This window comes from Pygocentrus nattereri, chromosome 2 (assembly GCF_015220715.1).
Source record: "Pygocentrus nattereri isolate fPygNat1 chromosome 2, fPygNat1.pri, whole genome shotgun sequence".
NCBI lineage: Eukaryota > Metazoa > Chordata > Actinopteri > Characiformes > Serrasalmidae > Pygocentrus > Pygocentrus nattereri.
Window position 1 is genome coordinate 30,987,525 of NC_051212.1, and position 144,179 is coordinate 31,131,703.

A 144,179-nucleotide genomic window follows, 5' to 3' on the forward strand; every position below is an offset into this window, starting at 1 on the left:
CTGAACAGATGGACGCTACCTCCTCTCTCTGAAGCGCCCCTGGGCTGGTCATGCAGCGCCTCCGGGAAAGTCCTCACAAATTCCGTCTGAGGTCAAGAACAGGATGAAAGACGGATCGCTTTCTGCTACTCTACTGGAGTGCTAGCAAAGTTGGTTTGAGTGGGAGAAGAAGACAAATGCACACTGTGTGTCTGTTCAGCACGGTGCCCTGCCACTACTGGCCTGTGGTTCCCCTGAGAGAATGATGGTGTGTTCTGCTTTGGTCAAAGTCTGGTACTGACTGTTTCATGATACATGATATATATCACAATCAACGGTAAACTATTTAGGTAAGAACAAGAGGAAATATCAAACAGTTCGTAAAAATTGATATTAAATTAATAAAAAGACAATGGCATTATGGGCTAACATCCAATCAGCTACTTGTTGCCAGCCTCGGGCAAATAATTGATATTACTGAATTTTATTATATTTTATAGCTGCACTACGTAAGATTTGGCAGTTATGCTTTGGAACCATTACCTGGGCAGATGAATATGATGGCTGCAAATGTGGTAAAACGAGTATTCAAAGAGAATCACTGATGAAGGATCTGATGATGTAAGTTAATTATCTACTGCTGTCATTGTATCTTCATCAGTATAATGCTGATTTACACCTGAGACCTAAACATCGAGCAAGACCTTTTTGGGCCTGTGACATTAATACATTAAGATGTCAAGCTTTACAATGTAACTCACAGCATCACATAAACTCCGTAATGCTACTTTTTCCAATTTAACAAAAATATTACATAGTGCAGCTTTAAATCGGTCCCAATATAATGCAAATAACAATTATTTTGTTCTCTTTCATAAGCTGTTATTTTATTATTCTTACTGATTTGCCTTCATTTAACCATTCCCTTTGTACTATCATTCTAAGCTATGCTTAGTTCTACACTGTATATAAAAAAAGAGACTGCACTTAACTACATGTCACACAAATTGAACATCAACTAATTAAATATACAGATACACACTTTGGGACCTCCAAAGATCTTTAGTCTGGTATGGAGTGCTGGGGAATACAGAAATTAACCAGAAAGTCTGGGTACATGAGATCTCCTCTCTGTTATAGAGCAAAATTGATGAGTCTGTCCCGAAAAAGAATGTTAATATGCCAGTATTTTGGATGGTAATTATATTACCATTATCAAAATGCAAGATATAGTGTTTGTTCATGCAACATTACACATGCAGTACTTTGTGACTTAGTTTGGATATTGATGAGATTGTTTACGATGATAACTGTCTAAATTTACATTATTGCCCAAGCTTATTTGTTTTTATGTAGTTACTATACACTAGTCATTGTTTACAGGCTCTTTATAATCAGTCTAAAATCTGTCCTCATGATACTGCGAGGTACAGCGCCCATAACATACTGAGAAAAGAGCACTGTGCAGTATTTTATAATAATATAAGAAAATTGCCTGGCCCTAGTACTCAGACAGTTCGAGTGAGGTCAGAAAGCACAGGCGTCAAAACTAAGCTACTGCCTTCGCCATTTCGTCTATGTCTGATTATGCTTTCAGCTCCTTTCTTTCACTGTATTCTCTACTCTGGCCTTTCAGAACTTTACTCTCCTCGAAGCCTCTGACAGAAAGACTCCCTCGCTCTTCTCGTTTTCTCCCTCAGCTCTTGACAGAAGCACCATTGTTACAAACTCTCACCAGCCCTGCTCTTACCACTCTCCACACCCAAACACGCTGTGACATGCCATGCTGAGAGACTGTCCTGTCACCAAACATAAAGCCAACCAAACGCCTGCCCACCTGAATGCGATCACTGAGCGCGCATGAGTCAGCTCCACTGTGCATAAACTACTAACACAACTGTGAAAAAAAATCTATTCCTGCAAGTTCTGTCATGAGGGTCATGAAAAATACTGACTTGCTTTTGAAGAAAAAAAAAAAGGCATTTTTGTTCATCTCTCTCAAAAGTGCTAAAAGCTATAATCAATATGTTTAGCTAATTACAAGCTGCAATAAAGACATTAAAAATTAACTGAATAGCAAAGTATGTTTGAACCACAGAAAACAGCCTCGTTAATACAGAGAAAATTTTGAAAAAAGGCCATGCCTGAATGAGCGGACTGAAAAGACAAATAAAAATCTATTCTTAACATGTAGACCCACTGACTAATGCTGTCGGGCTCATATTAAATCAGGTTTAGGATTTAAAAGCCACCTGAATAAAGCGTGTTCTTTTAAAAGGCCAGAAATACACTTAATTGGCCTTTGAGAAACTGGTCTGCTGTTTTCAAAGAATTATAAACCTCACTGATTTGTCTGGAGGGTTGGTATATCTGTGCGTGTGTGTGTGTGTGAGTGTGTGTGTGTGTGTGTGTGTGTGTGTGTGTGTGTGTGTGTGTATGTGTGTGTATATACACACACACACACACACACACACACACACACACACACACACACACACACACACACATGTGTATATGTATACACATATACACACACAAGCCACATAACAAAATGGTAAACAAGGAGTTTCTCTTTTCAGGTGCTTGAAGAAAGCTCAGGGTTGAAGTATGCAATGTTACTTAAAAGTTTCTAAAAATGACTCAGCAGGGATCAGACACCATCATGGCCGCCACCTCCTCGTTCAGCACTGTGCCAGGGCCTCTCTTCAAAAGTCAAATGTCACATGCTATCAGTCTACAGTTGCAGTGTGAAATACACAGACAATGGCTCCCTGGTGTCTTTCAGCAGACCTCATACTGAGGGAAGGAAAGAGCAGCCCATCTGATTCATTTGAGTTAAGCCACAGAGTAAGTAACAGCCTTAGTCAGATTTGATTATTTGGGGAGGGTTGATAAGATCATAAACGGGTCCAGCCATGCTTGGCTAGGCAGAGAAGTGATTAAGATGTCTTTTATTAAGTAATTAAATTAATTAATTTAGCCAAATTTATCTCCTAATTTAGTTGTAAACAACATCCAAGAGTGAGATTCTCTATTATTAAATGCCAGGGCTAAGGCTACACACATTCCTGCCAGTATGTTCTGATCACAGATGGCACACAGCACAACTGGGATTCGCATCGCCATACCTCAGACAGTGCAATTACTGCACCACTTGTGAGTCGATTTGTGCTTCACTGCACCCTGAAATAATACCTCTAAAAGATATAACGTCATGAAATGCAAGATATAAATGCAAAAATAGCTGTGCAATGAGATTTTTTTTTCAAATATGGTAAAACTGTTAGAAACTGGCCCGAGCACAAATTGTGCAAAAGTGCTACATATAATTTATCCTATAAACAGAAACAGTATTCCTCTAGGTTTAGAGGAATCAATCTGACACTTAAGATCATATTTTTCATTATATATGATACTATATGAAAATCACCAATTGCTCTGTGATTATCGGCTTTGTTTTGCTGCAAAACAATCCTACATTCAGAAAAAAAATGAAACAGCAGTAATAAAACACAGCGTTCGTCAGTTCTCAGGTGCTGTGAAGCAGACATCTCGGCCCATCTATGGCCTGGTCCATTTGAAACAAAATCCTGATCTGTTTGCACTGAAGCTCAATAATAAATCAAATCCACGGTCCTCAGTGGGATCTGGCTGCCCTGCAGTAATATCTACCCTTCCACAGAGAGCAAACACATTATATTTGAGTGAACGACAGGCTTAATGAATATATTTCAGCTGTTAGTTGGCCACACCTGAGTACTAAGCTGTAGCAGTCATTTTTACGCCTGTCATTCTACCTATCCGTCCATCCATCTGTCTGTCAGTCTGGTCCTCATTCTCATTCACTGACCACATTAGCATATGGAGGGGGTCTTTTCTTCGAAAGGGAGACTGGAAAAACTAACAGCATTATATAACAGCTGTGCCTCGCTAGGATCATTTAAAAACGAAGGACACTCGACTGAACACTCCAGCCCTCCACAGCGCAGCTAGATTGACAGATAATAGAGTACTGCAATTCAGTCTTGTGTGCAAAGAGAAGCTACTAAAGAAACCTCTCTCACATCAATGCTGAACTGCAGGCATAAATCGAGCTCCTCTGAGAGAGCTGAATGAAACCATCCCACCAGCCTTGCTAGGGATAAAACAACTCCATACATATGCTAAGGAAGATAAAAACAAACGACTTGGTACATTTTGCCTGCATATAGTAGATGCAGTGGTCTGTAAACAGCCGAGATATGGTAAAGCCAGAGAGCAGCCAGCATTAGAGAGCAAGAGAGGCAGCCAGTGTTGTAGACACAGGAGACGAGACGGGTAAACAAGTGAGAGGCTTCTCTGGCAGCTGAATAAACAGTGCATTATAATGTAGCAACAGTGATGCAGCATTTTATAAAATGAACCTACATTTTCCTGATTGAAAACCTACTTACTTTGGCTAGATATATGAATATGTGCATAAAGATGTCTTAAAATGAAAATGTAAGCTCTCGTTTTAAAAAATAAGTGCCACTGTACATGCACCGTGGTTTATCTTATGATCAGAAGTGAACAATGCGTGACGAGTACAATCACACAGCGCTCCCATACATTATGCGAGCCCTTTTTCAACACGCAGTCATTTTTCTAATAAGACAAGCAAAATGGCTTCCATTTTGCCATATACTTCAGAGGAGCAGATTACACCAACCCCAGCTAATGAGGTGAGAAAGAAAACACAGCATTTCTTTCCCTCTCTTCCTTCCCTCCCCTTTAAGCCTTCAACCAGAGCTAAGCACTCTGGGCTACTGGAGCCCTGCACCCATTACGCAGATTTCCCCCATCAAGTTGATACATTGTGCCATGATCTCGTAAAATATTTAAGCCCGGACTCCTTCCACAGGCACTCTGAGCCCTCTCCTTCGCATCCCCTGGCCAGCAAGAGGAAATTGCTCTTCACAGTGCTGTACTAGGAGATGTAGCTGATGGAATGAATGAGGGTGAGTGACTTATCAGAGCTCTGAGGGCTTCTTTATGAGAGCAATCAATTCATATCAGAGGGGCACACTTACACAACAATGCCTGTTGAAAGAACAGGCAGCAATACTATCTGAAGAGCATGTCTGTAAGAAAGAGAGGACACTTTTATTTAGTTTTGGCTCATAGAGGACTGGAAATAGGTACTGGGGAAACAGCCACTGGAAGTTACAGAGACTTTGTAAACCCCTGCTCTGAGCAGGCAAGTCCATCTGAACTGGCACAGAATCCATTAGGAGGGAGGAAAACAAAAGCTGGTATTTATAAGGAGAAACTGGTGTCCGTCAGACCACAGAAGTGCAGCTCCATGTTACTCCACTTCAGCCTGGCCACAGCCCTGTTGGTCAACACCAGTTTGCATACGTGAGAAAGGCTATTGGTACATTCTGAGAAGATTCCTGACACGACCGCTGTCTAAGGGCAAAGAGATGACTGCTCAACTTACACGAATAGTAAAGAAAACAGAGAAAGAAATGACCAGGCCACTATTTCCATCCTAACACCGCCTGAAAGTCGGGCAGCAGCGGAAGAAGGGAGTCTTCCCAGAAAAGGGACTGTTTCCAAACAACAACAACAACAACAACAACAACAACATGGAGCACAACCTGTCATAACCTGCAGGATGTCCAGGGTGGCTAAAATGCACGAGACGTAGTACCGCTAGAATGGACCTAATAATCAATGTTTTATCATTTCTAGCCTCTGAAGCCGCCAGGCTGTGCAGTAACTGCTCCGTTGAGCAAGAAAGGGACGTATTTACTTCAGTTTTCTTGCTTCGCTGCTGCTGCTGCTGCGCTCCGTCGAACCGCGTTCACGGCGACGTGTGGCGAAAACTAAACAGACACTCGCCAACTGAACATTAAACACCCACTTAAACGTCGCCGTTTGGGGCCAAATTCTCTGCCTACCATGTGAAGGTATACAGAGAAATGCGTGGTGTAAATTTGGACCATACAGTCACGCTGCTAACTCGGTAATAACTACCTTTACTTCCTACTTTTACCACCACAGCCGGCTAACACCCTTTTCCTCAGCAGACTCTGATGTTAGCAGACCATAAACGTAGCACACCGACGACTTTCTACTGCACAGCAGCAGCAGCAGCAACACGCTAACAGTAACATTTAAAAACAGGCTTTTCTCATTTCTTCACACACTTTAAAGAGCACGCTGCCCTGTCCTACTGAGCAGGGCGTGTGCTTACAGTATACTCACATTTAATAACTCTATCCGTCGTAGATAACTTCGCCTCATCATTCGGTTTGTTTTCAGACATTTCCAGTCAAATGTGTTGGCTTCTCTCTCTTTTTTTTAAACTGTGCCTGAAAACGAGCCGGAGTAGTCCTCGCTCAACGACTCGACTCTTCCCCAAAATGGGAGACTGAGACGGTATCGCTCGCCGAAAATACTTTGCAACCGGGTAACGAATTTGAGCGCCGTTACTGTAGCTCTGTCTGATTTACAGCTCCCACTGTAACAGATCTCTCACCCCTCTTCAACCCCCCACCCCGCGGCGGACTCAACCAAACGGCAGGCTGGAGAAGCCCCGCCCCCTCTGTCAGGAGGGCGTCTCTGATTGGTGGACCTCAGCCTCCCGCTCTGCACAGCGGACACGTTCTATGGCCGGGACTCCTGTCAGTCTCCTGCTTGTGTACGACCGGAGCTTCTTCAGTCTCAGTTCGCTCGTCAACGAGAAGTGATTATAGTTCAGAACGTCTCCCCACCGCTGAAGATACGGTGGGGACGTGTTGGACGTTGCGTAGTGCATCGCAGACTTTTCCACTTTTGAGGAAGACACAGACACTCTCTCTTTCTATGTCGGCAGTCTTTCACTCTAATGCTGAACATCCATAATTAAGACAGCGGGCAGAGAGACAAGGAGAAAGGACAGTCAGTCACTGCCCGTGATCTGTTAGGACCTTCGTTTTGTCTGCATTTTGATGGAGAACAAATGACCATTTATTTATTTATTTATTTATTTATTTATTTATTTATTTATTTATTAAGAGTGCAGCACTGTCTGTATAGTGTTCAAAACCAAAATAACGCTTATATTAAAATCAGTGTGTGGAAATGGAAACTGTGGCTCTCTGGTTTACAGTGGGTCATGCCAGCCACTGTCAGGGATCAGGACTAAGCATTTGGATGCGTGCTGTGAGTGTTTTATTTGAGGCAGTTAAGGAGGAATTCCACAGCTTTAAAAATGTCTGCATAGTCTAGTCGTTGGGATGTAAACAGAGGCATTCATAGTTTTTTTTTATGTGAAATGGTGCACTGCAAAGAAACTTACTCTCTTAGATTCTCTGAACAGTGATGGTGATAGGAACCAGGGGGCCGTAGCATGACCAGTGAACCCACATGTCTCTTCTGGGCTTTTACTTGCAATGTTGATCATTGTAAACTAGGGGTGAAGTTTTTTAAGGTGATTTTATTTCGTTTTTTTTTTTTTTTGGTTTACGTCACTCTGTGTGTCCACGTCCACCGTGAAGAAACTAAACAGAAAGGCTAAGTTTGGCCGAAACCTTATCTCTACACTACTGTAAAACAATGTCTGAGGCATGAGGAAATGCGTTTCATGTGATATCTTTAAACTGCTCAGATGTCTGGTTCTTATCACAACCACTGTAAACAGTTCTCACTCGGTAGGTCCCCTCTGAATGATTGAGTATTTTAAAGGTAATATTCAGTGGAATCAGTGCAGAAATATTTGGAATTCCCTTTAAGGCTTGTGCATTGTTTGCAGCTCTGTTGCAATTGTACAAGCTTATTCTTCTGCACACGGACAAGCTACTTGTTTTGAACTAAAATGGATATTTATAACCCAAACTGATCTGTGTAGTATATAATCAGAGCTCTGTAGAATAAAGGCATTTATATCATGTCTTATACTGAAACATTTCGGTGCCAACTTCAGAAACGGAATGGTGTTAAACCTGAAAATATGTGTGCTTTAATTTTTATTTATCCTGAAAAAATCAAATAACATTTATTATGTTCAATGGATGATGCCTAATGCACTCATCAGTAGATAAGTTGCTAAAGAAGCCTGCTTTGCCTCTCTAGAGAGCAAGAGTGCATCTTATTTCCACTGTTATATGTATAAGTGGGCTTCATTTTACCATTCAATGTCCATAAAGGTATTAGACAGCACATCTATTAGCTCTGCTCCTCAGTGTGGCTGTAAAGCTGTCACCATGATCTATCTGTGAGAAGGATATGCTTCTTACCAGAAGAAGAAATGCAGAGAAATCAGTCTCTCACTCAGTGTGTACTCAGAGTGGCAATAGAGGATCAGGCTTCACACTTGATGAATACCGATACTGATATAAAAGTTTTTATTGCAAGAGGGCTCAAACAATTAGTCCATCAGGCTAAGTGTAATGTGAGCGATGGGCCAGGGGGAATAAAATAATCAATGAGCAACGCATATATGATGCTATTTGATATGTAGGCTTCAGGTAGTTTTAAGAGGCAGCCCTTGTTTATGGTTAATAGCATTGGGACACCTATGTTACACATATTACTTATATTGTCCGGACTGTATGGTCTGCAATTTGGAGATGGAGGAATGTGTTAGAAAATGCAAAGTGGCAATTACTGCCGTCTTCCTTTCTGTGCTGTGCGTGCACTAGCCAGATTTTTACCACTGAATACAGCAGTAAAAAGCCAGATGTTACCATGGAAGCTATCACAGCTCACTTCACTGAGACTATATGCATATAGATACTGATTTTCTCCACAGAATTCAGCAGTGGAAATGTACTAAATCCAGATGTCACAATAGAAGCTATTACAGCTCACTTTATTAATACTATGTGCATATATGTACAGATTTTCACCATTGAAATATACAGAAGCCGATTGTCACAGTGGATGATATTAACGCTCACTTCATTGAGACTATATGCCTGTTGACACAGGCCCAGCACAAGCTCCATATTAGTTTTTACAAGCTTCAAAAGGCTGGATTTCATACATATTAAATCTATTTAACTAAATGCATTTTTTGTCACCTGTTTGAAACTAATAACAAAATGCATTTTTAAGCAAGAGCTATTTTCCCTTTATTTAAACTGATGATAACTTCGATCCATTAAAGAGAATTTCTTAATCTGACCACATCCCAACTTATCTAGAATAAGCTCTTGCTTAATAATGTTTTGGAAAGTTAAAGGACATTTTATAAGACCTAAATTGAAATCAGCAAACTGGCAAGAGGTAGAAGGTGGCAAGCCCTATCATTGGCAGAACACTTATAAGGATGATCTACAAAGGCAATTTTTGCACAGCAGGCAAAGCTTATCAAAGTACAAAAGGAGGAAGGGGGGTTAACACATGTGCCATAAGAGTCCTGTCCACTTTTAGATATGCAGATAGATAGCCAGAGGCCTGAATGTCAGCAGGTCTGATAAGGTCACTGTGCTCAGATTTGCAAAGGTGCGTAGTAGTTACTAATCTTCTCGATTTTATGTATGTACAATTGTGAGGGATTGTGTCATTTTCAAATGATATGTCTTTCACTTATACTTGAGTACATTTGTGATGAACCTGCCTGAACTGTTTTGTGATGGGTAACCACCTTGCATCAACGTAGTAACCATCTGGGATACCTTAGCAACCAGTTAGCAGCACCATAACAACCATCAGGGATACAACAGCAGCCACACAAGACTTTTGAGCTTTAGCTTTTATTAAAGAACAAAAGAGTCATAAACATGCAAGAATATCTCCTGACAAATTTTACTTCCTATGCTGATAGATGCTGGACATATTAAGGAGTTTTGAACCTGATACTCTTTGCTCCTATGTTTATGATGTAGCAACACATTTGCTTCAGGGTGCATGGATTGCATAGTCCAGTTTACATGTAGCCTGTTAAGCCATAAAGTCATTAACAAACCGTACTTAGATTAGCATTAGATTTGGAAGTAAGGCTACACTGTTCTAGTGTCTAGCAAAACATTAATGTAACCTTTATGTAATGTATTTATACTCTAGGGTATCATGACTATCCATCTGCTTCTCTGATTATATATAAGTAGGTTGAAGGCTTATGCATCTGCTTTATAGCTTAGTTAATTTCACTATTTTGGTAATCTGTATTTAATTACAGTTCTGCATCCATGTGGATAGGAAACCGACAACAGGCTATTTTTGCTCAAGACTGCATTAAGACTCATTCATCTTTTGGAGATGTTTCTAATATGGGCCCACCACCATTTTGCAGTAGTATTACAGTCACTGCTAGAGACTGAACTGCAAAATCCAATAGAGTGAAAACAATGGACTCTGGCTTTACTTTGAGCTCATTCACTGCAGTTCTGATCAATAGAGTAGTGATGACACAGTTTCGCACGATGAGTGCAAAGTGAAGAGGGAGCTGTTTGGCCACAAACTGGCATGAGCTTACCATAACAAATAACCACAGGGCAGCATAGCAAAGCCTGTTAGGCCTGTGACCAGCATATGCTACCAATTACACCAGAAAGGGAAGAGAGATAGAAAGAGAGAGAGAGAGAGAGCGAGAGAGAGAGAGAGAAGGGATGGGGGGGGGTGAAAGATGCTGAGTCACAAAACAAGTTTTAGTTACTAAATTAACCATATATAATTTAGTATATATGCGTGTGCGTGTATATATGTATACACACACACACACACACACACACACACACACACACACATATATATATATATATATATATATATATATATATATATATATATATATATATATATATTTATATTTATAAATGAAGCCTGTCAAAAGTTTGAAGACACCTTGCCTGTTGGTTGAAATGTTCAGTGCATTGGGGCATGTGTGTGTTGGAGTGTGGGTACTTACACATATATAATGATTACTCTGCTTCTATCAGTGTATGGATGGACAGAAACACCTGTGAACTGTTTCAGATCTGAAGCAAGAGTGAAGCTTGATTTTTTCCTCTCTCTCAAAGATGAAAGCTTTAAGTACTATTTATCTGATGGTGACCGTTTTGGCAGTCTGACAGGTCTGGCACGGTTGTTAGGAGTCTCATTTTCTCTGTATCTTTGAATCATTTCTTGAACCTCAGATTCTTCACTTCTTTTCCTGTTGCTTCCCCTTCCTTATGCAAGTGGATTATCATAAATTCTCCTCAGAAATATTTGTATTTAATGTCCATTTTGACTGGAAATTGCGTAAAGCCTGGTGTAACGTAGGATGAGCAGGAGGTGAAGCAAGATTCATGTGTGAGGTTGTTTCATTATAATTCCTGAAAAAACAGGAGGAAAATACAGGGAATCAAGAAGTCAACAAAGAGTAAAACAAAACTAAATCACTGAAACTGGAAAAGTGAAAAAACAAAGAAAGAACAAGATAAATTTATTACTAACCAAGAGAATAAATATCAAGGCAACACAGTTACATGTGTACAAAGAACAAACGCTGCCAAACAAGATGCAAGACAAAAATGAGGGGCATGCATACTGGGGAACACCAACAAGATACACCTTTGAGTAAATAGAAGGTGGGGTTAATCACAAGACACAGGTGAGGGGTGTGACAAAAGGGCGGAGCTATAGAGGAGCAGAAAACCAACCAAACAAAGGCACATGGCCAGTGCCAAGAAAAAATATAAACAGAAGGGGAAAACAGACCAAGACCAAGGGCAAAGCAAGACAGGAGGTAATAAGTGATCTCTGACTTTGCACAATACTCTGCAACAGTTTCCTTAATAACTTAAACATTGGTTGGATAACACTTTGAGTATGTTTTGCAACATTTTACTTATGTATATTTAGGTATACTTTAGTGGGTAATATGTAAAGACTTTTCCATTTCATATGTTTAGTCATTGCAAACAGGCAGAAAATATGCTGGGTGTCTACAAACCTTTATCAGACACTTGGTCAGTGTTTCATATTTCCAAACTGTGATTCCCTTTTTTAAAAAAGGGACAGAAAATAATCCAAACCCTTCAATTCACATCATACATACTGATTGCAGCCTGTAGCCTACTGCAAACACCCAAAATATTACCCTGTGTTTCAGGCTCCATCTTCTGCATTCCAAATCCTGAACTGATTTAAAATCCTTTTTGACCATGCTATCATTCTTTTCCTTCCCATCAAATCACAGAAGCATAAATGTCTGGGCTGCGTGTAAGTGGCCCTTTAGATTGATCTCCTGTTGAGTCAGCACTCCACAGCAACAGTAAATATTTCAGCCAGCCATATTGAGCTGTGCGGCAGGAGGCGAGCTCACATGCTCCACTCAGAACACTGTAACTGCTGATGGAGGACCAGATGAGATTCAGAAGAGGAGTAAAGGAGAAAAGGATAGAGGTTCAGACTCTACCATCCGTCATGGATAGACAAGCGCTGTGCAGAAATTCAATCGCAAGATGGTGGGCAATATGGCAACATTAAAATATTCGAACACAGTCAAACATTACCACAATTCATGATTTGCATCATAATGTTTAGCCGTTGGAATGGACAAACACAGCAGCGATATGGCAGTGTAGTATGTATTGCATGCATGTAATATGTAAATATTTGCTGAAATAAAGTGTCAGGGGGAATTCACCAATTTTACAAAATGTCTGCACAAATCAGCTGTTCAGATGTAAACTGATGTAAAAAAGGTCATTCAGAATGGTTTGATGTGAAGTGGTTAATTGTAAAGAAATTTAACTACTTTAGCTATTTCTTTACAGTGGTGGTGATAGGAACCGGGGGTCATGGCAAAAAAAATATATAGCCATTTTTTTACAATCAAAAACCACCAGTGAAACTGTACATGTCTTCAAAGTGTTTGTACGTAATGCTAATAATGGTAAAATAGTACACCTGGGAAATCTGTTTTCATTTTGGGAACTCTATTATTACTATTTTAAAAATAAAATGTAAAAAAAAAAATCCACTACTGACAGCAAAATTTCATTCTTGGCAAGTGTTTCAATAGGGCAAAAGTATAACATCGCAATAAATTTTCACACTCTTGACACAATGCTCCTTACTACTGCAGCCTGTGGACCTTTGCCTTTTTAAGTAATGGAATTTTTCATCACCAACCAAACCAAACCAAACCAAATATAACCATTTTGTGTTTTTCTTTCCTTTCTTTGCCGAATTGAATAGCTACCCATCCTGTGTGTCTGATACTGTTGCCTTTTCTGCCTTGATTGGGTGCCCACTGCTCGCCAGCCTTCTGGACTGGCTTGACCACTTCTTGCTGTGCAGCGCTGTGCTATCCTCACCCGCAGATACTGCTGCTGCCGCTGCATAATCATAAACTAATCAAGTTAACCACTGCCCACCTGTTTTTTCCCTCTTTGTACTATAATACTTTATACTAACAATGTTTGCTCTTCAGTGTCAATCAGAGGAGGATGGGTTCCCTTTCTGAGTCATGGCTCCTCTCAAGGTTTCTTCCTCCAGCTCTTAGGGAGTTTTTCCTTGCCACTGTCGCCACTGGCTTGCTCATGGGGGCTTGGACCTGGATTATCTTTTCTTTTTCTTTTTGTAATACTGATTGTTCTGTAAAGCTGCTTTGTGACAACACCTGTTGTAAAAAGGGCTATATAAATAAACCTTGCTTGTTTGCTTGCTGGGTGGCATGGTGCCGCGTTGTGTAGCGCTGTCGCCTCACAGCAAGGAGGGCCTGGGGTCGATTCCCTGGCCGGGTGACCGGGGTCCTCTCTGTGTGGAGTTTGCATGTCCTCCACGTGTCTGTGTGGGTTTCCCCCAGGTTCTCTAGTGTCTGTCTGTCCAGGGTGTATCCCCCCCCCCAAAAAAAACCTTAAGGAAGAATCGGCTTAGAAAATGGTTGGATGCTTGCTTGCTTGCATTTTGCATCCTCTGTGATGTTGCTTTTAGAGGCTTCAGATGTCTGGTTCCTATCACCACTGCTGTGAACAAGTCTGACTTTTCCTTCACATTTACATCTCACACAAACTTACAAATCACTGGAAGTCCCTAATAAGGAGGAATATTGGCAAAAAAGACAATTAATAAAATAATATCATAATGGACTAACATCCAATCAGCTACTTGTTACTATAAAGTTAATGCAGTTACCATCTAGTGGTTGCTTTTAACAGGCTCTCTATAACTAGCTGATATATGTCTTTATGATACACAGTTGTGTGGTGTTCTAACAGTACTGATCATACCTGCAATATACTCAGAAAAACATATTGTGACATTTATCACAATAATGACATGTCATATTACCCAGCTCTATTAGCTGCATATCAGATCAAATGCATTCAGATTCTCTTTATATTAGCTTGCATTGCTCCTTCATTTACTCTGTTACTCTGATTAAATCTATTGCACCAAGCCACAAAATTAATTCAGTCGTCTCTCCAACCTCCATTTCTGTTAACTCTTGGATATGACTAAAAGATTTCAGATTAACTTGGATATGAGGACTCCTACTGAGTGAGAGACTCATTTAAAAGAAATGTGTCCAATTACTCAGCAGATTTGGAGCATATAATGGAGACTCTGGCCAGTGTGCAGGGCAATAAACCATGCTGAGTTTCTACCACTCCACTATGCACACTCTTAAAAATAAAGGTGCCAAAAGGAATTTCTTTGGAGCAATGCCATAGAAGCACCGCTCTATATTCCCTAAAGAACATTTGAATGGAAAGTTCTATAAAGAACCATTATTGCCTGAAATATGTTAGTGAGGAGAAGCTTATTAAGGTTAAAGAACCTCCACATAATGTCAATTCATTTACAGGTTTCTCCTAGAACATTGCTGTGAACCATTAAGGAGCCTCTATATTAAAGAGCGTGTGGCTTTGCAGGCCTGAGGACAGCAAAATGAAAGAAGTCAGAGTCTTAAGCTTATATATGCCAGAGCCATTCTCTCGTCTCCTGATAAGGTTAGCAGCATGGGTGTTCGTAGAATGCAGACTTATATTCATAATCCCTTATGTAAACAGATGCTTTGCTTGGATTTTTCTTATTGCACCCTAAATACAATATTGCTCTAGCACCTTATGAAATTATAAACTGCCATCAAGTTGAAGAAGCAGCAACTAAAACTGAAATCAAGATAGCAATCTGTATGTCACCAATAGGGCTAAGCAATATGACTATATATTATGACAAATATTTAATAAATGATGACATATTAGTGTATATATATATATATATATATATATATATATATATAACATATTGATTTTTTCCTCTAAATTCCCATCTATGGACTGAGGAGTGAATTTTAAACTCTAATAATGTTTACAATGTTTACAATGTTTACACTACATCAATCGCTATTGCTAAAAAAAGAAAATGATATTAGACTTTAAAAGGCTTATAGAAGGCTTATAGAAACTTCTCAGGAAGTTCATATAAAGGTTGGGTACAAGTTAAAAGGGCTTCCTAGAATATTTACACCATGTGAAAGTTCTTCAAACTTTAAAAGTTTCTTCACTCTTACACATTTTATTCACAATAATAGTTCCCCACTATTCATCAAAGTGGATCTACTATGGTCTTGCTCAAAGAACACTTTTGGCACCTTTTATTCTTAAGAATGTATATGTATCATTATAAAATAGGTTCAGAAAAGGCTCCCAAGAGGCTGTGTAAAGTTTTGACCCATTATCATGAGATTGCAAGAAAGCGTAACCAGCCCTGCCTAATCGGATAAGTTTGTGAAACAAAAATGACTGTATTATAAGTTTTTGTGGCATTTTGAAATATGGTACAGCCTCACTAGGGCTTTATATCTGTTTAAACTTAGCAAACCTTTAAAAAACCCTAAATATTGTGATATATATTGTGGAAATGTCTTCCAGTATCGTGACCATGTTTTTGCTATATTGCCCACTCCTAACTACCAATAAAAGGTAATGCTAAACAAAACTTTTTTGGACAGCGAATAAGCTAATAACCCATAAGCTTTGCTATTCTGTACTGTTCCTTTATTGTTCCATCTGCACTGAAGAATCATTTTTACACATATTTCATATATATTTCCAGTTCAATGCCAAACAGAACATGTTCACAGAAAGCAGAAACTGAATTGAGTCATTACGTCCACAGACAATGCTCTTTCTTTCTCTGAGAAAGACATTCAGCTCCATTGCTTTAGAGCTGCTGTTATCACATAGCTCGAGGCAAGGCTTTGAGAACTTAGCAGCAGAGTCTTTCTGGCAGGGAGCACTTTGGGGTATTCAAACCTCATGTGAAGGAGATGTCTTTTAGGGTCTTCAGAAGTTGTTGTGAGTTTCACACTCCACAGTGTGTTGTGGAATTCCAAACCAGGGCACTGTGACACCTTTAGAGTCACTTAAGAAGAAACACATCCACACAAACCGCTCATGCAGCTGCACCAGGTTTTTTCTATATTAGGTGCTGTCAAGCGCCAGAGACCACAACTGTTTTGGTTGGTGTGTCAGTGGAGGAGATGGAACGACACTTTCAGTAGCCGCAAGAAAATGGCCTTAAGCCAGAACATAAGAATAAAGGGAGTGTGATTTATAGTTGTGCTGACTCCTCTTTTGCTGCCATGAAGTTGTCATGTTGTTGTCATGGTTCCTATGCTGCATTTTGCAAGATGACTCTGTTCAACAGTTCTTTATGAAAAGAAGATTAACTTTTGAGGTATGAATGAACATAAGAGATCACACACTTGATGTAATTTTTCCACACTTTTTTGCATACTTAATTTTGTGACAAAGGATGCTCTGTGCTTATTTTTTGGTGTATATTTTTTGGGATAGACATGCGCTCAATGATGACACATTCGGTGTTCACTGCTCTGAAAAAAATCAACATCCAATTTATTTCACTGCTGCAGTCAAAATCAAAATTTGGTGAAATTAGTTTGATTCCTTTTGTCTGGTTGATCTCAGATTGTGCGAGAGCTGAGACCTGACTGTGTTTCTCCTGAGACCTGAAGCTGTTGTGTCTGACGTTTGAAACCTGACACCGGTTACTATTTACAGTCTCTTTGTAATTAGCCCTTTTAGATACATGCAGTTGTTCAGTGTTCTAGTTCCAGTGTTCACTCGTAATATACTCAGAAAAGCATACTGTGATGATATTTCCTGTGCAAAATTGACCTGCATTCACCCTTATATGCAAGGAGGGCCTGGGTTCGATTCCCCAGCCGGGTGACCGGGTTCCTCCCACAGTCCAAAGACATACAGTTAGGCCAATTGGACATGCTACATTGTGAGTGTGTGTGTGATTGTGTCTGTCTGTCTGCCCTGCGATGGACTGGCGACCTGTCCAGGGTGTATCCTACCTTCTGCCCGATGGCTGCTGGGATAGGCTTCAGCAACCCCCCTGTGACCCAAAAGGAGAAGTAGGTTAGAAAGTGTGTGTATATTTCAGCCAGGAGTATAGTTTGAATGTGTAAGGGTTTATTAGGCTTAGTACACAATTCACAATATTTTCATAAATATTTATATTATATTTCATAAATACTGTTTCATAAAATCTGTTTAGTTCAGAGTGACAACATGGCCAAAAACTACCCTGTTTGCCTCAACTGTAATACTAAATATATATTTATTTTCATTCAATACCCACAAAACTGATCTGACACTATTCTGTTTATTTTTAAGTGATAACATTGACAGCATTGCAATGATCTAAGAATCCACATGAAAAAAATAATAGACTGAAAATTACAATGCATTCAAACTATATATTTCATTTTCTTTGGGGAGGTAGTATTTGTGTATTTTTTAATATTTTACCCTTCATAATGTAATTATAAAATGCATATAATAGAGAAAATGCATCAGTGAACATCAATCAACTGGTATAGAATCAACTCAGAAAGCTCTTTATCTGCCAGTTGCACACAATGACTGGGAAGAATTAAGGTCCACTTCTCCACACAACGGCTTTAACTGTGTGATGTTGGAGGGCTTTTTTGCATGTACAGCCTGTTTCAAGTCCCCCCCGCCCCCACATTCTGCACAGATTTTCTAGTGCATTGTTGAGTTCATGGTTGACTCAGCGATAGGAGGCTGCCCAAAGCAGCAAAACAGCCCAAAACCTTACAACTGCAATTGGCCACTGCTCCAGAAGCCTTGTTCTTCATCCAAAACTCAACTTCATGCAAACCTCAATAGTTGCTTGCTGTTCTTTTCTTTCAGCAGAAACTTACTGACCTTTCATGCACATTAGCATCGCACTGCCTTTCTGAGTTTCTCAGCCTTGACCCGACTGTTTATGAAAACTTCATTGAGGATGTTTTGGTCAATCCGTGGGCTGAGTTTGGGATGGCTCTTAGCTTGGCAGTAATGTAGAATGTAGAATCTCTATGAATCATATAATTTGCATATGAATATGGATAATACATGGTATTGTGAACAAATTAAGATGTGAAATGTCAAGCTATCCTTCATATTTAAGGTCACCTGAATGAAAGTGAATTCATTTGTGATGTTTATGTGAGAATGATGTGTTGAAACATTTAATTTCCACATTTACTTGACACCCTTAACACCAAAGCAAAGACATGTTGAGCATTTGAGGTTTGTTTCTTTACATTTTCACTGCAGTTATGAGGCTAATGTAGGTAAGAAGTTAAACCAGCAAGTATGTGAAGATTCAGACTTGCAGTGTGCACAATGCTGACTGGTCGAGGGTAACATCAGCCTTGGAGCTCCAGCAAGGAAAGTGAAAAGTGACTTGACTTCCATTTACTTTTGACAGTTTAATTCACTTGAACTCATTTGAACTTGCATATAAAGTAATGGTTTGGTGAAAAATGAAATGTCCATGATTGTCAACTTACCCCAGATGGATTCAATCAGTTAAGACATGTTTGGCGTCCACATTTTGCTGCTTTAGTTTAGGACATTGCTAACAAACACTACAGTCAATGGTTACCCAAATGTTTTCTGTAAATACATTCCCAAAACTTTCTTGAAACTTGTTGTTTTCTAAAGTGACTTCCCTCAGCAAGTTTTGTTCACCACATCAAAATGTCTGTGCAAGCTTAATGAAGTCCTAGATGTGGTTTAAGCAGGTTGAGAAACGTTTTGGGGATTTATTTACAGAAAAGATTTTGGTGTCTATTGACTTTGTGTTGTTAACTATAGCCTGGTAGCTCCAGTGCTAAACTAAAGAAGCAAAATTTGGGCACCAAACATGCCTTAGCAGATCAACTACATCTAATATAAGTGGAAAATTGTATTTGCTGATTTTTCACTGAACCACTTTAACAGCCTTTCATGTGACTCTATTAATTTGCACATAATTGCTCTTGTGGTGCAGCCAGGAACTGTAATCAGTATTAAAAAACAGAGTGTTAACCCACCGTAGAAAATGCCACAATGCATTTATGTAGAAACAGTTGTGTGTATACAATAATAGTACAGCATTAATGTTCAGCCTCTCGCAGTGGAAGAATGTTCATTAAACACTGCTGAAAACTCATTTCACTATTTGCTATTCATGTTACCTGCATTCCAGAAAATGTCACCATAAGGATTTACACAATAATTAATAAAAATCAACCCTCACAGCGCTTTCACACATATCATGGTCCGTGGTGCTGCAGTCGTGGATGTAAAAGCTGTTCAGGCTATAAGTAGCTTTTAGAAGTGAGGCTATTAGCCCATTACAGGCAACAGAAAGTGGAGCCATTTCCATGACAACTCCACGTTGAAGTCACTCTATAGGAACTTAATTACTTTACTTCAGAGCTGTACTGTACATTGATTTGGATGAATGGAAGCCACAGTGTACATCGATGAACATCTATTTGCTGCAATGCATCGAAATGCTCAACTCTTTTACTTGTTATCTTAGTTCTGGTCAATGGAAAACAATGCTGACATTTGTTAAACAGGACCAACAGTGCATGTATCATGTAGAAGAGAAACTGATCCATGTTTAGGACATGGTGCTTATGATGAATGATGAACGTGATGTGGTGCTTATGATGAAAATAGAATGTGCATGTGGGTACGTGTACCATGCATTACTAGACTTTTGTGTCTGATTTAATGCAAGCATTTTTACATCGACCACAAAGACATTACAGCACCCATATATTACATTTTCTTCACATTTAGGTTAGCTTTTTATCCACCAAAAACAGTCACGATTCATTTTTACATGAACATGTTCCAACCACTATTTATCCTTTCAAACCAGATCGACACATGTAAATGAGTTCTGATTGGCTATACTTTTATCATTCAAAAAAGCAGTCCAAGCTGAAACACTCCTTATAACTTGTGCGAATGGGTGGAGCTTCAAAGAATGACATAGGAAGAATGGACTGTTAGATGAATATACAGATGAACAGACAGATGAATGTAAATGTGCTTATTTTTTGTAAGAAAAAAAGACTAGCAGAAACAGTGAATTCAAAATGTGCTGTTTTTGCCACTTTGTTTCCATATATGAACTGTATGGACAGATGAGTGAACAATTTGTTTCTAAACTTTCAACCCTTAAATATCCAGGGCCCACTGGATGGCCCAAAGTTTTATTACACACTTCTACAACTTAAATGTAGCTCCAGTAAGAACTGAAGTAGCTGCTAGATAATACGTCTCAGTGTGTAATAGGCGTGTGATTTTAAGAGGTTGGCAGTGTTTATATGCTACATTGAAATCTTTTATTTCAAAAAAGTGACCAAAAAATCTAGTTTCTGCACTGTTCAATCACTGAGATGTAAACAAAGTCATTCAGAGTGGTTTGACATGAATTGGTTCATTGTAGAGGAATTTGCTGACTCATATTTCTTTATAGTGATGGTGACAGGAACCTGGGCTTGCAAAGTCTGCACTGCATATATGGCCATTTTATTTACTACACAAAACCACCAGTGAACCTACTTGTGCCTGGTGTGTTATCATGGAATGTTGATGATAAAGTAGCCTAGTGGAAAATTTGAAAAGAAAAATAAAACCTTTGGAGACTATTTTACCTCACAACAATATTTCAGACCTCAGGCAACATATTAGCAATTACTTTTTGTAATAACTTTCTGTGATATAGCTTTTAGAGGCATTGAACTGTTCAGATGTCTGGTTCCTATCACCAACAATGTTGACAATTTTGACTTTATGAGTTTCTCTATGCATAAGATTTTCATGACTTTTCATTTTAACCATGTATTTATGTATTTTATATCGAAAAAACAGTACTTTTGGCAATATAAAAAATATACACTTTTGAATCAAGTAAACTTAATAGACCACTGTTTTCAGTTGTGAGATAATTTAAGTAGATTGTGCTTTTTGTTTTTCAAGGACACAATTTTGCAAAGTATTTGCATGCTAGAACCTTTCTAGCCTTTTGTTCTTCATTGAGTGGCAGCTTTCCTGCTTGCAGTCTCAGCTTCCCACACATTCTCTGAGGGACAATAAGATTTAAAGGCAGAAAGGAAGGCTGAACAGTCGCCTGCAACAATATATTACAAATATGAGCATGTATAGATGGGCTCTATCTTCAGTGCTCTCCAAACTGCTTTGTAAGCCTTTCGAAGTCCACTTGGTCTGTGACACGCTGATTAATGACAGTAGGGACCATCTGATAGTCTCCCTTCTGTTGTATGTGCACAGTCAGGAGGTAGGCTATATTCTTTGTCATAGCCTCTGTCATTTAAGAGCAAAAGCCATAACATATGGTAAATAAAGCTCTCTCAACACACCAAGCTCTTAACTGGACTCACGCCCTAACAGGGCTTGCAACACACACTGCTCCATTCCACAGCAATGCTCTGTTGACACACTGGTCTACAAACAGACTCTCATGAGAGCTAATTCATCGGAATTGACCAATCCATGCTGCAATGTTCATTTAAAATGATATTAATTTTGTTTGCATGTCAAAGGTCACACTGTTGAGATGAGCGGATAGGCTTTTATTTATCACAGTGATACATTTGTCATTGTTATTTCCATCCTGTCTATTTTCAGGTAGCTACAACAACATGCAGCACTGTTAAAAGTCTATAATACATAAGTAAATTTGCAGATACATATATAAAGAGATTACATTAAGCAAGACTTGTGCATCTAAGCAATTCCTGGTGGGATATTATAATGTTTTTAAATGAATAAATACAACCCAATTCCAATGAAGTTGGGACATTGTGTAAAACATAAATAAAAACAGAATACGATGATTTGCAAGTCCTTTTCAATCTATATTCAATTGAATACACTACTGTTGTTCAAACGGATAAACTTCACAGTTTTTTGCAAATATTCACTCATTTTGAATTTGATGCCTGCAATACGTTCCAAAGAAGTTGGGACAGGGGCATGTTTAACACTGTGTTACATCACCTTTCCTTTTAACAACACTCAATAAGTGTTTGGGAACTGAGGACACTAATTGTTGAAGCTTTGTAGGTGGAATTCTTTCTCATTCTTGCTTGATGTACAACTTCAGTTGCTCAACAGTCCGGGGTCTCCGTTGTCGTATTTTGTGCTTCATAATGCGTCACACATTTTCAATGGGAGACAGGTCTGGACTGCAGGCAGGCCAGTCTAGTACCGGCACTCTTTTACTACGAAGCCACACTGTTGTAACATGTGCAGAATGTGGCTTGGCATTGTCTTGCTGAAATAAGCAGGGACGTCCCTGAAAAAGACGTTGTTTGGATGGCAGCATATGTTGCTCCAAAACCTGTATGTACCTTTCAGCATTAATGGTGCCTTCACAGATGTGCAAGTTACTCATGCCATGGGCACTAACACACCCCCACACCATCAGAGATGCTGGCTTTTGAACTTTGCGCTGATAACAATCCGGACAGTCCTTTTCCTCTTTTGCCCAGAGGACACAACGTCCATGATTTCCAAAAACAATTTGAAATGTGGACTCGTCAGACCACAGGACACTTTTCCACTTTGCGTCAGTCCATCTCAGATGAGCTCAGGCCCAGAGAAGCCGGCGGCGTTTCTGGGTGTTGTTGATATCTGGCTTTCGCTTTGCATGGTAGAGTTTTAACTTGCACTTGTAGATGGAGCGACGAACTGTGTTCACTGACAGTGGTTTTCTGAAGTGTTCCTGAGCCCATGTGGTAATATCCATTACAGAATGATGTCGGTTTTTAATGCAGTGCCGCCTGAGGAATCGAAAGTCACGGGCATTCATTGTTGGTTTTCTGCCTTACTTGCAGAGATTTCTCCAGATTCTCTGAATCTTTTGATGATATTATGGACTGTAGATGATGAAATCCCTAAATTCCTTGCAATTGCACATTGAGAAACATTGTTCTCAACAATGTTGTTCACACAGTGGTGAACCTCGCCCCATCCTTGCTTGTGAACGACTGAGCCTTTCAGGGATGCTCCCTTCATACTCAGTCATGACACTCGCATGTTTCCAATTAACCTGTTCACCTGTGGAATGTTCCAAACAGGTGTTTTTTAAGCATTCCTCAACTTTCCCAGTCTTTTGTTGCCCCTGTCCCAACTTCTTTGGAACGTGTTGCAGGCATCAAATTCAAAATGAGTGAATATTTGCAAAGTTTATCCGTTTGAACATTAAATATCTTGTCTTTGTAGTGTATTCAGTTGAATACAGGTTGAAAAGGATTTGCAAATCATCGTATTCTGTTTTTATTTATGTTTTACACAACGTCCCAACTTCATTGGAATTGGGGTTGTAAATAAATAAATAAATAATCAATCAAAGTAACATTTTAGATGCCTCCAATTTGACATACAGACCTCTAGATGATTACAAAATAACAGAAAACTGTAAAACATGAAGTAAGAAAGGACAATTACATGAATATCCAGCATGCCTTGTATTTCAAAAGTGCCAGAGATGGGATGAATGAGATTTTTGCCATTCATAACATTCTATAAAACTTGTCAAGCTTCACAACAGCTTTTGAGAAAGATTGTGTTTGTGGGCGGAGCATGGACAGATTCATACTAGCAAACTAGCAAAAAAAGATAATTACAGTATGTTCTGTTATTGCTTCTTGGTGCTCCCAGAATTCTTGAAATAATGAAAAAAATGTTTTTTCTTTAAAAAATCTACATTTACAGTGTGTGAAATATAACTGTATATAAATTTACAAAAATATGAACAATACAAATGATTAGAATGTTGAACGGCAGTGTAATGGTAGCATTTTAATGCAAATTACTGTTATGTAATGTCGACTCTAAATGAAGGTAAGCTTGTCCAGCCTCACTGCAATTTATGTGAAAGAACACGTTTGTGGGTGTGTTGGATGGATTGATCAATTCACTCATGAAAAGTGATGGATGCTTGATGTTATGGATAGAAGTGGTAGCTCTGCTTCTTCTTTTTTTACCCCATTCTTCATTCTGATCAGCGGGTGTTTCCTAAGCAGCCTAAGTATCAGTGTTATTTTCAGGCCTGATGAGATTTACTTTTCAGTGTTCTGTCACAGGTTTACATTGACATGCTCATTCCACCTAGAGCATTTTTACTTCTTTAGGTATTTGATTTTTGGAAATGCATCATCTTACTGAGTATACAGTGGGGTCCATAAGTATTTGTACATAGCCAAATTTATTGTTATTTTAGCTGTCTACCACAGCATACTGGAGTTGAAATTAAATAATGAAGTACTTACTTTCAGCTTTAATTAGAGGGTATTTACAACCAAATTGGGTGCATGCTGTAGGAATTACAACCATTTTCAAAGATCCCCCACCACCACCCATTTTCAGGGGCTCAAAAAGTAACTGGACATAATCATAAATTCAATTGTTCTTTTTAGATACTTGATTAAAAAACTCTTGCGGTCAGTGACAGTCTGAAGGCTGGTACTCATAGGCACCACCAGACACTGGGTTTCATCACCTGTGTTGCTCTGTCAAGCCTTTGGTGCAGGAGTCTTTAGTTCCTGCTTGTTCTTGAGGTGTTTGCCTTCAGTAAGTGAAATGCATGCTCAGTTGAACTGAGGTGATTCAGGCAATTGACTGTAATGTTCACTAGATTTCAATGCAAATACCCCCAAATTAAAGCTGAAAGTCTGTGCTTTGAAGCTTTGAAGCTTTGCTGCTGTTTTTTGTTATTAATGTGGATTTAAATACTGTTACAGTAACAGTACCCACCTGAGTAAACACCTTACACTATAACACTAAGAGTCCTTGGGCAAGACTTCTAACATTACCTTTGCATACCTGTGTACAGGGTTGGGATAGCTACTGAAACATTTGTAGCTAGCTACAATTTAGCTACTTTTCCAGAAAAGGTGCTGGCTACTTTTTAGCTAAAATAGTGCACTACATTTCAGCTGCTTTCAAATGATGACTGTCAAAATGTTTGTGAATCTCCACGTGACACAAGCCCAACTCACAGTGTGAACAAAACACTGCATTTAATCATGTCTCAGAAAGAAACATACAATTGAAAACCTGCAAATATACAAAAAGATCACCAAAAAGTGAGTTCAAGTGTAACCAACAATCAAACTTAGACAACCAAAGGTGTGATATCCAACAAACATTTAGACTAAGTAAAGGCAAAGTCAATCATTCTAAGTTTTCCCTAAAAAAATCAACAAAATTAACCGAATACAGACCAAACTATTTTGCGCAAAGCACTGTGAACTGTTAAAAAGAAAACTGGTCCAATTTAAACATTTCAGCAACAAATGTACAGACATGACATTCAGAGTCCTTTGTTAAACTTCAGCAACACTTCGGCCTCAAAATCTTGATCAGTGACCCTGACTCTGACTATTAGTCTATTACGAAAATGTTTGTTCCACTTTAGCTAAGGCACCATACGGATCTTTTACTGCCCTCTTTCAGCTCAACAGCAGAACTAGCTTTTAGGTAGAATAACATAATTCAGCTCTGCTGATCGTTCTAACACAGTCTTATGGTCTTAAACGCTGGAGTTAACATATAACTGCTAACAGGGCTGTAACTAGGATCAGAATGTTTGTGAGGTCCATTCTGCAGAAATGTTACTCACATCTCATCATTATTAAAATAACTTCCAAATATGAGTATTACAGCAACAATACGTTTCTCCTTTTATTTATTTTTTATTCAATCACTGCTCCTTTTTTACCCATTAATAGTTGTTATGCACCTTTTTCTTTCATTTGTTTCTTCTTCATCCCTCCATTCTTCCATAAACTGCTATTAATGTTCTGTCATGATTGGCTCCTCCCACTCCTCCATGTGCTTTTCTGTTTACTTTTTATCATCCATGTGCTTCTTTGTTTGGTTTCCTCCCATTTCTGCCCCTTGTTTCTAGTGCTGGTCTTTGTTCGAACATGTTTGATGTATTGTATTGTATTCTCGTGGTGTTTGGTTCTTGTTTGAGTTTTTGTGTTCATTTTGTCATGTCTGTTCCCCCGTGCTTTTTGTATCTGCTGTTTGAACCTGGATCGTTTTAATGATGACCCTGGATTATCTCAGTGTATGCATCCGCCTCCTCTCTCCATGTTACATGTTCCATAAATGTATTGACCTGTTTAAGTGTAATTAATCATTTAACTATTTATTTATATGTTTATTTTCAGCTAAAAAATACATTAAACCTACATTAAATCAGGGGATAGTTTCAAATTTGTTTTGTTTCATTTATCACTCTCTCTGTCTTTGCTTGTTTCTTTTGCATCTATGTACTCACCGATTATTGTAAAAGCACACATTAAACATATCGCTGTTGTCCAAAAGGGTAACTTTACAGGAGAAGGAAAAGACATACTTTACTTTTAATGTAAGTCAGTGGAACCAGGCTGTTTTTGAAGTAATTTTTAACCATTTCTTTTGGACCATTCATCATGAAATTACGAAATAAAGGACAATATGAATTTTCAAATTAGGTCAAAAACTGAAAATTGACAAAAGCAGAGATACAGGGTTTTGTTCCGACAGTAGCGATATGTTATAAAAAGGCTGTGTGTACCAAAGCCCAGTTAAAGGCAAAGTTGCTACTTATACAGTTAATGAGAGAAAATATAGTCTAATGTACCTGCTGGTCTCTTAATCTTTGCTATCTGATACCTTCAATATGCTGGTTAACAGTGAACTTTCATGTTGCTTGTAGTATGTTATGAGTACGGAACACAATACTTTAATTTCACATCTAATCACTAATATAGCCCACTATGGAGCCTGTAGCCTAAACTGAGCAGCTACTGGAGCTAGACTAATGCAGCTGATTTAGCTAGCAACATTACGAGCAGTCAAGATGGTAAAATGAATATGAAATGCTTTGGTTGCAACCCCTGAGCTAAGACAGTAAGAGTAAAAAATTTGTAGGCACTACAACTACTAGCTACATTTCATAAAACTGTAGTGGCTACAGCTATTAGCTACAAATATTTGTAACTAACAACAAAAAGTAGCGTGCTACTTAGCTACTCCCCCTTCCCCGTCTGTATAAAATGATCAAATTGTAAGTCACTCTGGATTAGAGCGTCTGCCAAATGTTATAAATGTTAATGTAACAGTCATGCTGATAGCAGCATCATGAAGGCCCTTAAACTAATTCATGTGCCAGCTATTTAATCTGTCCCAAAAATCTGCCTGAAGATCTTGATGAGGTACACCCAGGTGCGTGCTGACACCGCTAAGCTTCGTCTCACTCCTGATTAGTAGAGAACGTGAGCTGGTGACTGGAGCGACTCCTTGTTGAAGCCTGTGACACTCCTCAGTGGCAGAGCGTGATTGACAGCTTGACATAATGAGCCTGCCCTTGGGCTGGTGTCTGACTCATCCATATGACATCACTGACAGGCCAGCCTTGTTACCACGGCAATCTCATCTCATCTCCAATCCTGCCCTGACACCCTCATTCCTCAAACATCCGCCCTATGACCCATGAAGAATCGTAAAGTGCCTTTTGTCCAGTGCTGGGGAATAAGGCCATATGTTGTCTTAGGATTTGTATAGTATTAAAGACATATTGCATATTGCAGAAAAAGGGAAGACAATTGTTGTAAATCAATGTGCAATAAATAAATAAATAAATAATCAAGAAATAAATCAAATCAAGTGCTCTATTAATGTCCTAATTAAGACTGACATGGAACATTGGATAATATTTCATTACTTATAATGAGGCTCTGTGGATTTCAGTGACTAATTCTTCTCTGCCTCCACACATTCTTCAAATTTAGTAAAACAGTCAGCATATATCAGGACCTTAAACAGTTATTCAAAATAAAAGAGCAACAGAAGTAGTCGGCAATAATGGTACAGAGACAGTATTAGCACTGATAGTACCTAGCACAATTGCTCAGGGTCAAACTGAACTTTCACTTTAATTAGTAGTTTTTGCAAATGCTGGTTTTTGACAAGGTTAGCTTTCAGTATGTCACATGTGCAACTCTGTCAGCACAGCAAACAGCTGCATTTGCTGGGGACTGCAGTAAAGTAAGTTGCTAATTAGTTGCGCTAGGCTAATAGGCACACATTTTCAATAGTGATTCACAAGGCTGAGTTCTTTCCTAGATATTCCTTGGTGGCCCTCAGAAATGTGTAGAAACCAGTATGTTAATCAGCCAAACGAGTTGCACTGTATGTGACATGCTCACTAAGTGTGCCAATTAAAAATGAATTAATCAATGGGCAAATAATGATGAAATACAGCTTCAGGACTTCATGCAAAGAAGCTCTGACGTGTTATTTGAGGCTCGTATTTATATCAGTATTTATATATGTGAATGAGAGGGAGGCAGGTGGAAAGGTGAAGATGCAAGGAGTAGAGGTGGTAAAGGTGGATGACTTCAAATATCTTGGGTCAACTATCCAGAGCAATGGACAGTGCAAAAAAGATGTGAGGAAGAGGGTGCAGGCAGGATGGAGTGGGTGGAGACGGGTGTCAGGGCTGATGTGTGACAGAAGTATAGCAGCAAGAGTGAAAGGGAAGGTTTACAAGACAGTAGTGTGTCCTGCTATGATGTATGGTTTGGAGACTGTGGCTCTGTCTAAAAGACAGGAGGCTGAGCTGGAGGTGGCGGAGATGAAGATGCTGAGATTTTCGTTGGGAGTGACAAGAATGGACAAGATTAGAAACGAGCAGATCAGAGGGACAGTGAAGGTGGAGCAGTTTGGAGATAAAGCCAGAGGTTGAGATGGTTGAGATGGTTTGGACATGTGTTGAGGAGGAATAGTGGATATATTGGTCAAAGAATGTTGGAGATGGAGCTTCCAGGTAGAAGGAGAAGAGGTAGACCTCAGAGAAGGTTTATGGATGTAGTGAAGGTGGATATGGAGATGGTTGGTGTGAAAGTAGAGGAGGCAATGGATAGGGCAAGATGGAGGCAGATAATCCGCTGTGGCGACCCCTAAAGGGAGCAGCTGAAAGAAGATTTATATCAGTCTCAATGCTTCTTTTGCAGACTGGGGTGCTATGATTCTCTCAAGTGAAATATTAATGTTCTGGTGTGACATCGAAGCTTTCTAAATGACTTCAAAAGTCAAAGCAGATTTGTCTTTGTTGTTCTTCTACATCACACACTGCCATTGTTTCCTTTCAATTCTTAGGAGGCTTCAGTTTTGTAGAATGCAAATTCTCACAGTCATGGAAATCTTGACAAAGGCAAAACTGAAAGCAATCCCTTTCAGTTGTATGCTTGACACTTTTATTGTGAGCAGTGTGCACAGTGGAAAATGAAAAAGAAAACAGGTAGTATACTGTTGAAGGGCCTGTATCACGGAAAAATTTTCATAATTTAATTTAAATATGTATAAACAATGCTAAAGTTCCTCTTCAGCTCACACTGTACATATGAAAACTAAGCTGCAAACCAGCCTGTTTTGAATAATTTGTTTTTTTATGTCATATGTGAACCCAATGGGCTCTCCAAATTAATAACTAGGAGAAGGCCAAAACATGCACGTTAGCTTATACAGCCATTAATGTCTAAATAGCTGGCAACACAACTGAGCACACCTCACAGGCAACATGTCCAAATTGTGCTCATTTTGACATAGATCTCTTGGGCATAGAATTCACCAGAGCTGCACAGGTTGCTACTGGAATACTCTTCAACTCGTCCAGTTTCTGAAAGGAGGGGATCACACCCTGCTTCAGAAAGTTACAGTACATGTTGGAATTCATGTTTCCCTCAATGAACCGCAGCTCCCCAGTGCTGGCAGCACTCATGCAGCTTCAGACCATGATGCTACCACCATCATGCTTGACTGTAGGCAAGAGACAGTTGCCTTGGTACTCCTCACCAGGAAGGAGTATTTATTGATCCCATATATATGGGATCAATAAATACTAAGTTAGAAGTGGACCTCAGGGAAAACAATAATAAAATGCAAGAAAATCACAGGCCCTTTGAAGTCTAGCATCTGGTCATGCTATAGCTAAATGTGTAACTTGCCAACTGTTGCATAGCAATGAAATTGAGATGCAGGGTGAAGCTCTCACATACTGAGGGTACGTTGCTGTTCTGTAGCCATGGGTCTTCAGTGAGCCTGTGATTGACTTGTCTTGAATCATTTCACTGACTGTCAGCCTTCCAGTCACATCAAACAAAGGAAGCAGCACTCTTCAGACCCTTTAACCGACACTGATTGATGTGTGGTAAGGCCGGAAATACCAAGGGGCCTCGCTTTTTCTCTCGTGCTATACCAGAGCATGTACCTCCAGGCAAGGCTTTCACAAGTGAGCTGCCCAGGCCGAGAATACTGCGCAAATAGATTCATTCATTTGTAGGTTACTTTGCTGGCTGGCAAAACCTCGGGTTAATTTACAGAAGACTCAGACTTTATTTCCCTCCTATTTCACCTTGGTAAATGAGAAAAAGTGATGATATGAAAAAAATGAGCATCCTTTGCAATTACAGGGGCTGGTGGTCCTCTCTCAGAAGATTTAGTCTAATGAGGGGAATGGATGCAGTCTGAGCAGGTGTAGATCTGAGAGAACCAAGTGTAGAACAGATATGAGAATTCATTCTCAGAATGTTCACTAATTACAGTCCACATGAAGGTCTGTTCTTCCCCTTTCTCTCACTCTGTCGTTCTCTCTCTCTCTCTCTCTCTCTCTCTCTCTCTCTCTCTCTCTCTCTCTCTCTTTCTCTGTCTCTCTCTCTCTCCCTGTTTTTGATTTTCTAAAAATAGGCTGATCTCTTTATGTATGCAGATCACTTACCCCATTCATTTAGATTTAGTCTTTATTCTCTTTATCCTTACAGTTATAGTTATTGTTGCTGCTCATTGGCAATTCTAGGATTTTTTGTGTGGAGCCATAATGGGCTGTAGTTAATGTTCAGAAGCCAAATAAATGCCTTCAAGTTCAAAGAGTTCCAAAATTGCATTGATGTTTTGGCTTATTGTATATACAAACCCAGTTCTAAAACAGTTGAGGCAGTAGCTAAATTGTAATCAAGAACAGCATATGTGAAACTTCACAGAACTTTAAACTTTTTCACATGACAAGATTTCACAGTTCACATGACTGGCATGTTCAGCCTTCAAAACAGCAAATATTGCCTTTTTCAAACCCTTTTCGTTTTTTCCCTTTTTTATAACATTTGAAAACACAATCAATGCTCTTAATATTGTGGCTCCTCTCTGTATAAACCCCTACTACATCTTCCATTGATGTTGCCTTGATCTAGGCTTCCTTTTTTTCCAGTTCCAGTCCTTTAGTATACTTGCACCCGTTGCAAACTGTGTTATATTAGAATATTAGTGCTAGGTCTTCAAATGGACCAGAAATGTTGAAACTTAAAAACAACACCAATAAAGTACTGTGAGAAAGTCTTAGGCACCCAAGACACATTTTAAAAATATATTTATTTGTGTAGTAAGTGTGAAAAGGTTAAACAAAGTGTTTATTTGAATATTAATTAATAATGATTAATGCCGAGTATTATATGTCATTAAAAAGCAACTCCTGGTTTGACCAATCAGTGCTTTATTAATTGTGCTCATGATGTAATGGATGATATTAACAAGTCTCTGTGGTGGCTGTGAAGGTGTCAAGGAAAAATATGGACCCAAGACATTCTTGTTACTTTTTATTGTTTTTATGTTTATTTGAATTACGAATACGACTTTATTCTAATGTATATTGTGATAAACTCACTGCTGAGGTCAATTGTTTAAAAATTAGTTTAGATGCCTGAAACTTTTGCACAGTACTATAAATATATATATATACTTCCTGACCAGGCTAAATCAGGTACAAACATACAGAAAACCTTTAAAATCAAAGTGAATTGCTTTGAAAGCAGGAATTACATGCATTATATGTTACTTACCATGTGCTACATGCAATCAGTCACTCCATTTGTACAGTCACCAAAAGGGCTCAGACATGTACACTGAAGAGATTTAACAATCACCCTACTGCTGAGCTCTGAAAGTGCTGCGGGTGACGAACTATATGTTAATTGTACACTAACGCACAGCAGTGTTTTATAGACTAGGGCAAGCTGGGCTTGCTACTAGCAGACAAGGCAGGACTGAATTTGCGGCAGTTTTGAGACTGTAATGTGCGGAAAAGCTGAAGTGATATGCCAAATCAAAATACAAAGTCAAGGTGAAGGGTTTTGTGTTTTTTGATTGGTTTTGTGTTTCTTTGTTTAGTAACTACATGTTTGCAACAAGATCAAACTTTCTTATGATGCATTAAATCCTATATATCATCATTTTTACAGGAGAAGAGAAATCTCTCAGCCTCAGGATTTGAAAGCAAAGAATTTTCTCTTAGAGGGTTCTTTAATAAATGTATTGGTTATATATAGAGCCATGAACACTCAAGCAACCACTTGAGTGCATAAACTGTTTTTTTGCATTAGAAAATGGTTCTTCTCCATGATATGAACAAGTATTGTTATTTATTTATTAATTTTTGCTACTATATAGAATCCTTTTTCCTACAAATGAGCAATACAGCATGCATTTCACAAATGTAATACAACTGGTAAGAATCCCTCTGGTGTCAACCAATCCTAACTGCTAACTTAGCCATTGATTTATAGGCTAATAAATACAACCGATAAATCCAACATTAGTGTAACTCTTACTTCGGCAATTGGGAAAAAAACATTAAGAAAACTGCATTTCTATCTCTGCTCAGCACAAAATTGACTCCAGTGACTTTTACCCTTTCAGCCAGAGAAAATGGGTCTAAATAAAGTATCTAAACAGCCAGCTACTAACTGCACCTTGCTAACTATTAGCTTCTAGCTTGCTGTCCTTCTTATTTGATGAATCATTCCTGTGGCTTGAGTAGTCTATTTTTTCCAGTGTACTGACAGTTTGAAGACAGTTACCTCACTCTAGAGACCACTACAGCATCGCTGAAAGATATCCAAGTAAGCATGTTTATAACACATGTAGTGATGGATACATTTTGTGTCAAAGTGCCTCTTCAATATGCATTAATGTAACAAGATTATATTCCGAGTCATTTTGCAGCATTTCTATATTTCTCTGGTCTATTCATCATGAAATGTAAAGAGCAACTGACATTTTCAAATGGAAAGAAAACAGTTATGAGATGTATAACAGCTATATCAGAGTATGTTGTATTTTTAGCCTATAATAGTTGAGACTTCTGTTTTAATTTCAGTACCTGCACTGTCAGGAGAGAGGCATTCTGTACAGGCTCTTTTTTTGTCCCAGCTCCCAAAATCAATGTAAATGTACTCTTAAAGCTACAAAATGGCCCTTGATGCCCAATTATGCCCCTTATGTTATAGGTGAACTGCAATCACTTTCAGGGAAAGGTGCATAATTTTTACCTTTTTTATAAATATGTCAGTACAACTTAAAGAGGAATTCCAGTAAAAACAAAAAATAATTCTGCATAATTAAATGTAGATTAAGATGGGCACAACATCATTTAGAGTTGTGTGCTGTGAAATGTGCTGTTATGGAGAAACTTGTTAGAATTGTTCACAGTGATGGGAACCAGATGTCTGAATAGTTTAATACCTAAATATTGCATCATGCTGCATGAAATATTAACAGATACAGTGCCTGATATCTGAGGCATTCACGATTGTTATGCTCTTTGGCCTAAAATGTTTTTTTTTGGCCTAGTTTTGCTTTTTTGGTCTAAAGTTTAAAAATATGTACATGGCTGAGTGGTGCATGCAGGGTGTTGCAAGGTCGGATAGTACTGAAAGACAGCATTCTTCAGATTCACCATATTACATAATAAAGAATCTCAGAAGATGTATAGGTCCTCTGGTGGTTTTGGATGGTAAACAAACTTGCATTGAAGACTTGCATTGTGACCCTGTGACATACCCTTGAGTGTACGACCCCAGTGACAGCATTTGTCCTCTGGATGGTATTGTTTAGTACCTTTTTTCCAAGAGTGTGTGATTTTAATATTTATATAAGTAGTAAAATGTCCAATGAAATCAGTAGTGGAAATAATAGAGTAGTTTAATGATTAATAGCAGCTTATTTTATTATGGGCAGACTGGGGTAACAGTGCATGTGAATTGACATGTATGTGATTCTAGTTGTAAAAGGGAAGCTGTGGCTATTACCTGCCTTCACCCACATCACACAGTCATTCCTCTGTCCTATCTGTGCAGCACTCTGTGGCAACTCCCAGCCTGCGAACAGATATCAGCACAAAGGATCCTGTGTGTGTGTTCAAACACACTTTGCCCTTCGCAGCACACACACCGACGCTCGCATCTGCCTGCACCAAACGATGAGCAAAACATGTGAGTTACACCTCTGTTTATGGCTTTCAGATACACAGTGACTGTAATGCTCAGGACTATGAATAATGCGGTTATTGAGCTTTACTGAATGATCACAGGCTGTTGTTGAACTTTACGTTGTAACTTAGAATGCCAGATCACCTGGACACAGAAGGTACTGGTTATTAGCAACAATCAAGGAACAGTGTGGGACTTTACAAAGTGTCGGATATGTTCACTCAAAAAAAGTGTCATGGAGGAGTCATGAAGAACTGTACCTGTAATGTGGAAGAAGGATATGAATATGATCCGTATGAAAGAGCTGGCTGTAAACCACTTTGCTCAATGATGGCATCTCACACTGCTCAACTTCAGAGAGACACCGAAGCACTGTCTCATTAAGCACTATCTCACTGTTGACTTAAACCTCAAGGGCATATTTGGCAATCAGTACTTTTACAGTTCATGGCATTTAGAGGTATTCAGTTCTGTATACCAGATTATTGGTATTGAATTATATAAAACGAAATTTTTCTTTTGCTATGCAGTTTTACACGTCAAATTCTGTGTTGAATATATATCAAATTGTGAATATTTTGGTGCTCAGCTCTATATGCCAAATTCTTCTTTTGATTTTCAGTTCTATGTATTACATTCTTAATCTGTTGATGTTCAATTCTACATACCAAAGTACTATTCTGTTGTTATCCAAATCTATAGACCAAATTATTGTTCTTTAAGTATACAAAATTGATTTGATTACATTGTTATTACAGTATTACATGTAATAATCAGTAAATAATACATTATTATTAAGAGGAATGACTGTGTACACACTGTTGTATATGTTTAATTTTTTCTATCCATAACGTATCGTATCCTGGCATCACATCAAAACTTTATAACTTTTTTATTGAAAAACATATTTTGAAAGTGCCAGCTGTTCTTCACCTTCTGTGAACATTCTTTATAAAAGCACAAATAGAATGAATTAGGATTATTTTCACTCTAAGTTATTTGAGTGATGTCATTTAGGAACCATTTTTTGATTGTAAGTGAGATGTGTAAATACAAAGAACCTTTTAAAAGGAATAAAAGAGCAACACATAATGCAAAGGTTCTTCAGCAATTTAAGGGTTCTTCCTAGAACCATTATGTGGAGGTTCTTTAAATTTGAAAAAGGTTTCCTCACACACACACACACACACATCTCACTTACAAACATGATTCTTTAAAGAAGCGTTCAGTGAAAAGCTCCATAGAGAACCAAAAATGGTTCTTGCCTGGCATCTTGCAATGAACACTTTCTAGTATTGTTCCATTAACATACCTACACCACTGGCTCCAGCTGCAGATCTCCTCATCATCTATGAGTCGGAAGCAGAGCAGTGGGCATCCTATCTGCGCTCCCTCCTAGCCGACTCCATTCCAGAGGCCGGAATCTGTTGCTACGACATCGCCATGGTGACTGGTCGACGGGACACCTTCCTGGAGCTGAGTGGCTACAAGTGCAAACTACTGATCCTGTCGCGGGGCATGCTGGAGGGCCTGTGCCAGCTGCGTCGCTTCTTCCTGGCCCGTGTGCTACGGCCTGAGGCACGGGTGGTGGTGTTGCTGTGTGGAGTGGACAGTCTGATGCCACTGCTGGAGCTTGTCCCACTGAAGGGCGAACAGTGCCTCCAGATATCCAGTGAGCAGGACGCGCAAGAGTACCGCTCAGCAGTGGCGGAGATCGTCCGCAGAGGTGAGGCAGGAGGCAGTTAGATGTCTGTTTAGACTGTCTTCCCCCAGATGTTGAAGTGTTACCCCTGAGAAAGCTGCACAAAGAATGAGTTGTGATATGTGATATATAAGGCATGTTCGGTCAGTCCTCATCAGCTTCATACATTGGAAAACTGTCATTAAACCAAACTGAAACTACCAGTTGCTTGCATTCAGATGCTAATTAGGAACAGGCAAACTTATCACATGCAAAACCAATGGAGGCTTGGTGGACTCTGTTGCTATGGTATCAGAGAACATACTAGCTGGTGATTTGTGACCACTCACAAAATGGGTAATATGAAACATGCATATATATGACATGCATACTGCAACCATTCAGATGCATCCTGATGACCTTTTTAAAAGAATTTCCCAAACTCAGTGGTATCATCATTTGGCAATTCACTCATATTGCAAAGGGTTCTATATAATACCAAAAAGAGTTCTTTGGTTTGTAACCATAGCAGAACACTTTTTAGTGCTAAATAGAGTTTTATTTATTACTGAACACTGAATGGCTCCTTAAGTCACCATGGTTCTATACATAACCATTGCTAATACTAAAGAACTGTTAAAGACCCCTCTAGTAGTGGTTAACACCTTTGCCTTCTACGCTGTAGGCTGGGGTTCAATCCCCGACCAGGGCAAACAACCTACACTATACCAATAAGGGTCCTTGGGCAAGACTCCTAACACCACCTTGGCCTACCTGTGTAAAAATGATCAAATTGTAAGTCACTCTGGATAAGAGCATCAGCCAAATGCCATAAATGTAAATATATTCTCTGGTACCATATGAATACAGCAGACCAAACTATCCCTTGTCCATCCAAATGAAAATATATATTTTGTTTACATCATAAATATATCAGTTGCTGATGACCACTTCAACACAAACAACCAGATTTGTTGATGTAACAATTTTCGAACTTTTATGAGGAAAATTCCATTCAGACTCTTCCCTAAGTAAGGATGAGGAGGTGCAGACATGGGATGTTAACAGCTGCAATAGAATAACAGGGATTTTTTCCTGTAAAGATCTTTCAGAAAATGCACTGATGTTTATCCTCATTGATGTCAGACCAAAGACAGCGAGACACCGAAGTGTAGGTCACATTAGACAATCAGTCGACTGTTTTGTACATTGCAAAACAATCAAAGGAAGTTCAGTTTAATAAAAAAACACAACTCAATTACTGTAAATGCCTGCATTAAATTATGTTTCCACCCAGCTGAAGGAAGTATCACCCCCCTGATGCAGAAGTCTCACTGTGCTAAATAACTTGGCGCAGCAGGTTAAGCAGCAATGGAGGAAATTAATCAGGTTTACATTCTGCCAACGTGATTGGTGATCCAGAGGACTGTAATTACAGAGCAGTGTGAGTGAGGAGGGGAGCGGAGAGGGAGCCATTTTCCACATGTTTGAATCTTCATTATCCCCCTAAGACCTGACAAGCCAATTACCACCCCTCTATAACTACTCCACAGTGTTAACCACAGGAAGAATACTCAGGAAAATGTGGCAAACATCACTTGGGTAGGTACAAGGTTAAAGATATTCATATGCTTTCAACTACAATCCACTGTACTATAATGTGACACAACCCAAGCTTAACAATAATATGATTATTACATACACAATGTGACTAACACACTGCTCTGCGCTAGGTATGAAAACTTACATTTCTGACCAGCTGTGTAACTGTCGTAAATATGTTTCCACACAGTTCAGTATGTAATCATTATCAAATATACTTTTTCTAAAATTGAGGACACCTCACCATGATCCAATGTTCTAGGTTTTCCAAACTATCCAAAAATCCTATGATTACACCCCTTGTTTTCCTGGTTTATTATTCAGCAACTACTATCATTTATTTAAAAACTGCTAGAAAGTAATTAGTAACTACTATGAATTCTTCAGCAACTGCTATCAATTATTCAGTAACTATTATGAATGATACAGCGACTACTATGAATAATACAGTAACTACTAAGAATTATTCAGTGACTACTATTTATTATTTAGAAAGTACAATGAATTATTTAGTAACTACTATGAACAATTCACTAACAACTAGGAATCATTCAGTGACTGCTATGAATTACTGAGTGATTACTATGAATCATTAAGTGATTACTATAATTATTTCAGTAACTACTATGAATAATGCAGTAACTATAATGAAGGATTCAGTAACTACTATGAATTATTTAGTTAGTACCATGAATAATATTGCTGTCACACAAAAATCTTATGATCCATTTTTTTTAATGTTTGTTTTTATAAACAATACCAACATACCAATATCTATTTCCATAGTGTGAGTATTTCATGATGAATGGACCAACAGAAACAGTCCAAAATTACATACAAGTATAAAGTCTTGGTACTTTGTAGTACACTACTGTTCCAGCTGTTTTTTCTTCTTCTAGGAAGACACCATTCTGGAGATACAAGGTTTTTTGTTATAACAGTCCCGGTACTCACATATAACAACTTGCACACACTTTTAACAGCTCGCCTTAAAACAGCCCTCTCCAAAATCCTAATAGAAGGACTCCATTGCTAGATAAGACCTGTGAGTCTGCAACACGGATTTGCAGCTTGCAGTAGCTAAAAAGGACAGTTTGTTCTACGAATGTGCATCATCAGGGAGCAATGCAGGGCACAGTTAAAACAGCAGCAGTTAAACACAGTGAAATGGAAACATGCCCCAGAACATTAAGCAAAGCTAATAAGAGCAACCACACAAATAAAATCTAAACCAATAATTATATTAACATACTTTTCTAGACACTATAGGTGCATTCATAACCTGTGATAAATTTTACATTTTTAACATATTTAATGGCACAGCAGTGAGTTTCAGCCTGCTGAAATGCACTAGCACAATGCATAAGGTGTTTCTGTCTGTTGCATAAAGTCTAGTGTAATTAACAGTTGATTAAATCTGACCAGACTACAGAGTGTTAGCTTGGCCTTTGAGGTCCAGTAATTGCCAGAGCATTATCACAACTCCGCTCAGCGACATTGCCTTTTGTGCACAGTGGGTCTACCTCTCAAGAACAAGTTAGGACATAGCTGCTCTCATTAACATTTCCATTCTCTCCCTGCACTCACACAGTCATTTGGCAGCATATACACTGTGTTCTACTGAAAGCCCTCGCTAATGCGCTCCCTCGCCCACACACATGCTTCTGACTTTCCCCTCAAACCAACCTCAGCCATTCATTCTGATCAGCAGTAAACTCCAAAAGTACTGGAACACGAAACTGTTATTTTTGCGGTTTACTCAAGCAATAGCATCAGAAAATGTAAGAAGTCGCTGTCCAAAAAAATACATCTCCATTTATTTTTATTTTTTATTTTTTATTTTATTCACCATGTAAACACAGCAGCTGTGCTGTACATTGTGTGAAATCTTCATGATAAACAGACAAAATGCTCCAAAATTACTTTAACTCACATTAAAAGTTTAGAATGTTTTTGGCCTTTGCCTGTAATGTTGCCATTTCATAGGTACTGTTTTTTGGGGCAGTGATGAAATATTACTGTGGGACTTCTTGTTATTCTGTCTTGCTGTGCACTTTGTGTAATGTGAGTTCTCACTGTGGAATAATACTATTCTTTATTTACTTGTCATGTTTTGAGCTTTGGAAAAATGAGCTGAACATAAGCTGAAGCAAAATAGAAGTTATCATCAGTCAGTGGTGTATCTATGATCTTATAGGTCCCAGCTGGAAAATAAAAATTAATGAGGTGCCTTTGACTGTCACAAATATTATATTATTGCCTGATTATGACTATTTCAGCTAATTACAAGTATTTACACACCTCAATTATTTTCCAAAGTTGTGAGCTTTGACAACCTGATGTTTATGGCGCAGCTAACAGAAAATGAATTAGTTGTGTTCATTTGACATAAATACTAAGCATAAGTTGACATAAATACTAAGCATATATTGAGATGTGTCATACTGCTTACATAAACAATAAGAATTTTAAATTCTGACTGGAGCTAAAACACCAGAATATGGATCATTCTCCGTTTTGGTTCAAAGTCATAATTTAAAATATATTTTGGATTTTTAACAGGTGTAGATTTTAGACTAAAGTTATGTTGCTTTGAGTGACCCTATACTTTTATTATGTATATAGAACTTCATATTTTGGCCCTACCAAAACAATCATAACACTACTGATGCTAGTAGTGACTTTGTTAGTAGTGACAATTTTAGCTAATTAAAAAAACTCCAAGTCGCTAGGCAGTGCATGACTATTTTACACAGCTTTAAACAGTAGTGCAATCATAAAATTATAATATTTTTCGTTAAAGCACAAAAAAGTTAATTGCAGTTTTGAAAGTGACAGTTCTCAATATCACATACTAATTGTCAGACTTTGAGACCTTTACTTCAAAACAATGGCATCCAATTGCTCATTATGGGGCCATGAGGGACAGGGATGCAGTCTTACTTCCTGCTCTAAAATGCAGGGGTGTGGCTAAAATAAGGCTCCATAAGGATAAAACTCTTTTTGTTTCTTTGTGAAAACAAAGAATTTATGGGGGGGGGTTTCTTTTCAGTTTTGTCCCCAGCGTAGTCCTAACCAATTCCATACACTCGTTAGGACTCCCCCAATCACACCATACAACAACACACTATAAAAATTACAAAAGAAATATCAGTATTATTTTCAGAAGTTAAAATTTCATGGATGGAGTTTGGGAGTCACCTTATTACTACCCCAATTAATGACTTGCATTTAAATATATCATAACATAATCCTTATAAATATCTAGGTCTGAATACTTAATTGTTATTTTAAATGAGACCACTGTGTAAAATTTGGGAATGATGATGAGTCGGACGCATATGCGGAGATAAAAGAGATTTATTAGGGGCAAATCCATACTCAGGGTCAAGACAGTCCAGGGTCATAGAGCCAACATGGATGGAACGGGGAACAGACATGACAAAAATGAACACAGGGTAAACAAACAACAGAGGCCGAAAGAACAAACAGCAAACAATACAAACACCTCGAACAATACCAATAGCACAAACAAAGACCAGCAAACTCACAGTGGAACACACAGGGCTTAAATACAGGTAACAACAAGGGATAACAAAACACAGGTGGCTAACCAGAGACAGGTGGAAGTAATTAAGGGCAGGGTCTGAAAACAAGGGGGCAGGACCAGGAAGAACTCAAAGAAAACAGAAAGCACATGACAGGACTAAAAGGTAAACAAAAGCACATGGAGGAGTGGGAGGGGCTAATGGTGACACACGACTTGAGCTAATCTGACTGAGGTGCAGAGGTGTTTGTTTATTTGTACATTTGAGCTCGAGCAATGTCTGGTGTCAGTTGTGAGCTAATAAGCATTGACAGCTAGGAAACAAGAAAGCTAATCTTCTAATTTGGCCACTTTTACTTTTACAGTTACATACATAAAGATAATTAAGCTTCTTGGTTATGTGGGCTGCCCGGCCACCAGGCGCTCGCCAGGGCAGAGTACAGGATTGTCCGTGTCTGTTTTTCATGGAGTTTTTGAATCGAGTTAGTCTGGGTCTTCACTCCAGAACTGTTCACCCTGCAAGCCCCCATAAGGAGCATACTCCTGACGCCTTTGTTCTCTAAATCCCTAGACCACACAAGCCCTTCTGCCACAACAAGGCCCCCATCCAGACAGGGTTGTGCCCTGTCTCCACTCCTGTTCATGATATTCATGGACAGAGTGTCAGGGTGTAGCCGCGGTCAGGAGGGTGTTATGTGTGGAGGCCGGAGGTTGGCATCTGTACTATTTGCAGATGATGTTGTGATCAGCACTTCCAATTCTGAGTCCATGGTCTCAGCCTGGAATAGGATGGCATGCCCATTCCAGGTAAGGGGAAAGGACTTTCTCCAGGTGGAGGAGATTAAGTATCTTGGGGTCTTGTTCACGATTGATGGAAAGAGGGATCGTGAGATCGGCCGCAGCCTGGGACAGGTGGCAGCAGCTGAGGTAGCTGAGCCATAAGGCGAAGCTCTCTGTTTACCTGCCGGTCTACATCCCAACCCTCACTTATGGTCATGAGCTGTGGGTAATGACTTGAAAGAACGAGATCATAAATACAAGTGGCGGAAATGAGCTTTCTTCGCAGGGTGGCAGGCTACACTATAATTGATAAGGTGAGGAATTCAGTCATCTGGGAGGAGCTCGGAGTAGAGCTGCTACTTATCCGCATTGAGAGGAGCCAGCTGAGGTGGTTCGGGCATCTGATCCAAATGCCACCTGGACGCCTCCTGGTGGGGGTGTACCAGGCACAGCCTACTGGGACAAGACCCTAGGGTCATCCTAGGGATTATATAGAGGGATTATATCTCCAAGTTGGCCTGGGAGTGGCTTGGGGTACCCGGGAATGAGCTGGAGGAAGTCACAGGGTATAGGGTCGTCTGGGATTCTTTGCTCTCTCAACTGCTATTGCGACCCTATCTGGACTAAGCGGTTAACGACGGTGATGATGATGATATTGAGGAACCCACTAATGTCTCAAATACATAAGCCAATATAAAATATTTGAGAAAATAAATCCTTTAATAAAATATTCAGTACAGAATCATAGCACCATATTAGGTCAGAGCAACCATTAGTAACGTTTCATCTGTCTTTTTTACTTTTTTACATTTACATTATATACCAAGACAGAACCAGCCGAAGCTCATGGTAAAAACAGGAAATGAGGCTTTACTTGGGTTTGACAATACTCATAGTTGGTAAACAGGCCATGGTCAAATCCATGTGAGATTTGAGAAGCAAAACCTCACAAAAAACCTATACTAAAGGCATAAATATTGAGCTAGATCTTGTCATATGATACACATAACAAGTGAGACAGGTTAGTAATAAGGTGAATGGGTGAAATGTCATGTGATCTCCCAAAGAGTTCTGGGAAATGGAGTCTTTGAGAATGTCAGAGCTGGAAGGATGTATGACAGTACAAATACAAGTTATTTATTTATTTTTTTGTCACAAAAAGCAGATTTCACAGAAGCAACTAAACATAAATGTTTAGTATGTAGAGAGGATTGCTTTCAGTTTGTTTTCAGAGAACTCAGCAGACCTCTAAAGTGCAGTCTTGGAGAATGGTTGCGTTTTCTGCTTCTCATGATCCACATAATCCCAAACATTAAATGGGTTCATCAGTCAATTGTTCTGAGAACACCAAGAGCTTCTTTGTTTGATTTACAATCTATTTCCTTTCTCAGCAACAGCTTCTTTGTTTGATTTACAAATGTTCTTTTTGGTCTATTTCCTTTTCTCAATAATGGCCTCTTGACAGCTTCTCATCCTTTCAGACTCATAGTGTTGAGTTGTCTTCTCACAGTGGAGGGATGGACAGATGCCTGTAATTTTTTCAGATCTGAATCAAGAGTGGAGCTTGATTTTCTCCTTTCTCAAAGAAGAACATTTTAAGTGCTGTTTATCTGATCTACCAGGTCTTGCATGGCTGTAAAGTGTTTCATTTTCAGTATATTTTAATACTTTTTTCAAAATCCAGTCCTGTGTTTTCACTCATTGTCCTTTGACTCACTCCTTCCTTATGCAAGTGTATATCTAATATCCTCAGAAATATCTCCTCAAAAATGAAAATCTCACACAAAATGACCATTCAACATTAAATCAAGCTCAGACGTTTGAACAGAACTGCACTTGCATAAATGCTGAGTCCAATTTCAATATGCAGAGCTTCCATCTGCTTTACAGTAGATATGTCCAAACATATGCAAACAATGGAGCGGGTTTATGAGGTGCATAACCTATGCACCAGCTCCACAGCTCATTCTCTCACAGCTAGACAGCTCCATTTTGCCATGATAAAGCCTGCTTAGCCTGTCACCTGTTTCCATGAGAACACTGTGTACTCCTCTGATGTCTGTGCAAGTATCACTGACAGCTCGCACAAAATATTTGCACCGGCAGTTTTTTCAATGGTGTTTACTTTAGAGGGGATTCTTGCACAGTTCTGCAGTCCTATGACCATTGTCTAGCTTGTCATATTAAACAAATAAACAAATGAGCTTTAAGTGTTAAAAATGCTTTCTGTCTCTGGGTGCATTTGTTTGAAGTTTTCTCTTTCCTGCTCCTGATAGAGATCAGTCAGGATCTAATGATAATGCCATTGCCAGGCATTAGCATGGTTATTTTAATTTACATTATGGTTTGATTTACATTTTTTATTATTTCTAGAAAATATGCATATTATTTGTATATTCTGCTTTCTGACTTACATTTGTAACAGCACATAGATATACATTGTTGGTTACTAATGACCATGTGCCAATATATTCATCACAGGTGCGCATTAAAGAAGACATGATCAGAAGCTGCTATTCAGCAGGTGTACGTTTGAACCTGTGGCAAGTCACATGCAAATGTGCAGTCTTCCTCATACGTCAGAACCACCTGTTATCAGTCAGTATGCAAAACCCAATATCCTCATCTGCGCTATTGCAGGCCTTTAGTCGTGCAGTGAAAATGGCTGATCAAAAAAGGGGACTTGAAAAGTTCAAGAAAAGCACTACATTTTCACTGGACCTGTCACGTTATGCAAAAGCAAATTGATTAGAAGCAAACTGCAAGCTAGTAAATCGCGTAATTACTCTACCACCCAATATTCACACCCTTGCATTCATATGGTTTGTTTAATTTGGCCTCAGGTGAGCAAACTTCAGATATGAGACCAGCACAGGAACTAAAGCCGGAGAGAAAGCTGCCTGCAGGCGCTTCACAAGCAAAATCCCCACTGCTGCTCCTACCCAGCCGTGTTCCATGTGAGGTAAGAGCCAGGAAGCAGAGACTTTTATGAAAATATTGCTTTCAGGAATACATATGAGAATACAGTAGTACCACTTTCATCAAACTCTTTCAAATCACTCTTCATAAGAATTGATCCATGATTCTATAAATACATTTTTCCTAGCAACTGTTGTGAAAGGGTTCAAATTGTGTCAGAGGTCTTGGGGGGGTAGGGCCACTAATGGAAAATCTGACTACACACTGACTACACACTTCACAATATATTTTTGTGAGGTTTACTTCCATAGTTTTCACCACAATTACTAGGCCAGAGTCATTTAACTTTATATCTGTATCAATATAAGCATTGTTAAGCTGACAAGAAGACTCAGCAAGTAGGTCTAATAGCCTACCTGTTATTTGAAATGTATTATTTAGGTAGTAAATAACTGATTAAGTTGTTAGTATGCAGGTTTGCATGTTTCGTGGGTTCCACAAGAAGTAAAAATTATGATTCAGTTTACTGGACAAATGGAGAAAATTCCAGTCATATATTGGTTGCTGGGCCAAAACAAACCTGCTATCGTATGGTGCAACAGGCTAGTGTTAACATTACCCTCTGCATGAAAACTTTGCTAGCAAAAACATACTTGCTGGCATATGCTATTGCTACTAACAAAATTCATTTTCTCTCTCCTTTTGGCTGTATCTAAATCTAAGTGTATCTAAAGTTCATCGACAGTTTTGAGATGCACTTTGAGCAACGTGGTTTGGTGCAAGATTGTGCTGTTATCAATTCAGGCTTGGTGAGTTTACAGTTTATGCAGGGAGATGAAAGTAATGTTGAACATAGTGAAAAATGTCCAATAGAATATACTCAACTTATGTGAGGGCATTCATTTTGTCAGAAAATTCCTATTTTTATTCACAGAATTAATGCCAGACCCACCCACATTCAATTCTGTTGCTCTTATAGAAGGACTCATTACTCTAATAGGAGGTCAAGAACCACCCATAGCAGCCAACCAGTTAGCATAAATCCCCCATAAATTATGAAACTTTATTTAACATTGGCTTACAATAGCTACGTAATATTGAGGTTCTAATTTAAAATGGTACACCACTGAACTGTACTAGCTAACGGCAACAATGAGGTTACACATTAGTTTGATCACAGATAAAACAAACTGCATCTGAGTAGTGTGATCTTTTTCATGTGATCATGCATACAGAATAAATATCATTTAAAATAAATAACACTTTAAAGCTCTTTATTTAGAAAAAAATATATAGTTTGTTGGGCTACAGTTTCTTATTAGTTTGTCCCAGTGATCTGTAAAGCTTGTCCAACCTAACAACAGTTGCTATGAAAGAAAACATTTGTGGATGGAGCATGAAAAGGTCTAAAAAGGTTTAAAGAGTTATTAGCACAAATAATGCTCATGGTGAAGTGCCTGAATACAGGATGGACATGAGGAGCAAATAGCACTGAACTCTCTTGACATTGTGAGGATAGATTAAGCCCTGCGTCATATTAAAATGACTGTACCTGCTTACAGTTAGTAAATAATCACATGCAAATCACACAAGGGACAGTAGCATCTGCTTGTCATTTCTAATACATTCATTTGTACACAAAAGTGTGTGTGTGTGTGTGTGTGTGTGTGTGTGTGTGTGTGTGTGTGTGTGTGTGTGTGTGTGTGTGTGTGTGTGTGTGCGTGTATGTGTGTGTGGGGCGTGGTAGTAATCATTAAACAGTCTTGTTGATAACTGCAGTATGTTTTATGGCCAAAAGAAGACATAACTGTGCACCAAGAGGGGTTTAACCTTCTTACAATACTACACCACACTATTACTGTCATTTTGTTATATTCAATTGTAATCACATACTTGCATTTGCATAATTAATGACATTTGCGTGCAACTTATGTTCCTTATTGACACTTTCAAGTCAGCACAGTATTTCCATTTGTTTTGATGACAAAAATGGCAAAAATGTAGAACATCTTTCAGTAAAACAAATCTATGCACAGCGGTAACTTTCTGTCAAGTTTAAATCATAATAAATATATATTCTACTCTGTGGAAATGTGTTTCAATAATCTACAAGTGGGAAAGCATGTTAAGTTTAACCCTGCTGAAAAAACAACCTGTCTACCTCAAGCTTCACTGATTGACCAGCATATATTTTGTTACATTTAATGGTTTAGTCTGTCTACCAACATTACATAAGCATACTGGTTGACCAGCTTGACAAAGCTGGCAATAAACCATCAAACTCACATATCCTTCTTCTTTCCTTCAAGGCTTTACATGGTCTGGCTCCGACATACCTTTCTGATCTCATTTCTTTATATTGTCCCTCTCGTGCTCTCCAATCTAATTCTGGACTCCTCACAGTTCCTTCAACTAGACTTTCTACTATGTGTGGCAAATCTTTCAGTGCTGCTGCCCCCGAACTCTGGAATTCTCTACCTTCCACTCTTCGTAATTGCTCTTCTCTGTCTTGCTTCAAATCTCGGCTAAAAACTTTCCTTTCTTCTTCTCTGTAGTCTTTAGAATTTTTTTTTGATACTGTGTAAAGGGTCATTGGGTTTGTGAAAGGCGCTATATAAATGTAACTTATTATTATTATTATTATTATTATTATTATTACATAAAAACATACCCTCTGCTAGTCTGCCAGCTGGTTGACCAGCGTAGGTTATGTTTTTGCCTAGACTGGACTATGACCAGTTTGTCTACCACCTTGACAACCAAAGACTATCTTAAACCATCTGAAAACAGCTACCAGCAAAACTTTGGTCTTTTTGGCTGGATTTTTCAGCAGGGCCTTTTCTTAATTCTGTGATGACTTAGACCCAATCCCACATCTCATTTTATCTCTACCCCTTGTTTTCAAATTACAATGGGCAGTGGTTGAAATCTTCCTGTGAAATGGGACAACCCTCAAATAAAAAACATTACTTCATAACAGGCTACTAGCAGTGTTCTGTAGACAATCCTGCCAGTCTGCAGTGATAGCTGAGAGTAAAGTTCAGCAACATTGCAGCTGGTCTTTAGTTAAATTTAGTGCATCGTATGCTTTCAAAGAGGAGGTTATGTAACAATTATATATTATTATTTATTCAACACCTAATTATTCACTGATATGAAGCTGAAGTCGGCTATTTGACAGGCTTTTCTCTGAATTTTCCTTACATTCTGTTGCTTCATGGGTCAATACTGCTGGGCTATTTAAGGTGGAACAGGAATTTTAGCTAGCTAGCTACCAAGACATTAGCATACTGTTAGCTTTTTTATGGTTGTTCTGCAGAAAAGGACCATAATACCTGGATATGACATTAAACTTAGGCAATACGATGGTTATCACAATGTTTTAATGGAGAACTCACATTTGTGGGTTACTTTGCTCGCTTGTGCAGCAATCTTGCCGGTTTTTCTTTTTTTCCTTATAATACTCCGTTTGGTGTGTGCCTCTGTTTGGAGGCCTCTATTTGGAGGGCCATGTAGCCCTAACACGTCACCCTCTCCACATAAATAAACAAAAAATCGGGACACCCTACCTCTATGCACAAACACACAAAACAGAGGGCTAAGGGCTAAGTTGTAGACGAGGGGTGAAATGGGATTGGGCCTTGACCTCTATGTAATGAACTATTTAAATATAGCTCAGACTGTTTAGTCCAGAGAAGTAGATTGTTGAGATGCTAACAGGGCTAATTCTGTTCCATTCTATTTAAACCATCAGTCCACACAGCAGGACATGCTAGCTGTGATCTTTTCTACCTTAACACTGGATATGTGAACATTTCTGTTATTATAATCTCTATCTTTTCAGAATCCAGGGGAGGTTTTCCTGCTCTTGCAGGAGCCGGTAGTTAGTAAAGACTGTGAGGTGGAGTTCAGTGGGGGTAAACAGAGAGCGAGAGTGAAGCCAATGAACTGGAACGAGAACACCCTCAGTGTGGTCGCTGCAGGTAAAAGACACACTCCCACCTGAATGCGGTTATGACGGGTCCCTGAGGCTTTTTGAATTGTGGCTGCAGTATGTCAACAAATGAGTTGACACTAGGCTTTAGGAGGACTATCTTTCACACTCTGAACAACACTGAGAAATAAAACTCTCAGAGCCCTTCCTCATACATATCTACATTATTAAACACACTATACCTACACATAAGTGCACTGTTTGAGACTAAAGCTTAGCATAATTTGTATTAGTTCATTTGTATTAGTTTGAATCAGAACCACTGTAGGTAGAATGTTTTTGGTCCCATATAAGTGGCCTTATATAGCTGATGTTTCTGATGAAATAGCCAATAACTGTAGGCATAGGCTAAGCTTACCTAATATACTATCAGCTCAGTGTGAAATGAGAGAAATACTGAGATGAGTAATATTTGTTTTGGTGAGCACAACGTTGATTGCATGTTACAGAATTTCCTGCTGGAAGTGTGGGTGTAACGCTGTACTGCAGAGGTGTAATCAAAGCCAAGGCACGCCTACACTACTACAGCACTATGGGAGAGATTGAACGCCTGCTCAAGCAGGCTGCGGACCCCATGAACTTCATGTGCCAGGTAGACAAACATGTGCCTGAAACACATTGAAATCCAGATTAAGCAAACATGATGGGCAGTGATTTGTAACAGAGCAGACAGCTTTACAATGAAGGTATTGAAAATATGAGAGAGATAATAATTTTAAGCAGCACAGGTCTACTTGACAAGAGCAATGCATCACCAATTCCATCTCAAAAACAGAAAAAGACCCTACAAATTTCCACATTACATTCCAAAGGAAACCAACACTGGTGTCATAATGCAATTAAATCACCATGTATTTCAAACCCAAAAAAGCTATGCAAAAAAGGCAACAAAACCTGTAACCACAGCATTACATATAAAGAAAGGACAAACAATAATTTGAATAATAAAAACAGACAAGACTGAGGAAACATTCACCTGGACATGCTGTTATAAGGCCAAATAAGGTGAGAAGCACAGCCACAACTAAAATTCTTAAGCCAAACAGAAATTTAGGCTACTCAATAACGACTAGCAGCACATACACATACAAAATTACTATTAGAGCTGCTACTGCTTCTTGCTTCTCTCTGATACAAATATCACCCTCACAATTCTTTCCTTCCATTATTTATCCCCTTAACAACCCAGGATTATTGCATACTAAGGATTATTTTGCTTAGGCTTATTACATACAAAGGCTGTGTAATTACAGGGAGTTCAATGCAAACTGGTTGAGCTATTCTTAGGTTAAAGAAGTGTGTAATAAAACTTTGGGCCTGCCGGTGAGCCCATGACCTGTTAAGAGGTGAAAGAAGAATTCCACGAACTGTTGACATGTAAACAAAGTCAATCAGAGTGGTTTGATTTGAAATGGTTCCTCATAGAGAAACTTACTGATTCACGCTTCTTCACAGTAGTGGTGACAGGAACCAGGGGTTGCAATGTCTACAGCACAAGCACCTGGGAATCAGTGCCTTCTGAGTTTTTCCATGTAATATTAAATGGCAAATAGTGGTAAATCTGAAATCTTGCTTGGGTTCTACCAGCATGTACCTCTTTTTAAAAAACAAGTTTTAGGCCAAAACCTTTTTGAAACTCTCATAACACAAATTCTCAGACACCAGGCAGGGTATTTGTAAACATTTTATACAATTACTTTTTGTGATGGAGCTTGTGTAGGCAGATGCCTGGTTCCTATCACCACCACTGAACAATTCTGACTGTAAATTTCTCTAAAATGGTGCATTTCTCACAAAACTATCTGAAAGGCTTTGCAATACAACTCAATTATGACTGCAGGCCCATCACTGATTGTAGTTCAAATATGAATTACAAACATAAAATATTGTCTTGATTTTACTCAGGATTTGTAAGAACATTATATTTAGTTTTAGACAGATCTGATTTAGTTTACTTTGATTGCTGTCTTTGTTTGCCTGATCCATTGATAGAGTAGGTTAACACTGATCATGTGAGAATTAGCATTCTGACTGAGGCTTTAATGCTTTAGGGAATAGGTTCGATTGTTTTTCTTGCAACACAGAAAGTAGTTATTTTGTGCAGTGTTCTTACATCATAGTGAATATTCATTACCAGCTGTTGCTGTTTTTACAAATAAATCTCTCAGTATTCTGCAGTAAGTCATCTTTTTTTACTCTGCAGTCATTTTATCACATCATTGTATTATTCTATATTCATCATATCTGTATGAAACTGTTCAGTAGTTCAAAATCCCATTACTCTCATTACTGAGGTGACTCAGCTTTTTAGCGTGTCGCTGCTATTAACAAGCTGAATGATTTACGAATTTTGAAACCAAGGTGGCAAACAAACTATAAACCTTAAAGTCTCAATCTCCACTGCTGATGTTGTACACCTCTGCATTGCTTCAGTTGATTCTATTTGCCAAATGAGAGCCTTTTTTCAAAAATGAAATAAAAATGGAAGGAATTTACTGTTGTTGGCACATCCAGGTACAACCTTATACAGTAGCTATTATAAGTTTACTGGGCTCAGTGCAACTCGTGAGACCACAAAAATCCTGTTAAATAGTAAAAAAAAACTCCTGCCAATGGCATTTCTAAACCCAATGGATTCAATTCCTATTTTCGAACAATGCTGAATTCTCGAGCAATGATTTATGCACAGGTAAGGCACTTCTATATGCCAGCAAATGAGTTAGATTACTAATTTCAGTCTTCTGTGGGTTATGTAGCACCAGCCCCAGGGCCTTGATCTAATTATCAGTGAGACCAATGACTATGAATTCCACATCACCCTTCAGCCACATCAGAGCTGCTAGGACATTAAGCATTCAGCCAGCCATAGACTGATCTTTTTCCATGCCAACTTAACCCAACTAATTGAATTTGCCTGTTCTTGAAGGCAGAGTCAGCAGCTCCATCAGTATTTTGGTCAAGCCAAGATGAAACTATAGATACTTGTTCATACATTTTCATCTTCAAATATATTGCCTTTCTCTCTGAGGTTTTCCATTACAATGCAACCAAGAAGTATAACCAATAATTTTGGATATGGAATTAATATATACACTGCTCAAAAATAAGAGGGAACACTCGAATAACACATCCTAGATCTGAATGAATGAAATATTCTCATTGAATACTTTGTTCTGTACAAAGTTGAAAGTGCTGACAACAAAATCACACAAAAATCATCAATGGAAATCAAATGTATTAACCAATGGAGGCCTGGATTTGGAGTCACACACAAAATTAAAGTGGAAAAACACACGGCAGGCTGATCCAACTTTGATGTAATGTCCTTAAAACAAGTCAAAATGAGGCTCAGTATTGTGTGTGGCCTCCACGTGCCTGTATGACCTCCCTACAATGCCTGGGCATGCTCCTGGTGAGGTGGCGGATGGTCTCCTGAGGGATCTCCTCCCAGACCTGGACTAGAGCATCCGCCAACTCCTGGACAGTCTGTGGTGCAACGTGGCGTTGGTGGATGGAACGAGACATGATGTCCCAGATGTGCTCAATCAGATTCAGGTCTGGGAGAACGTGCGGTAGTCCGTAGAATGGGCGGTAGTCCATAGCTTCAATGCCTTCATGAGGAACTGCTGACACACTCCAGCCACATGAGGTCTAGCATTGTCCTGCACTAGGAAGAACCCAGGGCCAAGTGCACCAGCAAATGATCTCACAAGGGGTTTGAGGATCTCATCTCAGTACCTAATGGCAGTCAGGCTACCTCTGGCGAGCACATGGAGGGCTGTGCGGCCCTCCAAATAAGTGCCACCCCACACCATTACTGACCCACTGCCAAACCGGTCATGCTGAAGGATGTTGCAGGCAGCAGATCGCTCTCCACGGCGTCTCCAGACTCTGTCACGTCTGTCACATGTGCTCAGTGTGAACCTGCTTTCATCTGTGAAGAGCACAGGGTGCCAGTGGCGAATTTGCCGATCCTGGTGTTCTCTGGCAAATGCCAAGCGTCCTGCACGGTGTTGGGCTGTGAGCACAACCCCCATCTGTGGACATCGGGCCCTCATACCATCCTCATGGAATCGGTTTCTAACCGTTTGTGCAGACACATGCACATTTGTGGCCTGCTGGCGGTCATTTTGCAGGGCTCTGGCAGTGCTCCTCCTGTTCCTCCTTGCACAACGGCGGAGGTAGCGGTCCTGCTGCTGGGTTGTTGCCCTCCTACCGCCTCCTCCACGTCTCCTGGTGTACTGGCCTGTCTCCTGGTAGCGCCTCCAGCCTCTGGACACTAAACCTTCTTGCCACAGCTCGCATTGATGTGCCATCCTGGATGAGCTGCACTACCTGAGCCACTTGTGTGGGTTGTAGAGTCCGTCTCATGCTACCGCGAGTGTGAAAGCACCACCAACATTCAAAAGTGACCAAAACATCAGCCAGAAAGCAGAAAGGTACTGAGAAGTGGTCTGTGGTCCCCACCTGCAGAACCACTCCTTTATTGAGTGTTTCTTGCTAATTGCCAATGATTTCCACCTGTTGTCTATTCCATTTGCACAACAGCTGTGAAATTGATTGTCAGTCAGTGTTGCTTCCTAAGTGGACAGTTTGATTTCACAGAAGTTTGATTTACTTGGAGTTACATTGTGTTGTTTAAGTGTTCCCCTTATTTTTTTGAGCAGTGTATATATATATATATTTGTATGTATTTTTACTTCAGCATGATGGGGTAAATTCTTGATTAGTTTCTTGATTGATGAGTTTAACTATTTAATCCATGTAAAGAGGTTTTATTCTTGATTTAAGGAAAAGGCAAGTAAAACATTTGTCCTCCTGTATATATGTGTTAAATTCTTGATTCAGGATAAAGCGAATTTCAATGTTTATCCTTTTAGCGTAAAAGATTACATTCATTTTTTTCCCTTCTGGGTAAAGGAGTTTTGTTTTTTTTTAATTCTGGAAAAGGCAAATTAATTCTTTTTTCCCTCTGCATGAAGGAGATAAATTCTTGATTCTTGAATAATGTAATTAAATCATTTTCTCTTTGTATAAAGATTTTTTTTCCTGTAAATAAAATAGTAAAATTCTTTAGTCTATAAAATGTGAATTTGGCATTTTCCCTCCTCTTAATAATGGTGTTAAATTCCTGATTCTGGAAAAAAGCAAATGCAATCAGTTTTTCCCTCTGAGTAAATCTACCTATTTCTTCTGTGTTTCTTTTTTATTTTTTTTGGTTAAAAGGGTTAAATTCCTGATTCTACACTAATATGTGCCTTCCTACTTTCTTCAGGCCTTTCAAGTGTCCTCCACAGAGAAGCTGGATCACATTCTGGGGTCTTGTCTGATGCGGAAGATGCCTACTGGAGGTTTTCAAGGCTTACAGAATGATCAGACTGTGTCTGGATGTAAGTGATTCTCTGAGACAGATTTTAATAGCTGAGTTCTCCATTCAGGAGAAGAAAGAGCTGAACTTACCCACTGTCTAGAAGCACTCCTCACTGGTCTCTGATCCCTGATCTGTTTGTGTAGGCTAACTTTTCTAGTACCTCATTCCTCATTCTGTTAATGAATAAATGATGGAGGCAAGCCGCCTCGGCCCACAGAGGTGCAGTAATGTAGGCTTGTACTACTGACATGTGTTTCCTTCAACTCACAAACACAGCATGACCCAGATCCAGAGCACTGAAACACATGCCAGTCTCAATCCTAATGCCAGTCAATGCTAATGCTAATGCCACATTACAACACACAAAGCATATCGAGTGTTTGTATTTGAGCAAAACACAGTAAGCAATGATCACAGGTGTCTTCATTTCTTAATCTGGTAGTTTGGAGTGATATTACTGCTCAGAAGCAAAGTGGTCAATTGTTAGCACCTCAAGTAAGGCTGGATGCAATGAAATCTAGTCCAGTGCTTCAGGGCATCATACTCATCAGAAAACCGATTGACGCTGAATTTTCCTCAAATTTTTAAAATAAAAACATAAAAAAATAAAACTAAACAAAAATAAAACTTCATAATGTATGATCCACTCCAGTCCATATGGTCTACATTATGGAGAATAATGTGATAAATCATTTACATATATGTGCCCATTTAGCCCTGCCCATTCACACTGAAGAGCTGGAAGTTAGGGAGTGTTTCAGTCTGGACTGCTTTTTGAATGAGGGCAACCAATCAGAACAGAGATTGTTCAGTCTTAAAGATAATGTAACGCAATTAGCTTGTTTCATTCTAAGGAGCAAGGAAAGAAAACGTTAAACAAAATTAATTATGATGGGTTTTGTTACATAAATCCAGACAAACATCATAAGTGGACCTATTCAAGTGCTACATTGGGCAATATCCCACCTTCTTCAGTGTCCTGTCGTTGTAGAGAGACAAACAGCTTACTTTGAGGTGATAAAAATGCATCATGTGACGGTTTCTCTGTTTCTAGAGAAATTAGATGAAAATCATTTTCAGGCCATTCTTCACGGCAACCAGTTACAAACCACCATCTTCATCTTCTGCTTCATTGTATCCTGAGCCAGTGGTAGACTCAGCAATGCAAAAGGTTAAACAGGTGGCATTTTCTAAATTTTATGGGAAAAAACTCTTAACATCCAGTCTTCACAAAGCCGAGAGCTAATCATGGTGGGCGTGTTTGTTGTAGACCACCATAAATTACTGTAGATTGCTTCTAAGTCATTCATCCCCTTGTGTGAACTCTATTTTCAGGGGAAGGGCATGAGAGTTGGATGACTTCATGTAGCCCCCATCACTCTCTTCTTCTTTCTTTAACATTTTCTACCTGTTTTTTTTCTCAACTCTTTCTTTTTCACAGATTGCAATTATCCATTCTCCATCTGTATCTGTTGCTGTGTCCCTTTTTCACCTCATTCTTTCTAACTTATTGAGTTCTTCCTCTCTGTCTGTCTCTCTCTCCACACACACACTGTTGTAGACACTCGCTCAGCAGCTCTATGAATATTTAGGTTCTCCACTTTCCCAGCAGGGTGTCATGAAAGCAATATCAGTCTAGTGGGGGAAGTCATGTCAGTTTTAATTTGACCTTTGGTTCCGCTTGACTGATGTTTGTGATGCACCTCCTCACACAGCTTCCTCTAAGATCCTCCTGCATATTCAAATCCTCAATGAAGTTTTGCATGCCGATCAGATCAAGTCATTTGACTGTTTTTGACCCTATTTTGTAGCCACAAATGAAAAGGGCAGCATTTACCAAAGGACATACATCACTGATATGCCATTTTTGTGTCCCAATGTAGGCCTAAGTAGGAAACAACGTGTTGGCACATTTTTAGATATATTACCATCTGTTAAAGGCTTTTTATATTTGTCTTAAGATGATGTGCCATAGAATTTCTCTGTTCTGGGATCAACTTTGTACATTTCTTGTGAATGCAGAGAATTCAATTGAGGAGTGAGGTAGTGGACTTTTATTGAGGGCAAATCCAGGGTCATAGTCAGAACAGTCCAGGGTCATAGTGCCAATACGGAGAGATTGTGGGGCAGACATGACAAAACCAGAAAACATCCAACAACACAGAGAAACAAAGCAAACATAGACCAATACATCAAACAAAGACTGATACAAAGACCAGCAAACACAAGGGGCAAACACAGGGCTTAAATACACAGGGATAATGAGGAACAGGTGAAAACAATCATGGGCAGAGTTACAAAGCAGGGGGCTGAACTAAACCAAAACAAAAACGCACATGGACAGGACTGGGAGGGGCCAATCATGACAGAATTGTTCTACCACTGTCAGTATTAAATTTTGAAATCAATTAGCCATTTATTTTGAGAATTTATTTCAAGACTCTATCCATGAAAAATGGACACAGACAATCAAGTACCCTGCCCGGGAGAGGGTCACTGGGACCTACCCCTGGAGCCAGGCCTGGGTTTAGCATCCCTCGGTCGAGCACATGGTGGTCAGGCAGCCCACGTGGGAGTCAGAGCCAGAAGCTTCTAGCGTGTCAAGCTCCATTTCTTTGGTGGAGGTCCCTGAGATAGTCAGCAAGCTCTTCAGTGGTAAGGCCTGGGGGTGGATGAGATTCATCCATAGATGATGCTAGCGCAAAATAATACATCAGTAATTACATATTGTAACACGGAGCGAGGAGGTGGACGCATATGCTGAGATAAGCAACTTTTATTGAGGGCAAATCCAGGGTCGTGGTCATGACAGTCCAGGTTCAAAAAGCCAACACGGAGAGATTGGGGTTCAGACATGACAAAAGAAACACTGAATCAAACAACACCAACAAACAATCAGAACATCTAACATCAAACAAACGAAGACCAACAAGAAACTCAGGAAAACACAGGGCTTAAATACAAACAGGGATAATGAGGGATAACCGGACGCAGGTGGAAAACACAGGTGAAATGAATCAGGGGTGGAGTCAAGAAAAAAAGAAAAAAATGCACCAAAAGGTAAACAAAAAGCACATGGGGGAGTGGGAGGAGCCAAGCGTGACATATATATATATATTATATACATGAATGACACTCCTATACTGTTTGGCACCAGCATGAAAAATGCATGGATGAAAACAGATTCCCACAGTGCTAATATTTGACAGCAAAAAATTAATGCATTATGCAACAACTCAAAGCAAAGAAAAACTCTCCTGATCAGAGCCATAATTAGACAGCAATTACATAACAGTCAGATTGAGATTACAGTATTGACAGCAGTGTATTACTGGTGTAATTCTCCAAGGGGCGGAAAGGGCTTGGTGAAAAAAATGCATCATCTTAATTGTTGTTTCTCCTTAACCTGCCTAGAGTTACATCACATTGCACTGTTCTAGTTGCAGCACTTAATAGACCTCATAATAATCTTGATAAATCATGAGAAATCTTTGTCTTTATTGTGCAGACCATAGTTCACAAGAAGGTCAACAAAGCTAGATCTGCATTCACAAAACATCTTGGGCTATGATTGGATACCTACTTCTAATCAAATTTCTATTTTTCTAAAGGAATCATGGACAGGGTTCTGTGAATAAAAGCCATGCACTGAATTTACTTGATTCGAATGTGTAAATCTTAATGTACCGACAATGCATTTGAATCAGGTTAATATGTTTTTCTCAGTGTGAGATGGCCGTGCAGTAAGTGATATATTGTTGCTTCGCTGGTCATTTTCATATGTATTTAATTTTTTTTTTCTCTCAGCAAGGATGGATCATAGCATTTGCATTCAGGAGCATTCCAGTTTAAAGTTAGCATTTGATGTCATTTGTCATGTTATGTAATATTCTGTAGCAGAGCATTTCATTCTTCAGCATCAACACTTTGGCAGTATTGACAGTTTTGTCTCATCTTTGTGTTTTATTTCAGCAATGTTTCCTTACTACCCAGCATGCACTATGCAAATGTGACTTATGACTATTTAGAATCCCCCCACTGGCTATAAAGTAACCCACTGATGCACAACAGATTTAAAGACTAATAAATGCAGTAACATAAGATATCTGGCCTCTATTTGCATTAGCCAGCTTTTCGGCACTTCTGTTTTTCAAAAGTTATGCCCACTTCCAAGACACACACACACACACACACACACACACACACACACACACACACACACACACGCACACACACACACACACACACACACACACACGCACACACACACACATATATATATATATATATATATATATGTAATAGTTAAATGTTTCATTTTGGCAATAAACAATTGATTAATCCATGCTCAGCTCACAAATGCATTCTTTCATAGTAACAGTTGCCAAATTGGACAAACTTACTGGCAAACAAACATTGGCAAAAACACTGCTCAACTTAATGAGAACATGTACAACAAAATTCAGTTTATTTGGCAAAATATGGAAATTGGAAATGCTTAATTAATTTCAAATCAATAATTTTATATGTCTGCGAAAGGTTATGTTGTTAAAAGGGATCAAGTTTTTGTTGTCAGTCAAGCTAACATTAGCACAGTACAAATCCATTTATATAGTGAAGGCTGGTAGCGTTTAAACTGGAAACATTATAGAATCTAAGCATGTTTATTACACTGGGTGGGATTTTTCCTAGTGTCTTCAATCTTGTTCAACCATGCAACAGTTGCTACAGCTGCTCATTTGTAGAAAGAGCATGAGTTGATAAATTAACACAACTTAGCAATAAGGTGACTGGGCCCATGCTAGGTGCCAGTGACCTCAGGCTTGATTCTAATGAGACGATGGTCAGACGAAATGTATCCAGACCTATAGTCTAAGGCAGTTGATCAAACTAAGCCCAGTTTGCCAAAAGCATCTCAGTGTTAAAGTCATCTTAACTAGTAGAGAGAGTGTGTGGTGCTTGCTCCACCACTTAAGAATCGTTGAATTATCTGAGATACTTTTGTTAAAGCCAGACTAGTTCATTAACAGGTTTAGTAAGTGCGTTAGTATAGAAAATGTGTCTGGATTTCAGCCCTGTAAGATTAAAGGTAGCAACTGTAGTTTAAATCTTCTACTCTAAGATGCTTTGTGAATGCTAAACTCAACCTCAATTTGTTAAGACAGAAAGTGAAAGCTGGTCCTAAATAACCAGCAAGACTTGGCAGTTGGTACCTGATTGATGGTGTAATCTGTCCATCAGTAGCCAGGTATTGATTCAGTGACCGACAAATGATTGCCAATACAAGCCTTAGAGCTGCCCTCTGCAAGGGTTGTCAGCCATCAGTCATTTTACAAACAGACACAAGCCTAGATTAGTTGTTTGGAAAGTTACTCAAGGAGTTTTCTCATACTCAACCCAGCACAGCTAACAAAACAGTTGCTTTAACCAGCATTGCCATTTGGTACAACAAAGCCCACTCTAAAATGTAGATGTGCAGCAGCACAGTGCCCACTCATAAACACTGTATTGTCTTTGCTTCTCTAACACCCACGCATTGAGTTGGAGTTTGGAATCAGCAATGAAGGCCGTGGAACAAGCTAACCCTTGCTGTTACTTCCAAAGCAGTGATTGTCTACCAGTTTTAAGTGTTTTTTTTTCTGCATGCTGTGTTTGAGTCTACTGGCTATAAGTGCGCAACTTCAAAATTTTGAAATAAAACAGGTGCAGCTCCCCATTATAGAGACTTATATTCATACTGGTAAATACCTTCTTGGCTTAGAGCAGAGTAGAGTAGATGTGATGAGTTTTTGTAATATACACGGTATGGATAAAAGTATTGGGACACCTACACATTGCTACACATCACTACACTAAACTGAATCCATATGCATTAATATGGGGTTGATCCCCTTTTTGCAGTTATAACAGCTTCCACTCTTCTGGGAAGCTTTCTACAAGATTTTGGAGTGTGTCTGTGAGATTTTGTGCTTATTCATTTAGAAAAGCATTTGTGATGCTCAGACACTGATGTTGGACAAGAGGGCCTGGCTCTCAATCTCCATTCTAGTTCATCCCAAAGGTGATAACTGGGAACAAGTGCTTCCACACCAACACACCCAGCCATGCCTTTATGGACCTTGCGTTGTGCACTGGGGTGCAGTCATACTGCAACAGAAAAACAGATGAAGGCCTTCCCCAGACCATTCTCACAAAGTAAGAAATTGTTCAAAATGTCTTGGTATGCTGAGGCATTAAGATTTCCCTTCACTGGAACTAAGGGGTCTAGGCCAATCCCTGAAAAAAAACCCATAGCATTATCCCTCCTCCACCAAACTTTACAGTTGGCACAACGCAGTCAGGCAGGTAAAGTCCTCCTGGCATTTGTTAAACCCAGACTGACAGATAGAGAAGCGTGTCTTGTCATTCCACAGATTTTCACTGTTCTAGAGTCCATTGGTGACATGCTTGAAGAACCAGTGTTTAAAGTACTGAAAACAAGTTTCCCAAAAAAAAGAAATAGAATTTGTTATGATGGCAAAGTGCAAACACATTAAATACTGAATGTTTTAGCTAGTTTTTTTAATATAAAATTTATATTTAGCTGATGTAATTTTTTTTTTAAATATAAAATGAAAAAATGTGCTTAATGGCTATTTTTGCTGGAATTTAAATAAAATACTTTTGCACAGTACTGTATAAAAACATATACAACTGAAGATGTGAGCAATGGACTTATTATGTACAGTTTCAATACATGAAATTGCATGTGCTAATTGCAGAAGAAGAATGTAGGAGGGGTCCTTGTTTTTGAGGATTATGGCACGGGATACACCACAGATATATTATGTATAATGCAATGTATATATGCAGAGGGATGTGGGAGGGGTCTTTTTAGGAGGATCCTAGCTTGGGGAAAAAAGGCTGCGTAGGTGAGAAATTAGTGCCGGTATTCAGGGCTCCCACTCTTGTTCTGAGAGTGAAAACACTGAAAAAGAAAGTGACTGAGATGTAAGTGGTCAGCTATAAACTCAGAAGAGGTTTGACCTTTTCTGTAATATTAAGTAGGTGTCAAGATTTAAAATGGAATTTTTTGTCACCTGCAGCCTCACATTCTGAGGACATTCCCACTCTCCTGCACTTTGCGGCCGAGCATGGATTGAAGGACTTAGCTAGCATTCTTTTGCAATGCCCTGGAGCCCAGCAGGCTATGAGAACCACCAATTGCCTTGGATACACACCTCTGGTGCTAGCACACACATATGGGCACACCCAGCTCCACGTCCTCCTTCAGGAGTCACTGGTGAGTACATGCTGAGAGGTTCATGAGAATTAACCTTAAAGGGGAAATTAGAAATGGCTGAAGCTATGTTTATTATGATTAACCACTTTTCATAGTTTTGAAAGTAAGCTATGCTATTTTTCTTCTGTAATACTGATGTAATATATTTTGATGGACATGATACTGATAAAAAATAACTGGAAGCAAATTGGACTTTCAACTTTGTAGGTGAGAGAGCAAGTCAGCATTTATAAAAATGTTTTTACTGTGTTTACATGCTCGTTTTTACTGTAGCAGTTATACACAATTTGTAATAAAAGTGCGGCAGATAAACAAAACTGAGCACATTCACCTGGGTGGAGACACGTGCATTGTTTTCACACCAGAGTGTTCTTACCTCTTATTTTTTCACTCACCATTGCTCACTAGCAGCTCAACACATATAACTGCATTTCATACACAGAAAGCCAACAGTCCTGCTTAAACTGATAACAGAGTTATGGGGAAAAGTATTGGTAACACTGCATTTGTATAGCCTGCTATAGATGCTTTGCAAATGGTCATCTAACATTTAACTTATGTTTGGCTATATATCTATTAAACTCACCATATTTTTTTCCAACTCCAGCCTTCCTAATCCAAACCCTTAACTTCAACCCAAAACCTAAACCTCACACTAACCCCCAGCCTGGTCCTAACCCTTAATCCTAACCCTAACACTTCTAAGAATCAACTGAGCATCACCAGATAGTTTGTTAATAATTTCAACATCTGTAGATGATCTATAGAGAGCTATCCAAACAGAGTGAGAACAAAATATTACATTTGATTACATTATGCATTTGAAAACATTCAAGTCATTTTCCTTTCCACCACTGAATAGCCATGCAGAAAAGAGTAAAGAAGCTACAATATCACCAGTGAAGTCTCATCATCTCACATGCAGAGACTTAGGCAATTTAGCTACCTCTTCTGTAAAGAAATTTCTTACAGAACAAAATGAAGCCAGTGCTTTTTGGAGAGAAGTATGGTTTAGCACTTTTGCACATTACAGTGGTAGTTACCTCAGGAGACTGAGCAGATGAGTAGAAGAGTGGTGCTCCACAGTGGGGTGCCGCAGTGGGAGGCAAATATAATCTTCTCTCTTCAAGAGGAGTAAGAAAACAGCCTAAATAACGCAATAGATGAAAGTAAGCCATCCCTTGCAACAAATGAAGATTTCAGAATTTTAAACTGGGAGATATACAAATAATTCAGTCATGATCACATTTCATGTGCATGTGATCTACAGTATAAGCAGTTTATGTACACTGTCATCAAAGCCTGGATTTAGTCCTCACAGTGGATGAATTTGTGGCACTAATCTAATATAAAGTAAAAGTGATGATCTGGCCAAAAAAAAATAATTTACACAACCTGTCTCTCAGCTCTAACACAGTTGATCAAGTTTTCTTCTAGTTTTGCATTATAGTTGTCAGGCTAATGTAGCTAACAAGTAATGGAACCTTAGCATTGTGCAAGCCTAAATCATCACACTCTTACTAATTTGATTTCTGGCCAGAACCACAAAATAGTTTACTCCTTTAGCTGGCTTGTACACACTATGTTTGCTTTTTAAAAATATAAATCCATGATTTTTCCCTTTCTTGCCTCCATCTCAAAAGCTATGTGAACAAAAGCAACAATTCCTGTGACCGCAGTCACGTCTCTTATGCTGCAGCTAAGCTCAAACTCAAACAAATGAGTGACACAACTATAGTTGCTAGCCAACCCCAACCCACACAAGCTGGGTATTTACAACCACCGAGGGGCCTGAAGGGTGGGGCGGTAGTCCATAAATAAGGGCTGAAGAGTGAGCAGAACTGGCTTCAACCAGGCAGGTATGGACCCCGTGAGACTAAGGTCAACACAGTTTGCTGGTTAACCACTCTTTTAGTCCTTTTTTCTTTTCTTCATCCAGTGACGCAACTGCTGGCAATGCATCCAGTCAATTGCACTCTGGCCCATAGCGCAGGAGTCTGTGGTGACTAGGCCACCTAACACCATTAATAGACCCCTGATATATATACAACTTATACAAATTTACTCGTGGGTAGTTACAATAGCTTAATGATGCTTTTTACTCTTTAGCTTACATTAGAGCACCAATTTGGGTGAGACATAGTAAGAAGAAGTAAACAAGACATATTTTCAAGTCATCAATGGTAATTTTGGGGTGGTGGTGGTACATGAAAGTGTTTTGAGTTGGGAGTGCTGAAATTTATATGACACAAAATGACATCCTGCAACATGATATGCTTTTTTTCAGAACAATTTTTAAAATAATTGACATCAAATAGAGTGTGTCATAGCACCCTATAGCATAACAAGATATGGCAAAATATAGATTTAGCTGACACATCAAACCTTTGTATTTCTGAATGCAAATTAGCTCATGTTGTTGATATGTGGCACGGAAACCAATCGTGCCATGCCTGCAGTCAAGCTCCAATCTGAAAATTCAACATTCTAACAGACCCTGAGTGGGAGATGGTTGATAATAGTTGTAAATAATCAATATATAAAATGTGGGACATTATTATATTAAGTAAAAAAATGAGTGTGTTTACATGCACTTAACAATCTGACCACTGCAGAAAATCAGATTTTGTCAGTAATTTGCTCAACAAGTTTACAGGCAATTGAGTAATCAGATAATGGGAAATTTGGTCTATATGAGTCAGGCTGTAATGCGATTTCTGCTTTTCAACAAGCCAATAAACTCACAGAATAAATGTAATGTAACTCTAACATCATGCTGCAGCTTTTTTTTTAAATCAATGCGAAACTTATGCGAACAATAAAAATATGAACACATCATCTTGATGAAGAATATTTAAACTCTTCATTTTGTCATGTATGTAGTTGGTTTGAGCATCACTCCTGTTTTGCTGCCATCTCACCGCAAAGATGCTTGCTTATTTCTGGTGCCACGATCTGTTTTCGCACATGCGCAGACTGAGAAATCTGAAAGAAATCCAAATAAGAGTTTGCATGAGCTGAGAAATCTGACTATGGAGCTAAAATCCAGCTCTCTTTATCAGTTTTCTTAAGCGGATTTCTAGACCTTACTCCAGTCTAAGAAATCAGAGTATGCTGTTTGCATGACCATTTGAATAATCTGAAAGCTATAGAAAGTTGATTATCATCAGGGTATTGAGAGCATGTAAACACACTCAATATTAAGCCACTTTGAGCCTTATGTCTATCCCACAACTCTGCATGTACTTTTACTTGCTTGTGTTTTAGCAACATACATCTGAAGCAGCTAGCAGTTAGCAAAGGAGTTGATGAAAACGCAGCATTCACTTTAAAAGTGCATGTTTACTACAGGCTTTAAACTATATTAATAAACCATAAAAATACAAATAAAATCGTTCCCTTGACAAGCACATATACACTCTCAGAAAAAAGGTACTAAGCTGTCACTGAGGTGAGAACGTCAAGGCTAGGTCTTCAGGACACTTTAGTTAGGGAGCAGAATTGTGCCATATTCAGGTGCACTTACAATATGTTTCTAAAGTTGCATTGAACTTTAATAACCATGTTGTGCCTTTGTGGTTATGTTATGTTCTTTGTTCCTCAATGAATCAAAATGTACCTGTACAGTAGCCTTTTTTGGACAGTGTAGGCCTTTACTATTTGTTTCTTTTCAAGAATTCTGAAATCTAAGGGTGCTGTGGCCTCCTTAGCACCCTCACTTGCCACATCCCTGTGGGAGGGTGTTTGCTTTTTGCACTGGGCCCATAATATCCTAGGCTATAATAGAATAGAATAGAATGCCTTTATTGTCACTATACACAGTACAATGAGATTAAGAGCAACTCCATCTCAGTGCAAACACACAATGTAAACAAATGACACGGAATAGAATGGGGAGGGGTTGTGCACAGTTCTATGCGTTTGTATATATATGTATATGAAATAAATATAGAAACAAAATAAAAACTATGTTTTTTACAAGATATAAATATGGAGATATTTACAGTTGTATTGTATGTACAATAAATATTGCACATTGCTAAGTATTGCACATATTCCTGTATAATGTACATACATGTACAGTATGATTGCACATTTCCGTATGCAGAGTATTGCACAGTAGCTGGTAATGGAGTCTGGGAATAGACTGGTATGTAGGTGGTGATGGAAGTCTGGGGATAGACTATCAGTGCATCTGTGAGTTGAGAAGTGTTATTGCTTTTGGGAAAAAACTGTACTTAAGTCTGTTTGTCCTTGATCTGATGCATCTGTACCGCCTTCCTGAGGGCAACAGGTCAAACAGTACAGATCCGGGGTGCGAGCTGTCCATTGTGATGCGTTTCGCTCTGCTGACGCAGCGGGAGGTGTAGATGTCCATCAGGGATTGGAGAGGGCAGCCATAAGGAGCACTAGGATTCCTTTTTCACTAACAGTTGCTCTCCATATTTCATTAGCATTCTCTCTGCTACTTGTTTCCTTTCTCTCTTTCAGTTAAACAGAAAATAACAGATGTTTTTTTTTTTCCCCAAAACAACAGTGCTCTGTTAGTTCACTGAAGTTTGAGTACACAGTGGTGCATAATGGGTGGGGATGTGGAGAATGTTAATGTCAAAATTGCACAGTTTTTTCCCTTCCAAAGGCAAATGTAGTGAAAGCCTGATTTGTTAAGATTCCTCCCCCACTACCCACATGAAAGCACAGAGGAGTGTGCATTTATTTACTAATGGCGAGCAATTAACGGGTATCCAAGTGTGTATCAGTGAACGCATTAAGTAGAGCCCAGAGGAACACAGCTTTCAGCAGGCTTTCTTAATAATCTCATTTAAAATACACCATAGCACAAACTACCTCACAGCAAACACTGGAAAAACCCATCATCATATGTTATCATCATATGTTAACAATTGCATCCTCACTACACTGACTGAACTACACTGAGTAGCCAGTGCATCAGAAATACCCACTCTGTACATACTCTTATCGTTTGATGGGATACACTTACTGACTATGTACACTTTGTATATATACATATGCTGACTGTTGCTGCACAATTGGCCAACAAGGCAGCACCATAGGACTATGACTGGGCAAATGTTATTTGGATGGTATATCATTTCTATGACAGAAGTGATGCCAACGTGGTACTGACATGGTAGTAAAGTCCTGCAATGAGGGTCAGTCACAGCAGCAATACACCAACATCCTGTGGTCCTACGCTGATCTCTTTCCTTGGATGGATGGGGTACAGGGGAGCTGATAAATTGTTCAGCTACAGATGCCCTCCAGCCAGTAAATGTGAACATTAAGTCCACCTGTATGGTAGGTGTTTCTCATAAAATAAACATGGAGTACAGGTGTACCTAATAAACTGGCCACTCATGTACAATAGCAATGTTTGCCAAGCATCATATGTATGCCTAGCTTAAGGGTTCTGTTCATAAAAAAAATAATCAGTGGGCCTGATAGAAGGTAATCTCATGATGCAATCTACAAAGCTCATAAGAGCCAAGCATCCTACAACAGTTCTAACAACTCAAACTGAATACATTACTAAACATTTGACAACTTATTTTGAGGAAAATTAATATGGGTTGTGAACAAATAAAGGTATGTATCATAGAAATAATTGGCACCATTCTGACAAGTCCAGCCTCTTTTAGTTACTATTACTACATCCATTGAACTTTCGACTAGGGTCACCTGGTAGCATCCTTAAAAGACTTCAATGTTCATTAGTGAAAAATCCTAGATGCACACAATAAAGTTCCTCTGAAATTATACAAAAATAAACTGACTTAAGCAGACTTGAGGAATATGTAGGCCAATTTAAAGCAATAAAAAGGATTCTGGAAACCATATTTTCATTACTCAAAGCAGGAAAACCAGTCACTCGGTTTCATATCAAGGTTTGAACATTAGAAGCTGCTCCTTCAGGGGATAACAAAAGAGCAATAGAGCAATTCAGTGCAGCATTACATGCTGAGTAATTGTACAGGAGGATTTTTATCACACTTCTGAATCAATACAAATAATAACATGTGCATGAGTGCATTAATATTTATCTATACACAGAATGTTTTAATCACAATAGTGAGCACTGTCCAGCCCACTTCACTCTAACTGATTTATCAAGCATGCCCAGTTATGAAAAACAAGCTTAGCTAGCTTACTAATCATAACAGTTATATTTATTCATTGTCAGACCTCATATTGTCATCAATGTTAGCAAATGCAGTGACTAAATTTTACCTTACCTTACAGCCGTCTGCCTTTTAGTAGAACCATGAGCTCTGTGCTTGTAGATTAATGCAAAGCTTTTCCATTACATTTGCAGATTTGTTCAAAGCAATTTTGTTTATGTTTTCCCTTCTCTTATCAGACAAAGTAGCTCTTACAGACAATGGTAAGGCTAGTTTATCATTATTTTGCAAAGTGTCAATTATCTTACACCATCACATTTGGAAAAAGCAGTAAGGTCCAACTAAGGGGGAGTGATATTAAATACAAACTGACTTAAACATACAAACTTTTACCATGGATGTGCTTTATTCCGCCAACACTGAGGAACTCTGGATTTTTAATGGATTTATTTCAGGTTCAAACTGACCCTGTGAAGCATTTAAATAAATAAATAAATAAATAAATAAATTTTAAAAATAAATAAAATCACCTTTTGAGTGCAGAAATGCAGGTTTCGGTAGGTGTTGAAAACCACTGTGGATTTTTAATGGATTTATTTCAGGTTCAAACTGACCCTGTGAAGCATTTAAATAAATAAATAAATAAATAAATAAATAAATCAATAAAAATAATAAAATCATCTTTTGAGTACAGAAATGCAGGTTTCGGTAGGTGTTGAAAACCACTGTGAGTTGATGCTGGACGTAAATGAGCACTATGCAGTAAACATAGTAAAATCACAAGTTAATTCCCAGATTTAGCAGATAATTTAACCCCTAAATCTTTATGTTTAATCATCATCTCAGCTCCACTTTCTCATAACTACATAAACTACATATTTTCATCATAGCTGCTGAACAATATATAGTAGTTACTGGATAAGACATAAGATGAATAACTGCACAATGAGTTTAAAGTTCAAAATGTTAAAAATGTGGAATAGCCTTGTTGTTGGGATCAAAAAGAAATTCCAGTAGTCACTAATTCAGCAGTTTTGTTTAGGCTTGTGCCCTGAACATTTGTCAACCACCTTTATCCTGCAACATCTCACTGGATTTTGACTCCAGGAAATGCCACTGTCTTTCTGAGGGAGTCTGTGCTGTGATTTGCATAAGATATAGGGTAATTTAATATGATTTCTTGTGCAGTTTGACTTGGATTCTTTTTGTAGAGCATTGTTTTAAATGAAAAAAATGAACTTGCAGTAGAAATGTGTCAATTTGTTGAACTCAAACAGTATGCAGGAGAAAGTTTGCAGTCCACCTGACAGCAAGGTGTATGGAAATTATACCATTGTATTATATGCAGGTAAGTGATCTGTCCATGCTTCACCTGCAAATCTCTTCATTTGTGGCAACTGAAGGTTGGCAAAAATCACTTCCAAACTAATGAAATGATGAGCACCCCTACATCCCATATCCATGTACCAGAATGTGTTATATGTTAGCTTTTTAGCATATTACCTCAACCCAAACCAGTCTGATATGCTAGACCCCCTCTCCCCTACAGACACACAACTTAGTCTAAACACCCATTACTCAGAATGTGATTTATCAACTCTAAAGGGGGAACATTCACAGATCTTTCTGCCGATAGTAGGGTATGAGTGCTGCAGGCCTTTCATTCTCTGAAATGGACTCAGCAATGCATACAGGCGCACTTCATCTTCATAACTAACGAATCACGAGTCCACCCACCTAGAGAATACCCGACCACAGGGGAATGAAAATGAAATTATTTAACTTAATCCCCTCTCCGCAGTGGTTGTTATGAGAATACTGAAATTATGACTGTAAAATTGGATTAAAATTGCCTGATTGACCTTACCTACTTCTGCAACTTGTCATAATGACGGAGGGCAAAAAATATAATCAAGCATTTGTTATAAGATCAATAAACCAATCCCCATTGATTGATAGTCTCAAGAGCTTCATTTTGGAAGTTCAATATGCGATTTAGATCTAATCTATTAAAACGTGAGTAAGTTCTAATCAGAGGTGATGAATGACTGTGTCAAATCGGGTCAGTGCCTATAAACCTCATCACCTCCCACTCACATGAATTATTTGGTGGCATGTATTATTCAAACAATAACTCAATGCTCAAAAAATGCAATGCACCTTTAATGAAAGTATCAATAAATGTTAATTATGTAACAGCAGGTAAAAAAAATGTTTCAAAGGAAGTCAGTGTGAATGAAGGAACAAAGGCTCATTGCTGTAACATTAGAGGAATGGTGACTTCTCCCTGGCGTTGCCCCCGGCATTTAATCATCTAATTAAGTCTGATATGCTTCACAAACAACAAATTGGCAAAGCAGAGAGCTAATTAAGAAAGGTTTGTGTTTTAATTGTGTGCTGTTATTTTGCTATTAAACATCTCCACACTCCTGCCCCCTCCTTTCTCCCTCCTCATCAATATTGCATCACAGTTTCTAGTTTCTAGCAACATACTATGATGCCGTGGCATTTTTCATGTACTTTTGGGTTCAGTGGCTTTGTATAGTAATGGAACTTTTTTAAAGTTTTGTTTTTAAATAACGTTGAAAACCAAATGAAATTAATACAGCAGTTTTTTTTTTGATCGAGCTTTTGTTCAGCACATGAATAGTTGTACTTCTCAGTGTTCTCTAGCTGTGGGATGCAAATGCTCTTAACAGCTTTTAATAGTTATCTTTTCTTAGCATCCAAACAGTGGAATGCAGTGCATAATGGAACATAATGACAGTTCAACCCTTTACACTGGCCCTTAGGAGAAAAAAAGTGTTGTGAAATATTGTTTCAAATGGCATAATTATTGTATGTGGTTCATCTTTCTGTGCAACTGTGGCAAGTCAGTTCTGTTCAGAAAGCAAAGCAGCTAAATATGGTCTTTTTAAATATTATATCAATCATGTTGATTTCAGTTAAAGGGCCTTATGAAAGGTCACTATATAATAAATAATATTGTATATAATTAAACAGTTGCAACTGCAGTTAGTCACTGTCATATAAAATACCATGTACCTCATTTTTGACATTAAGTGACAATGGCAGCTGCCCTTTGTAACACTGGGGAGCGATGATGAGGCGGACACATGTGCAAAGAGAAGTGAGATTTATTAAGGGCAAATCCATTATCAGGGTCAAAACGTTCCAGGGTCAGAGAGCCAACAAGGATAGAATGGAGGATAGACATGACAAAACGAAATACAGGATAAACATCACAACAGAGAACAGAAAATAAAACGGAGGCCAGAAGATATAACACCAAACAATACAATGCAAACAATACCATACAAAGACCAAACAAAGACCAGCAAACTAACAGGGGAAAACACAAGGCCTAAATACAAGGAATAACGAGGGTTTACAAGACACAGGTGGTTAACACAGGTGGTTACAATCAGGGGCAGGGTCTGGAAACAAGGGGGCAGGACCAGGAAGAAACAAAACAAGGAATCACATGGAGGACTGGGAGGGCCAATCGTGACACCCTTTAGATTGTGTGGATGTTTAATGACCAGTAGAAAGGTCCAAAATTATCTGGAATAAAATCTCCTGACAATGCTGCTCATTGCATTTAAAGAATTCCACCATTTTTTCAGAAGTTTTCAACACAGAGGTGGTGATAGAAACCAGGGGTCATCTGTCTACAGCCCAAACATAGCCATTTGGTTTGCTAATCAAAATGACCAATTAAACAATATCAACCTACTGAGGTTTTATATTTAAGACTGATAATTGTTAAATGGTTGTAAGATGTTTCATTTGGCTACTAGAGTGTACTTACAACACTGCCAAAAATTATATCTTGGCAAATTAAATTATAATTAGATAATATATCTAATATTTTTAATTGTAAGATTGAATTAGTATTATTAGCTATATTGGCTAGATGTAAGATAACTTCACTTGCCATAATGCCATTTTTTGCAGTTAACACCCTCCATCTACTTCTATACATTTAATATAATTACAAATATATGTTTTGGGCCAAAATCGTACCTCAAAACTATTATAAAATAATGTTTTTGGCATTTTGCATTTATTAAAATACATTGAAAGCTTCAAACATCTGGTTCCTATCACCACCACTATGACATAACCTTACTCAGTACATTTTCCTAGAATGCAGCACTTCACAGCAAAACCACTCTGAATTCCTTTGCGTACATGTTTAAAACTTGCCTAAGCAGAAATCAATAGAATTCATACACACTGCTCAAAAAAATAAAGGGAACACTCAAATAACACATCCTAGATCTGAATGAATGAAATATTCTCATTGAATACTTTGTTCTGTACAAAGTTGAATGTGCTGACAACAAAATCACACAAAAATCATCAATGGAAATCAAATGTATTAACCAATGGAGGCCTGGATTTGGAGTCACACACAAAATTAAAGTGGAAAAACACACGACAGGCTGATCCAACTTTGATGTGATGTCCTTAAAACAAGTCAAAATGAGGCTCAGTATTGTGTGTGGCCTCCACGTGCCTGTATGACCTCCCTACAACGCCTGGGCATGCTCCTGATGAGGTGGCAGATGGTCTCCTGACGGATCTCCTCCCAGACCTGGACTAAAGCATCCGCCAACTCCTGGACAGTCTGTGGTGCAACGTGTCGTTGGTGGATGGAGCAAGACATGATGTCCCAGATGTGCTCGATCGGATTCAGGTCTGGGGAACGGGCGGGCCAGTCCATAGCTTCAATGCCTTCATCTTGCAGGAACTGCTGACACACTCCAGCCACGTGAGGTCTAGCATTGTCCTGCATTAGGAGGAACCCAGGGCCAACCGCACCAGCATATGGTCTCACAAGGGGTCTGAGGATCTCATCTCGGTACCTAATTGCAGTCAGGCTACCTCTGGCGAGCACATGGAGGGCTGTGCGGCCCTCCAAAGAAATGCCACCCCACACCATTACTGACCCACTGCCAAACCGGTCATGCTGAAGGATGTTGCAGGCAGCAGATCGCTCTCCACGGCGTCGCCAGACTCTGTCACGTCTGTCACATGTGCTCAGTGTGAACCTGCTTTCATCTGTGAAGAGCACAGGGCGCCAGTGCCGAATCGGCCAATCCTGGTGTTCTCTGGCAAATGCCAAGCGTCCTGCACGGTGTTGGGCTGTGAGCACAACCCCCATCTGTGGACGTCGGGCCCTCTTACCATCCTCATGGAATCGGTTTCTAACCGTTTGTGCAGACACATGCACATTTGTGGCCTGTCATTTTGCAGGGCTCTGGCAGTGCTCCTCCTGTTCCCCCTTGTACAAAGGCGGAGGTAGCGGTCCTGCTGCTGGGTTGTTGCCCTCCTACGACCTCCTCCACGTCTCCTGGTATACTTGCCTGTCTCCTGGTAGCGCCTCCAGCCTCTGGACACTACGCTGACAGACACAGCAAACCTTCTTGCCACAGCTCGCATTGATGTGCCATCCTGGATGAGCTGCACTACCTGAGCCACTTGTGTGGGTTGTAGAGTCCGTCTCATGCTACCACGAGTGTGAAAGCACCACCAACATTCAAAAGTGACCAAAACATCAGCCAGAAAGCAGATAGGTACTGAGAAGTGGTCTGTGGTCCCCACCTGCAGAACCACTCCTTTATTGAGTGTTTCTTGCTAATTGCCAATAATTTCCACCTGTTGTTTATTCCATTTGCACAACAGCTGTGAAATTGATTGTCAATCAGGGTTGCTTCCTAAGTGGACAGTTTGATTTCACAGAAGTTTGATTTACTTGGAGTTATATTGTGTTGTTTAAGTGTTCCCTATATTTTTTTGAGCAGTGTATATAAATAGCAATAGAATTGCGTGTGAATATTCCTCCTTACTGATTCACATACTACAGAGAAAAGCCAATCACCAATGTTAAGATTATGCTGTCAACATACGTCCTAAGGTGCTGGCCTACTGAGTACTCTTGTTTTGGCTTTGTCCAAGGCACCTGATTGCTTTAGAGATCCAATCCCTTTCACCTTGTTCCCTTCACCTCAGGGTTTATAAATAAGAATATATTTCCTGGTAATGTAAAGCCCCCCCCAACCCCCCCCCCCCATCACACCCCTCCATCACTCAATCATAAAAACACAAACAGACAAAAAAAGCATTACAGGACACATTCTCAAGATTTTATCCTGCTGAAGTAGACACCACTCTTGATGCTCCTGCTAACATATGAAGCAAATCAAAGACGTCCACTTGAAAAGGTCAGCATGGCTTATTAGGGTGATTCTATTGTGAGCCATCCACATTTGGTGTGGGGTCTTATTTCAGCTTACACCCATAAACATGTCATCTCTCTGCCTTGGGTGAAGCCGCTTGATTCATACTGGGACATCCTGACTTTCAGACACTTTGAATTGGCAGATGAGGAAAGGGCAGTAAAAGTGATTAAAGTGGTGGGTTAGAGTGACCACACTCTTAAAAAATAAAGATGTTGAAAAGGGTACTTTGGAGGGATACCATAGAAGAACCACATTAGTTTCAAGAGTGCGCTTCCATTTCATCACATCTGAGTAGAAGTATTAAAACAGAAAAAGGAAAAGAAAAAACTCATGGAACTTGAGCCACTGCTTCATGTCACTTGAAATCTAATCATTTGATGTGTGTCATCATGTTGCTCATGACAGATCTTGAGTGGCAGTGCCCGTGAATAGATGGTGTGATCAATCACTGGGTCTATAAATAGATGAAGTCCGGCATTAAGAGTTACTTTGCCTGGCCAAATTGTAGACCAGCGTCACCCTCGGGCCAGTGGAGCAGCTCTAAACAGCTTGTAGGCAACAGCGGGTCAGCAGTTGCTGTGTATGATAGTCTGATGAAACCGCTTGCAATTGCGGGTGACTGTGGCGGCCACTGTGAGTCATATGTAGCTGTGCATATAGTGTATTATCACATAAAGGTCTTTGCTTGATTATTCTTTTCTTTGGCATTGACCTGCATCTCTCCTGCATCTCTACAATAAGCTCAAGGTCTTGCCATGTTTCCAATAACCAGTATTTGCTTTCCATCTATTGTAGGAAAGCTGAACATTTGTTGTGAATGCCTGCCAGTTTATCTGCTTGCAGTACTGGCTACAGTACAGTGATGAGCTTATACTGTATGACACTTTTAATTGCTCACTTTTGGTGGAGGTACATTCTTAATAAAGTTCTTGGCTTGGTTGGAGGGTTCTAGATAAAAACCTTTTGAAGGCATAGAAAGTTTATAATCTGTGGAGGTCCGTTTAACTTTAAAATGGTCCCCCACATTCACACCTTATTTATAAAAATACTTATTTGAAGAACCTAATAATTAACATGAAATTAATTATTTCCACCTATTCTGAAGGTTCCTGAGTTGAACTGTAGTTTATTGTAGCAGTTATACACATTTTCTTATATCAAGAAAGCTGCTTTACAGCAAGGGGTTCTTTCTCTCTCCTAATTGCTCACTAGCAGCTCAGCACAGAGCCGCAGCATTTCATTCAGAGTTATGGAGAAAATATTTTACATTTGATTTGTTATTTTCTGGAAAATATCCAGGTCAATATCCTTTCTAACAGTGGCCGACAGAATGGCCTTTAGAGGGCTGCAGAGAGATGCTAGGAGTGTAGTATGTCTGTAATTTATTCAGTCAATTCAATCAAGACTACTTTTGCAAAGTGCCTTCCATTCCAGTCATTACAGCTTAGCTTAGCTAGATATTCTTTATATTTCCTTTTGGCTGGCTGAGACTAAACATTGTTCACGCAATGTTGAAAAGGGAAATTTGGCTCAGCAACTATAAAAAGCTTTTCATTCTGTAACATTCCAATCCTTTTGATAATGCTCAATTTTACATTCAATATTTTTCAACAAAGCCTCCTCTTCCAGACTCTTTATTTTGGTGGGATTCTTTCTGCTCAGCTTGTTTGTATGTGTCATATTTTCATCTGAGCCCCTGTACCAAAGATGGATGACATTTGGAAAAGGACATCAGAGCAGCCACAATCTCGGCTTTTCCAACCAGTTTCCTTGTTCTAACCCCCTTTTGATCCATTTCTCACAGCTCTCTTGGCCTGCTGAAGTCTGTAACCACAGCAACAGTAGACTCTCCTGCATTGTGCTGGGAATGTGTAGCACTGAGGCTGAATTCTGGACGACAGCAGATTAAGTGCTGAGCTCAAGGATCTCTTTCCCTTTCTCTCTCCTCTCTCTCCCCCAATTGCAGGCCTGAGCTTACCTGTAAAATGTATAGTAGGTTCATTTGCAATGGATGAAATATCTGAAACATGTAGTCTATGCTTGTAACTGTACTACAAGGGAGGCAAAGGGAGAAATCAAAATGTCCAAGAAATGTTGGAAACTTTTGTGAAATGTACTGTAGTAAAATCTTCTCCCTCATTAACACCAGTTCAAGTAGTCCGTAAATTATCTTTTTAAAAATGTTGAATGTTGGGGTCACTGTGTTCAGACCTTAACAATGATGACAAGACCACACCAGAAATTTCACCCAGGCTTTGAGTGACAGAGCCACACCTATGAAACAAACATGCTAACATGCTATTACATCAAACTGCTTCCTTCAAGTTTCATAACACTATTAGTATGGCCGAGAATCTTCACAAACTCGATGATTATCAGCGGGATGCTGGCATGGATCTGAGATTTGTTTGAGATTTGAATGCTAGTGTCTCTCTGTCTGCTGCGGTAATGTGTAACACTGGCTCTTTCAGTGGGCGCGTGATAGTCAAATGCAGCATGAGCTTTCCGCTCATTCACAGTAGGAGCTTTTTGCATGCTTTAAAGTATCCTTTTTGCCTTCCTCTGCCCCAAATGGCACACTTACAACATCTCAATGGACCATCATGTTGCCAGTCATTGACTAACGCCCTTTAGAATGCTTTCCGTCCATGAGTTCCACTCATTTCTGCATACTAATGAATTGTACTGTATTACTGCATATTCATGTCGGCATCAAAATTCATTTGCACAGCTGTGAGATAGCCTATATAGCACAAAGAGCGATGCTGTATGAAAAATTACATTTGTTCCACTTCATTTAAGAGCTCATGATGTCCATGCCCTTGGTAGCAGCACTGTGCATTATGAAACAGCCCACAGTTGCTTGTGTGCAGCTCACACGATGCTGTCTTTATTTACTGAAGGGTGAAAATTAACTGAACATGCAAACATGAGGATGAAAAGCAAATTTTATTGTGTGATATGGTTCACTTATTAGTTCAAAGACTGTGTGCCGCTGCTTTTTGTTGACTTTGGTTGTTGTTGCAGTCAGAAAGTCTCTGAAGGGTTTGAACGCAGTGAATGGCAAGGAAAAGCAAGGACATTTGTTATTTGTTATGTATGTGGGCACACATGTTCCTTTAATGCTGTTCACAAGTGGCTCATGTTGGAAGTCTTATTTCTTTTGGCCATTTTTTATATCACACACTGTATATTTGTTTATTGCATATAGAAAGGCAATTGTATAAAGAAATAGTTGTAAAAACATTTATAAAAAGCACATTACATGAAACTTTTGGCACACAGTTCTTGTGTTGATGTTCTTTCAGAAGTACTTTGGAACTCAATACTTGGTGACTCCACTTTGTGGAAATGTGCGGTCAACTGCTTCATGGCTTTGAGTTGTTGTTGTTCCTAGACACTTCCATTTCACAATAATAGCACTTACAGTTGGAAATTTCTCACACTGACTTGTGCATCACATGACAGTGCCATGTTTAGAATCACTGAGCTCTTCAGTGTGACCCATTGCAGGGCTATGTGCTTGATTTAAACAACTGTTAGCAATGGATGTGGCTGAAACACTTGAACCCCACATATGTCATGTAGATACAGGCCAGCAGCTTCAAGTAATGTTCACAGACATAATGGCTAATGTATCAATTGCAAGGCTAGTTAAAGCTGACAGAATGGCTATGGTTAACTCAGGTTAACTATGGCTAACTCAGAAAACTGCTCTGCACATTTGTGGTGAGTAGAAAGTATCTCAGAATGCACAACAGGTCAGACATTGAGGTGGATGGGCTACAACAGCAGAAGACCACATTGGGTTCGACTAGACAGGGGAAGAGTGGAAAAATGTAGTTTTTCACATCCTCTACAGTGAACACACTTCTGCACATTTTGATGCATGATACTGTTTACTTGCTGAATTTGACATATTGGGAATATGTAAACATAAAATGTAGACTGTGCAAATGTAATGGCATATTTCATATATTATATTTAATTTATAATACAACCCCATTTCCAAAACTTGGGACACTGTGAAAATGTAAATAACAAAAAAAGCAATGATGTGCAAATCATTTAAACCATATATTTCATTAAAAATACTTCAATGACAAAATATCAAATGCTGAAATTGTGATGTTTTGAAAAATATTTGCACATTTTGAATTTGATGCCAACAACACATTCCAAAAGCTGGGGCAGGGGTAATAAAAGGTTACTAAAGTTCTGTAATGCTAAGAAACACACCTGGTGGTTAATTGGCAAAAGGTCAGTAACATGATTGGATATAAAAAGCATCCCAGAGAGTCTTTCTGAAGTAAAGATGGGGAGTGGTTCACCATTCTATGAAAGACTGCATGGACTAATAGTGCAACAATTCAAGAATGATGTTTTTCAACATAAAATAGCAAAGAGCTTTTGCTTTTCATCATCTACCGTAGATAATAACATTAAAAGATTCAGAAAATCTGGAGAAATCTCTGCATGAAAAGGACACGGCCAAAAACCAGCATTTTCTGACTGTGATCTTAGGGCTTTCAGGCGGCACTGAATTAAAACCAGACATGGACTCAGAAACACTTCTGAAAAACAGTGTCTGTGAAAACAGTTTGTCACTGCTTCCACAAATGCTAATTAAAACTCTTAAATGCAATGAAGAAACCATTTAAAATGGACTGAGAGGAAGGGGGAAAGTGTCCTGTGGTCCGACAAATCAGAATTCTTTTTGGAAATCATGTGTCCTCTGGGCTAAAGACCACTCAGCGTGCTATCGGTGCACAGTTCAAAAGCCAGTATTGATGATGGTATAGGGGTGCATTAGTGCACATGGCATGGTGGACAAGCACACCATTAATACTGAATGATATATACATCTTTTGGTAACATATGCTGCCATCCAGCTGATGTCTTTTTCAGTGAAGGCCTTGATTATTTCAACAAGATAATGTTAAACCATATTCTGCATGTACAACTACAGCATGACTCCATATCAAAAGAGTCCGGGCGCGAAACTGGCCTGCCTACATTCCAGATGTATCACCACTGATAACATATGGTGCATTATGGAAAGAAAAATACAACAAATAAGACCCTGAACTGTTGAGCAGAAAACATATCACTTTCACCACCACAGTAATTGGTCTCCTCATTTCTGAAATGCTTACAAAGTGTTGTTAAAAGAAGAGGTGATGAAACACAGTGGTAAACATGCCCCTGTACCAACATTTTTGGAGCATGTTGTTGGCATCTAACTCAAAATGGGCATTTTCTTTTCAAAAAACAACAAAATGTCTCAGTTTCAACATTAGATTTGTTGTCTTTATGGTTTAATTGATTTGCACTTCACTGAATTTTGTTTTTATTTACATTTTGCACAGTGTCCCAACTTTTTTGGAAATGGTGTTGTACTTTAAACTCAAATAAATATAAATTGTGCTGAAAAATGTGCAGACAATGTCTTATTTAATGTTTATGTTGAAGCTGTAACTTTGTAAATGGCTCTTGGCTTGGATGTTCAGTCCTAGAAAAAGACATTTATTTGGCATAGACTTAACATTGCAGTATGTGGATGTTCTTTAAACTTTAAAAAGTTTCTTATTTACACAAAAGCTTCTTTTACATCTTAAATGGCCAGGGTCTTCCAGTGGGCCAAAAGTTTTATTACACACGCCTATAAACTAAGAATAGCTCAACCAGTTTGCATTGAAGTCCTTGTAGTTACTGAATAATAATCCTTAGTATGTAATAAGCCTGAGATTTTTGTTTCAGAATGAAATAGATTGTCCTGAATTGTCTTCCTATTTTCCATCAGTCTCTATATGCCTGTCATTCTGTCCACCTGTCATTATTCCCCCTGTGAAAAAAAATACTTCAATTATTCATCACTACAGGAGAGCACTCATGGAAAACCTGTTGTTACAATCATGTTGGACATCAAAGTCGCCATCTTTCGCATCCCCCCTCAACTTGTGATGCGTAATTAGCTTGTCTTGTCTATCTGTTAATTCCCCCTTTCTACACTAATGAATATATTCATAACACTGAATACTAATGTGCATTATCAATAGTAAAGGGGAAGAGTGTAGGCTATTATTCGGAGTGAATGGCAGGAGGTTGCTAAGGAACAGCGGCGAGAGACAGCGGGTAGTTGCAGGGTGAAATCTGCACCACGGCGAAGCGTGTACTTTCTATAGTCCTCCTCACGCTCATCAATTCAGCAGGCCCTCTGTGTTCAAACAGAATGAAATTTGTATAGCTGCGGTCAGTATATTCATGTGCATGGTGAATAAGCCCATTGTTGCTCAGGTTCTTTTCTGAAGGACTGAAACAACAGATAGAACATAATCCGTTCACAGGCAAATTGAGTTGTCTATCGTTTGCACACAGACCAGGGCCTTACTCTGCACGCTACTGGTGCACTTCTTCACAAATCAATTCCACAAGCTTGGCAGAAGTGGCAGGATCTTGAAATGTAAAAAAGAAGAAAAAGAAAAATATTTCTCCCATTTCTCTCCTTTAGTTGCCATAGAGGCAGTCATAACACTGAGTACAAAATCAAGTCTTTGGCTCAGAATCGTGGGCTAAATTACATGTTTGAATAGACTGAATTACATGTCTGAATGGACTGCGTACATAAGCTGCGATCAGTGAATGAGATACAATCTCTTTCTGTTCAGACCGTGTCATTGTCAGAGCCAGATCTGTCGAGAGTGTAGTAATATTGGCTCAGAGTCTGTGTTTAAGGGAGGAATTTTGTTCTTTTCTTGAGTTGACTCTTCGTTCTAAACGTAAACATTCAGGCAGTAGATGCTACTATATAAGGAAGCAAAAAGTGGTACTTCTACATTTATTTTTCATACTAAACATATAGTTTTGAAATATATAGATTGTCATTGTTGGAATAAAACCATGTATCTTCAAAATGGTAACTTTACAGCAGAAGGGAAAACATTGTTAACTTTCACTGTAAGTTAAGTTAAACTTTCGTCTTTGAGAGAAAGAAGATCAAGCTCCACTCTTGCTTTAGATCTGAAAAAATCCACAGGTGTTTCTGTCCGTACTTACACTGTGAGAAAATAACTTAAGGGGTCTGAAAGGATGTGTAGTCAAAAGACTGACCAACCCAGAGCACAGACCTCAAAATCACTGAATCTCTTTAGGATTACTTGGAATGAGGATGCAGAAAATGAAAAGAAAGGAGGTTGTAATAAAGGCAAAAGGGTGTATACAATAAAAACAGAAACATGAATAACTTGCACTTAGTTGCCATTTTGACTGGAAATTAAATACATGAAGGATGAAGGGTGGTCTCTGAGTTTTGCTTAGTATTGCAACTACAGATGTTACATTGTATGGCCTTTAATTTGTTATTATTAGATAAGCCTTTTAGAGGTGTGTAATTAATTAAGTCCTAATCAAATAAATTGAGTCTAACTGACTATGCCATTACAGGCAATGAGCAGTGGAGAAGACTGCAATGATGACACAAGCGTGTACGAGCTTATGGGCAGTGCTGGTAAGTGACCATAGAGCTTTTTTTTTTTTTGACTTTGCAAGCATAATATTCCAATGCTAATGCTGTAGTACAACATATTCAATAATAAGCCATGTTGTAACATGATTACACCAAATCAACCTGAGATATTGTGCATTGTCTCCCTTTGATCCTGCAGGGAATCTGCAGGTTACTGACAGTCATGATGAGGCTCGGACAGGTGGATTCAGAGACGCTGATGAAGAGGATGCAGAGGACGAGGAGGACCCCTATGCCCACCTAGGAGCCAGTAACGAAGAGTATGACACCATCCTGACCTCCAGCAGCTCTGTGGTTATAGCCAACCGCCCCCCTGCACCCACCCCCAGACCTGAAACGCTCCCACCCAAGGAGGACAGCACACCTTTCATAGCCCAGGGTAAGGATACTGCACGCTAATCAGTTATCCTTGAACTTTTTTATTTTTTATTTATATTGTCTGTGATACCCAGGGGTGGGCATGGCCAGGTTTTACTGGAGGGCTGTACTTTTATTTATTTATTTGTTTTTTATTTTTCGTTAAATTATCACACATCTAATTTTTTTTTTTTTAATTTGCCAACATACAGTATCTCACAAAAGTGAGTACGCCCCTCACATTTCTGCAAATATTTTATTGTATCTTCTCATGGGACAACACTACAGAAATGAAACTTGAATATAACTTAAAGTAGTCAGTGTGCAGCTTGTATAGCAGTGCAGATTTACTGTCCTCTGAAAATAATTCAAACACACAGCCGTTAATGTCTAAATCGCTGGCAACACAAGTGAGTCCACCTTACAGTGAACACGTCCAAATTGTGCCCAATTGTGTCATTGTCCCTCCCTGGTGTCATGTTACTTGTTAGACTTACAAGGTTCCAGGTGTGAATGGGGAGCAGGGCTGTTAAATTTGGTGTTCTGGGTACAATTCGGTCATACTGGCCACTGGATATTCAACATGGCACCTTATGGCAAAGAACTCTCTGAAGATGTGAAAAACAGAATTGTTGCTCTCCACAAAGATGGCCTAGGCTATAAGAAGATTGTTAACACCCAGAAACTGAGCTCTAGCATGGTGGCCAAGGTGATACAGCAGTTTTCCAGGACAAGTTCCACTCTGAACAGGCCTTGCTAGGGTCGATTAAAGAAGTTGACTCCATGTGTTCAGCATCATATCCACAGGTTGGCTTCAAAAAATAGAGGCATGAGTGCTGCCAGCATTGCTGCAGAGGTTGAAGAAGTGGGATGTCAGCCTGTCAGTGCACAGATCATACGATCTTGAGCTGCATAAGTGCTGTTGACACTGGGGAGTTGCAGTTCATTGAGGGAAACATGAATTCCAACATGTACTGTGACATTCTGAAGCAGATCATGAACCCTTCCCTTTGGAAACTGCACCGCATGGCAGTTTTCCAAATTGATAATGACCCCAAATACACCTCCAAGATGACAACTGCCTTGCTGAAGTTAAAGGTGATGGGCTGGCCAAGTATGTCTCCAGACCTAAACCCAAATGAACACTTGCGGGGCCTCCTCAAGCAGAAGGAGGTAGAGCACAAAGTGTCTAACATCCACCAGCTCCGTGATGTTGTCATGGAGGAGTGGAAGAGGAATCCAGTAGCAACCTGTGCAGCTCTGGTGAATTTCATGCCCAATAGGGTTAAATCAGTGCTAGATAATAATGGTGGTCACACAAAAAACTGACACTTTGAGCACAATTTCATGTTCACTGTGAGGTGTATGCACTTGTTTTGCCAGCAATTTAGACATTAATGGCTGTGTGTTAAGTTCTTTTCAGAGGACAGTAAATCTGTACTGCTATAGAAGCTGTACACTGACTACTTTAAGTTATATCCAAGTTTCATTTCTGTAGTGTTGTCCCATGAGAAGATATAATACAATATTTGCAGAAATGGGAGGGGTGTATTCACTTTTGTGAGATACTGTATGCTGTGCTTTTCATGCACCCAGAATAACACAGGAGGGTTTTTTTTTTGTTAAAGAGCTGAAAGCTTGGCTGTTTTTTCCTAACTTTTCTTGATATCAGTGTTTCTGAATGTAAAGCTGAAAGAATGAAAACTTCTCCATCATGTCAGCAACAGCACGTTTGACAGATTGTTGCAAATAGATCAGTTTAATCGCAACTTAAACTCCTTAAATCTATTGATTTTTATTACAAAGAGGACAAAAGAGTAGGAATGTTTATTAAGAACAGTCTGGAAAAGGGAACATACATTACCAATGTAGCTGAATTGGTTTATAGACTCAGACTGCCATTTTATAAAAGTTGCACAAACGTCTTCTGAAGGTTAATGGAACTTTTCACTGCAACTACCAAATAAGCCTTTCATCAAGACAAGGACTTTTGCCAAAACAACCACTATTTCAACAAAATACTAAACTGTATTGCTCATGTATACTGTTATTTACTTAGACAGAGGGACGTCGTTGTCCAGTCAGGTATGTTTTTACATATTTAGATATCTAACATCCCTGATAGCAAGGGAATAATGTACCACTGTTGGCCTGCTGATGCCAAACCTGGTGGTCTACTGGTGTTTTGCTCAGCATTATCTGGGTGGCCCACTGATGATTAAGCAGAATAATATTTAGTCATACCTTGTAAATTAGTTCTGTAAATAATTTTAGTCCAGCACAGTGTCAATAACATAATTTTCTATAAAATCATTTTATATCAGGCCTAGTCATTATTTTTCTCTCAGTTGTTGACAATTTGTTTATTTTATAAATAAAAGCCTAGGGGATTTAAAATCCATTTGAGAAGATTAAAAACTAGTTAGAGCTTGTATGCAGGACAGTAATCTGGGTGGTCCAAGGGTGGACCAGTGGCAAACAGTCAGTGGGGTGGGGTGTCAACCTTATCAAGCCAGTGGACAGATATATGTTTGCTATCTGGGATGCGGTGAAGAACTGATATCAGTGGGCTAGTTAGTACAACATCAGTTATTACTTTCTCTTCAGATTGCATTGGCTAATGGGCTAATTTATTAGGCACATTTGATTTTTGTACATGAATAGTAAAAAAGAAAACACAGAGTACGCTAGATTTTTGAAGAAATGCCACTCAGATTTGAGAAAACAGGAAAGTGAACAATCACTTTTATTATTGATTGTGGAGTTTAATAGTTGCTTTTACTGTACAGACTGCTGCAAAATGTGTTCTCATGGAAACTGGGGGTGGGGGTGTGTACTGTGCTGTACTGTTTTTCATTTATTCTGAAGGGTATAGCTCAGCAAAACTATTCTCAGAAATGGACAGTACACATACACACACACATACATATATATATATATATATATATATATATATATCCATCCATTTTCTAAGCCGCTTCTCCGTCAGGGTCGCAGGGGGGAGCTGGAGCCTATCCCAGCAGTCTTCGGGCGGAAGGCAGGATACACCCTGGACAGGTCGCCAGTCCATCGCAGGGCAGACACACAGACACTCACTCACACACTCACACCTAGGGACAATTTAGCACATCCAATTGGCCTGACTGCATGTCTTTGGACTGTGGGAGGAAACCGGAGAACCCGGAGGAAACCCACGCAGACACGGGGAGAACATGCAAACTCCACACAGAGAGGACCATATATATATATATATATATATATATATATATATATATATATATATATATATATATATATATGTCCTCTTCATGTTCCTACACTAAATCCTTTCCTATGCTAAAAAGGTATTAATCACTTCTGACATATTCAACACACCACTCACTCTATACAGCAAATTCTACTGCCCTCTGAGTCCACTATACTGAGTAATCACCGTTTATAAATACTTAATAACCAATTTTTCTTTTACCCTGTACTCCTATAACAGGCAGCAGGGGAAAGTATGACCCAAATTTGCACCGTTCATCATTGACAGCAAGTTCTTAAATGTTCAATTTCAGCTGCATTAATAATTCAGTTAGATGAAGGTGCCAAGTGACTTGTATTGTTAGGGCTTTATAAATCATTTAGACTATGCTGATCTCTTGCATGTAAGTCTGAGAGAGAAGCTGTGGCTTAGCAGTGTAGAAAAGCAGACACTCTTTAGAGCGACATAGAGACCTTTAAGGGCCCCTATATTACATTTTCTTGTATTATATTTTCCCTGCAGGTCTTCTTATAATATTTATGTGGGTTTATGTACCAAAGCATTCATAATTCATTTTTTACATAACCAGTTTTTAAACATCTCACTCTTAGATTTAAACAAGATGTTTTTGTTACCGAGTCTTTAAGATTTATGTAAATGATCTTTGTCCTGATTGGTTGTCTTGCATTGTATCTCACTTAAAAAGCAGTGCAAGCAGAAACACTCCTTAATGGGCAAGATCATAATTTTTGTATATGAACTGCATGGAATGGGGAGTTAATGATACATTTCACAACTTGATATGGGGCCTTTAACATGAATTCTGCAACCAAAAAGTCCTTCCAAATGGCTCTTGAGGTGAAAAAGTGAAACCTTTTTAGTTTTATAACTGATTTTTTTTTTCTCATAAATCCAAGAAATGGATAAGAATCCATTTATATGCTACTACGGAACCTAATGTAAACTATAAGCTAACAGATGAAGCATGGAGTGTTTTACCAGTTAATAGGCCTGTAGTGTGCGTGTTAGTGGGTATGAGCCAGCTGATGTGTTGTTTGGATCCCACTGTGAGATATATTGCAGTGCTATCAGATGCTGTTTTGTACGAAACAGATGGTTACTAGCTCGTGTTGCTACGGTTGTCTTGTGAAAACCTCATTTTTTATATATTAATACAGGGGAATGAAAACATGAGCAATGGTGTAGCTGTCTTTCAGCACTCCTGATCTCTCTCTCTCTTTACACTTTCTATCTCTCTCTCTCCCTCCATCCCTCTCTCTCCTTCTCTCTCTCTACACTCTCTATCTCTCCCTCCCTCTCTTTCTCTCTCTCTCTCCACACTCTCTATCTCTCCCTCCCTCTTTCTCGCCCTCTCTCACTCTCTATATCTCCTGTCTCTCTTTTTCCTCCCTCTTTCCTCCTATCCTCCCTCTCTCTCCACGGTCTCCTTCCAGCACCAGCTCTGATTGAGGAAGAAGTTTCTGTATGAAAACTTTCAAAAGAAATCAGTCTCATATCAAAATACACACTACGTCCTGCAGACTACTTTCAGGAAGAACAGTTCTGAAGAAGAAAATGATGATGATAAAAGAGTAGAGGAAGAAGAAGAAGAAGAAGAAGAAGAAGAAGAAGAAGAAATGGACAAGAAAGAGAAGAAAATAAAGGAGAAGAAGAAGAAGAGCATGCGTGTGAGGAAGAATGATGAGTAAGACAGGGTGCAGGTCTGTGTCTCAGGTCTTCATTAGAACATTAGTTCTGTTGGGTAATTGTAAGTTATTTTCAGATAATTTTGTGACAGCAGCCTCCAGTCTGATTACTGCACTACACCCTGAACTTTTCATCTGTTAATCTCAAAACTGATTATTCAATTACTGCTAAATATTAATAGTAAATACTACATATTATGAAACTGCTGTTTACCCTGAGGGGGTCAACACAGATGTATTACATTGATCAGCTGAGCCTCGATTGAGGCGATGAGTCCAATGAGCAAGTGACATTTCTCCCAAAAGATTTCAGTCAGAAAAAGGAAATATACTGTTCGGTACAAGAGAGAGAGAGAGAGAGAGAGAGAAAGAGAGAGAGAGCAAGAGAAAGCCAGGCTGCTACTCTATGCATCTGCAACCAATCTAAGCAGCTCAAGGGGGCCAAGCACTGCCGGCATCATGCATTACACATGTTTTCCACCTCACCCATCCCACAACATGAAACTACACAGAGAAAGAGAAACAGAGAGACTTTTCCATCCCCTTCACTGGGATCTTTTGCCTACGCACTGATCGGATTTCTCCACCCACTCAGAATGTTTAGGGAGCTGAAGGAGGAGGAGCTAGACCTCGCTGAAATCAACTTCTTGTTTTCAATTTCCAGCCACTGTCAAGAGCACAAAGCTACCAGATTATGTTCAATACGTTGTATTCTGGTATGTATGGCCGAATCTACCCTATGGGTGACCTAATTGACTGCCCAGGGACACCAAATCATTGCTAATAAAAGTGCAATGTTTTAAGTGATTTTAATATTTTAAAATAAGACTTTGTGAAACACTGGGTTTATATAAAATCTGTGCACACATCAGTGGTGTCACATATGTAAAGTGGTGTAAAACATAGACAGGATCATTTTGGCATCTTCTGGTGATCATCACGCCATCTTATTTGCATACCTGACTGATCTTGACAAGGTCTCAGCTGAGGAGTTAACACTGGTTCAGTTTAGATATTTTATCAAAAATTTTGTTTCTTCAACAAAACAGCAAAAAAAAATCTTCAGCAAATGGTCTTAGCTTCTTATCAGTGGGTTTGTGGGGATAGGGCACTATAGCGCCAATGTCGCCGAGGCACCACAGGATCTTACTCTGGACATGCTGATACGATGTGATTTTGTTCATGAGCACAGTAAGGACAGGGTAAGACTGGGCTAACATTTCTTTCCAGTTCTCACATTGCAGGAATGTAAAAATCAGTCTTGCAGAATGGTGTGAATGAGAAAATGGCAGAAAAAGAGGTGGCAGTAGGTTGTGTGGGAGCATTAGCGTGCACTGTAAAAAGCCTACAGACTTTCATTTAGGGCACTTAACAAGCCAATCAATAGTATCCCCAAGAGTATTCTTCACTTTGATTCAATTTTCTCCCCTTCATTGATTCCAGTGAGCCTCATCTCTGTTGTCTCAATGTGTCAACAGAAGACTTGAGGCCCCTTCCAGTCTATTTCTCTTATTTATGATCATATTTGCAACCAAACACTGTTATTTTGGTGAATGTTACTAAGGACTGCCTTTTCCTTTAAGACTTTCGTTTTTTTCTGTAGACACACAGCAATGATCAGTCTTTGTTCTTTGTTATGTGCTGCCATCTGGTGGTAGATTTAGATTGGTGGCATGATTGGTGATGCTTTTGTTTTTGTCTTAGTGTTCCAGAAGAAAATGTCCCAAGCAGATTCAGAAACTCTTTACTCCTTACCAACTAAGCAAGGTAAGTTGTATTACATCACAGAAAGCACTATTCATCCAAAATCCATGTCAAGGAAGGGTGAAGTTTGACCTTTGGGTTTATGAAGGCCTTTGTTAGGATTCAAACTACAGACATTGAATGAAATCTACAATACCCGTATTACAAGATAAAATATAAAAAAGCTAAAATATAAAAAGTATAAGATAATCTAAGCTTGCATGTAATTAAAATTGATGCTACCCCTGTAAAATGTACTTTTGCTCAGTGAGAGATACGTGCTTGCTAGCTACTTTCCACTGCACTGCGTTCACCTAATTTAGTTTGTTAGCTAAGCTAGTCTGGGGTAATTTACCCTGCAGTACTAATCAGTGTAAAGTTAAATGCTAGCTAATCTGCTCCTGAAAATCAGGTTATTATTATATATCAGCCACAATCTGATTGATGCAAAATCCACGTGATTCCACAGAAATGAACCATTTACGAGTGTTACCACTATTACAGCTAGATCTTCGATCCAGGCCATAAATGTCAAAACTAGGTCCAAATACAAGGGAAAAAGTCACCTCTATGATGATGCTAATTTCTGCTAGCCCCCCTGAGGGACTGTAGTAGTTTGGTGTAGAGCTGCCACAACTGTTTTCCGTTTCTAATAACCCAGTGTTATAGGCTGCCACTCATATTCAGTCAGTGATGTATCTAGAACATCCAGAAGGCCTAGAGCAAATATGTCAATCTGGGAATCTTCTAGGCCAAAGGGCTATGGAGATTTGCATTTACCATCATCTCTTGTTCAGTTCATGAAGGCCTTGCTACTTAGCTGATAAGCTGAATCAGGTGTGCTTAATGAGGAAGAGTGCTGAAGTCTGCAGTGTTTTGGCCCGTAAGGACTGGAGCTTGACACATGTGGACTAGAGTGATGCTTTTTCTCACAAAATTGGTCCTGCGTGTTGCATATCAAAGCATGATGGTTGATTCGTTTGTCTCTTCTTATTTATGGCGGTGGTTTATCTGACACATTAGGACTTCTCTTCTATTCTTGAAGGCCTAACCAATAGGAGAGCTAACTTGGTAGTATCTACCTAAATACCACTGAGAAAAACAATTCCTGAATGGACAATTTTCTGCTGGGCATCTCAAGAATGTAACCTTTTTGTTTGCATCCAAAACTTAACAATGAAACAAGAGTATTACTTGCAGAGTTAAAATACAAGCATGTTTCTATTAAATTAAGAGACCCTTATTAATCCCACAACGGGGAAATTTCACCTCCGTGTTTAACCCATCCATGAAGTGAAACACCACATACCCTCTCTAGTGAGCACACACACACTAGGGGGCAGTGAGCACACTTGCCCAGAGCAGTGGGCAGTCCAATATGCAGCGCCTGGGGAGCAGTTGGGGGTTAGGTGTCTTGCTCAAGGACACCTCAGTCATGTGCTGTCGGCTCTGGGGATTGAACCAGCGATCTTCCGGTCACGAGGCTGGTTCCCTAATCTCCAGTCCATGACTGCCCCTAAAATGAAAAATGGACTTAAAATTCCAGACATGTTTTTTTAATGTTCAGAAATCATTAGGCCTTTGCTGAAGGCTTAGAAGGCCTTAATAGTTCCCAGTTGAAGCTCCACTATACACAACTGTTCAAAGGTTTAGAATCATTGTTCAAGATTTTCAAGAGTTCAATGTGTTTGCAGGCAGGTCTATGAGATGATTCTAATATGTTAGTCCTGCGCAGCTTCACGTTTCAAGCAATTAGTAAGACACTAGAAAACTGTAAATGAAATGTAGAAATGTTTGATGGGTCTAGAATGATGAACAGATGTAGCTGATTCTAAAATTCAGAAAGTTGTGTAAAAAAAAGACGTTTTAATACAATTAATGTCCAGAATTCATCACATTTCTAAAAGGAGATCAAATCTCAACCCAGATAAGAACAAAAAAATATGTAAACATATTATTACAATTGTAATAACTTATTTATTTAGTATAATTTTATAACATACAAAATAAATAAAAAGTACACAATACATACTCAGCTTTGTATATAAATAAAATACTGTTCTGTACCATATACTATATATTGCAGATATTAAATATTTCAAATAAATCACCTTTGTACTTGTCACAATGATGCTGCCATACCTTCTACCTGTTCTAGCCTGAACCATATTTCTAACTCTTTCAAATATGGAACACTGGGTCCATGTGACAGCTAGGGGGCGGCACACCATCCCAAGTACATACGACACGTTTGTGCCAAGCCAAGACGAACTGATCAGACTACAGGAGCAAGTGAAGAGAGGTTCCCTCAGCATGGACGAAGCACTGGAAAGATTCAGTGACTGGCAGAGGCTTCAGCGAGGGCTAGACTCCCTCCAACAGGTGACCAGCAGTCATTCTAAATGTGCCAAATGTTTGCACTAGGCCCCAAAGGCAGCTTGACAATTGCAGTGCGTAGAGCTTACAGAAATAGTTAATTTACCAATCACCTGACTTAAATTAGATAGGGATTGAGTAGCTTAGTTTTCGAAATTAAGGCCATAATAAGTCTCACTGCACATCATTTGTTGCATCCTGTTTTAAATTGACTGTAATTGATTAAAATAAAGTTCAACAAAACATATGTTCAGTTTTTGGGAATAAAATTGTGCTCTAGCACAACAAATCTATAAGGTAGGTGGGCCTCCTAAAGTGGCCATTGAGTGTAGGTACAAGTTTGGTATTTCTAATAAAGTGGACAGTCAGAGTATATAAACTCACTGTTTGTTTCAGGAGAAACTGCAGCAATTGCGGGCGAGTATCATCAACAACCGAGAAGATGACGACAGTGTATATGGTCAGTTCAAATCCCCTGCACTCGTATGTATTTATTACTGTATGAAACTGGTTGTAAAAGGTGGTAAGAGCAGTACATTGGCCATCTATCATTTTACTGGTAGAGTACAATGTATTAACTGTCTGTTAACTGTGCTCGCAAGTTATAGACAGAAGGTTTAACTGTTAGTATTGGCCAGAAAATGTGATCTTGCCAGCAAAACCAAGCTAAACTAAAAAACTGCTTTTTGTCTATGTTCTGAATGCAACCACAAATCCCTCCTCTGTTAATACTGTCAACGAGGACCTGAATTACCTTTGATTTGATTGGTCAACACAGAAAAACACTCATGGTGTGTGTATGTATATATATGTATATATATATATATATATATATATATATATATATATATATATATATATATATATATATATATAGTATGTTTTTATTTGATGAGAAAAGTGTTAATATTTGAATAAACAAAATGTAGAGAATATTAATTAATAATAATAATCATCATCACCATAAAATTAACCGTTAATAGTGATTATATATATATATAGTTATTGTGTTTGTTTAACCATTTTCAAATCTCTCCTCCAGGAAGCCCAGTATTATATGTAATTAAAAAGCAATGATTGATGATATTAACAAGTCTCTGTGGTGGCTGTGAAGGTGTCAAGGAAAAATATGGACCCAAGAAATTCATGTTGACCCAAGAAGTTCTTGTTTTATGTTTATTTGAATTATGAATATCCAAAAACCCACCAGAACCCACAGAAAGTCCAGCATGGGGGAGGGGTGCAGTGCTGCACAGACAATGGGAGATAGCAGGAGGGCCCTTGGCGACAGAAACTGGCTCTTGGCATGTAGAATGTAACCTCACTGGGGGGGGGGTTGAGAGGTACCAACTAGATATAGTTGGGCTCACCTCCACCCACAGCGTCAACTCTGGAACCAAACTCCTGGATAGGGGTTAGTCCCTCTCCTACTCAGGGGTTGCACAGGGTGAGAGGCACCGGGCAGGAGTGGAGATACTCACGAGTCCCCGGCTGGTGGCCATGCAGTTGGAGTTTGTCCCGGTGGACGAGAGGGTCACCTCAATGCGAAACGAAATCACAGAGATCGGGAAGAACGGCCTGCCCGGTCTAAACCCTAATGGTGAATTGTTATTGGACTTCTGTGCCAGGCATGGATTGTCCATAGCGAACACCATGTTCGAACATAAGGATGTTCATAAGTGTACTTGGTACCAGAGCTCCTTGGGTCAGAGGTCAATGATCGACTTTGTTGTCGTTTCATCTGACTTGGGACCATATGTCCTGGACACTCGGGTAAAGAGTGGTGCTGAGCTGTCAACTGATCACCATCTGGTGGTGAGTTGGATCAGATGGCAAGGAAAACTGATGGTCAGACCTGGTAGGCTCAAGCGAATAGTGAGGGTGTGCTGGGAATGACTGTTGGAGGCCCCTGTTCGGAATGATTTTAACTCCCACCTCCGGGAGAGCTTTTCTCATGTCCTTGGGGAGGTAGGGGACATGGAGTCTAAATAGACCCTGTTCAAAACCTCCATTGTGGAAGCTGCCAGGCATAGCTGTGGCCAAAAGCTTGTGGGTGCCTGTTGGGACGGTAACCCAAGAACCCCCTGGTGGACACCAGTGGTGAGGGAGGCCGTCAAGCTGAAGAAAGAGGCCTTTAGGGACTGGATGGCCGAAGGACTCCCGACTCAGCAGATAGGTACCGACAGGCGAAAAAGGTGACAGCTGCAATGGTGGCAGAAGCAAAATCCAGGGCATGGGAGGAGGAGAAAAAGACTTTTGGTCGACTTCAAGGAGGTTCTGGAAAACTGTCCGGTGACTCAGGAGTGGTCGGGGTGGCTGTGCCCAAGTTGTATTCGACAAGGATGGAGAAACTCTGACTTCAAATGAGGATATTGTCGGTCGGTGGGAGGAGCACTTTGAAGAACTCCTTAATCCAGGAGACATGCCTCCCTCACGGGAGTCAGGGCCGGAGGCCTCTGACGTGTCAAGCTCCATTTCCCTGGTGGAGGTCACTGAGTCACTGGTAATTGGCAAGCTCTTTGGTGGCAAAGCACCAGGAGTGGATGAGATTCATCTGGAGATGCTTAAGGCTCTGGATATTATGGGGCTGTTGTGGCTGACGTGCCTCTGCAATATTGCATGGACCGGGGTGGTGGACCCCATTTTTAAAAATGGGAACCACCCATTTTGTGCTAACTATTGTGGTATCACACTGCTCAGCCTCCTGGGAAAGTCTATACCAAGGTGCTGGAAAGGAGACTCTGACTGATAGTTGAACCTCAGATTGAGGAGGAACAATGTGGATTCCATCCCGGCCGTGGAACAATGGACCAGCGTTTCACCCTCTTGCAGATTTTTGAGGGGGCATAGGAGTTTGACAACCCAGTCTACATGTATTTTGTGGATTTGGAGAAGGCTTACGACTGGGTTCACCAAGATATCTTGTGGCAGGTCCTCCGGGAGTATGGGGTACCGGGGCTACTACTCCAGGCCATTCGATCGTTGTACTCCCAGAGTGAGAGCTGTCTTCGTATACTCAGCATTAACCCTTTCAGTGTTAGCGTTGGGCTCCGGCAGGGTTGTGCCCTCCACAGTTGTCTCCACTACTGTTTGCGATATTCATGGACAATGTAGCCGAAGTCAGGAGGGCATTATGTGTGGAGACCGGAGGGTGGCGTCTCTGCTATTTGCAGACAATGTTCTTTTGGCTGAATCACATGGATGCCTCCAGCGCTCACTGTAGCAGTTTGCAGCTGAGTGTGAAGTGGTTGGTATGTGGATCAGCACCTCCAAATCTGAGTCCATGGTCTTAGACCAGAAAAGGATGGCATGCACACTCCAGGTAAGGGGAAAGGATTTGCCCCAGGTGAAGGAGTTTAAGTATCTCGGGGTCTTGTTCATGAGTGATGGGAAGAGGGATCATGAGATCAGCCGCAGGTGGCAGCAATAATGCGATCACTGTACCAGACTGTAGTGATAAAGAGGGAGCTGAGCCATAAGGCAAAGCTCTCTGTTTACCGGTCAGTCTACATCCCAACCCTCACCTATGGTCATGAGCTGTGGGTAATGACCGAAAGAATGAGATCATGAATACAAGTAGCGGAAATTAGCTTTCTTCGCAGGGTGGCAAGCTGCACTCTATTTGATAGGGTGAGGAGCTTGGCCATCTGGAAGGAGCTTGGAGTAGAGCCGCTACTCCTCCGCATTGAGAGGAGCCTGTTGAGGTGGTCGGGCATCTAATTCGAATGCCCCCTGGACGCCCCCCCATGGGGGTGTACCAGGCACGGCCTCCCGGGATAAGACCCTGGGGTCATCCTAGGACCCGCTGGAGGGATCTCCAAGTTGGCCTGGGAGCGGCTTGGGGTCCCTGGGAATGAGCTGGAGGAAGTTGCGGGGGACAGGGTCATCTGGGATTCTCTGCTCTCCCAACACTACTGCGATCCTATCTGGATTAAGCGGTTAACGACGATGATGAGGAATATGACTTTATTCTAATGTATATTGTGATAAACTCACTGCTGAGGTAGATTGTTTAAAAATTTGCTTAGATGCTAAAACTTTCGCACAGTACTGTGTGTGTGTGTGTGTGTGTGTGTGTGTGTATATATATATATATATATATATATATATATATATATACACATATGCATATACATATATAAAAATGCATTATCTTAATAGCTATAGAAGTCTACATAATAGGCAAGATATCTGATACATAATCTTCCAAGATTGTCTTTGATGCCTTGAAACATTACCAAAAGTATCTCAGGTGTTGTTTTAACTGAAGGACCATCAAAAGACATATTCTCCACAGAAACGTTGCTTGTGTTCTTCATGCAGCGCCGTGATGAATCAGTCCGGGAATAGAACCTTCATTTGGGAAAACATTCTTGGTGTCGAGATGATAGATTCCTCAATAGTAGGATTACACAGAGAATATGAAAGAGTAGGTAAAAGGTGACCTTGGAAGAAAAAGAAAAAGAAAAAACAACAACTGGGCAAGGACATCAGAGTGCATTAACTAGCCTCTTCTCTCTCCAACAGATAAAATCAACATCGTTCATCACACACCACGTAAGTGCCTCACTACTCTTCTTCTGCATGCTAGAGCGGAGAACATCTCCTTGGGTGGTTATTTTATCTGAGCAGCAGCAGCCTCTTTCTTATGCGTAGCAGTGTAACTTTTAGCTCCCGAGGGAGCAGTTAACGAGATGGTTCACACGCTAGGCCTCAGTGTGCGTGCTGCTGGGAGGATGTGTGTATGTTAGTACACACACTTTAAGCACACTCTTTGAGGGCCATATTGCCAGTTTACATATCAATGTACTCTGCCTTTCAGGAGTTTTGCGTCTTGGGCTACACTGCCCATCAAAAGATGAGGACACCTTGCTTTTCAAAATGTTTATAATAAATAAACATGATTTCTCTTTTGGTTTGGAAGTAATACAACATATTTAAGGCTAACCAGGTTTATTTTTAAGGGGAAAAAATGTGAAGAAATGAAAATGTGTTTTTTTATAATGAACTTGAGTTTTTTTACAGAGTAAAAAAAGAAAATGAGTTTTACAGTCACAAATATTTACATGTGGGATGTCACTTTCCTCAAAATCAACCTGGTGGGGCTAATTTACTGCCTATTAGCTTAGCTGTAGTTTAGAGTTTTACATGAGTTTTAACCCAAATCTGTCACTTGGGGTCTGTGGGCTCCACTGAGTCTCAATAATTTTTGAGGAATTTTCTAAATTTCAAAAACAACAGGAAATGCAATACATACGGTCATATTAATCATTTTCATGTAATGTATTTCACGTTGTGACAGATACTGCAAATCCATTAAAAAACAAGTTGGGACAATATATGAAATGTTAATAAAAACAGAAGGCAGTAATTACAGTTATATGAATTCCAAACTTGATGTCAAAAACATGTTCCAAAAAACCTGGCGCAGGAGCATGTTTACCACTGTGCTACATCACCTTTCCTTTTAACATCACTGAATTATCATTTGAGGACTGAAGACACAAACTGATCCAGTTTTGAAAGCTAAATTATATCATTGTTTTCTAATACAAATCTTTAAGTAAAGGGCATTTGTTTTCATATTTTAAGCTGAATAATGTACCACACATTTTGAATAGAAGACAGTTCTGGACCACAGGCAGCCCAGTTTAGCTCCTGTATTCTCAGCTATGTTGTTGTAATATGTGCAGAACATTTCTTGGTATTGTCATGTTGAAATAAGGATGGACATCTCTGAAAATCACTGCCTCCAGAATAAACAATCTGAGAAGTGGACTCATCAGACCACAACACGTTATATCTGAGCATCATATTTCAAAAAAGCTGGAAGTCAGCAGCTTTTTTGAACATTGTAGACATTGGGCTTCCACTGTGCATAGTCCTGTGGGCTGTTTAGTTTAAAAGAGTGTGTTCATGTTTATTTGGTTATTTGTTATGCTTTGTTCATATAGGGACTTTAATTTTGAAGGGCGGAGCTGTAGGCTTCTATAGCAAGTTTTGGGGGGACCAGCAGCGAACAGGGTGTGCATAGCAGCTGATGGGGAGTACCCGTAGGCCTTTTCCTTCCTCAGAGATTTTCCAGATTTTCAGAATCTTTGATTATATTATGCACTGTAGAGAGTGAAATATCTAAAAGTCTTGCAGTCCCTGGCTGAGAAACATTATTTTTAAACTACTGGATTTTTTTTGCGGAAGCATTTTTTGTAAAGTGGCAAGCCTCAACTATCCTTGCTTATAAAGGACTAGACCTTTCATGGATTCTTCTTCTGTTATATCCAAGCATGACTGCATCACCTACTGTATTTAAGATGCTTTTTTTAGGGGGGCTTTTTACAAGACATTTTCAATTTCAGAATTAAGTTATGTTTTTATGAGATAAAGCACCACATATCTTGCCTTTGTATTGCTTTTTTTCAAATACAGGTGAGAGTAGATTTATTAATCACTGCTTTCTGTTTTTGTTTGAATTTTACCTACTGCCTCAAACTTTTTGGAATTAGGTTATTTAAATATGTAAATGTAATTCAAACTCTTAAAGTCAGTTATTTTATTGGTGGGGGACACAGGTGGCCCATTTATATATTGGGAAGGATACATCACCTCTGTCTGCTCCAGTTCCTATGACTATGTTATACATATGCTGTGGACAGTTGGATGTGGATGCCAAACAACAAAAAAAATGAATACCTTGAAGTATAGCATTAAATTACACAGCTTCAATAATAGTATGAATCTTTTATATTGCTGTTTTCTGTTTTTGACAATTTGAAAATACCTTTTACTCTCTATATTGTTTGTACATTTCATGATGAATGGACTAAAAAAAAACAACCCAAAATGACATGGAAAAAAGTCTGGTTCCATGGACCTCCATGAAAAGTAAAGGAAGTTTTCTCCTTCTCCTCTGAAGTTTTGAATTTTGGAGATACGAGTTTTGTTCCATCAGCAGCGATATAATATTTAAGCAATAGAACGTGAGAGGGAGGGTTTTATTGCAAAATAACACCACATGATGTCCTTTGCGATAACACATAATCTCAAGTGTTCTATTGCTTTTATACAACAGTTAAATAAAAAAACCAAAAAATAAATAAACTGGGCTGTGAACGTGTCATTTAATATGTTTTAATGTCAGCAATTTGTTTCCACCAAATTATAGCTCCTTAACAAGCAGCTCTTTGCTGTGTTAGACTAATGAGCTTAGCTCACTCACTGCACAGCCGGCAGTTCATTCTCTAGCTCCTTAAACAGACCAACACAAACTCATTTCACACTCAGTTTTTTCAGTTCATAGTCTAGGGGACCCCAAATTTTTGATGGGCAGTATTTACATTCTTAAAAAATAAAAGTGGTTCTTTAAAGAACTTGAAAGAATAGTTTACAATTGTGAGGTTTTGTTAGAAAACCGGTAGTAGTGCTATGGGATCAGTTTTAATAAGCAGTAATAAGCATGTGTCAGCCACACACACTGAGTGGGACTTTTACTATGAGACTAATACAGATTTTCACTCTGGTCAGCTGTGACCACAAATGAATGCCGGAGTGGGAGCCAGCAAGCGGAGACTGATTTCTACAGTAAGCCCCTCAAAGGACAGCATGTGAGTTTTTGAATTAAGTTTCTGGAACACTCAGCTACCTTTCAAAGGACAAAGCATTAATCTCCCCACAGATGTTAGTTAATTGGCTCTCTTCCACTTCATAATTGTTGTTTATATCTCCTGATAATACTTACAAAAATGAGGAAACTCAGCTGATGTTCATACTCAAATTTGGTCATTATTCATCTTGCAGTCCAATTTCTTTTGGAAGGCAGACAAACGATGAAAGTAAGTACAATCAAATCCAATTTTTGCAACTTGCATAAACTTTGTGAATAACCTTTTAGCTTGAAGTAAAGAGAGAAAGAGAATGCTCAATCGCTGTAATTTCAGTAGCAGACTGATATGAGAGGATGGATCAGTTTGGAATAAACTTAAAATTTTGCTTCTTCCTTTTTCTGTTCTAGCTGCTTCGCTTGGACATATACTCTAATATATGGTTGAAGGTGTTCCGATTGGAACGACACCAGAGGAAGACACAAGATCACAAAGCTTTCAATGTGGATAGGAAAGATGCCATCTGATGCCAGTCTAGCAGATTCCCTACTTTATGTTCTTTAGAAAAAGGAGGTCAACCAAAATCTACCAACAGTCTTAAAATTGAAATATTATTCATCTTAACCCTTGAAACTACAGTACAGTTGTATGCAAAAGTTTGCATACCCCAGTTCAAAACACACGTTTTGTTGATTTTCTAAGGGCTTTTCTTATGGCTTATTTGCTGAATAATGCTCTGTGGCATATTATGGCACATTGTATATTTTATTATTGTTTCCCCAATATGATAAACTTAACAAAGAAATAGAAACTGTGCACTAGAATTGGCAAAAAAGGCCATATTTAAGGTTTGTTCCCTGTAGAGGATGGGTAAACTTAGTTTCACTTAGAAGAGCAACAAAACATGATCTGACCGGGGGTGATTCTTAATTATATGTTGTCCTACTTTGTTTTTATTTGTTGCTCATGTTAAAATGTCTGCTACTATAAGAATAAGTTAATATAATTATCAAGGCAATTTTGAAATCAATATTATTTTTAATAAAATGTCAATTTATCTTTAGATTTTCATTTTTTTCCTTCCTTTTTTGTTACATCTCCCAAACAGAGGTCTCAAAACACTTGTAATGTCAAAGTGACACACATTTAATTACCTTAAGCACCACGTCCATGCCATATGAAAACGTCCTCAAGGGGGTGCTATTCTACCAGGCATGTCTATCAACTTCCAAACCACAGTCCTGTCCTGATTAATTCCCAGGCCCTTTGACAGACAGAAAGGGCTCTCGCACGCCCCGGTTTTCCCAGCAGACTCCTCGAGTGCCATACGGATCACTGATTGTGTGTGAAGACACACACTAGAGTCTCCAGCTCTGCTACGGTGGCATCGGGGGACGGCTAAAGCGGCTCTGCGACGAGGGGGCCAAGCACCCAGGCGCTACGTAGCTACTGCTAACCCAGCTTGCCTGCCAAAGTTAACAGCTGGACACGTTTGCATGATCAATCATGCTCTTTGTGAATAATATGTATTAAAGCCCCTGCGCTCCGGCAGCAGTTTTTGCCTTTGGAGATGATCCGGCTCCAGCAGCCCTGGTGGCATTTGCGGCTTGGGTTTTTTGCCCATCACCTGCTGCTCTGGGAGCAAGGAGAGCTTCCTGATCCTTGGCTGGATCCAGCTTCGCTGTACCCTCTTCACCTTCATGCATATTCCTCAGCTCCGTGAACTCGAGCAGGCCGTGTTAGAGAGTCCTTCATGTGTGATCTGAATCAGCCCACTTCAAAGGCAACTATTGTTTTTGCTGAAATCAGAATGGCTTGTTATTTATTTCTGAAACAAACAAAATTAATGACTGCTTGTCCATAGTCTCTTAAGGAAAGATTCTAACTTTTCTCAAGCTGGGAGAGAGTTGATAAAGGCCCACATAAAAGATTAAGTCTTCCCTGAAGTATAGAGCTTTATCAGAGGGAGCGGAAGGCAGGATTATAATGCAGATGCATCAACAATGCTGTCATAAACCTCAAACTGATAAAGATCCAATGCAGCTGAGGCTTGCTCTAAACACCAGGAGTGAACAGGGCTACTCTGTGATGCTGATGATGTCTGCTTGCCATTTCCAAAAATTCTCGATTGCCTTCCATGAACGGAACCTTTCCAGAAGCTTGCCGGAAATGTACTAATTTGGGTGGATGGAAACAGGCAGAGGGCAAACACAGGTATTTGGATTGGCTTTTGGTTCATTTCCAGCAACATTCGAGGACACACACTAGCACAAGCACCCGAACACACGCACATGCATGCTCCTCCAGCTCAGTCTCCATCCTCCGGATTAAGACCCAGAATTATGCACAGCTGCTCCCCTTTCTGCACCCTGATAAAAATCGGGCAATTTCACAGTCAGTGGCATTCTTTCATCCCCTAATCCCCCGGCATGTGTACAGTATACGTGACCCTCCCCAGGAAAGGGCCGAGGCCACGGTTGGGGCACCTCCGGTCGGGGAGAGAGGCTTTTATTTGGTGGCTCCTTGTTCAGAGGAACCAGGCCGCAATAAATGGAGCACGTTGGATTTCAATGGAGTCTTTCCTCTAACTACGCTCTTTAAAATAAAGCTTCCTGAATGGTTCTTGACTTCCAGTTTAGATAAAAGCTTTAATTTGTAAAGAAACTTTACAGATTGAACTTTCAAAATGGTTCTTCTCACTTGCATTTCCACCTACAGCAGAACTATACACTGAAAGGTTCCCTATGGAAGTAAACATGGTTCCACTATAGAGTTGCTGCAAAGACTGGCATCTATATTTATATTATATAAGTTTGTTGTGTAGTCTGCAGTGGGTGCTACACTAATGTGTTAGGAAAGCCAGAAAATATGAAACATGATGAGTAGAACATTTCTACAGCACTCTGCAGACATTGGAGACCTCCTTTCATTTATTTTATTTCCAGACAAAACTTTTTCAAATTTATTTTATTTATTTATTTAAGTGATATTACTGCTGTAAAGAAATCAACTTGCATAAAAAAGGGGAAAGTCAAAGGAAAATAGACCACCACAACTGTCACTATCAGATAAACTGTACTTAAAGTTTTCATATTTGACAGAGAAAATCAAGCTTCTTGTTTCAGATGTAAAAAAAGCAAGTGTTTCTGTTCATCCCTCTGTTATAAGAAGACAACTCAACACTATGAGTCTGAAAGGTTGTGTAGCTGTCAACAAGCTGTTACTGAGAAATTAAAAGAGACAAAAAAGAAGAACATTTGTTAATGAAACAAAGAATCTGCTGGTGTTCTCAACACAATAGACTGACCACCCCAGAGTTTGAAACAACATCATTGATTGTGTTTGGGATTATTTGGATTGTGAAAAACAGAAAATGCAACCAACTTCTAAGACTGAACTTTGGAGGTGTTGAAAAATATCCCTGCAGACTTTGAAAAACTGAAAGCAAGTGTCATTGGAAAATGTTTGGAAGCTGTAAGCTCAAGGTGAATGGAGACACACTAAATGTTGAAAAATGTGATATGTTTAATTGTTGAGGCTTCGGTGTAATTGTCTGTTAAATATATAGTTTCCACTTTTGTGACTTTTGCACAGCTCTGTATGTGGGAAAGATTAAAAAGATTAAAAGGAAAGATTAAAAAAGACAGCAAGCAAAAACATCCTGCCTAAAAACTACTACAACACATTACATTTGTCAATACAGGTAGAAAGTACAAAGGCAGTGAAATGGTAACAGTGCCTAGAATGACTGGAGATGTTTGTTTGAACAAGGCCTATGCAGAAATGAACTCAAGTAAACCACAAGAGCAAATCACTTACCATATAGATGATATGCGTCTTTAGGGCTTTGAAAACATCTTCATTAGGAAGTCACTAATGGTGCTGCATCTCAGTTCTGAGTGTTTGTAGTGCAGGAGAAAAGGGCTGGAGTGATTGCCAATCAGTGAACATAAGAGCCAGGTGTTGGATTGGACTGCATCTTCTAAGTCTTTACTGTGCCCTCTACTCCAGCTTAGCATGGTAAATTATGCTATACTGCTATATGAATTACAGAATATCAGAACAAAACTGTCCACCTTTTGAGATTTCCAGAGTGATGGTCTTCATCAATGTATATGGTAAGGTGTGCCTAATTAACCATTTGCAAAAAATGACTGACACACCTTTCAGCTAATCACAATTGTCTATATGCTCTACTTTCTCCATGAAGCACAGCCTACACAGTAAGAACAGAGGTGGTGGTAATTTAGGCAGTAAAGAAGGGTAGCTTCAGCAAATTGGTCTACGTTCAGATTTTTTTTCTCAGAAATATGTCTACACTGAGCCAGGTTTATTTTTGAATAATTATTTTTGACATTTTACAACAGACGTCTCTGTCTGTTTCTACCTGCTCCTTAGTGTTACTGTAATTTGTAGCCTGTTAGCACAAGTGCTATGTATGCTACTAGTGGACCTAAACTGAAAGACTGATGGACATAACAACAGTAACTAAGGGAGGAACAGAAACTGTTCAAACTTTACAAATGAACTTTGCAAGTGACTTTACATGATCATTTTACTTTACACACTTGAAAAAAAAATAAGAAAGCCAATTAATGTAAAAATGGTTGCATTTGTATCATGTACCATGTAAAACGCCACAATGCAATTGCAATCTGTCCAATCACATGCATTTATATAAAGAGCTGAAGGTAGATCAGAACAAAGACAAGGTTACTAGGTTAGATTTCAGGTCAGAAAGTGAATGAAGTCAACAGTGCAAACAGAACATTTAAAATGAATGAACCCAGAAGTTTTTCTACTTTTTTCAGTTCAAAACGTTTGTGTCTCATCATAATATAAACCCAAAGGTCAGCATGAAAGTTCCACTAGTGCTCAGCCATTTCATTAAGAATAGCTTTGTACATATTTTTATTAATATATATTACGTTAAAAAATCATTATTATTTTATTAAATTTTAACAAATCGTTCCATAGTGACTGTTTTGGTGGTGACAGTTTTAGTTCATTTTGAGCCTGGACATGGAGAGCATCTTATTAGCAATTTTCTTTTTTTAATTGAAAACCTTTGAACTTCTCTTTACCAGAAATCAAAAAGATATTTAAAAACAAAAATAAAAAAGACATTATTTTCAAACATTGTTATTTTTTCTTACAAACAGTAGCTGATGTCCAAACCATTTTAACATGCTCATTAAATTATAAAATTTTAAAATAAAACGGTTTATCAAAATATATTTGATGTGTCTTTTTTACTTTATTAGTGAGCTGGGCTAATCATTAATGATTAAACATTTAAAGGTAACCACTGTTCTCTTATGTTCTGTGTGTCTGCCCTGCGATGGACCTGTCCAGGGTGTATCCTGCCTTCCACCCAATGACCACTGGGATAGGCTCCATAAGGAAAAGCGACTTAGAAAATGTGTGTGTGTGTGTGTGTGTTATCTTATGCTAGTTTGTTTATCTGCACCTTTGTAAGTAAGAACATTGATGGTACTGGACTTACACAATGGTTCTCCAAAATCATAACACAATCTATATTTCAGTGCTGTGCTGAAACAGCCTCATGAGATGTTAATTTAAGCTTCCCCTTACAGGTTCTATGAGACCTGTGATGATGTACTTTTAGTTTTAGCTTCAGAGCAGCAGGGTGACAGCCAGGAACAGAGTGATATGTCTTCAATGTTTTTACCCTTCATCCTACTCGGATATCTCCAGCTGGGCTTCTGTTTCTGCATGTGCACTGTGTGTAAGCCCACTGTGAGGGCGAGGGAAGACCGAGGTCTAACCGTTGAAGGATTCACCAGCATATTTCTGAAGAGTTCACCATCACCCGGGCATTTCCTCTGGTGCAGCTATTCAGGCTTAGCAAACCCCTTTCGTGTCTGGCTATGCCAAGCTGGTGCCCTCCCCTCGAGAAACCCACTCCCACAAGGGTGAAGTAGCATCTGCTTGCATCAGAGGGTGAGGCTACATGGGGCAAGGGTGGCCCCTACCGGCCCCTTATCCAACTGATCGGGGGCCAAATGAGGCCCCTGGGGTGCAGGCTTTGCCCCGCGTCCGTGGCCCTGGAGCACCAGAGCTTTGGGCAGATTAAACTTGCACCAGTCAGTAAGGGGCTTTTGTGCTGCAGCGCCCAGGCGAGGTCAAGCTGTCTATGGCCGCAGGGATGCGCTAATTCCTCCGCGGGTCAGCAGCTCTGCATTTTCAAGTGGCTCCTAAAAGGTCACATCCGCTGCAGAGAAGCCAGACGAGCGGGCATTATCGTCCTAGCACAGTCCTGGTGACCCACGTCCCCCCACGAAGTCGGCACTCCGTCTGAATCAAAGGCCGAGTTGATATACAGGGAAGGCTTAAGGCTTTATCTTTTATCAGCACTTCAATGCTTCCAAGAGGGAGTTGAGCCTTTGAAGCTGATGGTTCTGTTTTCGTAAGGATGTTTTGACTGCTCTATGTGTCTTCATACAAAAAAAAGGACCGTCATGTGTTATTTTGTATTGGGCTGTTTGATTTACTGTATTTTTGCAAGAGTCTTTGCGCTTGAACAAACACTGTAAAGTATTGAGAGGTCAATAGCAGCCCATATTCATCATTAATGAATGGCTGGCCTGGTTTCAAATCTCATGGATGCTCCCTTTCTTTAGGCATGTTTCACAGTGCATGTAGTGCCAGAATTGAAAGAATATGTGATAAGTTTGCAGAGCTCAGGTCTTTATAATCATGCCAGGAGAGGTTGCTCATGTTAAATGTCATGATTCGTAAGACTAATCTCATTATTACAGTAATGTACAACATAGGTGAAGGGAAAAGAGGGCAAACAAGGCTAGGATTAAAATATATCTTAACAAATAATGGAGAAGGAGGGACATTACAAGACCTACTGTTCTTGTGAGTTCTTGCAAAGGTAGCTAATGCTGGAGCCTGCATAATCACCGTTTCCCATTTTGGCAGCCATAGCATTTGATACCACGGCAACGAAGATAAATTACTTTCACATTTGGTCATGAGAACGATGCCAGACAGGACCTTTTGGAAAGTCAAATTAGGAAAATCTCCTCTCTTTAAAATTTCCTGAATGGTTTTTGGCTTGGACATGCAATTCTAGAAAAGACATTACATTGGTGTAAAACCTTAACATTATATAGAGATTCTGTAAACTTAATGCCTACCTTATTGACTTAACAGACAGAACAATTGTACCACTTTACTGAAGTGCGGTTTCAAGGCTTTACAAAATAACAATATTGTTGCATGTGCAAGGAGAAATGAATCCTGTCCAAATACAAAAAGATCACAGCTGCATGCATGCAATAGACTGTCATGTACATGTGTGTAAATCTCTCATTTAGAAATATTCTGTTGAATCCAGCTGTTCATGGAAGTTGTAGTCAATTATTCATCAGTTATACCTGAGCATTTCTAAATACCTGGTATCTGCAATATCAGACATTATGAATAAATATTTTTTTTAATTGAAAACAAAACTCACAATAAATCTACATTTTCTAAAAGATCTTTTAAGGAACACAGAAAAATTGCAAACCAAAAAAAGTAAATAAGGGGTTAGGGTTCAGGACAGACACCTTCCAACAGAAAGTACCATGAAAATTATGATTTGGCATATATATTTAGTTTATTGCTATCTCAACTAATGCTTTGTGTCCCAATCAATCATAACATAATCCATACAATAGTCCAGTCTGATTACTATATTATTTCTAAGTAGTTTTTTCACTGTGGGAATGCGGTTTGAAGTAATTTGGTAGAATGGTCCACATAGATATTTATAAAGGCTTTTTTCCCAAAAAGCGTCAGCTGTTGTAAATAACTGGTGAAAAGACATCAGAATTAACAAAAGCAACTTTATGATAACTGAAGCTTGTTGGAAAAACGTTTATAAATGTAGGTTTTTGCAGGTTTATATCAGTAGTTATGAAAGGTTTGTATAGGTGCCTTAAAGCCTTACGAATGCTGCCCCTTGGTAAAGAGTTACTGAACAAATAATAAATGGATCTGCTCCATTGGTTGTATTGACCAACTTATTATACCTAAAAAACAAAACCACAATATGTTCTGCAGCAACATCCCCACAATCTTGAAAACACCTCTCACCAGAACCAGCCTAGCCGCTCTTCGCCGCAACAAAAGAGATTAATTGTTCCAACACATGTGTAATAATAGCTTGACTCCATGCCCAACCAATGGAGTGCACAATGGCAGTCCACAGAGTAATCAAGGTGATTTGGCAAGCACTGCCTTGCATACATCGTGCCATAAAGACATCATCTTATGCTGTGCTAGAGCTGTCTACAATATTGCCTTGAGGAGCTTCCTGTGCCAGGATGTGGTGTGAATAGGAGCCGGGGCATTGACTAATCAAATATGAGTGTGCCTGAATGCTCTCTATCAGCATTATGACTGAGCGTGGACTATTCACTGCGGTGGGCAATAATCACTTCTGCATCGTCTCTGAGGGACACACGTATATGTGAATGTGTGCAGATGAGGCAAATAAGTTTTGTCATTTTTACAGTGCAAGACCCTCAAAGCCCCCTAAACCACACTCTCTTCCAATCTTACTCATTCTCACTTTTTTCTCTATATCTTTTTTGATCTCCACCTTTGTTTCTCATTCTGTTTCTCTCTTTGGATATATCTGATTCTCTCTCTCCTTCCCTCTCTCTTACTCATTCCCTCTCTTTCCCTTTTATTTCATTCTCTTTCCCTCTGTTTCCCTTTATTGTTCTCACTCCCTCTTTCTCTCTCTCTCTCTCTCTCTCTCTCTCTCTCTCTCTTCCTCTATCTATCTATCTATCTATCTAGCTATCTATCAATCTATCTATCTATCTATCTCTCTCTGTCTCTTCCTCTTTCTCTCTCTCTCTCTCTCTCTCTCTCTCTCGCTCTTCCTCTTTCTCTCTCTCCCTCTCTCTTTATCTATCTCTCCCTCCCTCTCTCTCTCTCTTCCACTTTCTCTCTCTCTCTCTCTCCCTCTATCTATCTATCTATCTATCTATCTATCTATCTATCTATCTATCTATCTCTCCCTCCCTCTCTCTCTCTGTCTCTTCCTCTTTCTCTCTCGCTCTCTCTCCCTCTCTCTTTATCTATCTCTCCCTCCCTATCTCTCTCTCTTCCTCTTTCTCTCTCTCTCTCCCTCTTTCTATCTATCTATCTATCTATCTATCTATCTATCTATCTATCTATCTATCTATCTATCTATCTATCTCTGTCTCTTCCTCTTTCTCTCTCTCTCTCTCTCGCTCTTCCTCTTTCTCTCTCTCCCTCTCTCTTTATCTATCTCTCCCTCCCTCTCTCTCTCTTCCTCTTTTTCTCTCTCTCTCTCTCCCTCTATCTATCTATCTATCTATCTATCTATCTATCTATCTATCTATCTATCTATCTCTCTCTCCCTCCCTCTCTCTCTCTGTCTCTTCCTCTTTCTCTCTCGCTCTTCCTCTTTCTCTCTCTCTCCCTCTCTCTTTATCTATCTCTCCCTCCCTCTCTCTCTCTTCCTCTTTCTCTCTCTCTCTCCCTGTTTCTATCTATCTATCTATCTATCTATCTATCTATCTATCTATCTATCTATCTATCTATCTATCCCTCTCTCTCTCTCTCTCTCTCTCTGTCTCTTCCTCTTTCTCTCTCACTTATACATCTAGTATTAAGAACACGTCATTGCAGGGGGATCAAAGCTTGGCAAAATGTGAAACTTCAAACATTAATTCTCAAAAAATAATTTTATGGCTTGAAAAAAAAACATAGGAAAAAAATCTGCGAGGAATAAAACGATTGGGAAATTTTCCCAGTTCCTCTGAGCCCGAGGCAGCTCTAATGGTTTTTCTCCACTCGGATGCAGGTGAGGAGAGTCTCATTCCAGCGGAATCACGTCACACCCCCCGCCCTTCCCCCCACGCAGGTGCCTGGCCAATCAGAGAGCTTGCTGCTGCTGGACGTCCGCCATAGTGTTATTAAAACCTGCAGGCGTGCTGAACGCAGCCTCGACACATCGCCCTCCAGTGCTGCAAGGAATTAGAAAAACCACAAAAATACTCTCCAAAGAAATGGAATCATAAAAAGCGAAACCAGGGGAGGAAAGAAGCTGACAGGTTTAGTATGAAGAGGGGAAACCCAGAGCATGGGGCATTGCTCCTTCACCTAATCACCACTGCTAATGGGATCAGTCATTAAAAGCAAGCAAAATGGCTGAAGAACTAACTGATGGGTGAAGTTAGAAAGAGCTGAAAAGCGCTTGCATGCTTACAGGCTAGCTCGCTAACTCCATCCATCCCATCCATTTTCTAAGCCGCTTCTCCGTCAGGGTCGTGGGGGGGTGCTGGAGCCTATCCCAGATGTCAAAAACGTCAATTTCTCGAACGCCTCCTTTTGATGCATTTAGGCTCAAGGTAACTTTGTCAGTTATGTGGGTGCTTTTACAGACTTTTTTTCCCTCTCAGATTCCTGGATTTGTCTCCTGTTTTTTTGCTAATGACAGCATGCTAATGTTCCCTTGGTGCCAGGCTTGGTGCATTAGCTTTGATAAGCTGAGCTTTTCTCACCTGCAGCCAACAACGCGACGCACTTCCACCAGGCACCATATGCAAATTATTATTAATGGTGATTCATTTACTTAGTGTCCTGTGCCAATCTTCACTATTAGGAGGGGAAAAAATGGCGAGAAGAGCAAAAAACACCCCCATGTTGGGGTTTTAAACTCCCCCCAATATCGCCCTGCTTCGAGGTTGCTAGGCGACTCCCAATCAGAAGCTGCTGTGCTGTGGTGGTTGGCGCCAGCTTGGTTTGGCGCAGGTGGAGCGCATATGGAACAATGGCCCATCTGGGTGTGCCAACGGCGCCCATTTTAATCACACCGTTGCCACGGCACTGGGCTGATGGAGACGTCAAGTGGGCTGCTGGGAGGTGGCCAGAGCTTGACTGAATCCCAAATGTCCCTCTATCGGACATATAGTGCATATTTGGGTGTGCAAACCATTATTTCATTACCTATGTAGTGCACTATTCAGGGAGCAGGGAGTCATTAGAGATTTAGCCCCCTTGGCTAATGCAAGAGGGGACACTAATGCCTGAGATGAAAGGCTAATAACACAGCAAGACTTGCAATTAAATTCATCAATGACATTGATTCAATCTTCTTGTTAGCCTGAGAAATCTAATGCAGTATTTCTTGATCAGTAGTGAACCTATGGTATCTCTTAGCTCTTATGTTCCTACAGCGTGCAAACTAGCCATGTGTAGAATGGGTGTACCACCACTGCACCCTACAGCTTAAATGTATGCACAGGCATACCACATAAATGCTTCTCAACTCTTTCCTGCTGCCTAATGCTAATGCTAACCCTAGCGCTAATGCTATGGAAATTGGAAGCACGTGTGCCTAATGAATCAATCATCCAGGGCACCTTATCAACTGAAGCACATTTAGTGCAAGCAGGCCTAGCGCAGGTTAATTAAAACACAAAAGCCAAGGGGGGGAAGGCCTGGCATCCGTCCCTGCCCAGTCTAAGCCTGTTTCTGCCATGCTGGGGGAAGAGGATTTGGGGCTAAGGGTGTAATTTTAAGCCCCCCTCCCACCGAACCCACCAACCCCCTACTTTGCTCTCACACACGCATAAATAAATCAACTCTTTGCCTCTCTCTGCACCTGCCCCATTTAAACTGATGTTTGTCAACTGTTAGCAAGACTTTACAGTTAAAATTCATTACCAGCAAGCTTTATATATGTATTTAGTCACATAGTAGGCCATACATCTGGTTTTAAAGATGCAAAACAGGAATAAAATAGTCTGATGTGCTAGTAAGTAATAAAAATCAACTTGCCACAGCAAAGCTTTCACAGGTGGTCCCCAAATGTTCATATTTGATGGTTGAGCACTTTGTAAGTAAGGGAAAGGACATGCATGCTATTTATGTACAAAGCAGTATTATAGATTGATGACATGCCAATACTTTCCCAAGCACATAAATACTCCTAGTGGTATAAGGGTTAACAGAAAGCTATTCAACACCAAATGTACTTTAATTTAGATGAGCTCACTGCATATATGGCATTTCATTCTAATCAGCAGTCATTACTGAGATATCTGGAAATCACTTCCAGAGCTTTCTCTCCATGATGAGGGGGGCTTTCAGTTAGGCATGAAGCATCCCTATCATTAGCCTCACTGCAAATCACCCACTTTCTACAGATGATAAAGTAATTCTTCAAACTATTAAAGTTACATCAGGTAAATTAGGACTTTAGGAAGCTGATCAAAAGAAGCAGGAAGCTTGAGCATGAACAGACCGGCATGCAAAGCGCAGACTCCCGCTCAGTGAAGTGTATGCGCACTCAGAGAACATTTCTTTGTGCGTCCCCAGGGAGACTGCTGCGTGAGTTTATATGCATGGGGGTCATGAACTGCACAAGTTTTAATTAAGTCGCCACTCTTGGCACAGTACAGCAGGCCTACTACTGAGCTCCATTAGACGTGTACTTCCAATTACATACACAAACCCACCACAAGACCACAGGTTCTGTAATCACAACAATACCTGAATGACTGAAATATGCATGTTGTTATACACACGCCACAAAAGACCGCACGGCAAAGCATTTAACTGCATAGGGCAACAAGTCCCATTCTCAGTTTCAGTACTGTTCTGAGAAATAGGGGCGAGTGTAGCACAATGTAACACATTTTGTTTTCGGTAAAAAGTTTCAAAAGTATTTGAGCAGAAATGATTTTTATACGTGTGACCTAAAATGGTGCTATAGTCCAGCTACCAAAAAAGCAAATAAGAATATTTCAGAAATATATGACTTAAAGAAATATATAACTCAATAACGGAAATCAGGAATATCTGTCGGAATTCTGTCAAAATCTGCAAATAAAATTGTTCTCGGAATACAACATCACTAAAAGCATTTTAGTGAATCTGTTTCATTGCATCCATGTTACATTTTACTCCTCATTAGTTTGTGTCCCTTCTCCCTTCTCTGGGAAGTTTTCATGGATATGAAAAGATACTTCCTTTAAAGATGTCCTCTTTTACATCCAACCATCCAGTGTTGCTTGAAGACATTTTGGACGCTGGTATAGATCAGTTATACCAAAGCACTGCTTTTCTGGTAAAATTCTATGAAGGGTATTGAAACATTAAAACTTTCATCTCCCATTGAAGTGTTTGCAAGCTTTAATGGCCTCAAATGTATAACGTTCAAGCTACGTTAACATCAGCTACTCCTGATAAGACCAAAATCAGAAAATGTTTCAATCTAACAAATTCAGTCAATAAACTGTGTTCAAAAGTATATTTTTAGCTGAAAAGTTTCAATATCTAGGCCAGTTATGTATGTAGGACTGCAGACACAACTGTAGTAACTTAATTACTGCTTCAGAATGCAACCAAGGCTCGAAACATGAAGCCATTCTCAGTTTGACTGTAATGTTCTGTGAAGTTCTCCAGGAAAGTTTTCCATGAAAGTGAAAACACTGTCCTTGATTTTTGCCATTTGTTTCCAACCACTCGATACTGCTTGAAGACATCTTGAAAGCATTTATAGATCAGGTATGGTACCAAAGAACTGCTTTGCTTGTAAAATTCTATGAAGAATGCCTTTGAAAAATGATTGCCTATGTGCAATAAAGTACATTAACCCCGTAAAAGGCCAGGACCTGCTGGTGGGCCCAAAGTTTTATTACACATTTCTATAACATAAGAATTGTTCAACCAGTTTGAATTGGAGTGCCTGAAGTTCCTGAATCATAACTCTTAGTATATAATAAGCCTCAGATTTTAAGCATTGTTTTTCACACTGTGTTGAACTATAATGTCTTACTGAAGTCAAAAATATTTAGCAGACTTTAATGGCCTCAATCTGCCGAGTTCTTCAAGTTAAAGTTAACACCAGGTTCTGCTGACGTGACCATATCGACTTAACTTCTACTTTAAAGCACAAAGGAAGCCTGAAAAGAGGAGGCATGCTCAGTTTTACTATTATTTTGAGAAGTAATCTGAGAAAACACTGCCCGAAAGGGGCATCAAATGATGGATACGGTTATGATGGTGCTTTCTCATGCCACCATAATCTCAGTATGCATGTTCTTCTAGCCCTTTCACCATCTGCAGCCGAGGCCAGAGGGGGAGAGGGAGCAGCAGTACAGTAAAGGCATTGTGCATCCAGAAAGAGGGGGGGTGGGGGGGGGGGGGGTTGGTCTAAGGTGGAGAAAAGGAACCAAGCACGAGATCCAGCCAAGATTAAAACACAAGTGCCGGAGAAACGTGCAGCATTTAGAAAACGATGTGAAATAACGTTAGTGATGAGGAAACCTTTAGTGAATTCAATGTGAGTTCAGATTATCTCTGAAGTTCTTGAGGCTCAGCTTTTGGGACTGGTCAGCTTTAACCTATATACTGCAAAACATCAAACAAAACTAACAAAAATGCTAATTATCTACAGATGATTGAGCTAGCCACGCTCCATTCACAGATTCTTTCATAGCGACTGTTGGGAGGTTAGCACAGGTGTAAGGAAACACAAGAAGGTTTCTTTTTTTATTATATATTGCTGTCCAAAGAAAAACGTATCTCCATTTTTGTTTTCTACATCATTTGAACAAGGTGGCTGTCCTTTACCCCATGCAAGAGTTTCATGATGAATTGACCAAGAGCAATGCTCTGAAATAACTTGAAATAAAATATCTTCACATTGGCTTTTATTACAAGAAAAGAACTTTTTTGCCCTCACCTGTAAAGTTACCATTTTTGAGATGCTTGTTTTTCTGTGGACAGCAACAACATATTAGTTGTTATGCTTTTCAAAAACTAATCACATCCAAATGTATACAGCATTTAAAACTGACAGTATTTTGGATGAAACCCTTCACATATTTCCAGGTCCGATATCTCATTCTGAGGTCAAGATTCAGTTTGGTTTTTAATAATTTGTGTGTTAAAATGGTCAAAAATGTTAAAATGTTCAACATAAGATCTTATTATGTACTATACAGATGGGTAAGGCTTTTTTATTTCAAAACAAAAGATTTCAAGGTAGCATATAAAACAGCCCAACTGAGCTATGAACAATATTAAATCCTGAACTGCATCGAATAAAACGTCTCCATTTTCAACGAAGCAAACTAGAAACATCAACATCAAAGTGAAACAAAAGCACAATTAATAACAAGCACAATTTGTGCTAGGTCAAACAACAAACATTAATTATACTTTCCCAGCGTTTTATATTTCACAGTTTCCACAAAAGATAACAAATGAAAAACAATGTCAACAACATAGTTCTAAACACTATACATACGCTATACCATGCACTGTTTCAAACGTTATTTTTCATTTATTTTCAATATTGTACACTCTTAAAAATTATTCTTCAAGGGTTCAAGGCAATGGTTTTATATATGAACACTCAAAGAACCATTTGCACATGTAAAGAGTCCTTTGCATGGTGAAATGGTTCTTCAGATTGATAGAGAATCGCTTTTGCTGCTATTGTTACGATATACAAGCTCGTAACAATAAAAGAACGCTTTTTGGTCTTAAATTGGCCATTTTCAAAAAGGTTCTATATAGAACCAAATACAACACAATCCCTAATAATCTGAAGAACCATTTTACCATGCAGTGAACTTTTTAAGCATTAAATGGTTCATTGAGTATTCCCGGTTCTCTATAGAGCCTTTGTCTTTACTTAAGACCCTTTGAAGGACGATTTTTTTTGAAGAATGCATTGAAATCATTACACTATGCTGTTAGAGAATGCTGAAAAAATTCCTATCCAGGAATGGAAAATTGAAAAAAATCATTTGAAGTTTGAAATATGAGGACAGATCAGAAGTGACATCATTAGCATGTTGGCAAATGTCCTGTCTAGTTTTGTCGAGTTAAAGTGACACTGGCCAAATTGGTAGCAGAATAATTAAAAGAGGAAACTCAACATTATGTAGAGACTCTAAACTCTACATTCATTAGGTTGAAGAGGACTTTTGTTTGTGTTCTGTAAAGCTTATCCAAATTCGCAAGAGCTGCTACAAAAGCAGTTGTTGGACATGTTGTGAACTTATCAGCTACTCCACCTACACAACTCTTTCTCCATACCTTCTTTTTCATTCTCTCTGTATGACTTTTAACATCAAGCCAGCAAGTCTCACCCCCCAACTGAGCTGTCACATCCAAGAGAACATTCTGGAAACATGAGGGGGAAAAAGTAGACGTCTGGCGATCTGGCATTGAAGTTAGATCTCGCTTCTCTTCTGCATATCAGACATGAGAAACAGAGCTCTTCTCCATTTCTATGCATCAGTTCCCAGACATTAACAAATCCTTAACAACCTCACACTATCTGACACAGACTATACTGTTAACCACAAGTCTATATATTAGTACAGTATATACTTTCAACACAGCCATCCTTTACCTTGATGTTTATATGCATATGAAATCTCAGGAAATATATGTTCAGCATAAATGTAAGGTTTGACTGCTAAATGTAACAGACTATTGTGTAGATCATTTTCGTGCTGAATAAGCAAAATATATGAGGCTTTGGTCCTCAGCTAACTTCTATCTGCATTAGCTGTGCAATAAATATGCAACATTTTCTTTTAAACAAGCTCCTGACAGAGTGGTGAGAAGAGCCCACTGTTGGCTGGGAATGAGCTTTTAAGACCATTTCCTGTGAGCAACGTCCATCATTGCACTCCATCTCACGCCGTTCTCTCTGTCAGCCATTATTCATTGTATAATGTTGTGCTGGGCAGCGCCCCAAAACCCAGAGCAGCCATGGGGAGAGAAATGGGGAGAGAGCAAACACCCGATGAACACTTCATCCTTTACATTTTCGTGGAAGGGATGGAGATGGGACAGAGTTGAAGGCTTTCACTTCATTCCAACTTTGGACAAGTGTTTAAAAATGCTGACAGGAAAATTAAACATGCTAATCATTTCCAGATTACTGGTTCAGAATTGAGGCTGTATCTGAGAACATTTTTAAAATATCTGAAAATACATGAGGGATAGCCCCTTGAATGTCTTTGTATGGTCACATCCTAAGGCCAGCACTGATGCATGCACCAGCATGGAAAACAATGCAAAAACGAGTTTCTTATGTGTTTTTATTAAGTTATAGGCACATATGAAGGTAAATATCAACAACAGTGAAAATCTTAATAATTTTAGCCTCAACAGTAATCTACATAGAATCTGTACACTGAACAATACATTGAGTTATGCTTGATTTATATGTGCACATTATTTCCACATGAATAAAATATAATCATTGTCCAAAGAAAAACAGGTATTTCCAAAAATTTAACTTTACAAGTGAGGGCAAAAAGGTTCTTTACATTTATTGTACATGTTTTTACACAGCAATGATTTATTACAACACTTACCACCAATTAGTAAGTACACTGAAATACAAGACTGAGCTGATGTAATATATTTTATTCATGTACAGAAATCCAGTGAGTAAATTCTCTGTATTTTTAGTGTAGTACTGCAGGCAGGTCCCGGGCTCCGCTCCTGCTTTTTGGTGCAGTCCAGTGCTGCTTGTGGATGGGCCTCTGGGGCTCTGGTAGGGAGCGGTCCGGTGGGGTAGGGGAGCAGGGATTGATGGTGATTGCTTTAGCATGTGAGGCTGCAGGGGAGGACACTGCTTTAGACAGACTGCCTGGGCTGAGGTTAGCTAAGGTGAGAGGCAGAGAGGCAAGACGCTTTCTCTGGCCCAGTGCCCACCTGCAAATAAAGTCATACTTACACAGGACTTTCAGCCTTAGCTTCATCCAGGGGTTATTGTTGAGTGCTTCAGTAAGTCTTCTGGCTACGTTTCTGCTACACGCTCTTACAAATAAAAGGCGCCAGAAAGGGTTCTTTGGATAGATGCCATAGAAGAACAACATTTGGTTCCTTAAAGAATCTTTAAATTGATGGTTCTTTAAAGGATCATTTGTAAATGAGAGGTAAAGAACCTTTTCAATTGACAGTTTGATGTGGTATGTGGACACTGTGAACATTGCTGAAGAGTCTATACATTTCTTAATAAGTTGTATATTGGGATGTCCCAAAAAACAATGCATTTACACATAGCCCCTGGAACAACAGAGGTAAGTGTGCATTTGACTTTCTGATTATTCAACAGAGTTAAGACCAAAAAAAAAAAAAACAACTCACACTCAGAGAGAAAAAAAAACACCCAGACCACTCAGTGGCAGAACCAATTAAAATTTCTATTTTCACTATTGGAGAAGCGGCTTAGAAAATGGATGGATGGATGGATGGATGGATGGATTTTCACTATTTTTCAGATGGGACATTTCCCAAAGATTTTCATGTTTAGTAAGAGTTACCTCAGACTTCCTCAGTTCATTTATCCTCTAAATATTTTTCGCTGCAATGCACACACCCACATTAATGCACTTTTTTATGTAGTTTATATTAACACAGTATATAGAGTTTATCATTTCCAATATTTCTTACTGCTGTCTTGATAAGTTATGATTTGATGTCTGAGAGATTTTTGCCAGCAAATATCTTCTGAGTTATTCTTTTGAGCTGAGCCTAGTGAACCTCACAGGCTCAAAACATAGCGCTGACACTATTCATGAAAACATGCTTTGGAGCTTGTTATTGCAAAGATATATTTAGTCAAAGTATTTATTAATTTATTTATTGAACAAATTTAACTCCAACACCTTTGTAGACTGTTTTTTTGATTGATCAAGGCACATTTTCTATATGCATATATATATATATATATATATATATATAGAGAGAGAGAGAGAGAGAGAGAGAGAGAGCGAGCGAGCGAGCAGGAGAGCACTGTCACCTATCAGCAAGAAGGACATGGGTTCAGGTTCTGAACTGACACTATGTGTTCTCCCTGTGTCTGCATGGTTTTCCTCTGGCTGCTCCAGTTTCCTCCCACAGTCCAAAGAGAAGCAGTCAGGCCAATTGGAGATGCTAAATTGTCCCTAGTTGTGAGTGTGTGTGTGTGTGTGTGTGTGTGTGTGTGTGTGTGTGTGTGTGTGTGTGTGTGTGTGTGTGTGTATACTTGTGTGTCTGCCTTGCGATGGACTGGCGACCTGTCTACAGTGTTTCCTGCCTTCCACCCAGTGACTGCTGGGATAGGCTCCAACACCCCCAAGACCCAGAAGGACAAGCAGCTTAGCAAATGTGTGTTTTAGGCTTTTTCCTAGAACAGTGTATACAAGCAAAGAACCAGCTTAATCTTACGTGTATATATATTTGAGTGCTCTGGAGTAGCACTTCTAGAGTAGCGTGCGTCCCCACTTAAGTTCATACAGGTGTTGATTTAATAGATGAACCTGTCCATGAAAGCAGAATGGAGCATTTTTCACTTCACCTATTATCAAAAAAAGTGACATCAACATTCCCATCAGCATTAGTTTATTCATGTAGCCTTTTTGTACTGCGTTTAAATTGCGAGGATGCATACCCGCTTCACATCTTTCACAACAACAGCAGCACACTCACAAACCATTAGACTCTATTATATACGACTGAACCAATGCCAGTGATTCCATTCGTTTAATTGACTAACGCCTCAAGCCTGTCCAAATCATTTTTCCCACAATGCACTGCTCTTGATTATTCATAATTGGCTCATATTTTGTGGAAGCTGTAGTTGGTGATAATGATGATAAAACACACAGTTTTGCTCTGTTTTGGAAGGCGCAGTTAGGATTAAAAACCAACTTTCTTTTTCTGGTTTTAGATGTAGACTAGCTGGTTTTGCATTGTCTTATAGTAATTTCAGAGGCCAGAATAAGTTCCAAGCACTGCCACGAATAGTCGATTCAATTCTTGACAAATATTATTATCATAAGCAAAAATACTAATTACAACATTCAAATAGTTCTTCATAGCAGCAGTTTGTACGTTAGCACAGTCACCACTTTGAACAGAATGTTATGAGCAGCATTAATGTAGCTCATTACACTGCAAAACTAACTAGATTACCAGCATCTTCATATGTCTAGAATTAAAGCTTTTAATTGAAAAACACTAATGTAAGTGCATATCACTCACATTACATCAACAGAAACATCATATTAATTGTGTACAGAATAGAGGGAAGAATGTGCTTTATTTCAACCGTTTACTCCACCCTTGCCCAGTGTATGGGGTGTACACAACAAGTGCCCCCCACTGATAGGGTCATACAAGCCCTCTTTGATCTCTCTAACAAGAGGGAATTCCTCCAAACCATTTCACTGTGTTGCCTGTGTACTCTGTACTCTGTAGTGTGCTCAGTTAAGCTCATAAAATTGAGTAACAAGTCCCCAGGTCGTTTAGTTCAGCCTGACCTGAAAAACAAGATGATTCCCATTACTGTTCCAATTTCAGGCTGTGTCTCAAGGGTCAAGTTAGACTTGTAGTTTATACCAGTTTAGCTTACAGTGTGCAATCTGGGCCATGTGGTCAGATGGTGAATATCTAATATATGAGATCTTTACTAAATTCATATTTTTGCTGTTGTAACAAAAATGCATATTTCTGAAAGGGTATATTTATAGGAGTTTAGTAAAAAGAGATTAAAGTGATGTGCTGTGGAGTCCACACTCCATGTGTTTCATTTCCATTAAGTACAAGTTTTCATTTTTCAGTGTCAGTAAAAAAAATAGAAAACAGAAATTTGCACAGCAGCCCAAACAACTCAATATAATATACAATATATTTTTCAGTCACATATTCCAAAGTTCAGTCTTAGAAGTTGCTTGCATTTTGTGCTTCTTACAATCCAAATAATCCCAAACACATTCAGTGACGTTCAGATCTAGACTCTGGAGTGGTCAGTGCATTGTTCTGAGACTTGTGTAGAAAGACATTGCAGAGTGTCTACAAGGCCATTTTTGCTTGTCTATGAATGAAAGAGAATTCTATCTACTGCAAGCTAGTTTTCCTAATCAGGATTTAAAGCATTTTGCCAAAATAGGAAGATCAACACACTATCAGGAAACAAAGCCATGCCGATGTGTATAAAAGTCTTTTCATCAGAACTCTTCAAACACTCAGCCCTTACTAACCCAACATCACTGAGACACTGACATGCCTCTGATAACATTAATCAGGGTTATGAAATAAACATGATGAAATTAAGCCTTATATTCCACCATAGCTTTCCCACCACATGCCACTCCATTCTATTCTACAGCTCAAATCCCAAAGTTCCCTGGTGACATTCCACCTTCTGTGAGAAGGAAATATATCTGTCTTCACACATACACACACAAACTCTCCTCCTCGCTTTCAGCTTATAATCCACCTGCCAGTACAAGACTGACATTACAATGAAGAGCAGTATGTGGGGTGGGGGGGTATGTTAAGGAGGGGGTGAAGCCCACTGAAGATACCGCTCAGGGTTTGGCGCTAATCTGAATATGCAAGACGAGAGACAGAGAGTGGCACGGCTGCCAATTTGACAGATGGACAATTAATCTGAGCTAAGATGGCATCTTGGCCTGAATACGAATGGCGGGATAGAGCACTGGACCTGAAGAGAACGAACAGTCATGTTTCTCAGAGAAACGCAGCCCAGCCTTCGCAAAATGAGTCAGGCTGATGGGAGGCCATGGCTGTTCATCCATATGGGTAACCCTAATCATTTCTTGGAGTGAGGAGAGTAATAATCACATTATTATCAAATATAAGATGGCATGGATAACGTGTTTAGCCCATTCCTGTTCCAGCCGTCCAATATTGATTCTTGTACATCATGGACGCTTTGACAGATCAGGTAGACTGTCTAAGAGCTGCACTCTTAAAAAAAGTGCCAAATAAAGGTGCCAAAAGGGGTTATTTGGAGTGATGCCATGGAAGAACCAAAGTGAATGTGAAGGTTTTTAAAGAACCATAAGTATAAATGAGATGTGTCGGTCTGAAGAACCTTTCCAAAGAACCTCCACACATTGTAAAGGTTCTACACTAATACAAGGTTTATAAGTCCTGGAGGCTTTCACAGTTAAGGGAAAAAAAAAACAAAAAAGTGCTTTAAAAGTAATGGTGCTAAAACGTGTTCTTTGGATTGATGCCATAGAAGAACCACTTTTGGTTCCTTTAAAAAAATCAGTGAATCGTACAAAAAAACCTTAACATATTGTATGTCTAAGCATACTGCAGAATTCGTTCTGTATAGTACTAAAAAGAGTTATTTAACTATAACAAGAGTGGAAGCCTTTTGGTGGTATATAGACCCATTTTTAAAAGGCTTCTTTGTCAAAGAACCATATACAAGAGATTCTCCATCATAGACAAGAACTATTTACCCGGCAAAAAAACATTTAAGCATTCAAATCATTACAGTCTTTGAGCTGCTTCTCTTTATAAACACATAATTTGCTAAAGAACCCTTGAAGAACCCTCTTTTTAAAGGGTGTACCAAAGAGTTTTCCCCCTTTTTAAGGCATGATTTGCTTTTAAATTTCTGTGTAGAATGTCTTCTAAGCATTACTGTCTATGTGAAACTAACTACACTTAGTTATTAACTACATAGAGTTGTATTTTCTTACTACAGTGAACTATACTGTCTCTCAGTGAAGTCAAAAATCTGGCCTCAATAAGTTTGAAAGGCCTCAATCTGCAAAGTTCCTCACCAGCTATTGCTGACATGACCAAAGCAACTTATCATGTACTTAAAAATCTGAAAAAGTGTCAAATTAACAAATTCAGCTAATTAATTCCTGAGACTGTGTGCTCTAAAGAACATTATTTTAAATGAAGAGATGTGGTGTCTAGGTCAATTATGTCTGTGAGCCTTAATAAGCGGTCAAACAATCAGGACCCAGCAAGCTGCACAAAGATCGTTGTAAAACGGTTGAACGAGTATCACTCTGAACACTCTCTCCCAGTTAAGTTGATCTTGACACTGCAATGCTTTCCAGAAACCGAGCCTCGTTCAGCAAATGTGTTCACAAAGACTAGCCTCAAATTCATTTATCAAGTGCATGTGATGCCCCCCCAACACCCCCCCACCCACCCCTCTCTCAAATTGTTATTTTGGAGTCTAAAGGACATTTGAATGGCCAAGCTGAAGTGAAGTGCTGTAAACTGTGGAGTATCTCTCATCTAGCACTCAAACAAAGCTGTGCAAGCTCTCTTCCCCACAGGTGTTCTCTGAGTGTGTTGCTGTTCATGAAGGCTCTTGCCTAATTAGTCTGTTTACATTCAGCCATTTATCACGGCAAAGAGGCACAAAGCCTTAAGGTTGGCCTACTTCTCTCCATTAACAGGCCTATCAGATAAATCTCATCCTGGAAAATAAAACCAACATTGTCTCTGTGTAACCATTTACGGCAACACAGAGGAAATATTAATATTTATAGTGTGCAGGCTGGACAAATATGTAGCGTGTTCATAAAAGCAAACTAACCACAAATATGCTATTTGAAGATTTTGATTTTGATTGGTTTTATGAGAGGAGAGTGACCTGGCTAAAGTGCAACGTACAAAAACTTTTATATTCATAGAACGCTTTAAGAGTAATAATAACAAAACAGAAACACAAATTAAAACAGCTTTTTTTAAAGGAAGGGCTTTACTTTTCAGAGGGGTCACTAAGACACTAATCATTTTTACATCTGTAGGATTTAGACACCCGTGTAACATATTTGACTGATTTATGGCAAGAGGAGATCCAGCCACAAGAGGGCAGTAGTCCAATTACTGTCAACCACACAGTAGAAGCCATTCATTTTAGTCTGAGGCACATGTCACTTATTTGGAAGAGAAAAAAGTGTAAGATGTTATTTTCAGTGCAGATGTTCTGCATGTAGCCTTAAATGTGCATTTCACAGAAATCCACCAATTTATTAAAGCTTTAATAATAGCACAATTCAGTAGTTCTAAACACAGATGTAAACAAAGACATTCAGAATGGTTTGATGCAAAATGCTTAATTCTAGAGAAACTTACAAAGTCAGGATGGCTCAAAATGGTGATAGGAACCAGACGCCTGAAGAGCTTAATGCCTATTAAAGCTCCCTCACAGAAAGTTACTGCAAGAAATGGTCATCTGATGTCTGAGACGCTGTTTTATGATAGTGGTGTATGACAAAAAAGAGCCCAAAGAAAAAATATATATATATTTTTTTTTTTCAGATCTGCCACTATTTTACTGTTAATAAAATTATATTAAACAATTCAGAAGACACATGTAGGTAGAGGTGGGCAATGTGACGATATCATTTTTGGTTATTGTGAAACAACATGCTTTTCTGAGCACACAGTGAAGACTGCCAGTGTTAAAAGAACACTGACTGGCTGCTTGTTTCATTACAAAGAGAGCATCATTAGACTTGTTTAACTAGATTCAGCGCAGTATGTGAAATGTTGAATAAAAACATTGTTTTTCCTGACAGTTTCTAACAGTGGCAATACTAGTGCATTGCATGTGAGTGTCAAAATATCGTGATACATACTGTATATTGTAAAAATGTCGTTAAGAATCTAATATGACATTTTTGCATTGTTGGCCACACCTACTTGTGGGTTCATTGGTGGTTTTGTTCTGGAAATAAAAGAGCTATATTTGCATAGTAGACATCAGAACCTCTCATTCATATTATCACCACATAAAAACAAAATAAAGTCAGGAAGCTTTTCTACGATTACATATTTTAAAACATCTCACCAGTTTAATTACCCTGACATTTAAAAAATCAGTTGAATTGCCTTTTAGTCTCAGTCTGGCAAACTGTCCCTGCATGTCCAAAACTGTCCAGATGTCTACAATTAGCAATAGTTGACAGTACTGAAGTACATTCATTTAATTACTGTAGAATACTTTTTTGAAGTATCAGTATTCATTTTCTGAAGCAGTTCATTACTTAAGACTTCACGCCACTACATTCCACAGTAAAATATTTTTACTTCTCTACTTTCTGTAAGACTCTGTAATGTAAAAAATCCATTTTCCAAAATATGCATACGAAAGTGATGCACTTATGCAAATAATTAAAACTAAATCCATTCATCAAATATTGAATTATCAGTTGTAGCTTAGCAACTGTAACAAGGCCTGGGCACATCTGACAAGCCTTCAGAATTAAAGAAAATACCTTAACATTCTGTAGGACAGTTTAAAATCAGATCCCCAGTATTCCAGGATTTTGAATGAAATTGAACTCATTTTGTGGAACTGAGGACAAAAGAAAAGAAATGTTAGATGGAGTGTAATGGGAAAAAGCTCACAATACTTAATAATATATAGATAATAATATATAATAATAATATATAGAGCACTTAATAATATATAGAGCACTTAATAATATATAGAGCACTTCTAGTTTAGTAATATTTTATTAGGGGTATTTATACTTTCACTGGATTTGACTGCTTTATCCACCACTGCTAATTAGCGTATTCAGCTATTTTAAGTTGCGCTCCTTGCTGATACAGATGTTCAACTCTACACACACAGCTTGTGTAATCTTCACAGAAACGCGTTACCAATGGGAAACTCTGGAGTGACCGCACATGCCAAGTGTCAAGTAGAGGGGTAAAAAGCCCCCCAGCAGTGGAACTGTGTTTTCTGGGGTGATGGAGCTCCATCCAGTACCTCTAGGATGAGTTGGAGTGGTGTGATCCAGTCCTGATCACCCAACATCACAACCTGACATCGCTAACTCTGAAGCTGAATGTAATCAGATCTTCACAGCAATGTTCCAACATCCAGTGTAAAGCCTTCCCAGAAGAGAAGAGGAAAGCAAAGATGGACCCTATTCATACCCTTGATTTTGGAAGCAATGCTGGATGAGCATGTGTCTGCAAACTTTTGGGCATACAGTGCTTCACTTCCTGCCCTCATGCACGTCATAAACCTAACTGCTGGAGCATATCCTCACTTTCCCAGAGCATTGAGGAAAACATCGTTGCCAAATATCTACACCTTTGGTGTCCATTTCAAATAGGCCCAGCTTATCAATAACAGGCGAACAATTACTGAATGTTCAGGGGATGAAATCACTGTGAAGCTGCAAACGCAGGTGTTGAATCCGGATTTTTTTTGGTGGCTAATTAGTGATTTGTTCCTTGGATTTGACAAAAGGATTATTCTCACTTGCCCTGCTGTTAATCAGAACTTTCAAAGCATATTTTTACTCCAAATTCTATTTTATTTATTTTTTTTCAGAACCCTAATCTCACCATCCAGATGGTCTAAGTCTCTTTCTGATATAATTGGCTATAAATCTGGTGTGAGTTACAGCCTAACACATTGCAAAGACAGGTGCACATTTCTTTCCTTTTTTTAAACAGTTTTTCTTCCCTTCTGAGTGGCCTACGCTTTCTGAGAAGCTACCATCGTCCCACATGTCCACTGTGAAAAAAAGTGGAGATGAGAGGAGAGAGAGGAGGGGGGGAATCAATTGCCATTCTTTTCCCCTGCACTTCACTGAAGTTCTGACCTTGAATGAGGGAATTCTCAGCGGCTTGCGGGACGGACACATGCGGGTCCTCGTCTGGTTCACTCCAGCGTGTTACAGCACGAACGTTTTCCTCCGTTTTTCATCATCACATCTGATAACATATGTCAGGAATTTGGGAGGGAGAAAACTAGAGAGAGCAGAGGCACACCGACGATGCTTTTGAAGCCACTGCCACGTTTTGAGAGGAGAACTGGAGGGAGGGGAAAAAAAGAAAAAAGGAGAGAATAGAGGCGAGCTCACACGTGGACATGGTTGTTTGAAAGAGATGGAAAAATGGGGGGAATAGCTCCAGGGGACGGAGAACATCAAGCTCGACCCTGGGACTCACTCTCTCCCTCTCTCTCTCTTCTCGCCGTGTGTGATTCTCCATCGGAGCCATCTGGCTCTCCCTCTCTCTTATTCCCACTCAACATATTGTCATTCCACCCCCCCCCATCCCTCCATCCCACTCACATACAGCTCTCGCCAATCTGTCCCCTACCTATGCCAGCCGAGTATGAGTGTGCTCGCGCTTGTGTGTGTGTGTGTGTCAGAGAGAAGCTAATGGTGCGTTTACACTGTCCTCCTCAGCTCATAAAGTCTCAAAATGATCACGTAACCAAATCATAACTAGCTGTTGGCTGGTCACCAGGAGCTGGTCACACAAACAATACCTTCATCTGCTGTGACAGACCAGTGCCAGCTGAGTCTAGAATTCTGAGTTCACATGATGGCCTACATCTGTGTTTCTCAACCCTGGTCCTGGAGGCCCACTGGCCCGCACTTTTTTTAGTGTTTTCCCCCTCTCTAAACACACCTCATCCAAACAGTCAGCTCATTAACAGCCCATTATTAAGTTAAAGTGGCAGGAAATGCACTAAAATTTGCAGGACGCTGGGCCTCCAGGATCAGAGTTCAGAAACACAGGCCTGTGTCACAGTTGTAACTTTTTTTATTCTTGCAATCAGGCTTTTTACACTAAGAAACAGACATTCCAAATAAAGCAACATTTTGGGGTATACAGACACTGTCCTACTAGTACACTGACTCAATGTGAAAAAGCAGCATTTACTAATAATTGTGGCCTTTTAAGCCCAAAGGAACCTAAATTTGTGTTTTTTTCTGATTAGGTGCTTCTTGGTCTTGCTAGCACACAATATACATGAGGTATGAAATTCTTCCCTTTTGGTGTAAACTGGGAGACGCTAATCTTGAGTAAAGCTTACACAAAGGCTTCTCTGTCTTCCAGTCTGAGTGAAATAAATGGCAGAGCGGAAGTTAACCTAACAAGCATAACCAGGCTAGTCTCATCTGCCTGTCTCTTCTCTGCATGTTCCTTCATTAGTTAGCTCTATCCTCCAACTGGCCACACCAGCAAAGTGTTCATGAACTGAATAAGAACCTTCCTCCATATGAAATCATGATGTTTTTAGTGACACATGGAACTGAGTGTCTATGTGTCCTTGGGTTCCAGTCTATAACACCACCTTTGTGTATGTGGTCCCGTTTTACACTACATGTTTAGTTCAGCATAAGTTGTGTAACAGGCTGGGAGTTCTGGACACAGTCCAGCAAGCATACTCATCAGAATGTTAGGTCAGGTCTAACCACTGTTTTTTTTTTTATCTCTTTTACTATATTGTGTTATCTTTTTATATGATTTTATAATAAAATCTAGCTTACTTTTTAATAATATGCTCACCTTTAGTATCAAATAAACATTTTTAATACTTTACACTCTTCCATGGGAGTTCAACTTCTTAGAGAAATAAACTGCACTAATAGTAAAAAAATAAAAATAATAATAATAAAAATAATGTTTCGGCCTTATTATTTTTTTATTGTTGTTTTTGTAATTCTTATTGTTTTTAATGATGATTCATTTTACATTTAAACCTGTTTTGAACATTATTATTATTATTACACATTTATTTATTACAAAAACAACAATAAAAAAATAAGGCCTAAACATTATTATTATTGTTATTATTATTAATATTATTATTATTATTATTATTCATTATAGGCCATGCTATTTAGAGAGCTTGACATATTTCCTATAGTGTAGGGGCTGTGGGCTAACATAGACTTGAATAGGTTAAATTAACTTTAGATTGGTCAGAATTATTTTGAAATGCACATAAATATACATGAGAAAGATCTTGAGAAATCAATTACAATATAAATGAATACATGAATGTGACTAGAAGTCCCATTTATATAGCAAGTGACTATAGACATTTATACTCATGAAAAGCAAATTTTAAAAAATCATTTTGGATGTTTATGCTTTGGAGTGGCTTTGAGAATTTTATCTTTGGCAAGAATGAGCACTGTATAGAGAATCAATATAGCAAATAATGTTATTATAATAAGTTCAGTGTCAATTACATAGATCATATACCACTGTAATGTGTTCATACTCCTAACTATCTGTATTTTTGTCATTTATTTGAGTGGAAATTAGTGATGATCCACACGCATTCCACAGTAAATCTGTTTAATGTTCTCCTAACTGTCCTTTTCTGTCCTTAATCGCAGGACCTGTTCCCTGGGCACTGAAAAGTGAGAGAAGACCCCATACTGGAATCACACAGAGGTGTGGGGAAGGTGGGGGGGGTTCTCAATAGCACCACCCACTGGGGGAAAACCCCTCTCCTGTCTGTACATGAAACAGTGTGTGAAATGTATGTGAAGTGCTCAGAGACGTCTTAACATGCTCAGGGAGAGAGAGAGAGAGAGAGAGAGAGAGAGAGAGAGAGAGAGTGAGTGAGTGAGTGAGTGTGTGTGTGTGTGTGTGTGTGTGTGTGTGTGTGTGTGGTGTGTGTGTGTGTGGTGTGTGTGTGTGTGTGTGTGTGTGTGTGTGTACAGGGTGTATCCTTGCTCACGTCAACTAGCTTGACCTTTGCCAACATGAATGGCTGCTGTAATTCTCTATTGCTCTTTACTGCTGAGATATTTGGAAATTGATTCGATGTGGAGATTAGAGCTCTGTGCTGAAGGATGCTGTTGAGCTTTATAGCTTTTCTTTTTTAACAAAGGAAAACAATACCCAAATCTTTAAGCAGATTTGAGGTTTTCTCTTTTTTTCTTTGTTTTTCCAAAAAGAGCAGACTGCATGTTGTGGTCACTCTCCAGGTCAGACATATTCAATACAAAAACCTCTCACAAGGATTAAATTATCCAAAGGCAGCCGAGGTTTGACCACAGCAGTGCTAGCGTGGGTCAGGCTGTGTGAATGAAACAGTGCACCAGGTCTTCTCTCTCACTGGGCCAGAGAGCAAACGTGCTCTGCTCAGCTATTCATTTCTTCCCTTCTCTCTCTCTGTCTCCCTCCTTCCATCCATTCCATCTCTCTGCCTCTCACTTGAGGGAAATCAGTGTGTAATGAATGGCCAATCAAAACAGACAGGGACACTGGCAGAGTGGAAAATAACCAATCAAATGTAAGTGTTTCATCTGGCCCCCTGCACCAGGTCAGCCATATGGGCACACCATGCCACCTTCTGCCCATGTGTGTGTCTGTGTGAGAGAGAGAGAGAGAGAGAGAGAGAGAGAGGGAGAGAAAGAGAGAGGGAGAAAGAGAGAGAGGGAGAGAAAGAGAGAGGATGTAGCCAGCAGCTGTGTTGAGATGAAAGCAGTGAACAGACAAGTTACAAGTTGTGAAAAAATAAAAGCACTTTAATCAGTAGTATTTTAAGTCTAACCTGAGTTATGATCAAACCTACTCTGTTTTTTTATTTCTTCCCAATTTTTCTGGTTGTTAAATAATTAATTTTTCATCAGCACAATATAACATAACACATATATTTCACAGAAATCTACACAGAAGAAAGACATTTTTCAGTATTTAGTGCTCCACTCTTTTCTTTCATTACAGCTTCCATTCCTTTCAGAAGGCAGACTTACTTTCAGTTTTTCTCTCCTTTCTTTCATTTTTTTCATGTTTTTTTGTAAACATGTTGAAGGCGATTTTTCATTTTCATCTTAGAAATTTAAAGCCATCAGTCCAAAAACGCTAGTCCACATCTCAGATTTCTTATCAAGTTTTCTTCTTTGTTGTTTTTATTTTGTTTTTTTTTTCCTTGTTATTTTGTTATTAAGGGCTTCTTGGCAGCTACACGTCCTTTCAGACTCATAGTGTTGAGTTATCTTCTCACAGTGGAGGATGGACAGAAACCTTTTAGACCTGAAGCAAGAATGGAGCTTCATTTTCTCTCTTATGGATGGAAAGAGACCGTTTTGGTGGTCTCCTACTACATTTTGCATGATTGCCAAGAGCCACATTTTCTCTAAAATGGTTTTGTAAACTCCTTTTTTTCACTTTTCACTTTGACCTTTTGATCTTCCTGTTCCTAATATCTTATATCTGATCTCCTCAGAAATATCTCCTATAGTTATTTAAGAAGGACGCAAGAAAGAAATGTACAAGGCAGCTGAGGTGAGTTTGGGTAGCTGCTTGTGAGAATGTTAGTGTCTGTTTGAAGGGGAACATAATGTCAGTGAGATTTCTGGGCGCAGCTTTTGTTGGAAGGACACAGTTGTGATTTGCTGGTTTTAAGACTTGAGGAACAGAAGAGATGGTTTTGATATTATGTTTAGTGTTGAGGCTTTTGTGCGATTTGCTTTTGAATATATGCTTTTTCCTGCACTGAAAAATGAATAACTCAGTGGCTGTTTTGACTTGTACATGACTAATATGTTAGAAGTGTATATAAGTTTGCATTTGTAGGTCTGTCGCAAGAAAAGATAGCAAACTTTTTATGGATAGATAGTACTTTTTCATTTCTGTTGTGCTGGGTAAGAGTAGAAGCTATAAGCTGTCAGGAAAGTCCTTCCATTCTGTAGTGAAAGAGTGCATTTCACAAATTTGACACACCAACCTCTTTTCCACAGGAGTAAAATATATCACATCAGCACAAAAGTAAACATTCACACAGGCACATTTTTTATAAACTATTTTAGATATTGGCGTACATAAAAGTTCTGGCCATCTCAATCAATACGCAGCCATCTTGAGTGTTACTGTGTAGTTTTCAGGGAACACTTGGCTGTTTTAATATTTTTAATAATTTTAACATTTTAATAATGATGTGAGAGTAGTATTCACTCACCCATCTAAATTATTGAATTCAGGTGTTCTAATCACTTCCATGGCCACAGGTGTATAAAACCAAGCACCTAGGCCTGCAGACTGCTTCTACAAACATTAGTGAAAGAATGGGTCGCTCTCAGGAGCTCAGTGAATTCCAGCGTGGTACCGTGATAGGATGTCTCCTGTGCAACAAGTCCAGTTGGGAAATTTCCCCGCAGTCAACTGTCAGTGGTATTATAACAAAGTGGAAGCAATTGGGAACGACAGCAACTCAGCCACGAAGTGGTAGTCCATGTAAAATGACAGAGTGGGCTCAGCGGATGCTGACTCGCATAGTGCTCAGAGGTTGCCAACTTTCTGCAGAGTCAATCACTACAGACTTCCAAACTTCATGTAGCCTTCAGATTAGCTCCAGAACAGCGTAGAGAGCTTCATGGAATGGGTTTCCATGGCCAAGCAGCTGCATCCAAGCCTTACATCACCAAGCACAATGCAAAGTGTTAAATGCAGTGGTGTAAAGCACCGCCACTGGACTCTAGAGCAGTGGAGACGTGTTCTCTGGAGTGATGAATCACGCTTCTCTGTCTGGCAATCCGATGGATGAGTCTGGGTTTGGCGGTTGCCAGGAGAATGGTACTTGTCTGACTGCATTGTGCCAAGTGTAAAGTTCGGTGGAGGGGGGATTATGTTGTGGGGTTGTTTTTCAGGAGTTGGGCTTCGGCCCCTTAGTTTCAATGAAAGGAACTCTTAATGCTTCAGGAAACCAAGAGATTTTGGACAATTTCAAATTTGTGGGAACAGTTTGGCCCCTTCCTGTTCCAACATGACTGCACATCAGTGCACAAAGCAAGGTCCATAAAGACATGGATGAGAGAAGTTGGTGTGGAAGAACTTGACTGGCCTGCACAAAGTCCTGACCTCAATCTGATAGAACACCTTTGGGATGAATTAGAGCCGAGACTGTGAGCCAGGCCTCTGACCTCACAAATGGGCTTCTGGAAAAATGGTAAAAAATTCCCATAAACACATTCCTAAACCTTGTGGAAAGCCTTCCCAGAAGAGTTGAATCTGTTATATCTGCAAGGGTGGGCCAACATCATCTTAAACCCTATGGATTAAGAATTGGATCTCCCTCAATTTCATGTGTGTGTGAAGGCAGACGAGCTTTTGGAAATATAGTGTGTGTGTGTATATATATATATATATACATATATCCATTTCAGTAGCTTCTCTGACTCAGCAGCTAAAGAAGTCACATTACAAACAGCAGTCTGAACAGTTTGGGTGTTGCTTAAAAAGAGATACTGAAAGACACACCAAAGTTCTTTTAAAGCGCACAGTTCCAGTTCTACAGATACTGAGTCATCATATACTAACTACAGCTCTCCAAAGTAGTCTTGAAACATCTATATCATTTGTTTTTTCGGGAATAATTTAATACATTAATATATTATGGAAATTGTACTTTTCTATATTCAAAATGCATCATTTCTGCTATAATGCTATTTTACACTATTATAGCTTGACAATATTTTGGGTCCAAAAGAACAATAGAAAACTAAAATATTAGATATTGCTTTGGAAAACTTTAATATTGAGCTGACTGAATCTATCCAAACAGTATTGTCTTTTGGTAACAAAATGTCTGAGAGGAAGATTGCAGATACATTGAAAATTCCAAGATCAAGTGTGAAAAATATACTGCTACACTCCGGTCAGCCAAAAGAAAAACTTCAGCGAGCCTGACTGAGCACTCTTCATGTCTAGAAGACTTCAAGCTGACTTGCAAAAGAAGGGATATGCAACAATTTTCTGACCCACATAAAATACTACGTACTAACAGGAAGAAAAGAGGCACTAATGTTTGTCCCAGTAATGATTCAGTACTTGTCTTAAGTTTTCAGTTAATTAGTGGGAGAACACTGAGTTTCAGTGAGTAAATGTGTTCATTACTGCTGGTTCTGATTTCTCTTCTGAAGAATATGAATAAATGATAAATGACTTCACCTTGAAAAGTACTCAGTAAACAAGACATAAATTGTACTCAAAGTGTCTCAGGATTGCTTTTGAGCACTGTGTGTACAAATTAAATCCTGTGTTTGTTTGTATATTATCAATTACAAGGTGGGCTTCAGTGGTATGCTGTGTGTCTAAAACCTTACAGACATGTTAATTCTACTTCAGAGGGAAAAGGGGGAGTCGTTGAAATCATCAATGTACATTTGTATTTTAAGATATTTGCTTTTATTGGTTAAACAACCTCTACCTCTCTCACCTTGCTAGAGCAGCCCCTGCTTAACTGTTTAAAATGCTGAAATGCTTATTTTTGTTAATAATAGTTCTGAGTTTAAATGTTATTAATTCATCTTAAAAGCATGTTTCTGTTGTTCCTAAGCTTATTAATTATTAAAACTAATCAGGTCTCTGAACTAAAGTACAGTGCTTATTGGGAGCACAGATAAGCCCACTGCATATTTTTCACCTTTTCTGTTGTTTACTTTATTATTTTTTTAGTTTATGTTGAAGATATAGTTTGTTTATGCTGAAGATTCATTGTTCATTTAATTATATCACAAAATACTGAAACGTATGTATAAGAATTATGTTTGTGTGTATGTAGATCAACGTTTGCTTACTGGTGGCATATTTTCTATAATTCATCTGTGTGGACATAATGCAAATTCACTATTTCACTTTTAAGTGTAAGATTGAGCTTGGAAAAGTGTCTTTTACCTTCAAACTCATCATAACATATGAAACATATAACATCACTGTTTATTTGACAGTCAAAACAAGAAAGTAGAAATTGAAGCTGGCAAGAAAGTAGAGGCTGCCCGCTTTGAGATGCAGGCCAGCTGTACTTTTCCCCCAAACACAACCTAATACATGTTTTATTTGGATTGTTCTGGGCCGTCATTGTAAAGGCCTTGAAGGGCTTAATGGTACTGCCATGTCTGGCACTGACAGAACACATCAGAGTTGTAAAAAACAGTAGGAATGCAATTTGAAACATATTTCCAAGGTTAGCATTTCCCTCCTAAAAGCTCTGTGTGCGTGTGTGTTTCGGGGCATGTATGGGTCGTGTTAGCAGATCTCCCTTCTTCCTCTTCTGCGTTTTTTCATTTTACACTCGTCTAACCTCATTCTTCTGTCCCCTGCAGAGTCAGATAGGCTAATCACACAGTGCCAGCACCTCCCTCAATGTCACCGGCCACTGAGCTGGGACCTGCTACCCACTCTGCAATCCACGGCTAATGCCACACTGTCTGTGTACTCAGTGAAGTTGCACAGCCATGATGATATTCCAGATGCAGCGGAAGTTGCCAGGGATGGTACAACACTCACCATTAACTATTAATAATCACGGCAGTGGCTTATTGATTAGATCACCTCAGCGCTAAAAGTAGACTCCTCACAGTTCAGTAATCTTGGCAAGTGTTGATGGTGTGAAATTGGTGGTTTGATCAGTGGTTTAATGCAATTGAAAGATGATGTAAAATAGAGCACTTAAGGCACCTTGTAAAGTATAAAGCATTTACCATGTCAAATCCTGACTTACATTGTCTCATTCCAGGTCATTCCTTTCATTTCATTTCTACTGGTCCTTTGAGCACATTCTTTAAAAATGGTGCTGAAAAGGGTTCTATGAGGTTCTTTAGGGAATCATTTCCACAACTAAATTGTAATTGTGAAGAACCTTTTTAAAGTTTAAAGAACTTCCACACAACATAAAGCAGGGGTGCACAACTCTAGTCCAGGAGGGCCAATGTCCAACACAGTGTAATGATTTGGTGATTTTCCAGCTCAATCACATCATTCAACTTATAGATTTCCAGGTTTTGGCTTTGTTTGGGTAGAGGAGCTCCCAAACTGTGCTGGGCAACAGCCCTCCAAGACCAGAGTTCTGCATCCCTGATGAAAACCTTTTTTCCTAGAACTGTACATCCAAGCCAAGAACCATTCAAGAACCTCTTTTTTAAGAGGGCAATGTGTGTTTTCAATTGATGTAAAGAAATGCGTAATGGGGGAATAAGAGTGTTGAGGTTTTCTTGTGACAGCAACAGTTTACTTACTTCTGCAAGCCTAAAAACATTCTAACATTTCATTACTACTTTTGGATGAATGTCACCACATTACTATATAACCATTAGAGAACAATGAACTTAGGCCTGTCAAATTCTTCACCACTAGTAGCTACTACTGAGCTACTATTATTACTAAGCAGCTGGAACCTCTTGTGTTTAAGATGCCAATGGTGGTTGCTCAAGAAATTTCAGTTTTGAGACTCTGAAGCATTATGTTACACTTAAGAGTGAATTCTGTAGATTTTTCACCATATTGCTGGTGTCGGAACAAAATCAAAATGATAGCTTTACTAACCTACTTTACTTTTAAGTCAATGGAACCCGACTTTTTTCACAAGTCATTTTGAGTCATTTCTTTTAGTACAATCATCATGAAATTTACACACAATGTAAAAGGCAAAAGCTATTTTCAAATTATGTCAAAAACTGAAAAATGTAAAAAATTGGAGATATGAGCTTAACAGTGATATATTCAAATGATTTAAGATGTTGCACCCTAAACCTACTGATTCAGAATTGCTCACAGTGGTTTCAGTGGAATCAGACATCTAAAGTGTTTAATACCTCCCTCACAGAAAGTTATTGAATGAAATTGTTATGATTATGCTGCTTGATGCCCAAGACATTGTTTTACAATAGTTTTCAAAAGACACATTTAGGTCCAGTGGTCATGTTAGTAAATAAAATAGCTATTTTTGCATGGTAGAAATTGTGACCCCTCATTCCTGCCCTCCCTGATAAGATGTCTGGTTAGTTTATGCTTTTCCACAAAGCAACGTTTCACATCAAACCATTCTGACTTTGTTTACAATGATTCAATTATGTAGAATTTTTTTAAAAATCTAGATTGGTGGATTTCCCCTTTAAGTTAACCTTGAGTGAGCAACTCTGCATGTTGTTCCCTGTAAACCTTACAATCGCAAGATTCCCATAGCTACATGAATCAAGACCCCCCCACACCACCTCCCCCTAAATATACACCCACAGCCACACAGCACCCTCTCTGCCCTCCCCTCTGTGCGAACGCACTCTCGTCTTAATGAGTGTAGAATTGGAAATCAGGCCTGATTGTTTTTGGAACGTTGGCCTGAAGGCACGTTAGCGCTGCATGGAGGAGCCAGGCCCTGAGAAGTCATCCGTTTTTTCTCTCCTTTCATTGTGAGGAGATCAGGCTTCCACAAAGACCTCGTTAGCTGTTGTGAGTGTGTGCGTGAGTGTGTGCGTCCTACCCTCTTACCTCTTTACCAAGCGGCAGCTGATTATGAATGGGGGGCTGGGGCAGTAATTCAAGAGCTCTTTTGGAGAAGAGACACGGTACAGGAGGCTTTTGGAGATGCGTGGAGTTGGTGTTTTTAGTGCTCGTCCATCTGCCGTGCTCCAAGAACACATGCTATCCAACATAAAGTTAAAGCTGGTCTACAGTGCAGAGACAGTGCTCAGTGAATGTGTGAGGCGTAATGGCCCAGCTATGGGTTCTATTAGTCTGTTTGGTTAGAAGGAAGCCATCTGTATCCTATCAGAGCACAAAACACTGAGCTAGAAATGTGTAAGCACTCTGTTTCTCTCTGTCACACTCACTGTAAAAGCATTATTAAACGAGAGAGAGAGACAGAGAGAGAGAGAGAAAGCGTAGGAAAGAGAGGAAAGAGAGAAAGGAAGGAAAGAGAGGAAAGAAAACAAGACAGAGAAAAAGAGAACGAGAGAGAAAGAAAGACACAGAGACAGAGTGACAGAGAGAGAGAAAAGAAAGAGAGGAAAGAGAAAAAGAATAAGTGAGAGGGAGAGATGGAGAGGAAGCAAAGAGAGAGAAGAAAGAAAAAGAGAAAGAGAGAAAGAATGAGGGAGAGAAAAAGAAAAGTGGGAAGGGAGAGAAGAGTGAACAGACAGGGAAAGAGGGGAAGAGAGAAGAGACAGAAGGCAAATGGAATACAGAGGAGAGAGAGAGAGAGAGAGAGAGGGACTGAGAGGGAAAGAGATAGACAAAGAGAAGAGAAAGGAAGTGAGACAAGGAGAGAAAGACAGGAAGGAAAGAATGAGAGAAATAAAGAGAAGAGAGAGAGAGAGAGAGAGAGAGAGAGAGAGAGAGTGAAACGCAAGGGAAAGAGGAAAAGGAAGAAAGAAAGAGACAGACAGAAATGGTGAGAGGGAAAGAGAGAGAAAGACTATAAAAGCAAGAAAAAGAAGGGAAGACAGATAAGGAGAGAAAGAAAGGGATCAAAAGAGAGGGAGACAGAGAGAGAGAAAGAAAGAAAGAAAGAAAGAAAGAAAGAAAGAAAGAAAGAAAGAAAGAAAGAGCAAGAGACAAAAGAGATGAAATGAGTGAAAAAAATTAGTGAAAATGAGAAGAAATGGAGAGACAGTGTTAGGGTGTGTGTGTGTGTGTGTGTGTGTGTGTGTGTGTGTGTGTGTGCGTGTGTGTGTGTGTGTGTGAGAGAGAGAGAGAGAGACAGAGAGAAAGGGAGATGGTCAGATTTATGCCCATGGCAGCTCTTGTCCTTTGCTGCCCTTGAGAAGTGCTCAGGCACACAGTCAGCATCTTCCCCAACGCTGCCCAGGATCCACACATCAATGTGCCAAAGCCTGAGCTCACACTGCGAGTATCAGCAGCTCAGTAAGAGGCTGGAGCTCCATTTGAAACACACAACAGTGGAGAAAACACAGAGATGCAGGAAGGGAGGAAAAATCAAAGTGAGGCTGAGAGAGATTAATAACACAGATACAGTGAATAAACACCTCCTCATTACAGACAGTATTACAGGCAGAAACACACATTAGAGGAAAAGTCAAGTCAAGTCAAATTTTACTTGTGTAGCACCTTTTACAACAGGCATTGTCACAAAGCAGCTTTACAAAAAGAGCAGGTCCAAAGCCCCCATGAGCATGTCAAGAGCAGGAGGAAGAAACTTTGAGAGGAACCAAGACTCAAAAGGGGAACCCATCATCCTCTGGTCAACACTGGAGAGCAAGCAGAGCATAAGAATACATACATTATCTAGATGAAACCTATCTGCCTCTCTGTATGGCAAACCAAAACGGACTTGCAATTTAACTCTGATTTGAGATGTATGATCCTCTGTGTTGCAAAAACATGGAGAAAATAAATAAATAAATAAAACCTTAATCAAAGTTATCGTCCATGGTAATCAGCCTTATTTTACAGATGCAGTAGATAGAGATTAGGCTGGACAATGCTGGAGTACCTTACATCAGTATCATCAAATTTTGCTTAAATGAAATAAGCCAAAGTTCCATATTTACAGAGTTGTTAATTGTTTGTAGCTCCTGAACTGATCAGAGCAGTCAATCCAGAGAATGACCAGCTGTAATGTCCAGTTTTAAGTCTATACTGGCCACTGGGCAGCTTAGTGAACAAAGCTGCTCAAAAATCCCCTTAACGATAATGAAAAGGATCAACTTTTTATATTTCATTTAACTTGTCAAACACAATGCTTAATTTTTTTAGCAGCTGATCTTTAATTATTCTTTTTATATGTGTATTAATACAGACACTATACTCGACTGAAGGTCTGTGTTGATGTGATGGGAATGTTTGAAGGTAACTGGCTATATGAGAGGCTGTCCAGAAGAGGGCAGTCCCCAACTCTACAAACTCAATCACACTTGGCACAGCTCTTCTCTGCTCCAGCCGGGCTGCAGCCCCCTTCAGTGTGTGAGAGAGAGAATTTAACTGCAAACAAATAAAGCAGAGGCACTGATCTAAGGCCTGCTGTCTCTCCTCCTTTCATTTCAAAACCATTCCACATCTTTTCAGCGTGACTGCTGTGTGCAGTCATTGGAGGCACTTGATTTATTTGGTGATAATGTTATAGGCTGCACATGTTTTATTTTCTCAGAAGACGGTATTTATTGAAACCAGTGATGGTTTGACAGTAAAGGGAAATCTTTCCACGCTGAAAAGGGCTGAAGGGTTCTGAGTGTTCATCTATCTATCTATCTATCTATCTATCTATCTATCTATCTATCTATCTATCTATCTATCTATCTATCTATCTATCTATCTGTCTGTCTGTCTGTCTGTCTATCTAGCTATCTAGCTGTCTGTGTGTCTGTCTATTTATATTTTTCTGTCAGTCTATCTATCTATCTATCTATCTATCTATCTATCTATCTATCTATCTATCTATCTATCTGTCTGTCTGTCTGTCTGTCTGTCTGTCTGTCTGTCTATCTAGCTATCTAGCTGTCTGTGTGTCTGTCTATTTATATTTTTCTGTCAGTCTATCTATCTATCTATCTATCTATCTATCTATCTATCTATCTAGCTATCTAGCTATCTAGCTATCTAGCTGTCTGTGTGTCTGTCTATTTATATTTTTCTGTCAGTCTATCTATCTATCTATCTATCTATCTATCTATCTATCTATCTATCTATCTATCTATCTATCTATCTATCTGTCTACAGTGGGGCAAAAAAGTATTTAGTCAACTATTGATTGTGCAAGTTCTCCTACTTAGAAAGATGAGAGAGGTCTGTCATTTTCATCATAGGTACACTTCAACTATGAAAAATCCAGGAAATCACATTGTGCAAAATAAGTATTTGGTCACCCACAAACAAGCAAGATTTCTGGCTCTCACAGACCTGTAACTTCTTCTTTAAGAAGCTCTTCTGTCCTCCACTCATTACCTGTATTAATGGCACCTGTTTGACCTCGTTATCTGTATAAAAGACACCTGTCCACAGCCTCAAACAGTCAGACTCCAAACTTAACCATGGCCAAGACCAAAGAGCTATCGAAGGACACCAGGAAGAAAATTGTTGACCTGCACCAGGCTGGGAAGAGTGAATCTACAATAGGCAAGCAGGTTGGTGTGAATAAATCAACTGTGGGAGCAATTGTAAGAAAATGGAAGACATACAAGACCATTGATAATCTCCCTCGATCTGGGGCCCCACGCAAGATCCCATGGGGTCAAAATGATCATGAGAACAGTGAGCAAAAATCCCAGAACTACACGGAGGGACCTGATGAATGACCTGCAGAGAGCTGGGACCAAAGTAACAAAGGCTACCCTCAGTAACACACCACACCAAGAGGGACTCAAATCCTGCAGTGCCAGGCGTGTCCCCCTGCTTAAGCCAGTACATGTCCAGGCCCATCTGAAGTTTGCCAGAGAGCATATGAATAATCCAGAGGAGGATTGGGAGAATATCATGTGGTCAGATGAAACCAAAGTAGAACTTATTGGTAAAAACCCAACTCGTCGTGTTTGGAAGACGAAGTATGCTGAGTTGCTTCCATACCTACTGTGAAGCATGGGGGTGGAAACATCAGGCTTTGGGGCTGTTTTTCTGCAATGGGGACAGGACGACTGATCTGTGTTAAGGGAACAATGAACGGGGCCCTGTATCATGAGATTTTAAGCCAAAACCTCCTTCCATCACTGAGAGCATTGAAGAGAGAACATGGCTGGGTCTTCCAGCATGACAATGATCCCAAACACACCGCTCGGGCAACGAAGGAGTGGCTCCGTAAAAAGCATTTCAAGGTCCTGGAGTGGCCTAGCCAGTCTCCAGACCTCAACCCCATAGAACATATGTGGAGGGAGTTGAAAGTCCATGTTGCCCACCGACAGCCCCAAAACATCACTGCTCTAGAGGAGATCTGCTGGAGGAATGGGCCAAAATACCAGCTACAGTGTGCAAACCTGGTGAAGACTTGCAGGAAACATTTGACCTCTGTCACTACCAACAAAGGTTATGCTACAAAGTACTGAGTTGAACTTTTGTTATTGACCAGATACTTATTTTCCACCATAATTTACAAATAAATTCTTTAAAAATCCTACAATGTGATTTCCTGGTTTTTGTTTTTTTTCTCTCATATTGTCTCTCATAGTTGAAGTGTACCTATGATGAAAATGACAGACCTCTCTCATCTTTCAAAGTAGGAGAACTTGCACAATCAGTGGCTGACTAAATACTTTTTTGCCCCACTGTGTGTGTCTGTCTGTATGTTTGTCTATCTAGCTGTCTGTGTGTCTGTCTATCTGTTTTTCTGTCAGTAATGTTATAGGCTGCACATGTTTTATTTTCTCAGAAGACGGTATTTATTGATACCAGTGATGGTTTGACAAGTGAAATCTTTCCATGCTGAAAAGGCCTGAAGGGTTCTGAGTGTTCAGCTATCCATCTATCTATCTGGCCAGTTAATGGGCCAGTTTTTTAGATGAGTTTGACGAATCTTGTTAAAGCCATTTATTCCAAGACTAGGTCTATTGCTTCTTAGTCTTGAGAGCTTCTGGGTCTTAAAGCAGCATAAATGAAGCACAAAGTCTGCTTTCAATGACATTTTAATTTAAGTTCTGAGCTTTTAGGCTTCTGTTATATCGGTTGACCAGAAATGAATTGGCTTAAAAGCATTTCGTTAATAGCTTCAGCTCCTTCATCTGAGATACTCTATACTACACAGCGTTGATTTGGACAGAGAGAATCGGAGCTCGATCAGAGCAGAGTTCACTGATAATTGGGCATGTCATTTTTACAGTTAACCTGTGTTAAATCCTGAAGATTAATTACACCTGCACCAAGGAGTGGTGCAGGAACAAGAGTTTGCTTTCATTATTTTTTTATATTTTGTTGTATAAATAAATATTTGAATATTAGTGTAGGCCTTTTGTCTTTTATCTGATGTGGGGAGCTAGCAGCCTCCAGTATATTCAGAGTGTTGAATGTGTAATGTTTTGCAATGTATTTCGGTTTTTCAGTACACATCACCCAGCAAATATATTAACGACTGACCTCAATACTGGATATGCATTATTAACATTTTCTCATTTCATTAAAATTCTATGGGTAAACAATGGTTATTCCTGACTATTAGGTTATGTGTCATTAGATTTTGCTCATTTTATTCATTAGTAAATATAACCAGTAATCCCAGACTTTGAGTTAGTTCAGACTGTGACGTTTTTAATCTTACCTAAAGTAATTTACTCTGTGTATGACACAAAGTTGAGCACTGTATTTTCATTAATACATTGTATTAGTTTTTTTTTTCAGTATGTTATATTAATATGCTGTTACGGCAAGCATGCTGAGTCAGTAGAGGCTGTGTTGAGGAAGGTTCAACTTACTGCTGAATGTGATACCCTGCTGGGGTCTATATCTGGGCTAATCAGGCTCACTCAGTTCCATTATTATCAGTCATTATTGTCTATTCAATAATTATTTCCTTAATCATGATTCACATAACTCTGAGTGCATTTAATATGCCATTGCTTTGCTATCTGGTGTTGATCAGAGGTGCATGGGTTCAGTCTCAGTTCGTCTCAAGACTTCTTCCTCTCGCTCTTCCCAGAGGAAATTTTTACTGTTCAAATGTTGCTCTTTGATGGCTCAGAAGATTTAATGGTGGTTCTCTTGAAATTCCTAATAACATTAGCAAAAAACAGACATGAGATATGGGAGAGATAAAGGAGAGATTGTGCAGATAAAGCTGAGCGTTATTATCTCTGAGCACAATGTGTGACTTTACTGAGTTCTCTATTAAAACAAGAGGAGACAAATGTGAGATTACTGATGTCTTTTTCTCAAGAGAAACATCTGAACAGCAGGAGGACTTAAGCTAAATTCTCTCGTCTTTCCATCTGATCACATTGTTTTCTAGGAAAACTACATAAGGAGCCATTAAGAGATTAGCTTTTTTATTTTTTTTCAGTGGAATTCAGGGATTGCACTTGCATTTCTGCAAGGTCACTTGACTGTATTATTTATGCTGTAAAAAGTGCTATAATTGAAAAGGGCTGAAATAAATAAAACAAAATTGAACTGTAAGAGCCCTGCAATGGACTGGCAATCTGTCCAAGGTGTTTTCTGCCTGCCAGCCCACCACTGCTGACTTAGACTTCATCAAAATTTTGTGATCAATGTACCTATAGAAATCTTCCAAAAAGACTAGGAATAAGGAAAAAGGCATCGTTGATTTGACTTACATTAAGACTTTAGAACTTTTTTTTATTTTATAAGTTATCTTCTTGGAGATGCAGGGTCCTATAGCCATGATAAAACTTCACTTTTATATTTATTTTTTTACACGGTATTAAAAAGCCAACCACCCATTACATTATGTGAATTGATTAATTATCAAATAAAATGTACATCAAAATAAACATTTTTTATTTCTCCTATAATTTTACCAATTTAGAGAAACAAGCTTTAGTTACTACAGTGACAGTGTGTGTCAGGATTACTGTGTTAATGGTTTAAAACAAGACAATCCATCTAAATGATGTAAGATATTAAGAAAGATTTTGGAAATTCCCCTCTAGCCAGTCAGAACCTTGTGCTGCTTTCTAGCTCTCTTTAAGAACCCACACCTAAAGATCAGAAGATGTGAAAAGCCCCTTATTCTTTCCACACATAGAAACGCACAGAATGAAGATTCTACTGTTAAGACACTAATTGAATTTACAGTGTGTTCCAATGAGGCTATTTAGTGGCTCTTAGTGCTTCTGTTTAGATCCCCCAACCCCCCCTCCCAATAAAGGAAAAAGGTCGAGGTCAGTGGGATTGGACCACTGGCAGCCCCCCCTCGTCCAGTAATGAATTCCCCAGGTCAGAATCCTGGGCTTTCCCTGTTAAGCTAAGCAATGATTACACCTGGAGGGTGCGGAGAGAGCTAGAGAGAGGGTGAGCGCATGTGTGTGTGTGTGTGTGGAAATCAGTGGCAGGTGCAGCAGCAGATCAGGCCTCATTAGCAGCACCTTCTGCCACTACAGGCCTTCAGCAGATGGGGGTTCCGCCCTCATACGCTACTTCACCTCATATGGCATGGTGAGCGTGAGGGAGAGAGCGACAGAGAGAAAGAGGAAGAGAAAGAGAGAGAGAGCGCCGGGAGGAGGTATTAAAATGATCCTGTCTTTGAGCTTGTGAAGATGGATCTGTGAGGTTTATCTTCTTTGTGTGGTGGATCTGATGTTTGTCGGTGCTGTGGCATTCAGGCGTAATGGCCTAACAAGAACAAGAAGAGAGGAGAGCGAGGGTGTTCATTTGTACACTGACCAAACCCTGCGTCCTGAGGGGCCTCTGTGTCTGGACATCCAGCTCCAAATTTTACATTGCTTTACATCCCACTATATCAACTTTATTCAGCCTTGGCCTTATTATTTCTAAAGTACAACTTTTAGTTCACAGTTTCTATTTATTTGCTGAGCTTAACATGTTGGGAAAAAATAATACACAAATTTAGCATGTCATTCCATTTGCACAGGCTGCATTTTGTTTTATTGTTTTCCCCAAGTATGACAAATTCAGTACATAAACAGTGAGGGGTGCCCAAACTTTTGCAAACAACTGTACACTATCATTCAAAAGTCTGTATTCACTTGCCATGTATTATTTTTTTTATTTTATATACAACAGTAACATTTAATATGTGAATTTAAATATTACAAACTATTCACCAAAAGGTACTTTTTAACGTTTTTTTCTGTGCCACATTTTCACTATTTCTATTCATTTTTGTCATTTTATCTGCCTTAAGATTTGCTGAATTCTGGATATTCATTTTAAGTTTAACTTGATTCTAGATGTTATAGAGCTTTCTTAGTCATTTTAGAATCTTCCACAGCTCTGTTCATCATTCTGGACAAAATTACTTTATTTTTTTTGTAGCTTTTTACTAATGAAACGTGCAAAGTTGCACAGGACTGGCATATTAAAATAATTTTTGTCATACTCATTGGAGCCAAAGTCAGGTGTGATTGCAAGTTGCTTTATTAAATATATCGCTGCTGTCGGAAGAAAGCCTTGCATCTCCATTTTTGTCCTTTTTCAGTTTTTGATATAATTTGAAAATGCCCATTGCTCTTTACATTGTGAGTAAATTTCATTA

At 39.3% G+C, this 144,179-nt stretch overlaps 2 protein-coding genes across 2 annotated transcripts in view; one reads left to right on the forward strand and one right to left on the reverse strand.

Moving 5' to 3' along the window:
• Positions 1-6,489, reverse strand: part of LOC108436233 (serine/threonine-protein phosphatase 2B catalytic subunit alpha isoform) — a 91,562-nt gene extending 85,073 nt beyond the window's left edge. Inside the window, exon 1 of the mRNA XM_017712597.2 lies at positions 6,211-6,489. Coding sequence (XP_017568086.1) covers positions 6,211-6,271 — 61 coding nt within the window. The 5' untranslated portion in view covers positions 6,272-6,489. The remainder of the gene's footprint in view (positions 1-6,210) is intronic.
• Positions 6,490-34,472: 27,983 nt separating this feature from the next.
• Positions 34,473-99,767, forward strand: LOC108436234 (B cell scaffold protein with ankyrin repeats 1). The gene is made up of 16 exons (XM_017712601.2): positions 34,473-34,591; positions 35,919-36,314; positions 45,042-45,160; positions 48,962-49,100; positions 49,561-49,703; positions 54,387-54,501; positions 61,568-61,764; positions 81,596-81,659; positions 81,817-82,056; positions 88,692-88,754; positions 90,943-91,112; positions 91,503-91,566; positions 95,634-95,663; positions 98,628-98,707; positions 98,901-98,935; positions 99,115-99,767. Exons 1-15 carry the CDS (start codon positions 34,579-34,581, stop codon positions 98,931-98,933), a joined length of 1,866 nt encoding a protein of 621 aa, XP_017568090.1. The 5' UTR covers positions 34,473-34,578; the 3' UTR covers positions 98,934-98,935; positions 99,115-99,767.
• The last annotated feature ends 44,412 nt before the right edge of the window (positions 99,768-144,179 follow it).

Excerpts from the sequence above, each read along its gene's own strand:
- LOC108436234 (XM_017712601.2), top strand. Across the intron at positions 45,161-48,961 it reads CCAGCCGTGTTCCATGTGAG|AATCCAGGGGAGGTTTTCCT; the intron begins GTAAGAGCCAGG and ends CTATCTTTTCAG. Across the intron at positions 91,113-91,502 it reads GGCTAGACTCCCTCCAACAG|GAGAAACTGCAGCAATTGCG; the intron begins GTGACCAGCAGT and ends TGTTTGTTTCAG.